Raw genomic sequence first — 125,407 nt, forward strand, 5'->3', positions numbered from 1 at the left:
GAGTTAAACGTTCCCAGAGGGGTTTCAGAACTCTTCCCGGCACACCACAGGGAGAATTTATCTACAGCAGCTCCTGAAGGCATCTTTCTCCACTCTGCTTATTAGCATTAACTGGGAAACATCTTAAAAACACCCATGCCGGGGCCTCACCCTAAACAAAGATTTCCAGTCTTTGCAGTAGGCATCAAAAAATTCCCTCAGGAGATACTAACATGCCTGGGCTGAGAAGTTCAGCCCCAAGAAATGTTTTTTTAATCTAACACCTGTGGTTTTGCCAGAAAAACTCTTAGGCATTATAATTGTTCTGGGTGGGCGGGGGTGGTTTGCCCAGCCTCCCTCCCACCTTCTGGAAGGTGGCAGCTGCACAAAACTTGAGTGCTTGGGCATTTAGTTAGAGGATCTGCCCTCTGACTTTACAAATGGCATTGCCAGCATAGTATTTACAGTAGTAATGAAATCACTTTTATAATTGAATTGCTTCACAGATTACAGAGTGCTTTCAAAAGCATCATCTCATTGAAATAAGTTTTGGGTTTTTCTTCAGATATAAAGAAATGTATGCTCATCACAGGAATCTTAAAAAAGTATAGAAAGGTGAAAGAAGACATTAAAAAAAAAAAATCTCCCAAATCCCCATTATTCAAAGACAGCCATTGTTAATATTGTACAAATTTCCTTCCGGTTGTTCTAATGAATTAAAATTTTGTTGTAAAATGCATATTCATTATAAAAATCATATACAGAATTTCTAAAGCAAAAAATGAAAGTTCCTGTCCTCTCTCTAACCCTCCACGCACCCCAACTCCTCCAACCACCTTGCCAAATCACATTCTTCAGAGGCAGACATTTTTAATGTTCTTTACATGCAAACAACCTCAGGCTTTTCCCTCTATAGGCATAAGTTTAATTTTTTCTGGTTTTTCATGGTTGTGTTCTTAAAGTAAATGCAATTTCTATTCCGTTTTACCCCATTGAATATTATATCATAAGCTTTCTTGAGCATAATTTTTAATGGCTGCATAATATTTTATTGAATATATGCATTATAATTTGCTTAATTATATGCTGTTGAATAATTAGGTTGTTTCTAGTTTTTTACTATTATAAATTCTGCAATGACTATCTTTGTACATAAAGCCTTTTCTGTTCTATTTAGGCAATTTCTATAGAAAAATGCACACTCAGGAAGAGTATTCGTGGGTCACAGTGATAATTCTTTTCATGACCTTGGTAAGCCTGTTTATAACACAGAGAAAGAATCATGAGCTTTGGAGTCAGATAAATTTGTATTCAAATCCTAGCTTTGACATTGATTAGCTGTGTGACCTTGGAAAGTAACTTAATCTCTCTGAGTCTCATATCTGCCAGAGAGCAATGTGTACTTGATAGTGTGATTATGAAGGTTATTTTGTAAGGCACTTAAGGTAAAACCTTTCCTAAATAAAGACTGAGTAAAAAATGTTTCTTGTATCTCTTTTAAAAAAAACAAACAAAACTTTTTTGCCCTTTAAAAAAAATCAAGATATAACCTATACAGTAAGGTGCATACATTTTAAGTGTACAGCTTAATTTTTACACGTATAAACCCATGTAACCACAATTCAGATCAAGATGTAGAACATTTCAAGTCACCTCAAGAGAGTCTCTCCTGCCCCTAACCTTTGATAATTATTCCCCCTTCCCAGAGGTAACCACTGATTTCTGTCACTGTGGATTAGTTTTTTCCTGTTTTTGAATTTTATTTAATGGAATCAAGTAATATGTACTCACATGTATGTTATCTTTTGCTCCATATTACGTCCCTGAGATTCATCCATGCTATTGTGAGCATTAATAGTCTGTTCTTTTATGTTGCTGTATAGTGTTCCAAAGCAAGAATATTCCAGCATTTATTTGTCCATTCTCCTGTTGATGGACATTTCAGGTGTTTCCAGTTTGGAGTTATTATGAATGCTTTTTCACATACTTATTGTGGACACATAACATTTTTCTACATATACCTAGGAGTGGAATTGCTGGGTCAGAAGGTAGATGAAGATTTAGCTTTGCTAGATATTTCTTTTTTATGAAGACAAGTTTTGAAAAGTTAAAATCATTTGTTTATTCATTCAAAAGATGTTTGTTAAGTGCCTAATATCCACCAAGCACTGTTCTAAGTCCTGAGGTATAGTGGTTCCAGGGTAAGTTAAATGAGGAATTCAAAAATTTCATTAAGGACCACTTTTCCTTTTCGCCATTTTTGAACTGTTCTAGAGGATTCAACTTCATCTTCAGGTTTGTGTGCTCATAGTCTCGAGAAGGCTGTGACAGCTCCAGGTACCACATCATGAGAAGACCTTATCCAAAACCAAAAAGTGGGAGGAAAGAGGACCCTTCTTGTGTATGTGTATTTTATTTTTTAACCAGGGAGGAAACTTTCCCCAAAGTCCTCAGCAGACTTTCCCTTGGGCCCCATTGACTAGGTTGCATCAAAGCTCATGTCCTATCAGCAAAGAGGTGTGAGATAAAGTGTACTCAGCATTTTCAGCTTCTTCAAGAAGAAGTATGTTCCACCCACAAAGAAGGAAATAGTCATGCACGAGCAGTCAACGGTGTCTACCACAGCTATTTTATAGCTATTTAAACTTGGGTAAATGACTTCCCCTCTTTGAGGCTTCCCCATCAGAAAAATGAGGGGTAACAATACTTGCTTTAAAAATTAGAGCTAGTATTAAATGAAATAAAATAACAAACGAAGAGATGGGCACGTAACAGATTCCAAATAAATGTTATTGCCCTCCCTTTATACTATTCTATGCCCATGCCACTCAACATTTGTGGAGATTTCAATTAAGAATTGTTAAATTAATGGGGGAGGTATAGCTCAGTGGTAGAGTGCATACTTAGCATGCATGAGGTCCTGGGTTCAATCCCCAGTACCTCCATTAAATAAATAAGTGAATAAATAAACAAACCTAATTATCTATCTCCCCCTTCCAAAAAAAAAAAAAGAATTGTTAAAATAAAAGATAAATTGAGAAAGGTGAAGAGGAGAAACAAAGAGCATGTATTTCCTGTTGTGATATGTCTCTGTAATTTATATGGCTAGAGAACTTGTAGCTTATTATTTTAGGATGCAAAAGAGAATGGGGAAATCTGAACGAGTTACAAGGAGATGTATTGCAGTTAACCAAATTTTGTTGCTTCACAAATACATGAAAAAATATGATCATGCGAAGGATATTGGATACCAAATGGGCTTTATTTTTAACTGTTTGTTTTAATAGCTCATGAAAATATGGTGGTGCTTTTTATGGCTGTAATGAATTTTCGAGATATGAGACTTCACTGCAGCTTTCTAATACTAAATCTTTTTAGTGGAGATAAGATACTTGATTTGCTGGTGTCTCTCCATGCATCCTGGTGGCTGATTCCTTCTTTTGCTGCTGTTCGTGTTTCTCTAAAAATTTCTGGCTGTTGGGTATGGGTAGAAGGGGAGATAATTTCAGCAGTTGGTGCCTAGGAAATTGGTATCATCCCCTAAGAGCTTCATTTGCCTTCCTCAGGTTTATTCTCATTTCTTACATACAAACTTTTCCCCTTCCCATGTAGGGCACATGATGGCTTCTTTGGCATTGGAACTTTAAAAAGAGGAAGAATATGTGTGCATTAAGATTCTTTGATTTCAGTAGCAGAAATTCAACTTAACTTCTTTGCCATAAAAAGAGAATGAATGGTCTCCCATGGTGGGTGAGATCTGATCTTAGTTTGGGAGAATGGGCCTGATGTAGCTGTGGTAGTGCTGACTGTGTTCGAGGAGTGGGGCCTGCTTATTCCAGCTCCTGTTTTCCACCACAAATTCCTTTGTCCAAGAAGAAAGCAGGAAAGACTTCAGCTTCACTAGGCCATTATATTTTCAGCACATTGTAGTCCAGCAGCTGGGGTACTTCAGAAGTACTCGTCAAGTATTACTTGAATGGAGAAAAGAAAAAACATAAAGATGCTATGGGATTTTTTTCCACTTTAGTTGTCTTCAAGAGCATGAGCTATGGAGATGGAGTTCCCGGGCTTCAAACCGGGCATCCCAGCTCTGCCCTCATCCGTGCAACTTTGCGTGTGTCACTTAACTGCTCTGTGGCTCTGTTTCTTTATCTGAAAAATGAAGATAATAATAGAGGATTGTTGAGAAAATTAAACGAATTAATACACATAAAATACTTATATGATAGGCTGGATTTCTAATCACCTATACCTAATCAGCTCTGGGAAGAATGTACGTCGCCACCCTCTTTGAAGTTAAGGTTGGCCTTGTGATTTGATTTAGCCAAAGATGTGATGATAGCAAGTGCCAGGTGTTAATTTCTGAGTGGAAGTGTGTGTTTTGACATAAGCTACGTAGTAAAGAACTTGGCCTTGCCCAAAGAAAGGACTGGCTTTGCCCTCAGTTTCTAGAAGGTAATCGGTGCCATGCCTGATAAAAGTGTCTTTGGTTAGGGTAGGGACTGGCCACACTGGATCTTAGAGTGGGGCTGGCCATATCCAACAGTTTTAGTGTCGGGGCAAGCCACACCAGAAAGACCAACCATGGGATTCAGGGTAGGGGCTTTGGGTCATGTGTTATCTCAACCTGGAGATTGAGTTCAACCATGTGGACAATCACTCGATCTGTCCTGTAACCCCAATAAAAAGCCTGGACACAGAAGCTCAGGTAAGCTGTCTTGGTCTGCACTGTTCTGTGTGTATTGTTGGGCACTGATGCCAGGAGGGTTATGCATCCTGAGGGCAGTGTAGCTTTGTGTTTGGAAACTTCCGAGATTCTGCTCTATGTGTCTCTTCCTCTAACTGATTTTGATCTGTATCTTTTCCTGTAATAAACTGTAACTCTGAGCATAATAGCTCTCAGTGAGTTCTCAGTTCTTCAGTGAATTACAAACCTGAGGGTAGTTTGGGGAACCCTTGAACTTGCAGTTGATACCAGAAGTGAGGACAGTCCTGGGGGCTGTGACCTCAAAATTTTCAGGCTTAACTCTGGGTATGTTCTTTTGTTTTTCCTTCTGACCGGGCACTGGTAATGTTCCAGATATTGGCAGCTCTGTCAGCCTGGGTCTTAGGATGAAGATGATGATATGCTGAGAAGCCCCAGCCAAGCTGTGTATTATGAGTGAGAAATAAACTTTAATTTATTTAAAATAAGTTCCCACTGGGGGGCGGAGGGTGGGAAGGGATAGACTGGGATTTCAAAATTGTAGAATAGATAAACAAGATTATACTGTATAGCACAGGGAAATATACATAAAATGTTATGGTAGCTCACAGAGAAAAAAATGTGACAATGAGTGTGTATATATCCATGTATGACTGAAAAATTGTGCTGAACACTGGAATTTGACACAACATTGTAAAATGATCATAAATCAATAAAAAAATGTTAAAAAATAAAATAAAAAAACACACTAAAAAAATAAATAAAATAAAATAAGTTCCCACTGATTTGGGGATTGTTTGTAGCCACAGGGTAACCTAACCTATCCTAACTGATGTAACAGGCACAGGGCCTGGCACATGTAAACATTAGGTAAAGACTTGCCATCACAAATTAGTACTATAACATTATACATACACTTTGTTGGATAATACAAGCATATACATCTGTAAATTACAAGAAGACTTATCCATAGTGTCCATTTGTTAAATTTGGGAGCTAAAAAAACACAATTTCCAAACAACGTTCCATAAAAAACAAATTCCCCTTAAGTTCTTTCCACAATGAAGGCAATTGATCTTTGGAACCGCTGAGGATACAACCTTTCCAGCAGACCTGTCATTTTCCTAAAATCTAGACCCCCTCTAGCCTCCACTAAAAAAAAAAAAAAAAAATCTAGAGCAGTTTTGTTTTAATTGTGGTAAAATACACATAACCTAAAATTTGCTATCTTAGCCACTTGCAAGTGTTCAGTTCAGTAGAGTTAAGCATATTCACGCTGTTGTGCAACCAATCTCCGGAATTTTTTCATTATGCAAAACCAAAATTTTCTACCCATTAAACAATTCCCCACGTCCCCCCTCACCCAAGCCCCTGGAAATCACAATTCTACTTTCTGTTTCTATGAATTTGACTACTCTAGGTACCTCACATAAATGGAATCAAACAGTATTTGTCTTTTTGTGACTGGTTTACTTCATTTAGCAAAATGTCCTAAGGCTCATCCATGTTGCAATATGTGTCAGAATTTCCTTCCTTTTTAAGGATGAATGATTTTGCATCATATGTCCATAACATGTTGTTTACCCATTTCAGTCATCAGTGGACCCCTGGATTGCTTCCACCTTTTGACTATTTTGTACAATGCTGCTATGAACACGGGTATACAAACACCCTCTTGAGACCCTGCTTTCAGTCCTTTGGATATATACCCAGGAGTGGAATTGCTGGATCATACAGTAATTCCATGTTTAATTTTCTAACAAACGACCACCACACCATACTGGTTTCCATAGCAGCTACATCATTTTACATTTTCACCAACAGTTGTAATAGCCTTAAAATAGATTCTGCATTGAAAGCAAACAAGGGGCACTTTAGAATTTAGCCCTCATCTATTTTTCCTGGTATCTCTTCCACACTAGAAATGTGGGGACTAAGAAGAATCTTCTTCCTCGATTAAGGAGGGGGAGGAGTGTCCAGGGAGATTAACCAAAGTAAGGGAATAAGCCACTACCCTTATTTGACTTCCTCAAAGCCTCACCTTTTTATACCACTCCACCTCTTATATAGTCTTACTCTCTCATCCAGACTCTACAAAGAGGACAGAACTTGAAAAGCTTCCACATTTGACTTTCAACCATTGCTTTTTATCTTCTTTTCAAAAAGGAAAACTTTTTTCTTAAGGATTATATGCTCCTTTTTTCTCCATCTGTGTTACCAGTACACGGGTGGCTATTAGCTCAGGCTAATTTCTGCTTATCTATTTCTTCGTAATACATTACTGCCACAATGAAAACAACAACCATTTAATTATGTCTCATGATTTTGTGGGTCATGAATTCAGGATGGCTTAGTTGGGTGATAATTCTACGTCATGAGTGTGAACTGGGGTCATCTGATGGTGTTTAGCTTGTGGATGACTGCTCTGAAAGTCTTTACTAGCTTGTCTGGTTTCTTCGAAGGGATGGCTAGAAGACTGGCTTAGCTGGGACTCTCAGCTGTGGGAGGCTTGCACACAGAGCCTGTCCAGCATGGCGGTCTCAGGGTAGTCAGACTTACACGGCACCTTAGGGCTCCCAGAGAATGTTCCAAGGATCAGGAAGTGAATGCTTCCAGTCTCTTAATGCCTAAGCCCAGGCAAGAGTGAGCTTCTGCTATATTCTACTGATGGAAACAGTTACAGAACCCACCTGAATTGAAGAGGAGGGGACTTAGACCCCATCTCTTGATGGGAGGAGTGTCCAAAAATTTTTGGGCATTTTCAGTCTTTCACACTATTTACTCAAGAAAAGACTAACAAATGTTATGACACAGGTACAGTGGAGTCTGAGTTTCATAGTGATCCGGGGTGGGAGGATTAAATAACTATTGTAGGCTGAGGCAGAACAAAGATTAAGATTCCAAAAAGCCATAGCCAAATCCCTAAGCTGTGAATGAAAGGTTAATGGATTAAATTAATTAAACATTAAAACTATTGAATAGAAAAAATAAACAATATACAAGGGAAAATAGTAAGATGTTTAATAGATAAAGGATTACTATTCTTAATATAGAAAGTACTTTTTAAATTAATAGTAGACAAACACATTTGGAAATGTAAGGGACTCAGAATATCCAAAACATTCTCCCCCTAAAAAACTCTAACTTAGAGGACTTACCCTTTTTGATTTCAAAAATTATTACAAACTATTTAAATCAAAACCATGTGGCACTGGTATGAGGATAGGATATAGATGAATAGAACAGAACTGAGAATAAGCCAATTTATGGTCAATTAATTTTTGACAAGAGTTCCAAGAACAATTCAGTGGGGAAAAGATTAGTCTTTTCTAATAGTGCTGGGACAACTGGATATCCATATGCAAAAGAATGAAGTTGGACCCCTGCCTCATACTATATCATGTACAAAAAAAAAAAACCTCAAAATGGAGCAAAGATCTAAATGTAAGAGTTTAAACTATAAGACCAATAGGGGTGAATGTCCTTGACCTTGGATGAAGCAATGGTTTCTTAGACATGAAATCTAAAGCATAACAACCAATGAAAAAATAGATTAATTGGATTTCATCAAAATTTACAACTTTGGGGCTTCAAAGGACACTATTAAGAAAGTGAAAAGACAATCCATAGAATGGGAGAAAATTATTTCAAGTCATATATCTGATAAGGAATTAGTACTATTCAGAATATATAAGGAACTCTTAATAACTCAACATTAAAAAGAAAAATTACACATTTAAAAATGGGCACAGGATTTGAATAAACCTTTTTTAAAAGAAGATATACAAATGGCCAATAAATACGTGAGAAGATATTCACAGCATTAGTCCCCAAAGAAGTGCTAATCATAACCACAATGAGATACCACATCACATCTAGTGGGGGAGCTGAAGTAAAAGATTCTAACAAGCGTTGAGGAGGGTATGGAGGAACTGGGACCCTCATACGTTGCTGATGGGATATAAAATGGTTCAGCTGCTCTGAAATACCACCTGACAGTTGCTCTAAAAGTTAAACGTAGGTTTACCACATGAGACCCAATTTCACTCCTAGGTATATGCCCAAGATAACTGAAATGACACAAACCACTAAAACATTCCTAGAGAGCAGATTGGAAATAGCTATCACAACTTGAAAAATATATACCCTTCAACCCACAGATTCCACCTTCGTGAATATATTCTTAGGACATCTATCAAGGCAAGAGTGCAAAATATATCTATCTAACATGTTCACTGAAGTGTTGTTTAGTAAATTTGGAAATAACCTAAAATATCTATCAATAGGAAATAAGTTCTGATATAATTTCTATTAGGCAGTGGAATATCTAACACTTGTTCAAAAGGATTTTATGTTGCTGGGCTGATGACTCTCTTACCCTGTAATTTTTTTCTTTCTTGTGGAGATAAAATGAACAGATGAGGACAAACATCTGTATTTCTTATGCACCTCCCAGAAGATGGACTGTGTATTTTAAGCAAAGGAGGAGAATGTGTGATACTTGCGAATTCCTTTTCGATAGTTCCTTTGTTGGAGGTTATGCTGAGTTGCTTTCTATGTGTCTATTTGAAAACTGGGGGAGAGAAGAGAAGCGTGATTGGGATTGACCAAGGTTCACAATCTCAGCCTGGAGGAAGGTCAGTACAAGAGGTAAGGGCAGTACCCCTCAAGCCTGCAGGACACGAGGCTGCTTGTTGTTGGCTCCCAAGTCACTCCCTGAGCCTCGCTGACTTGGGCCCAGCATTACCTGGTAATCTGTGTATCCCAGCTTCAGGCAGTGGGTTGGAACATTACACACTCTGCTTAACACTTCACGTCTTTTAGCCCTGAAACTTCCACCCTATTCCAGTGAGTCTAAGTAACACTTACCGCTGGGTAGGAGTATGGTTGGCTAGCCTGAATTTAGGTAGTTCTTAAGATATCTATTTATTGAAAGGGAAAGATGTCCATAATATATTAAGTAGAAAAAACAAAGCTGAAAAAATATGTATGTCATGATTCCTATTTTTTTGTATTGAAAAGCACACACGTACTTGCATAGACAAAACACTTCGATGTTTTGATGCCACCAATGTGGTAACAGTGGCTGTCACTGGCTGGTGTATTTTGGGGGTGATCTGATTTTCTTCTATATACTTCACCAGTGTTTGATCTTTTTTTTCCCCAATGAGTATATATTACTTTTATAAACAGAAGAAACAAATCTATTTCTTAAAAATATGCCAGTGTGAGAGGGTCAGCTAGATATTGTTGGTCTAAACAGGTGGACTTTGGAGCCTGGGAGGTCCATGGAGCCTGGCAAGTCTATGGAGCCTGGCAGGTCCATGCTGACATATGGAAAACACAGAGCACAAGGGCGACTGCAGATTGCAGGGCAGAGGGCGTTTAGTTTCTGGATGCCAGCGGTCATGCTTCTTCCAGTGTTATATGGAAGGAAAAGGGATGTCAGAACTGGTCCGCTAAATGGAGGAGTGTTGTGAGCTGAATTATATATCCCTAGAACGCCTATGTCGAAGCCCTAACCCCTAGCACGTCAAAATGTGGCTGCATTTGGACACAGGGTCTTTAAAGAGCGCTTAATTTAACATGAGATCATTAGGGTGGGCCCTAATCCATTCTTATTGGTGTCTTTATAAGAAAAGGAAATTAGACACAGAAAGACACCAGAGATGTGTAAGCACAGAGAAAAGACCATGCGAGGACACAGCCAGAAGTCAGCCAATCTGTAAGCCAAGGAGAGAAACCTCAGAAGAAAATAAACCTGTCAACACCTTGATCTGAGACTTCTAGCTTCCAGAACGGAGAGAAAATACATTTCTGTTCAGCCACCCGGCCTGTGGTATTTTGCTATGGCAGCCCCAGCAAACTAAAATGAGGATATTTATAATTTTAAGTTTTGCATGTTGAAATGTGTAAATATTTCAGCCCAAACATTTTCACAGATGCTGACTTTTTTTTTGCCTTCATTCAGAGTACCTTTCTTCAACAAATATTTCATAAGAAAACCCTCATCAAATAAGTTGTCTCTACTTACGATTCTGCATAATTATAGGCCTCCTAAATTTCATTTCATTCCAGTACAGAGCATAAATTTATCCAATTAAAAATAGGTGCATCCGCAAATGATTCATCCTGCAAGTGGAGATATCACTTGCAATTACAGTGTTTCAATATTAATATTGTATATCATTTGGGGGCTCATTATTTAATTTATTCAGTAGATCTTGTGCTTATGAAAGGACAGATTTCAAGTCTCCCTGTTTGCTAACCCTGCTTCCAGCAACCGCATTTTGGCACTTCATTTGATAAATATTTTGATTAAAAATTTTCATAAGCACATGAAAAGATGTCCAACTTTATTGGTCATCAGAAAAATATCAATTAAAATCACAATGAGATACCACTATACACTAGAATGGAGAAAGTGAAAAAGATCGACACAACCAAGTGTTGGCAAGGACGTGATGCGACTGGGGCTCTCGTACATTTCTGGTGGGAATACAGTCACTGTGGCCAACAGTATGACATTCCCTTAAAAAGTTAAATATTCGTTACTATACAACTATACCACACAAGCAGAAGTTCTACTTGTTAGTATTCACCTGGGAGAAATGAAAATATGTATCCAGGCAAAACATGTATCTGAATGGCTTTAGCACCATTATTCATAACAGCCCCAAACTGGAAACAAATCAAATGTCCATCACCTTTGAGTGGAGAAAGTGTGGGATAACACGGACAACTACTCAGCAATAAAAAGAAGGAAATATGAATGTAGACAACAATATGGATACATCTCAAAAATATTATGCTAAGCAAAAGAAGTCAAATACAAACATCTCATACTCTGTGAGTCCATTTATGTGAAATTCTATAATTTGCAGAACTCTAATGATGGAAAGCAGATCACTGGTTGCCTGGGGCCAGGGTGAAAGGAGATGATTGAGTACAAATGGGTATGAGGAAACTTCTTAGGGTGAGAAAATTGTTCTATTTCTTGATCGTGGTGGTTAAATGAGATTACAAAAATTCACCAAACTGGACACTTCAAGTTAGTGTAAATATTACCCTGATTAACAAAAAGGAGGAAAAAATTTCCCACTAACTGTAAGCAACATACCTCCAAAATTTAAAAGACTTATAAAAAAAATTCGGTACACTGGTAGAACATATATTCATTTACAAAATAGTTATGTCAAGGCTCAAATATTTTTAATATCAGATTGCTGTGTTGGTTGGCAACCTTGGGAGTTCCCTGGTGAAATTCAAAACTGGTCCTTATACATGGAGAACATGGAGATCCAAAGAAAGAGACAGACCACTGCAGATTGGTAGCTGGCAGTTTTAATAAGCAAGGGACCTTACATACAAGATTTGTCTTGGTTGGTTGCAATGTAAGTAGATTTCCCCACTTATGCACCAGAATCTTAAGAGTTTGTGTAGAAGCCTTAATGGGGTTCAGTCACATATACTGTCTAGACTCTCAGTAACACATTGCCCTTCTAAGGATGTGTCCTTGAAGTGGCTCCTAGGGCAGTGGGCAGAATGCACATTCCAAGGACAGGGGAGCAGGGGGTGAGAAGCCTCTGATTGCCTGGGTCCAGCTTGAGGGTCATCTGGAGTCATGTCCTCCAATGGCCTCCTCCAACACAATGAGATTCCAACAGCTCTTTGACGAAGTACGATCTTCATTTTGAAGTTGATAAGGCAGGCTGAGGGAACCTGAGTAACCTGCCCAGGAAGTAGCTAGTAAGTGGTGGGGCTGGGATTCAAAGTAGGTCTGAGGTCAGAGCTCATATTCCATCTGCTACATGCCTTTGACTTCTTAATTAGACCTGACATTAGTGTTTAACATGGTCTTTGGGGGCCATTTAGATGTGTCATGAATAGCATTTAATGACAAACCTGATTTTTAGCTTGCTTTAAATGTTGTCTTCCACTTGCATCCTCTACCACCATCACAATGCTCTACCAGTGGTCTGAGAATGTCTCATGTGTCCTCTCCCACACCTTGGTCTCCTCCATTTGAATCACTCTCTCATAGTCCCTTTTCTGTCCATCAGTGGTTCATGCCCTGGAAAGTACAGCCCTCCAGAGGGTATCTGGAAATGTGTGTGTGTCAGGGAGCATTTTGGATCCCTGATGCTTAGTGGGCAGGAGTCAGGGATGCTAAGTGTTAATACCATGAATGAATCATCCAGCCCCAGACTGCCAATAGCCCTCCCTCCAGAACTTTGGCTAAGTCCTAACTGTCTTTAGAGACCCAACTCAAGTCATCTCTGCAAGGCTTTCTCTGTCCAACCCAGCCCCAAGTCACCTCTCCCTCTTGAATGACTCCATGCTGTTGCTACCCACGCTGTTCCTGTATAGTCTTATGTACTCTGGTTTTTTCTCTTCTTGATGTAAAAGTCTACATGTCGAAGCACTTTGGAAGTACTCTGCCTTCAGGAAGCCAGTCTACTATTCAGTTGTATCCAGTGCTTCAGGAGCACAGTGCTTTGCTTGCTCAGTCAGTCATAAAGTGATTTAAAAAGGCTTCCATTGGCAGTGCTATAGGAATTTCTTTAGGGATTGTAGCTAGAGAGACCTGAACTGCGGGTCTTTCTACAGAATGAGTATCAATATGTATGCTAGCGATGCCAGTGAGAGGCCTGGGGGCGGGGGTGGGTTGGAGTGGAGGGTTCAACCATGACCGACCTTTGCCTGGGGCTCCAGGCAGCACCAGAGACGGCTCTCCTGAAACCTCTTGTTAGCACTTAATTCTGCACCAGTAGTCACCATGATTCATGCACCAGGCCATTAATTCAGTGAGAAGCTGCTAAATGGGCAGACGAACAAAAACAGGAGGCCCTTCTGAGAGCCGTAAATTCTCTCTCATAACAGCTTTATATACTTGAAAGTGAAGGGTATTTCGAGAGTGCCGTGGAAAGTACCTGGAAATTCAGTTCCTAATAGAAACCTAGGAAATTTGATTCAACTACTAAGAAATTGAGGGCTTATTTCATACAAGTGGCTGGGCTGGTACAGAGATGAATAAAAAGGCAGTACCTAATCTTTCTGGAGTTCAAAAAATGGAGTTCCGGTGATTTTCAAAAACTACTTCTGCCTCCCGCCAACTCCAGATCTGGTCCTAAGAACTAGCCCCTTAACACCCTCTCCAGGCTCTTTCCTTCTCTTCACCCCTATTGCTACTGCCAGGTTTTCAAGAAGTCTGGAGGGATGGCTGCAACAGCCTCTTAACCTGGCTTCCTTGACTACTCCTGCCCCATCCAACATCCATATACCAGCACACGAACGTTTCCAAAAAGCAATCTGATCATATCACTCAGTAACTGGTGAGGGTAAAATCCTTTCATGGCACTCTAATGTTTTTACGGATGAAATCTGAACCCCTTATCAGGACCCTTCACCATGGCAAGTCTATTTGCATCTTCAGCCTTTCTGAAATATAATTCTCTAATCCAGGTATCCTGGCCCTCGGGCAGTTTCCCAGACCTCCAAGCTCTCACTCACTGCTTCCTGATGCTGTGTGTCCCACCCCCAGTCCAGTCAACCATGCTTTCAAGATTCAGCCCAGGTTCCATGGGTGACAGGCGCCTCTATTTGTACTCCCATTGCCACTGTGCTTTCTCACTTGTCACATGTACCATACCATAAGAGACTTTGCCTCTCTCAGTATACTTTAATTTTCTCAACTAAACCACAAGAACTGTTATCTAGCACATCTCTGACTGCTCAGCACTCAGCAGTGAGGCTGGTGTCTGCTGGGTACACAATAAGTGCTTGCTGAATGTATTTGAATGAGTCCTACACGAAGTCATAATAAATAAGACAAAAATGGCTTATTCAGACATGCCGTAATGTGCATTTGTCTCTAGGTGGTCCCTGCTTTGTTTCTAATATTGCACTTGGAAAAGTTGTCATGGACAATCAAATGTCTCATTGTTCCTGAATGATGTATGGTAGTGGTACGATCTTAAAAAAGAGACAAGGTTTGTTATCCTTGGGGAAATCAAAATACAAGTCTCCAAATAATTCTGTCTCACAAATGACATGAACATTCATTTTCAAAGTGATATATGCATAGAAGATCTATAGTTTAGGAGGCTGAACATTTTGGCTAAGTGGTAGAGTTTGATACATCATGATTTTATTAATCAATCTGCCTTGCTTTTGACCTGGTTTTACTTATTTGGACTGTGCGTTTATTTCCTAGGGATAACAAATCACCACTAACTTGGTGACTTAAAACAACAAAAATTTATTCTCTCACAGTTCTGGAGGCCAGAAGTCCAAAATCAACATGTTGGCAAGCTGTGCTTCTTCCGAAGGCTCTAGTGGAGGATTCTTCCTTGCCTCTTCCACCTTCTGGTGGCTCCAGGCGTTGCTTGGCATGTGGCTGCATCACTACAATCTCTGCCTCCATCAGCACATAGCCACCTCTTCACCCTATGTCTTCTCCTCTTCTGTCTCTTCTAAGGAGACTTGTCATTGGTATTAGGTAATTCCTCAGGTAATCCACAATGATCTCACCTTGCGATACTTAATTACTCCAGCAAAGATCCTGTTTCCAAATAAGGTCACATCACAGGTTCCAGAGATTAGTATATGGACATAACTTTTTGGGGGGACAGTTTCAAAGGGTCAGTCTGTCTTCAGAACTCCTCGTAAGGCTGGCTGAAGCTCCTGCTAAGACTGCATCACACTTCGACTTCTCCCACTGCCCAATCCTGCTTTCTTCCCTTCCTCCCACAGGTGCTGATAAACAACCTGTAAGCTAATCTCCATTTCAGAGTCTGCTTCCCGGGGAACCTAATCTATGATACCACTCAAACCTCAAAATTGGAGACCCTCAACTTTAGGGATTGGCAATATATGGAGATGACAATGGAGAAATTTCCACGTATTCCTCTAACATTTACTGAGCACCTATTAGGAGCCAAGTACCTTCTAGGCATTAAGAACAGAACAGTGAACAAGGAAAGTGTCTGCCTTCCAGAGAACTTTTTAGTGTGGGAGGCAGACAAAAACAACTAACAATTTAATATGTTAGACAGAGATATGCACTTGAAGAAAAATAAAGCAGGGTGAAAGGCTAGAGTTTGGGGGAGGGAGGCTGACATAGGATGGTCCATTCAGGGAAGGCCTTTCCAAGGCAGTGACATAAAGCAAGACTTGAAGGAAGTCGGCAACGCAAAGATTTGGGAGAAGAGCATCCCCAGCAGAGTCACCTAAAATGCAAAGGCCCGAGGTGGGAATGAGTGGTGGGTTTTTGAGAAACAGCAGGAAGGCCAGTATGGCAGAGTGGAGTGAGTAAGGTGACAAGTAGCAGGCGGTGAGATCAGAGGCCCCGACAGGTGTCTGAGCACAATGGGAAGCATTAAAGGGTTTGAGGCAGAAAAGCAACAGAATCTCATTTATGTTTTAAAAAGATCACCCTAGCTGCAGAGGGGGAAGCAGTGGAAGCAGGGGACCAGTGGAGAGGCACTGCAACAATCTAAGAGAGGATAATGGTGACTTGGACCAGTGTGAGGGTGGGGAGACGCTGGCTGGATCTGGGGATGTATTTTGAAGGTGGAACTTTAGGACCTGCTGACTGTTATGGACTGAATGTTTATGTCCCTCAAGTTCATATGTTGAAGCCCTAACTCCCCACCCCTACTCACAATGTGATGGTGTTAGGGGTGGGGCCTTTGGGAAGAAATTAGAATTAGATGAGGTCATGAGGGTGGAGCCTCCATCATAGGATAGGTACCCCTAGAAGAAGAGGAAGAACCTCGTCACCACCATGTGAGGATGCAGCAGGAAGTGAGGCTTCCACAAGCCAGGAAGAGGGGCCTCACCCTAACCCACCTGGCAGGCACCCTGATCTTGGATTTCCAGCTTCCTGACTGTGACAAATTATTGTGTTTAAGCCACTCACTCTGTGGTATATTGTTATGGCAGCCTGAGCTAAGACACTGATGGATTAGATGAGGGGCTAGGGGTGGACAGAGAATCAAGGCAGCTCACTGGTTTCTTGGCCCGAGCACATGGATGAATGGTGGTGTCATTTACTGAGACAGGCATCCTCCCCATTTACAGTTATCTAGAATCTCTTGCGCACAAGTCAGAGGGCCCACATGGCAATCTGTATTTGCAGGGGGATCCTTCACTGCATGCCTGAGATGACTTATGATGAAGGCAGTAGAGGAGACAGCTTTTTAGTTAATATAAATATGCACCTATTGCTTTATAAGAAATATTTCTGGTGGGAAAAGGAGGATAAGGGAGCTTGTAGTCAGGCGCATTCTGCTTTTATTATTACTCGGAGAATTGTGACCTCACTTGTAGAACAGAATTAGGTCTGATGACCTTTAAAACCAGAGGAGTGCTGAATGCAGTCTGGTGTCTCTGGTCAGTTCTGCTGGCATTTATTGATATAATTATAGTTTTCTTCCTTATCTTGATGCAACATATTTTCCTGATACATTATTTCATAATGTTGAACCATTCTAGCAATGCTGAAGTAAAACTGACATGAAGTGGTATAACCATCCTTCCAACATACAATTGGATTGGATTTGCTGGTAATTAACCATTTAATTCATTAGTATTTAATGTTTTTTCAAAAATAAGTTTAGAATACTTTCTTTCCATTGCCTTTTATTTTCCCTTTGATTAATTTTGGCTTTTATCTTTATTTATTACCTTTTCCTACTTTGTTTTATTTTGTTCTCTTTCTAGTTTCTTAAAGTGACCACATATTTCATTTGTTTTCAGATTATTAAAATAATGAGAGCATTTAAGTCTACACATTTCCTTTTGAGTATTGCACTACCTATGCCTATAAGCTTGGATATAAAATATTTTCCTTGTTGTTAATTTCCATACAGTTTTTCAGTTTTGAATTCTCTTTGACCCAAGTTGTTTAATTTTGTTTTGTTTTAAAATTCCCAATTGTTTAAGGGTAATTTATGTATATATTCCTCCTTATATTTTATAGTCACTTTCCCACAATTTACCATCCGTAGCCCAACCCCCTTTTTCATTTGTCTTGTCATGTCTGCACAATTTATCATTCTTTGTTAAAAAGGTACATATAAGCTCTCAGGCCTATCCATGTCTTTGGGTCTTACTTTTCTGTGAAAGCCTCCAAATAGGTAAGTAATAATAAACATTTTCTACTGAACCTAAGAGGCCAGAGGAAAAAGGTAATTTTTTTTCCTCCTTTACATTAGTTATACTTTTTCAGTGTAACTGGAAAAGAAAAAGTTCATGAAGCTAAGTAAGTGGCTTGATTCAGTCAATGAGACCCAGTCTTTGGGCAATTGTTTTTATCACTGGTCATATTATCTCTCCAAGGGAAATTCTCTAGAAGCTGTTTACTGTGAGGTAAAGTATGTTAGTGATGGTTTGCCCTTGAAAGTGAAGCTGCCATTGTGAATGTGGAGGCTGAGTCTGTAATTTCTGAGAGAATCAGCATGTCCTCGGAGTTATGACTCGGGTGTTTGAGGAAATAAGCCTTCTGCAGGAAATACAGATGATCTGGTAAATGGGCACCTGAATATTAATAAATCATTTATGTTCCTTTGTTATAGAACAAACTAATGTCCTTGCTTCAGAGCAGAAGTGAGGGGCTGAGGCAGTGTGAGCAGTGTTCGATCTTCAAATGATTGACTGTGCCTTTAGGGCAAGTAACTTTCCTTCTCTGAGCCTCAGTTTCTTTACCTGCAAAGGTGGAGATTCATTCACTCATTGCTTCATTGATTAAAACACTACTGTTTGGGCAGCCTGCCTTGGAACTTACTCTTACATGTTGAAGATCTCCTGCTTGTGGCGGGGTACTTGCTGGTTCTTACTCTCCACTGCTCCCTGTGGTTTACCAAAGTCCCACCACCACCTCATCTAGCTTGGTTAACTCTTTGGATCTGAACAAATTGTTAGGTACTATGAATTTCAAAGCAAAAAGAAGGAGGGGGCCGGGAGATACCCTTCCCCTTCCCTCCTTCTGCTCCATTCTGAATTCCCCTCGGCTAGCGCATTCTAAAAGAGATCTTTCATTCTTTCAACATTATTTGATATCTTTTATATATTGGATAATGAGTGTACTAAATGCTGAGTATACAAAACCAATGAACTATAGTCTTTGTCCTTGAGAAGCCAATAATATCGCAAACCTAAAGTCTAAAAATGGATCAGACAGATTTCAGAGTCTCCGAGAGTGTAAGAAGGATATTCTTCAATAAATGTTAGGGACAGTGTTTGGCAAAAATAGCTCTCATAATTTTTATAAATTCAAATGCAACACAGTGTTCCACGGGCAGGGAATTTTCCTTGATGTTTTAACCATCTGCTAACCAGTGTTCTGCCTCTGGTTGTAGTCACTTTTCCTTCCGCTGGACATCTCCTAACACCCCTAGAAGGAAATGTTTCTAAGCTATAAAGAACTTGGGATGTGTTTTTCAAAAGTGCATTTTTTTCAACATTCAAGGAATTTCAAGAAATGCACCATTTGCCTAAGGGCAGATAATTTAAAAGATCTCTCTTGTGATGGCTTCAAATAAGTTGGTGATTGGAAAGCTGATGCATGAATATAAGGCATTATTATTCTACACTGACACTTCAGAGGAGGAAACTAGTTAGGGGAATATTTTCCTCCCTAACATTTTATCCCTGCTGAAATAAGTCAAAATATCCAATGTTCTTTGTATTCAGAGGTGACACTGGTACCAGCACAACTGTCAGCTGCTGTCAGTCCGGGGCTATTGGAAGCAATGTCACGGTGCTTTAACTTGCATTTCAGTTTGCTCAGCATGTCTTTGAAGCATTGCCTCTACTCATCTCTTCCACAGCTCGTTGTTCAGCCAAATTGCACTATTTCAGCAGGAACTTGGCTAAATACTTAAAAGCTAGTGGGCCAGCCTCCTCCTTGTTGAGGATGTAAGTCTGTGTTTTTCAAAGAGAGATCCTCAGACAGGCAGCAGCCACACTGTCTGGGGTGCTTGTTACACTGCCTATCCCTGGACCTTATCCATTGACCAAAGGACTCAGAAACTCTGGGAATAGGAGATCAGGTACCAGCATTTTAAGCAAATGCCCCTGGTGATTCCTATGCACTGATGGTTAAGACCTCTGAGTTGAGGGCTTTTACAGTCACCAACTATGTTCTGATTGAGTCTTGTGCATTCCTTTACACACTGGGACATCAACAATCTGCAGAAGCCTGTTCCTAGAAATATATGCCTGGACATCTCCATGAAGGGCAGGTCTATTCATAGGATTTGAAGCTGCCTGTCCCTTAAATATTTTATGGCTTATATTTTGCAAATGTCCCACATGCAGTCAAGTATATCTTTCTAAATGACTAGATAGATCTGGAACAAAGAGAGAAAACAAGCCAAATCCAAAACATTAACATGCTTTGAAAGAAGAAGAGCTTGAATAGTGACAGTAGAATTATAACCCTCGACGAGAATAGAAAAAGCCCTCAGCTTGGCTGATACACAGGCAAGAACTCTTTCACATATTTGTTAAGAAAATAAAAATAAATGCAGTATCTTGGGCTCCCTTTCCAGACAGGTATCCTCCCCATCCTGCTCAGTGCAGCCTGCGTCTCCTCCTCTGGTGGCCCAGATGCAGCTCCCCCTGGCTCAGAGCTTCCTTTCCATCTGTATTACTTCTACAACCACAGACAGCATTTTTGCCCAATTTTTAAAAAAAACTTTTGATTTGGGGATAATTACAGATTTGTCAGAAATATCAAGGAAAAAAAAAAGTGTACAGGGAGGTCCCACACACCCTGCACCCAGTCTCCCCGATGGGAACATCTTGCATGACTGTAGTACGATATCAAAGCCAGGAAACCGACATTGGTCGTTGGTATAATTCACAGAGCTTCTTCAGATTTGACCATTTTTACCTGCACTGTGTGTGTGTGTATGTATAGATCCAGGCAAACTGATCACATGTGAAGATCAGCATAACTAGTACCAAATCTGAGCTATAGAACTGTTTCAGCACCACAAGGCTCCCTTGCACTCCTCCTTCACAGCCATGCCCAGCCTCTTCCGCCACCATCTCTAACCCCTAGCAATAGCTAATCTGTTCTCTGTCTCTCTAATTTCACACAATTATTTTTAATAGCATTTTAATAGCCTGGAAGCGACTTCCAACCATGCTGAGCTTCCTGCCTGGACGGTCCAAGTTGTCTCTCAAGGTACCAATTACTGTTTTTGTTAGTGCTCTCATTAAAAAGTTGTGTAAATTTTTAGTAGTCTGACTATAATCCTAATATTCCTAAAAGCATTATTTTGAATGTATAATTATGCTGAATGTGTGGTTTTTCAGCAATGCCTCTTATGTCACAGCAGAAATATTTGCATAATGGCTCCAACATCATAGAAATCTATTTTTTACCCACGGAAGAGTTCAAGGAAGATTTTCCTGTCTCACAAGCATTTCTCCTTTTCAGGTGACCCACACTTCTCTGCCACTTTGACGGTTAATTTTATGTGTTGACTGGACTGGGTCATGGGGTGCCCAGAGATTTGGTTAAACATTATCTCTGGGTGTGTCTGTGAGGGTGTTTCTGGATGAGATTATATTTGAATCAGTAGGCTGAGTAAAGCAGCTTGTCCTCCCCAATGAATTTGGATCTCGTCTAATCCATTGGAGGCCTGAACGAAATAAAAGGCTGAGTAAGAAAGAACTCTTTCTGCCTTACTGTCTTTGAGTCAGGGCATCAGTCTTCTCCTGTCTTTGGACTCAGATGTGGACTCAGATACACATTAGCTCTCCTGGTTCTTAGGCCTTTGGACTTGGACTAGAACTGGACTATTGGCTCTTCTGGAACACCAGCTTGCCATCTGCAGATCTCAGAATTTTCAGCCTCCAGGATCATGTGAGCCAATTCCTTATAGTAAAGCTGTTTCTATATACATATCCTATTAGTCCTGTTTCTCTGGAGAACCCTGACTAATACAGCCACCCTCTAGGCCGTGGCATAGTTGCAGTTGTAACTCTCTAGAGGATGAGAACAGAGAGAATGGAAGAAGCCCTTCAAACTCTGATTAGGAAATAGCACAGATCACTTTCACTTGCATCTCATTGGTTAGAACTCAGTCACATGACCTCATTCAACTCTGTAACAGGGATTGAGGAAAGTTGTTTAGATCAAAGGACACCTCTCTTCTAACTTCTGAAAATAGAAGTTTCCTTAGGAGGAAAAACCAGGAGAAGAAATGGCTTTGGGGTAGGCAAAAATAGTGCCTGAAATAAGGATGAATGGAAAGATGATACCGTAAAAGTTTTCATCACAGAATTGTTTATAATAATGAAAATATTTTAACAATCTAAATAAGCTGTAATAGGAGGTTGGCTAAATACATTATGAGGGATTCATACAACAGAATAAAATGCGATGCTCAAAATGGTATTGTAGAAGAAAACATGATTTAGAATGACATGGAAAATGTCTATAAAGCATTGTTAAGCATGGAAAGCAGGTAAATAAACATGTTGATAACATGTTCCTGTTTTTGTAAAACAACAATGAAAGTAGTAAATATGTGCACAGGGGAGAGACTGGATGGATATATACCACAATTTTAATAGTGGTTATCCCTTTTGCAAAAATTATGGGCAATTCTTATTTTCTTCTTTTTTTTAAATCTGTATTTTCTAATTTTTCAGAAATATACCCAAAATGCATTGCACTTGAGATAGAAATAATAAAAAATTATTTTAAAAGAAGGTAACAAATATATATGACCATAAAACAAGGATAAAAGGGACAAGGTTGAAAGAAGAAACTGGTGATGGGGGTTTGAATCCTTGCTCTGCCATTTACTAGTTGTGTGACCTTGGATGAGTTATTAACGTTTCTAAGTCTTGATGTCCTCATCGACAAAATGAGAACACTGGTAATAAAAATACTGACCTCGCTGATTTGATAAGAGGTTTAGATAAAATATTGTTCTTATAGTTCAGTACTGAACAGTAGGTTCATCTCTTATAGTTCAATACATAAGTACTCAAAAAGCTTAACCAAGCTTATCATGATAATTAGTAATAGTAATAGTGTAGTGTCTTAGGGCAACTCAAGGTATGGCACAATATATAAGTCATTGTTTTCTCCACTCCTGGGTCAAATATCAATCTCCATAAATAAATTCCTGCTTCCCCAAATCTACATTGCTTTTCTTTCACCTCAGTTTTGGCACTATTCTTATTCCTAATCTTTCAAACATATTCCTTGTTATCATTACTATTCAGCCTAAACTCTGTTACCATTTTTTAAAAGTCACAAATTATAATCTTCATTATTTCATTTTCACAAAAGACCACACCATCAATCAAACATCCTTAAAGATCGTTTCTAAAGAATTTGGCTCTTAAGAAACTTCTAAGCAATTATGATGTCCACGTGTTATAGAAAACAGCTCTCTTATCAGCACCACCACACACATACCTATCTCCATCCCCAGTGTTTCTTTTCTGTACAGGTGATTCTCCAGCCCCTCACTCACTCCCACCCCTCCTTCCAGCCAGGCCTTCTTCCTTCTCTTTGGAGGGACTGCCCTGGGCCAGCACTCATTATGGTTTACTCTGGTTGATGCTGGATGCTGGAGAGGAACCCATTTGGCAGTGCCTCTAACCTAGACTTTATCAGAGTTAAGGAGGATATTTTGGCCTCTGTCTGCCTCATCTTTTGTCTTATTTCTCAATTGGTTCAAAACTTGGATGGGAAAAGCAGTTTAATTTATTGGGCCCTAGTCAAAGTTCCCAAGAACACACACACACCACACACACACACACACACACAGTTTCTTGAGAATACAACTTCAAAGGATAAAGGTGGTTTTTTTTGGAGGGGTGGGGGTTGCTTTAACTAAAGCTATGGTAAGGAGCAGGCAGGAAGGAAGGTATATTAAAGCATTTAAAGAAGTAAAAATATCTGACCAGAATAGGAAAGTTTAGGTGAATGCTCAATGTGGATTCAGTTTGCATTTTCAGAATAGGATAGTGCTTCTCAAATTTTCATAGTGCCAGAGAATCTCCAGGGGATGTTGTTGCAATTCATATTCTGATTCAATAGTTCTGGTGTGGAGCCTAAATTATGTTTTTCCAATAAGCTCCAGGTAATGCTGATGCCTCTGGCCCACAGACAACACCTTGAGTAGCAAGGGTGTAGAATATCATGAACCTTCCACACTCAGTAATTATTCGTCAACTTCTTTATTTTGAAGGAAATTTACATTAATAATTATTTGGCTTAATCTAATATTTATGATATGCCTACAATTTCCTAAGTATACATCTATCTGGATAGCATATCATATTTGTTCACATCATTCGCCTACCCCTACCTTTTAATGACTCCCATTATCAGCAGGCTTTTGCTACTTAACAAATCAGGCCAAGTGCAGTGGCTTAAAACAACAACCGTTATTTTGCTCACAGTTCGTTGGCTTGGGCCCAGCTGAGCGACTCTTTTGCTAGTGTTGACTGAGCTCATGCTTAGATCTCTGGCCAGCTGCAGGGGACTAGGCTGCTTTTCCCCTGGCAGTGCTGACTGTTGACTTGGGCAGTGGAGGGAACTGGATTACATCTTTCTCATCATCATCCAACTGGCTAAAGATTTGTTCACATGGTGGTGGAAAGATTGCATGTGCAGCATGGGTCAGCCCAAATGTGCAAGCTCTTATCATGCCTCCACCTGAACCACATTTGCTACCATCCAGCCCATTGGTCAAAGCAAGTTGTAATGACCAAGTCCAGTGTCAGTGTGGGATAGAATTACCTAAGTTGTGGATGCTGGTGGGGGAAGCACCTGTGGCTGCCTTTGCAATCTGACTATTCAAGTTCAAGTTGGCCTTTAAGGTCCACCCTGCTACCCACTGAAAGGCCTATCAGGCTAATGTTTATCTCTAACACTATTACTCTTTTACTGTCCTCCTCCTGGAACATGCTTTCTACTTATCTTTGCGCAGAGACTTGGTCCACTTTCAAATGGTACGTCCTCCTTAAGCTTGTTGTCTAAGTTGGATGGGATCTTGGGTTATATGGCATATCTCATTCAGACGCTTATGGTTACTTATATACAGGTTGCATCCTCTCTTATGAGATTAGATATTTCTAAAGGGTTTTGATTGTGGCTTGCTCATCTTTGCATTCCTGTGACATATCCAGTAAATAATCTCAATTGCTATTATTTATGGAATGCTACTATTTACTGATTGATTTATCCCGTTAAAAATTAAGTATTCTTTTTAAAAATGTTTTTATTGATGTATAGTTGGTATACAATATTATATAAGTTATAAGTGTACAATATGGTGATTCACATTTTTAAAGGTTATACTCCATTTATAGTTATTATAAAATATTGGCTATATTCTCCATGTTGTACAATATATCCTTATACCCTCTCCCCATTGGTAACTACTAGTTTACTCTATCTGTGAACTTGCTTCTTTTTTGTTATATTCAGTAGTGTGTTGTATTTTTAGATTCCACATATAAGTGATATCACACAGTATTTGTCTTATTTCACTTAGCATAATGCCCTCCAAGTCCATCCATGTTGCTGCAAATGGCAAAATTTCATTCTTTTTATGACTGAGTAGTATTCCACTGTCTATACCTACCACATCTTCTTTATCCATTCATTAGTTGATGGACACCTAGGTTGCTTCCATATCTTGGCAATTCTAAATAACAGTGCTATGAACACTGGGGTGCATGTATCTTTTTGAATTAGTGGGAGGTTTTTTTGGATATATACCAGGGGTGGAATTGCTGAGTCATAAGGTAGTTCTATTTTTAGTCTTTTATGAAACCTCCATACTGTTTTCCACAGTGGCTGCACTGATTTACATTCCCACTAACAGTGAAAAGAGCTTCCTTTTCTCCACATTTGTTATTTGTGTTCTTTTTGAGGATAGCCATTCTGACAGGCAAGAGGTGATATCTCATGGTGGTTTTGATTTGGATTTCCCCAATGATTAGCAATGTTGAGCATCTTTTCACATGTCTGTTGGCCATTCTTATTGCTTCCTTTTACAGATTAGTAAAGTGAAACACAGAGAAGTAAAGTAACCTGTCCAAGATTACAGAGCCAAGAAGCCAAAGATCAGGATTTGAACCCATATCTCTTGAACTCAAGAGCCTGGCCTTTTCAATCAGTGCCCCAGTGGAATGAAAATAAATGATTTTGAATAAGCCATGTGCAGATAATTAAGAATTGAGCAAAGAGTATGTGTTTGTCCACTTGGGAATGCAAGTCAGGCTTTGGGGGTAGAAGAAAGTCTCAGGGTTAATGGACTTCTCACAGAGATAAGCTCAGATTTTGACTCAGATCTAGAGGTTCACAAATTGTTCTCAGTTCTCTGTACAACAGTTTTCAGGCTCTGTAGAACTGAATCATTGATAAGTGATTCCAGACTCACAAAAAGCTGAAGAAAATTCTAGAATGCTAATTCATTAGTGTCTGGGGAGATAGAGAAGTTACAACCATACCAGCACAGGTGTCAGATGGCCAGCATGATCTTTTCTCAATAGGAAAACCAAATTAATATGAAAAGGTTGCAGAGTGTGTTTATTTCCTGCCTCCTTTTGAAAAGGATTTGAGTCCATTGCAAAGGGAGTGGCTATTTTTAAGTAATACAGTCACCAATGAAGCATAGTGAGTCATTCTCAATAAAAAGGCTAAATCTGCCAAGCCAACAGGAAGACTCATATTGAGTCATCAATGCTCCATCTCTCTTGAGTAACAGTGGAGAAATTATTCTCTCTCAGTGTCTCCATTTTCAGTACTCCATAAATACATCAGTATTGATTGGGCTCCCCTTTCTTGGTTTGGGATTGTCAAGACTGCTCTACTCTGGTTCTTCTGACTCTGATTATTCCCTCTCCAGCATCGCAATAGCAATTTGGACAGCTGTCACCAGTGGATGACAATGCCTTAGGCTTAGTTACTTAGGGATGTGGTAGTTGGTCAATCTTTCTGTAGGTGTGAATAACTCAGGAAAAAGAATATTATCAGGTGAAGTGGACAATGCTATAAAAATTTTTTTCACTTGTGAAAAATGTGGTAGACTGAGAGATTGTGGAGGAAAGAAATGCAAACAGTATAGCAGTCAGGACTGAGTGCAGGAAGCAGACATAGCTAGAGATATTTTAACTCTGAAGGGAATAAGGTGTTACAAAATCACTGGCCGGTCTGGGGGTGTGGACTCTAGACTGGGCCTCTAGAAATGCCTCCTAGAACACTGCAGAACTGACCCACCAGGGGAGCTAACAGCTCCCGGGCCATTGCCAGGGCTACTGATGTCAGGAACCCAGAGCTGAGGAAGCCACATTGGATAAAGAATATGAAAATGATTATATGTATATATAAATATGATGGAAACATTATGCTGTACACCAGAAATTGACACAACATTGTAAACTGACTATAATTCAATTAAAAAAAAAGCCACACTACCTCTGCCTCTGGACACCAAGAAGGCTGGAGAATGGACTCTGAAAGGCCAAAAATTTCATATCTCTACTGCCTTGCTTCTCAGTAACAATAAACAGTTAAAAAAACAAAACAAAACAGGAAATGCCCTCCACCTTCTAAGTCTCAGGCAAGTACATCTAATTGGCTAAACTTAATTTGTTTCTAGAGTGCTAGTTGGGAGTCCGGCGAACGTAGTTTGCAGTTGTCCAGCTTTGGGTAAGGCCCGTGAGAAGGAGGCTGAGCCAGCTGGTCCACACTCTCCACATCTAGGGTAAAGTGACTTATTCACTTTCATGGCCACAACTAGCTGCAGCAGCGGAGATCACGGTCTCCCATTTGCTGCGTGCTCCCTCTGTGCCAGCACAGGGCTGGGCCTTTCCATCTGTCATGGGCTTCCCCTCACTATTATCGTGTCCCTTTCACAGAGGAAGGAGCTGGGGTCTAGAGAGGTTGGGTAATTTGCACATATTCATGCTGGAGGAAGAAGAGGAGCCAGCGAGGCTCTGAACTCCACCTGCCTGATTCCAGAGGTCACCTCCTCACCACTACTTGACCACCAGCCACCCACTGCCTCTATCACTGCTCCCCTGCCCGCCATCACTCTAAGTCAAGGGCCTCTGAAACTCTCTTTCCAGTGTCAGCGGGCGCCAGGCTCCGGGCCAGTTCACAGGCTCCGACAAGTCTCCTGTCACTTTCCTCCCGCTCCTGCTTTTCCGGGGAATTGTAACTACCTCGCAGTTTTACTGCTTGGAGGAAGCTTTCTCTACCCACTCCTCCTCCCTCTGGAGAGAGCACTGCTTTACTCATCCCGGGGAAGGCCTTAAATTACCTTCTGCTACATCCACTTCTACTTTCATTTCATCTCTCCCCATCTGAAGTAGAGATGAAGGCGAGACCAGGCTCTCTGAATTCTGAGTCTTAGCAAAATGTAATTACCACATTTTTCTCTTTTTTTCTTAACCACAAGGAGACTTTTCTAAACAACGTACTTACTGATTCTACTATTCCCTCACTTCCTCCTTCCAACTGCTCTTTGAAGCTTGACATTGGTGTGGAAGTTATTTTGCTTCAAATTGCTTAAGAGTTCTCTTTAATGAGGTTGATGACAGCCAGATCCTGCCATGCTACGTGAGACTTGTCATTTCCCCAACCCTAAACATTTTAGAACACATGTGAGTGGAATGACAAAGTGATGTGGTCATTATTTGCCTATTTGCAGCTGTCTTTGAAAAATATCTCCTTAATTTGAAATACCCGCATCACACGAGGTGTCACCTATTTGTCTCTGGTCCCTGCTCACTTGTTTCTCTCCACATCTGGGTTCATTCAGCAACCACCAAATGATAAGCCATCTTTGGGACCCATTCTTATCATTTATTCATTCAGAACTGTTTGTGAATGCTTACCATATGCTAGACACTGTGCTAAGGAAGGAAGCTGAGCCAGCCAGTGAATGCTTAGGAAGAGTAGGTGAATAAACAGTCAAGGTTCTCATCTTCCAGAAGCTTCCATTCTAGACATTACAAGCAACCAACACATAAAAGAATTTTAAGTGAACATATAGAGCATTTACTTCAAACTAGGTTCCTACCTAGACAAGGTGATCCGGGAAGGCTTCTCAGAGGAGGTGACATTTACACTGAAGGAAAAGTAGGAGCCAACCATGCAAACTGAGGAGGGGAAGATCATTTGAGGCGGCAGGCACAGCATGTGGGTAGGTCCTGAGTTGGGAAAGGAAAAATTTGGTGTGTTCCAGGGTCTGCAAGGAGTTCAGTGGAATGGGAGCCCACAGGCTAGAGGAGGAAGAGGCTAGTACTTCATGTCAGCAGGGACCAGACCTTGGAGGGCCTGTCAGTCAAGATAAGGAGTCTGGATTGTATTTGCAGTTGTGTAAGGTTGATGACAGGCCTGGACTAGGTGGCAGAGGGGAAGATGGAGAGAAAGGGATGGGGTGAGGCATGAAAAGATTATTGATAGATGAGCTGTGAGTGCAGAAGCCTATGATGCCTTCTAGGTTTTCAGGTGCTATCCGGGCTCAGCACCAAGGAATCCTGATACCAATATGGTGGGGTCTTTTCCGATCATAAAGTTTAATAGGCTTTAAGACCTAATAATTCTTTGGTAAGCTGTCCTTTCTCCCCTTCTGGCAATATTCTTTTTGCTCCATCCACATCCCACTGGACACAACTTTGAGGCTGCATGTTTACCTACCTAAAGCCTGGTCCAGGCACTGCCTCTTGGCTCTGAAAGCGTGTGGGGAGGAGGGGTTGGTTAAGAGCACAGACAGCCCCGTCAGAATCCTGGCTATTTCCCTTGACTAACCTTGCAGTCTCACCTGGCTTCTCTGAGCCTTAGCCTCTTCAGCTGTAAAATGGGGTGAAGATAACACTACCTGCCTAATAGGGTTGCTGGGAGGATTGGATGAGATACTGCAGGTTAAGTCCTCAGAGCAGCATGTGTATCTGAAGGGACCAGATAGTTTTGAGTTGCCTTTATTTCTCTCTGTGATGCAGGAAAACAGATGTGAGGCATGAGGAGGGCTGTGTCCCAGGTCTTGGTTGAGTCCCTGGGATGTGCCCCACCAGGTGTGGGCCCTTGGCTTCGCGCAGGAAAGAATTCAAGTGCGAGCCACCATTGAGTAAAGGTAGATTTGTGAAGGAAAAGCCGGGCTGGTCTAACAAGATAACTCACAAGTCTAGGAATGTGAAGGAGAGGCTGGGCTGGGCTAACAAGATAACTCACAAATCTAAGTATTGGAATACTGATCTGAGTTCTGCTAGACTAACTTGTAAATCTAGGTTAATTAGTGTTGGTTTGCTGTTCATGATTTTTGCTAGCCAGCTGGGTTTTCAAAGATACATATCTGGCTTTGGAATGTTGGTTTGCTGCCTCCCCGCCTCCACTTTTGTGATGATAATGCCGCTAAAGCTGTTCCATGCCTATTGGCCTAATACCCCAAGCTTGTACTTTACCCTATAAAACCTCATGTGCACATCTTGAAGGTGCTCAGAGCTTCGGAGCAGAAGCCCCTCTGAGCCTGCGGGCGTAATACATCTGAGTACTCCAACCCTCCGGGTGGTGCTTGTTTCTTGACTGGCCTGTCGTTTCCGTAACAGATTTACTTAGAGAGATACATACTGCATAGAGTGTAAGGCAAGAGAAAGACAAGGAAAGAGGTGTAGGAATTGGGTGCTCAGGTTAAAGTAAAAGTAGGTACACACTCCATAGATAAGAGTGTGGGCCATCTCTGAAGGGGAGGGAGTGAAAAAAACCCACTAGGCATGGTGTTCTCAGCTTTTATGGTCTCAGTAGCTTCACATGCCTACAGGTGGGATCATTCAAACTGCACTGGGGAAGGGGCTGAGATTACCAGGAATTGGGCCACCGCCCATTCTTTGGCCTTTTGCGGTTAGCCTTGGGGCTGTCATGGCTCCTGTGGGCATGTTACTGATCATGCTGTTACAATGAGCATATAATGAAGCTCAAGGTCTACTAGAAGTCAAACCTCTTAATCCTTAAGGCCAACTGGGAGTTGAATCTTCTACCATTCTGGTGTTAAATTGCTGTCATTCCTTGAGTGGCTGTGCCCTGCCCCCTTCCATCCTGTCTCATCTGCACCCATGCTTACAGCAGGACTTAGGGCTTCAAGGCCTCGCCCAAATAGATCCTATCCCACAGTGGATTAACAAGCAGAGTATTTTATCAAGTGTTTCATAGGGAGGTGGGTGATGAGGGTTTCCTCTACAGTGTACAACTTTTCACTTCTAAATCCCCATTGAAAATCCGGCCCCTTTTCTCCCTCCCTGACCACTGGCTGCACATCCATCTCCCCATACAGTGCGTTCTTGCAGTTTCCCTGGCCTCTGGCCTGGACCCTCCTTCCAACCTCACCTTTAGTTTTTTCATAGAAACCACTATTGCTAATCTCTCTTTGTTTTCTGTTTCTGTAATTTCTGGCCTTATCTTTATTATATCTTTCCTTCTATTTTCTGCAGGTTTGTTTTCTATTCTTTTACTAATTCTTGAGATAAAAATCTTAGCTGAGAAAGGTTTAGCCTTTTTTTTCTTTTCTACTATATGTATTTTCCATTCCATTCTCCTTCTTCTTTTGCTTTTAGTCACATGTTTCTCCCTAAGCATGGTGTTAGCTGCTTCCTATAAGTCTTGATATGTGATATTTTTATTATCATTCAGTTCAAAATACTTTCTAATTTCTATTACAACATCTTCTTTGACATATGGATTACTTAGAATATTGCTTAATTTCCAAATATTGCTTAATTTCCAAAATGGTTTCTGTCATTGATTCTTAGCTTAGGTGCATTGTGTCAGAGGATGGACATAATTTTACTGCTCTGTAATTTGTTGTCTTATTTCATGCCTCATGATGTAGTCAATTCTGGTAAATATTCCCTGTGACCTTGAAAAGAATGTATAGCTCTACAGTTGTTGGGTGGAGGGCCCTATGAAAAACCACTAGGTCAAGTTTACTAAACATGGTGTTTCTCTATCTTTACTAATTTTTTGTGTTAACTTGTTCTATTAGTTCCTAAAAGATGTTTTATAATAATCTCAGAATGACTATAGATTTATCTGCTTTTTCTTTTGTCAGTTTTGACTTACACATTTTGAAATTATGTTATTAGGTGTATACATATTTAGGATTATTATATTTTCCTGGTGAATGGAACCTCATCATTATGAAATACTCCTCTTTATGTTTAGTAATGCCATTTGCCTTAAAGTCTACTTTGCCTAATATTAAAAATCTATGTCAGTTTTCTTCTTGTTAGTATTTGCATGATTTATCTTTTCCCATTCTCTTGTTTTCAATTTTAAATCTTTGTATAGCCTTTTGTTTTAGATGTGGTCTCAGTACAGAGCACATAATTCTTTCAAAAAATCTACTCTAATAGTTATTGTCTTCTAAAGGGAATATTTAGCTCACTTATATTTAATATAGTTTCTATGTGTCCTACTTGTTCTATTTCTTCCTTTACTGCCTTATTTTGTATTGATTGTTTTTTATTATTCCACTTTCCCCCATGTTAGATTGGAAATTACCCAATTGTTTGGACCTTTATTGGTTACCCTGGAGATTATAAAGTAAATTCTAGATTTCCAAAAATCTAATATCAATGGGTACTTTTATTCCCTTTGGAACAGCATTTCCTAAATCTTAAATGTGTATATGAATAAGGGGTCTTGTTAAAATGAAAATTCTTATTTAGTAAGTCTGGGGAGAGGGCCAAGATTCCACTTTCTGTAAATTCATGGGCCACTCTATGATTACAAAACTCTCAGAACACTTTAACTCTATTTATTCTGTTTAGCTCCTCTCTACTTAAATGTCAACCATGTACTTTAGTTCTCTATATAGTTGAATCCCTCAACACATTCCTATATTTCTTTATATAGATAATATCAACCTAGATTCATCCATATATTTACCTATCATTTTTGTTGCTCCTTATCCCTTCTTGCATCTTTGACATCTCATCTGGAACCTTGTACTTTTTGCCTTAAGGATACTCTTTAGCATCTCCTTTAGTAGTGTTCTGTTGTTGAAAATCTTCTGTTTTTGTCTGAAAATGCCTCCTTCATTTTTTAAAAAAATAACCTTTTTATCTTTGACATAATTTTAGATATAGAGAGATAGAAAGGGTTCCATGTATCCTTCACCTAGCTTCTCCTAACATTAATATATTACCATAATACATTTGTCAAATCCGATAAATCAATGTTGACACATACTGTTGAGCATACTTCAGACTTTTATTTGGATTTCTCTGGTTTTTCTCACAAATGCCCTCTTTCTGTTCCAGGACTCAATCCAGGAAACCACAATGTATTCAGTTATCGTTATCTCCTTAGTTTCCTTTGTTCTACAGCAATCTCTTAGATTTTCTTTTTTCCACAATTGTAACAGGTTTGAGGAGTACTGGTCAGGTATTTTCTAGAATGTTCCTCAACTGGGGTTTGTCTGATAATTTCTCATGGTTATACTGGGGTTATTGGTTTTGGAGAAGAATATCTATATTCCAAAAGAGAGTTTAAATTAGTGATAGTATATCCTGCTTGATAACCTCCAGTTTCAGTTTTGTGATATGAGCTATCAACAAATTATATTAGATTACAGTTCTCAATGTGACTTTCTAATACACTTGGAAGAGGTACAGAATGTTCCCTAGCAAAGGTAAGACAATCCTGAGGTTCACCTTCCTCTGCTAGAGTGACAAGATTCAGTGCTGCAGTGGTGAACAGAAAGTAATGTGAGAGTATAAGAGTAACAATATCATAGGCACTTAATCAGCTGGCTGAAAAGTGTTACATGTTCTCAGCCAGCAGTAATGTCTGTCCTGTATGAGGAACCAAAGGTCAAGGTCAAGTAGGGAGACTAAAACTAGTTCAATAGAAGCATCAACGTTTTTCTTCTCTTCCTTTCTTTCTTCCTTCCTTCCTCTCTTTCTTTTCTTTCTTTCTTTCTTAATTTCTTTCTTTTTCTCCCTCTCTCTTTCTTTCTTTCTTTCCAGCAACTATTGCTATAAGACATGGGGATACACCTTTGCAACCAGGCTGAGGGTATGGCTATAGTAAGCAATAGGTATTTGATGGTTCCCATGCCGCTGAGTTAAAACTCCAACGGCTTGTCCAGATCACATATGCACATATAGACCAAAGACGTTTTTGTAGTTAGGAATGCCCAGTTAATGAAGCTACTGAAGAACTTTCTTCAGGTTATAGAGGGTCTGTTCCATATTTGGGTTCCTAGAAGAGACGATCTCTTACTGGGAACTTAGTCAACTCATAAAGAGGCTCTGCAATCCTAGAAAAATTTGTTTGCAATATCCAGTTAAACCTAGAAATCCTATTATGTGGTGAGAGGTCTAATTAAGTCTGGATAGTCTTCAGCCTGTCAAGAGGTAGCACTTTTCCCTCCTTAGATATTCCATGACCTAAATAATGGGCTGTGCTTCGGAAAAACTGCAGTTTATCTGATGAAACCTCACGTCCCTTTTCTTCTAAAGCTGAGAGCAAGTAAATGGAATCCTCTTTACAAGCTTTCTTATGCTTTAACTAAACTAGGACACCATCTACACATTGTATCAGAACTCAATTACAAGGGAAATTTAGATCTGTTAAGACTTGTTTCAGGAACTGAGAAAAAGAGGAGAGGGCTTCACTGAACCCCTGGGGCATGACTGTCCAGGTGTACTGTTATCCTCCTCAAGTGAAGGCTAAAAGGTACTGACTGCCTTAGATATGGGCTAGAGGCACATCAAAAAACACAGAGCAAAGGTTCACTACAGTGAAGCAAGTAGCTTCAGGAAGAATTGATGCCAAGATGGTATTTGGGTTAGGTACCAATGAGAAGTGAAGGACAAAAATTTTGTTCATTGTCCTGAGGTCTTGAAAACATTGCTATCCTTATCTATTTGGTTTCTTTACTGGCAAGACCAGAGTCTTACAAAGGCTAGTCCAGAATGTGAGAAGACCTTTGGATATAAGGCATTCAGTTATAGCTTTGAACCACTCCTTTGCCTCTGGCTTCAAGGGATATTGGGGGTGTTTGGGTAATAGTTTGGTAGGATCTATTTACTGTTCTGATTAGATTTTCTATGTCAGTGGACATTTAAGGTCATAGAATGTCATGGATGATGTCAAGACCTTTATCTGGGGTATGCATCAAATATAATGGAGAAGGCAAAGGTATATCCAGAACAGACACAACTTGATTATGAATAGAAGAGTCCTCTGGAACTTTAAAAAAAATAGTCATTCTGTTGTGTATTTAATATTAGAATTCTATTTGCAAAGTAAGTCTCCCCCTATTAAATTTGCAGGGGTGGTATCACAGAGCAGGACAGAATGGTTTTTTATTAAGGGCTCATGTTAACAGTTAAGGGCTAGGAGATAGGAAAAATCTGTGGGTTGTTTGAAAGGACTGACACTTGTGTATATGCTTACTCTGAGGAAGAGGTTGAGCAAAGATGATGGGGTTTAATGTAATAAGGGTAACATCCCTATCTCCCGAGAATCGATTACACTGACCATCTGTATTTATTCAACTTGAGTATTTAAGGGTAAGTCATGATATTGAAAGTGTTTTCCTTTTTCAGAATACCTCTGTTAATCAGAATTGAAGGATTTTCTTTGTCTTGGTTTTCTGTTTTTGTTTTTGTTTTTTTAATAAGATGGGATATTCTTTTTTACTGAGTCCTTTTTGTTTACAATATCTACCTTGTCAAAATTAGTTGCTGGGAAGAGGGCCACCTGGCTGTTGAGTCTGCAAGATCATAGTTTATCTTGGATTCTGTCTCATTTTTACTTAAAGCCCGTTCAGACTGTTCTGATAGGTGTTTTAGTTCAGGCAGAGGGTCTAATTCCCATTTTAATGACTACTCCACTTTTGAATTAGGCTTCCAGTTACACATTTTACTCCATTGACACAATGAGATGAAAGGCACCTTCTTTAATTCCCAAATGTTGTCAGAAGGTATTTCCTAGCAGATCATGAAACTCTCTATATTTTTATCATTTTCTGTTTGTATGATTCAATTATGGTCCAATAACTTTATTAGAAATGTTTGGGATACTATTTTTAAGACACTTTGCCCTGCTTTTCAAATCTTTTTCTTTGGGTCCTTTTTTGGACAGGTTTATTATGGAAAGAGAGATCCTGTAGCCCCCTTTCTGGGTCAGTCCAATCAGCTTTGCCATCCAGGGTTTAGCTGAGATTCTGACCAACACATGTACAAGTTGATATAGGTTAGATAATCCTGAATCACATACACTTGAAAGAATTTAAAAGCCTTCTAAGAACAGTTGCTGGTCTTGTATGGGAGTAGGGAGATTCTTAATTACAGCTCTTAATTCATCTTAGGTCCAAAGTTTAAATTGTATAGTTGCCCGTAGATCTGGCTCAAAAGAGGGCTAGATCTTTAGAGGGAACCGGCATTTTGTAGTCTTAGGAAAGTTGTTGGGAATAGGTAGGGAGCCTGGACATGAGGAAGAGAAGGGAAGAGTTGACGAGATCAGAAGGTTAAGGAGGAAGAGGGACTTCTGGATATTGGGGGAGCAACTGGAGCACAAGGATGGGGAGGACTTACTAGGAAAGGAATCTAGTTTGTCGTTGCTTAAGTTTCTTATGTTGCTCATTGGCTTTGGCCAAAAAATCTTTTACTGAAATAATTTTTGAACCAGAATTTCCTTTGGAGGCCTCTGCATACCAGTCAAACACAGCTGCCCATTTGGCCTCAGAAATCTTCATTCCCTTTCTTTTCAAAGGTGCCTATCAAATAAAAAATATATTCAAGGCAAATGTTCCCCAGAGTGGCCACTGAGGGCCCAAATCCTCATTGCTGAAGTTATGCCATTTAGGGAGCCAGCCACCAGAATTAGGATTGTAATGAGAATACACATAGTGAAGCAGCTATTTTTCCTGGAGAGGAAGAAGTTTTAGGCTTAGACAACCTCAGGAGAGCTGGCAATGGTTGGTTGAAAGTGATGTTTGTTCTCTTTGTGTTTCAAGACCACTCTGAACACAGACCCAACAATCTGTGCCACTTGGCAGGTGTAAAATTAGAGTGAATTCCCTCTAGATCAAAGGCAAGCTCTCAGGACAAAAAGTCAAGATGAATGGAGAACCTCATCCAGTTTTATTGGTGACACAACAAAGTTTGTCCAAATGGATGCTGGTCTTGTAAGAACTGCAAACTCATTGGTCTGCAAGGCTGGCTCAGACAGCAGGCTTATAGGACCCATGCCTGTGTTCTACCCTATGATTCTTCTTCTTATGACAAATAATACTCCCAGACAGCACAATACAATACAGAAGTACAAAAGAGAGCCAAAAACGTGAAAAGGAATGGTCTGATTCCACCAAGGATATCAAACAAATGAGAACCAACAACAAAACCTGGGTACCAAACATAAACAGCTGAAGAATTCAACATAAAGGTAGTGGGGTTTAGACTCAGTAATTACTTACCATGTTGGCACAGACTTGACAGCCACAGGCATCAAGGCACCGGGGCCTGTGTGAGTACCTCATCTGGCTGAAGGCTGGCAGTGATGGATAGTGCAGATCCTGTCTCCATGGAGGCTCCAGGAAAACTGTGAAAATGAATGAAGACCATCCAAGTAACAAATAGAGACTATTCAGAGCTTACCAGTGTAAGAGAGTTAGTCACAATCACTTGCATTTGGCAGATTCAAAGGCAGGCAGGGGAGAGGAAAAGCTTCATGGTAAAAAAAGGGGAAAGGTTCAGGTGTGCTTGATTGGAGGCTGTTGGCAAGGGGAAGCTGTTGAGCATCTATTACATATTGTTTAGTGCTGTGCTTTGAACACAGTTATCAAATATAGCCCTTGTCAACCAGGAGCTCATAGTCTAGTTGAGGAAGACAGAAAGTTAATCACTTGTGACAAGTGTCATGGCTGATAAATGGCAGGATGCCCGGGGAACATGCAATAGGAACAGTGGTGAGTCTGTATATGTTAAGCAATTGAGTCGTAAGTGGGATGGCAGGGGGGAGGCTGGGGCCTGATTTGTAGAGTTGGCTAATTTCCATGGTGTAAATACTCCCACTATGGCCAGTTTCAAGCTACAAACATAATGCCATGAAAAAGGGAATTGGAAAGAGATGTGCAGTAGGACATCATTATATCTTCTTTCCATCATAAAGATACAATAGAAGTAGACAATCTCAAAAGCAGAGATAATAGTAAAATAATTAGGAAATAAGTTGGAGTATCTATTACTTTTGCTTTTAATGTAACTGACTTCATTGTAAATTTACATAATTTATTTTAAAGAAGAGCTGTATTTTAAAAACCAGCTCACAAAAAACTACTGAGTATTTAACAATCAGCTCTCGCAGCAAGTATGAACCAGTGCAAGTGGGCTCTAGCACTCCATTGGGTAAGAGTGATGTCAGGAATCACTGTAGGCTCACCTAAGCTGAAGACTGCAAGGAAGTCAAAAACAGGGATTCTGCCTTTCCATTTCTTCATCTCAGGCACTTAGTGCTAGGTTGCTGAATGGTAAAGACAATTCATTAATTCAATATCCAAAGAAAATTTTAAGTCCTTACTATATTCTGGGCACTTTTCTAGGCACAGGGCAGCAAAAACCATGGCTCTGACTTTTAGAGTTTTACATTCGTAAGTGTGTGAGTGTTTGTATAAACAAAACCCTGTCATATTAGGAGGCGGGTGATAAGTTTTATGGCCAAAAATTCCGTGGTGCAAAGGAGAAAAGGAGAGGGGCATCGCTACTTCACACGGGGTTGCCAGTCAACTGTAAATCAGCTGTTGCAGCAGGAGATGTATGAAGGTTCAGGAATCTGAGAAACACGGTCTGAGTAAGGCTGAAGCACAGACACTACGCAGATCTCACTGTTCGGCAGGAGTGGAACACATTATAACTTGGGAAGGTCTTTCTTCCGAGAAGCCCACGCACTTGCCCCTGACTCACCTCAGCCCCTCCGCACAGGTGCAAAGTCCTTCAAGTAGGTCTCAGGCACACTGGGGTTTAACTGGACCAATCAGAGGCACGGGTGCGGAGCGAATTTTCCGTACCGGCTAAACGCAGGGACAGCCCTGCGCATGCTCACATCCTACCACGTCTGGCGCACCACTTAGGGCGGTTCGCGCATGTGCGAGAGCGAGGCGAAGATTTTTGTCCCAAGGCTTTCCCGTACCGTCCAGGCGACGAGTCGCCTCTTGGTTCTGGCGTGTGTCCCGCGTGTGTCGATCCTTCTCTGGCCACAGTCGCCACCGCCATGAACCGCGAGAGCTTCGCGGCGGGCGAGCGGCTGGTGTCGCCGGCTTACGTGCGGCAGGGCCGTGAGGCCCGCCGCTCACACGAGCACCTCATACGGCTGCTTCTGGAGAAGGTACCGAGCGATCGGGTCCCTTCTCAGACGCCACCGAGCTATCGGGTCCCTTCTCAGACGCCGCGCCCCTCGGACTCCGGCTTCGCCCTGCGCCCCTGTTAGTGCCAAAGTGCTGCTTCACCCGCTTGTATTTGCTGGTTGAGCCCTGTTCCCAGAGTCTGTCGCATCTTGGCTTGCCATATGCAGGCTTGCTGCGCTCGGTTCCTCTCAGCCTCACCACTGCCGGCGAAACCCAGAGTCTTACTAGGGGATGTGTTGCGGGGAGAGGGGTGTTAGGATTTTGAGTCCTATTTTTTTCTAACTTGGGGAAGCGGAAGCAAGGGGGAGGGCTCTCTTGGTTAATTTTTTTGTTTGCTTATAGGGCAAAGTTCGCATCTTCCATCTTTCACTACTCCCAAAGACTTAAGGAACACATAATGTCTGTAAACTACGATATACTAACTGGAACTAAGTGTTGTCGCGAAACTTCAGGAGTCTGGTACATGCCAGTGTCCTGAATTTTAATGTCACTAAAGTTTGATAGCCCTGCTACTAACACCCTGGTTTGAAGAATCCTCTTTGAAGATAGGGTTTATTTGTTTTCAGTTACTTTTACTGCACTTTAACCTTTAACTGTAAATCTCATTGTATGCATTTATTATCACTTACTGCAGCAGCTGTAGATAAATGTAATACAGTGTAACAAACATTTTGCCTACTAAGAGTTTCTTCATAGTGCTGAATTTATGTCTGAATTTTAGAAAACAAGGGGCATGGCAAAATACACATTAAAGAATTTAAAACTTTGTTGAAGTGGGATTCTAGGAATGATGGTTTTCTTAAATATAAATGTCTGTACTTTTTTTAAAAAAATTTTTTTCAAGGGCAAGTGTCCAGAAGATGGTTGGGATGAAAGTACACTTGAACTCTTTCTGCATGAACTTGCGATCATGGATAGCAACAATTTCCTGGGCAATTGTGGTGTGGGAGAAAGGGAAGGAAGAGTAGCATCTGCACTAGTTGCTCGGCGACATTACAGGTATGTTTTTTAGGTAGAAAACATTTTCATGTTCCCTTTTTTTTAATGTTAAAAACAATGGTAGCAGCATTAATCATGTTAAATTATAAAAAGCCCATTTGTATTGTAACCTACTTCTTATTCAGATGGGCATGTAAGCTAGATGCAATAGGAAGATGGAAACAGTCTGACCAGGTGCTTTTCAAGATGATAGGGTAAAAGTTCTAGTATGTGGTGGTTACCCTGTCAGGTTCTGGGTGGTTTACAATACTGGCTATTGTGTTCTGTTAAGAATATTTATACTGGCTATATATTCTGTTAAGAATGTTTAACCTAATAAACCTATTTGGTTGTATGAGTTTAAAGGATTTTTAAGGTTGTTTATAGTTTTCCATGTTTTTTTCCTAATACTGTAAGTTTTTTTAGAGAATGATATGTGGATAGACCTTTACAACATTGTTCATCTGCATCTGAACTGAGTCGCATTTTATAAGTGTCTTGCTGGGAAGGGATAGACGGGATTTCAAAATTGTAGAATAGATAAACAAGATTATACTGTATGGCACAGGGAAATATACACAAGATCTTATGATAGCTCACAGAGAAAAAAATGTGGCAATGAATATATATATGTTCATGTATAACTAAAAAATTGTGCTGTACACTGGAATTTGACACAACATTGTAAAATGATTATAAATCAATAAAAAATGTTAAAAAAAATAAGTATCTTGCTTTGTTATAATAGATGTAGGAAAAGTATATTTAATTTTAGATTATGAAGTCACTTTTTTCTTTTGCATTATTTCAGAAAGCTTTTCATCAATTCTGAGAACCATTTAATTAGTAGTAGTTCCTAATATAATCATTTCTCTGTTCTTCAAACTTTCTGTGAAATATAGGTGAACTTTTTAAAACTCCTGTATTCCATGATTTTAAACCATGATGAAATTTTCCTAGGTATAGTAGAATTTTATTTCAACCAAAACCATTGCAGTCAAAACTAATAATGAGTGTATGACTTGGATAAAAATTTCATGGTTAAAAATGAGCTGATAACATGGTTGATAATACATGTAAAAAATGCTTTGTACGTGATGTTTCAGTGGTAATGGAGTATGACACTAGTGTTCTGTGGTAATTCCAGTGTGCAGAATTTCTGATCTATTCAACTATAAAGAGAGAAGCTTTTGATTTTGAAGTGTATGTAGAGGTATCTTTAAGTAGTGTATAACATGATCAAATTTAAGATGAGTGGATTTGCACATAATTTTCAAGGAGCATGTAGTTCTCTTAAAATTAAGGCAATATTTGAAACATGACCTCATGTTGTTGGGACTTAGCTCACTGCTCTGGTTAGGGAAGTGGAAAGAAAGAATATAATGTTGCATATATTCTGGTTTTCTACAGCTGCATAACAAACCACCTCAAAACTTAGTGGCTTAAAACAATCTTCATTGTTCTCTCTCATAGTTCTGTGGGTTACCTGGACTCAGCGGGTGATTGCTTCATTCTCATGTGCAGTCAGGTGTCGGCTGAGAGTTTAGTTATCTGAAGGTTCAACTGGGCACTTTATCCAAGTTGAGTCACTTAGATGGCTGGGAGCTCAGATGACCTCTCCAAGTGGCTTGGGATTCCACCAGGATGGCAACTGGATTTGAAGGGAGGAACACAACCCACTTCACCCCACCCACCCCCACCCTGAGCAAACCCTTCAAGAGGCCAGGTAGATGCTTTAAGGCTTCTTATGACCTAGCTTACGAGTTCCAGACCGTCACTTAGGTTAGATTCTTCCTGGCCAAGCAAGTCACTAAGGCCAGCCTAGGTTCAAGAGGAGGGGAATTTCACAACATCTCTTAGTGTGGCAGTGGCATATAGGCATAGGGAGAAAAGGGATTGATGGTGGCCACCTTTGGAGACTAGCTACTACATCACAGTCGATGAATTTGTTTCAATTTAGCTAGGATATTTTCATACTACTAGTAATCAAGTATTGCCTCTTATTTATTTGGTTTTTGTATTTATATACTTATATAGTGCATTACTTAGAACACTGAATATTTTTGTCCAGTTATTGGCCCATCTTTTGCCTAGGTTCATTCATGGAATTGGACGATCGGGTGATATTGCTGCTGTGCAACCAAAAGCTGCAGGTTCTAGCCTTTTGAACAAAATTACCAATTCTTTGGTCCTGGACATCATAAAGTTAGCTGGTATGTACTGAGTTAATCATAATACTTTTGGCTGACCAGCCACGCAACCTTTGCCTAATTTCTGTTATTAATACCTCTTTCCCAAAGGGATATAAATGGCTTTTGAAAAGATATATATTTGTATAGATACATATATGAAACTTTTAGAAAAAGACAAAAAATCAGAGCCATAAGCCTGGAGAATGAATTTATCAGTGAGCTTTCTGAGCACAGTACAGATGAAGAAGCACTAATTCTACAACTCTTGTTATTTGATAGAAATATATCATTTCTTTAAGAAGGATGCTGGTTTTTCAATGGAATAACTAACTTCTGTTTTTCTTCTTATTTGTAGGTGTCCATACAGTGACCAACTGCTTTGTGGTTCCTATGGCAACTGGCATGAGCCTGACCCTGTGTTTTTTAACATTACGACACAAAAGACCAAAGGCAAAGTATATTATATGGCCACGAATAGACCAGAAGTCCTGCTTTAAATCCATGATAACTGCAGGTAAAGGAAGAGAAGTAGCATGTATAATGTCTTCAATATCACAGTTGGAAAATTCAGTCTTTTTATGTAGAGATAGATAAATGAAAAAGAAACTAAACCTGCTCCTGTTCCCTCTTTTTATTGTGGTAAAATATACATAACAAAACTTAACATTTTAACCACTTTAAAATGTATAGTTCCTCAAGTACATTCGTCTTGTTGTGAACCATCACGACCATCTCCCTCCAGAACTTTTTTGTCCTCGTAAACTGAAACTCAGTTAAACAATAGCTCTCCCCTCCTCACTACCCCCGGTCCCAGCAGTCACCATTCTACCTTCCGTTTCTATGAATCCAGTTACTGTAGGTCCTTCATGTAGGTGGAATTATAGAGTATTTGCCTTTTTGTGACTGGCTTATGTGACTGAGCAGAATGTCTGTAAGGTTCATCCATGTCATAGCATGTATCAGAATTTCTTTCCTTTTTTAAGATTCCTGTTGTATCTGTATCCCACATTTTGTTTACTCATTCATTTATTCACTGGTGGGCACTTGGGTTGCTTTTGCCTTTGGGCTATTGTGAACAATTCTGCTATGAACATGGGTGTACAGATGACCTGTTTGAGTCCCTGCTTTAAATTCTTTTCAATTTACACTCAGAATTGGAATACTATATTATTGTTTGTTTTAATAGCTATGTAGATATGAAAGCTAGTCTTCTGCAGCCCAGCATATTTGAACTGATGATTTTATGGTGGCCGAAGTTTTCTATTTCTGTAAACAGAATGCAGACAACTTGATGCGGATTCTAAAACAGAAAACTACTTGCTCGTAACTTTGCTTTAACTTGCTGTGTGACCTTGGGGAAGACACTTAATCTTCCTAAACTATGACTGCCTTATCTTTGAAATGAATGAGTTGAACTAAATGGTTTCTAAATCCCTTATAGCTCTTAAATCCACAAATCTAGCCTGCAGCTAGATCTGGTATTTGGGAAGACTGAAGACGTGACTATGTAATAACTTTATGTGCAAAACAGTTTTTATATTTAAATTATAGAAGGTTCCTGTAAGCTAGGAGATGGGTCTGCTAAAATTCATTATGTTTTTCTTTAGAGGTAAAACATTAAGTTGATGATTGTGATCTCTTTAAATTGTGATTTGAATTATCATTATTATTTGTGTCCATCTCTGAAATAAAACGAACTTTAAAATAAAACAACTGTTGCCAGAGAATGATTAAATTTACTTTTCTATGGACTGAAGTTGAACTGGACTATGTGATCCTTTTTGTCATCAGTGACTGTGTTGTTATTTTTATAGGCATCTATTTAACATTTGTTTTCCCTACTTCCCAAAATTAGTCTTTCTTGTCGCATCGAAGTGTTAAATAGCTTTGTGGTCCTAATTGTGGTCTAGGTGTCCTTCACAGTATTTTGACCTGCCTTTGAGTCATACCAGTATTAAGCCAGGTCGTTACTATTAGAGGAGGGTTCATTGACCAAAATAAATATTTAAGAGTTCTTGTGTAGACTAGCACTGCCTCCTAGAGTTCCAGGATCTCCCCTTATTTTACTTTGTACTAACATTTTGCTTTCTGTTTGGCTTGGTTAGGTTTTGAGCCTGTGGTGATAGAGAACGTTTTAGAAGGTGACGAGCTGCGCACAGACCTGAAAGCTGTGGAGGCTAAAGTCCAGGAACTTGGGCCTGATTACATTCTCTGTGTTCACTCTACTACATCCTGTTTTGCTCCAAGGGTGCCTGATAGGTAAATGATTTGTGAATATTGTCCTAAGTGTTTATCAGTCTTTTAAATAACATACACTTACGCTGATTCTCAAAGATGCCTAAGTATCATTTGGCAGTAAATGCTATGTGAACGGACTGTTGGGGAAAGAGCATAATGGCTTGGGAAAATAAAAAGTTGATGTAGAAGAAGGAAGAACACCTGGTACCAAGTGTAAATCCCTTTATCATCTGAGTAAATGCAGAGCATCTCTGTTTTCTTGCTCTTTTTTCTGTTTCTGGACACCTAGCATCTTTTCCCTCATAATTTAATAGAAGTTTCTGAGCTAAATGTTGGCTTTATGTACTTGTTTTATTGCTGTCTTCACTTCTTTGATCCTGCAGTTTTCATACATAGGAACTATTAGTATTAACAGATTTTAAATAGAAAATTTTAGGATTATTTATTGCCCTTAGAATTTTCTTAAATTGGAAGAGTAACCCAGATATACACTTAGGAATACACATTTTGAGGAAAAATGCAAATATTTAAGAAAATAAAAGCCAAAAGAAAAAAAGGAAATGTTTGCTGTTCTAAACGATGGCCACAGATTTTTATTCTAAAAATATAATAGGCTTAGGTATAGTAATACATTTTTCCAGTTTTGACAGCAGCTGTTTCATTTTAACATTCTGAACAAAAATGTTAATAATTTATAAAACTATATTGACTTTGGACTACCTTTGTAGCAGCAAGTTATACTTTAGTTTTAATTCATGGGGTTACAATTTGGTAGTAATGAATGCATGTTAGCTTTTATAGGTAGATATTAAGAGACAATTTTAAAACCATGGTCTTGAAAATTTACCTTGCTCCATCCATAAGTCTGAATTCTATTTTCAGATTATGTTGCATATGCTTTAGTTGTTTATTCAGTACTTACCAATCAAGTTTTTAATTTATATTGAAATAGTAAATAAATACCTTTATTCTTCCTTCATTGATGATTTTGCTATCTAGAAGAATTTTAATGTCATGGGAATAAATCACATTTCCAAAAACAGTATGTGGATATTTGTATTAGTTAGATTATTAATCCTTGAAGATATTTTTGTTTTTGTTCCATTTTGACTAACTTTTGGGGAACGTTTACAGTATGCCTAGTACAGTGTTAAGTATGTTTTACATGTATTATCTCCTTTGAAAAAAATAAAAAAAAATTTTTTCAGTCAGAATTCTTATCTACTACTACTTAGTGGTGTCATATAATGAATGTGTCTGATTAGAGTGAACTTTAGGAAGGTAATGATGCTCAATTATTAGTAATATGTTTGAATTTCTGATTTTATTAAATTTAAAAATACATTTTGATTTCTTTATAAGAAGTTTAATTCCTTTATAGACTTAATTTTATTAGACTGAATGGGTATGTATATATGTATATATTGTCTTTATTAGTTAATTAATTGGACAGAATACTTTGGGGAAAAATCAGTTAGAGAAAATGTTAAAAAAGAAAAAAGTATCATTTCTTCAAATTGATAAACACCTTAAATTGGCTTCTAAGTTAGAATACAATTTGATTCACATATAAAATATTTTTTCTACTTCTCCTTACCTTATATCACAAACCTTCATACACATTGTAAATATTAACAAATTGATCAACTCAGAATATTTAAAACTACTCATAGGTGATTTAAAAAAAAATAGTACTTTTTTATTATGATACTTTACTCTCAAGGAAGTTTGTTATTAAGGAATGCTTTCATTAGAACACCAGCATGTGAAAATGCCTTTTATGAAGAAAATACTTGTGTGTATCCCAGAAGGTCTTATTTTGTTAAAAGCAACATCTGATTAAGTAAGAGAGAAGTTTTCTGTCTTGATTTGTGAGTTTTATGAAAATAAATACTAAAATGAGTTTTTAATTCATAAAACTTCAAGGAAGTAAACTGAAAACTTCTGACAGATAAGCAGAATAATGTTATTCCTATTTGTAGTTTAAAAATATATTAATGCACATGTACTATGAAAAGAATGAATTATGTGTAAGTAGATAATAAAACTGTATAATATATATTTGAAATACATTTTTGTGGGAAAGAACTTTTAATGCATAAAGATGCTTTACTTCCAAAATTTTTATATTGTAGAGGGAGCATTTAAAAAAATTAATTTTATCAAAACCATAGGATTTGGTTTTAGCTTCATTGCATGAAGAGATTTCTGTTTAGAGATGACCTCAGTCACAAATAGGATTGGGTTTTGCAAAGGAACATCATTTATTACACTCTTAATTGAAACATATTACCTTGCTTTGCATAAAGTTGCACTCTTAGGTTGTCTTAATATGAGGAGTGTCAAATGAAAAAGAGTGAATTTAAAACCAGCAGCTATTTAAAAGATTCTTTAGTTTCCAAGTTGTTGGAACATGTTATTTTGGTACTGAAATATTTTAATGTTCTGTATTTTTTAATACATTAAAGTCTATTTGAAATGTATTTTTTACTTTATGAGATGCTTAATGTAAGATTTCTTAAGATTTCAAATATGCTAATTATTTTAAAGATACTAGCTTTAGTATAGTACGCAACTAAAACCATTTAAAAATGAGCATATCACCTTGTAAGAGGTCTTTATAAATAATCTGCTTCTTGCTTTTTATATAGGAATTTTTTAAAGTGACTTAAAAGCCTACTGGGTATAGCTTAGTGGTAGAGCACATGCTTAGCATGCATGAGGTCCTGGGTTCAATCCCCAGTACCTCTGTTTAAAAAAAAAAAGCTACTATCTATATAGATTTTTTAAACACCATATTTATTGGTAACATTAATTTAAAAACTTCCGGGTTTATCCTTAAGTGCCTGCTATGTATTTCCAAGGTACCAAATTACATGCTAAAATACTGCTGTAGAAATTTCAGTTTGTCATTTTTTTCCTAGTGTACTTAAAGGAGAACTATTCAATTAAAAAAACTTTTCATGTTGTAATTTATTAAAGCACAGTATGAATGTCTTTCTATTGAATATTTATGTTTATAGATTAGAGGAACTGGCTGTGATTTGTGCTAATTATGACATTCCACATATAGTCAACAATGCTTATGGAGTACAGTCTTCAAAGTGTATGCACCTCATTCAACAGGTGAGAGAGTTTAAAAAGATATGTCAAGAGAAAATGGATTCTAACATATTGTGGGATTATTACTTTGTTTTTCTTACAGCCTAATACAATATATACAGTTAATCTAGCACTCTCTAATTCATGGAGCATTAGAAATATGCATATAATAGTCATTCTGTAAAAGTCATTATACTTTGCTAGTGGTGGCAATTGGACTATAGCTTTGGTCAGAACCAACATATACTTCAGTAGCTTATTTTTTAACTTTCTGAGAATGTTTCATTGCCAGTATTCTCATTTTTTCTAATACAGTGGATTATAGTACTTTTTTTTTAAACTGTACTATTTGTTCTATATTTAGTGTTTAAAGAATCATTTTATATCCTAGACTGGAAATGACTTCATAGATATTCTAGTGTATAACTATGGAGTTAGCAGATTTTAAAAAAAACTTTATGATTGTATTTTTATAAGCATCACCTAGATCCCAGTCATCAATTTAGATTCTTATTTTGAAAGTATGTCTGGGCTTCCCATCCCACTCAGAATGAGTCGCAGCCATGGCGCGCAAGGCTTTGTGTGCTCAGGTGGCTGCAGCTTCTCTGATTTTGTTTCCTGCTGCTTTCCCTCTCACCGCCCCTCCTGGCACATGTGCCTCCTGTCTTCCTCTTGTGCTACCTGCATGTACCACACTCTTGCTCATCCCTCTTGCTGGGTTGCTCTTCTGTAGAGTTGTGTGGCTTCTGACCTCACTTTCTTTAGGTCGAGACTTTCTCAGACACCTTATCTAAAATAACATCTGCTTCTTCCTTGCCAGCATTTTCTGTCCTGTTTTCCCTGTTTTGCCATACTCATCAATTTTAAGGTACACATTTTTCCACATTATAGCATCTCTAAAATTGCGATGTCTTATAATTAGTGGTGTCTTATCATTAGTGGTGTTTTATAATGTTAATCGGCAACATTTGTTCTTACCTGATGGTGTGTAAAATAATGGTGCTTCTTGAAATGGATGGCCTCTTGCTCTTTTTCTCCATAGCGCTTACCACCATGTGGTATGGTGTTTATATTTGTTTATTGTCTAGTTATTGGCAGTGATTAGAGTTAAGTTTCTGTTAGGCAAAGGACTTTGTTTTGTTCACTGTTACGTCAGTACTTAGGACAGTACCTGGTACATAATTGATGCTCAATAACTGGTTACTGAAAATATTGAATGAATAAATGAAGTATTATATTTACTTACAATGAATAACATACTATATTAGGATGTGGATAGATACTATCTAGATATGATATGTGTTTTATGATCTGTGTGCATACTGATGTAGTCACATATTTAGTTTTGACACGTGATTTGTGTTAGGTGGGCACGAGTCATTCACAGATTATTGGTGGCCGTCTCCCACGTGGTGGTGAACATTCCTTAGCCCTGTAGATCCTATCTCATCATTTTGTTGTTGTTGCTTTGAGTGTACTAGTATTCTCTCTAATATAAATGTTTATATGATAGTGTTAGCTGATTTGCTTGACTTATTTCTGCAAAGATTCTACCAGTTAGAATGTAATTGACTGCAGGTAACAGAAACCCAACCCAAATTGGCTTAACCAATAAGGAGATAGATTAGTTTACATAACAAAAGAAGTCCTGAGGTGGAGTGGTTGTACACCTGGGTTTCTTAAAATCTTTGGAGTAAGACTATTTACTGTTTCTTTGATATCCTTTTCCATTATTCCTTAACTTTTAAGGCTTAATCATAATTTTAGACTAGATTGTATCTAATTTGAATGGTAGCAGAGGAAGGCTGTACAACTCTCTATGCTGGAAATCTTGAAAAACATTTTATTTCAGTGATTCATTTTTATTTCTCCTCCCCTTTTTCCTCTTTTCCTTTCTCCTCTTTAATTTTTAGCAGCCTCAATTCTTTTAAAAGTCAAATATATCAGCATTACTAAAAGTTTAGAAAAGTGAGGAAGGAGCAGAAAATCACTCACAAGCCTCTTACTCTAACAAATACCCTTAATAATTTATGTATCTTCTTTTTTCTCTTTTAAAATGCATGTATGTATTTCTTTTTATAAGGTTATAGGCATTGTGTACATTTAGTATTAACTTTTTCAAATGTAGTGAAAAACATTTAATTTTTAAACTTAAATATAAACTACGTTGTATTTCTGTACTCTCCACATGCCTATAAAGTCTTCATAATGATCAGTTTAATGGTTCCTTAACATTTAGTCAGTGTTTTATATTTAACCCATAGTGCTCATGACATATTTTTGAATACTAGACATTTTGGTGGTGAATTGAAGAGATGAAGCCTAAGTGAAAATTAACTCCAAGGTACAATATGAAAGGTGCCCGTGGAACTGTGCATCACGAATACCCTACTTTGTCATCACCTCTCTTCATTTGTGAGGTGGTTTTACTAAAATTATAACTAGAAAATAACACTATGAGTGAATGAATTTTTATAAGGTAGCTATTGCATTGTTGCATATACTGTATTACCTTCTAAAACTGACATTTCTTTAAAAGAAAAAAAGCAGTACATAATGATGGGCCCTCACAAAAAGAGGTGGTATCTCTGTTGCTGTAAACCAAATAAGTACTTGGGTCTTATTCAGTGCTAGTTGCTGTTTCAGGACATTCTAAAAAATTTAAATTAGCTTTAATTCATCTCAGTAGTTCTTATTAGTAATACATATCATTTACTGAATATGCACCATGTGTGAAGCATCCTGCTAGACTTTTAAAATTAACTAACTTAATCCTAACAGTTTAAGGTGTATTTTTTATTGTTTCCATTCTGCAAATGAAGAAACAAACCCAGAAGTATTAAGTGACTTACCCAAAGTCCCAAGCGGCAAAGTGGCCCATCTAGTTCACTGTGACTCCAAAGTCTCTTATTTTCCTCTAAAATACAAAGTCCTAAAACTGCAAATGCTTTCTTGAGAAGATACTATTGCAATAATCAAGCAGGCAGTGAAGAAAGAGCTGTAACTCAAGCTGAGCTTATAGAACATTCTGGTATGCATACGTAGTCCCCAGGAAATAAGCTTTGTAGAATCTGTACTTCTGATATATACTAAACTGACTAATTTAGGAGACTCATGGAATATGGATATTAGGACACAGTAAGAGACAGAGTTGTAGTGAGTCACAAAATCCAAGTGAGTCACTTGGGTTAATTATTTTAGAGTTAGAATGGATTGTAAAGTTCCCAAAGTGTGGGAAGCAGCAACTTTGCTTATTAAGTAGGTGTTATGCCACTTATTCACAGACCTGGTTGTTAGTTTATTCTACAAATATTTTTAGGGTTCCCACTGATGAACCAGGCATCAGGGTAGACACTGGGGATGCAGTAGTAAATACAACAAAATCTTTATCCTTATGGAGCAGAAGTAGACGTAAACAATAAGGATGATGGTCTTGATAAATGCTCTAGTGTTTACGGGGGGCGGGGTCAGATGGAGTGATCTAGGAAGTCCTCTCTGAGAAGAAACATTTGATTAGAGCCCTGAGTGATGTAAAGAAGTGAGATTAGAGATTCCAGACAGAAGGTAACAGCAAGTGCCAAGGCACTGGGGCCAGAGAGTGTTTAGAATGTGTGAGGAATAGCAAGGAGGCCAGTATGGCTGGGCCAGGGCACATGAAGGCAGCAGAGGTAGTAAAGAGATTTGAGATGTGTTAAGGATTTGAGACTTAATTCTTGGTATGATTGTCAGCCATTGGAGGTTTTTGAGCAGGAGAGTGACATGTGACTTATATTTTAAAACCATCCTTCTGGCTGCTCTGGGGGGAATGGACTATAGGAAGGCAAGTGTGGAAGGCTGTTGTAGCAGCTCATGTGAAATGTGTTGGTGACTTGGGCCAGGGTGGTGGCTGTTAAGGTGTTAAAGAAATGATTGGATTCAGGTGTACTTTGAGAGTCGATCTTAAAGAGTATGCTGATGAATCAGATGTGAGGAATGAGAGAATGAGAATTCAGGGATTCTAAGATTTTTGGCCTGAGTTGTTGGAAGCGTGGAAATGCTGTCAGAATATTTTATTTTTTAAACATGGACTCTTCATCCAGATTACCTTGGTTTTTGCCTGGGTGACTGTCAGCAAGATGCTTTAACAGCCTGGATTTGAATCCCAGCTGTGCTGTTAACTACATTTCTGACCTTGGGCAGGTCACTTTAATTTTATTGTGACTTAATTATTTCATCTGTAAAATAGCTGTTATCATGGCATCTGCCTGGACAGTCATTGCGAGGCTTAAATGAGTTAAGAATGTAAAGTGCTTAGAACAGTGCCTGATGCATAGTAAGTTCTCGGTAAATTCTGGCTGTGATTATTATAAGGACAATGATCTGTTTTATTCATTGCTGCTAGGCCCAGAACCTAGAACAATGTTTGGCAGATGATAGATGCCCACATATTTGTTCCTTGAATAAATGAGTAAATGAATGAACTGATAAATGGCTTCGTGCTCCTGTGTTTCCTATTCTGCTTAAGCCCTTCCAGCCTTCTAGTGTTTTTCTTCTCTCCTCATTGATAGCCTCAGACTTTAGTGGGGGATTGAGGGCTACACCGTTCCTGAGATTGGGTCCAGCCTGCTTGTTTTCTTGCCCCAGAGTTTGCTACCCTTTGAGTGCTTTCTGTCTTTTAGTGATGAAGGGGTTCTAGCAAAGTCTGGTGCTCTCTTGGTACTTCTGCTCCCAATCTAGCTTCAGATTTCTCTCAGGAAGCCTTGGGCAGTACTGAAATATTAATAAAAAGGCAGCTCTAGCTGTTCTACTTTATTTTTTACCTGCTACTACTTTGCATGGTTTTTGGTTATTTATTCAATTAGTTTCATATGCTTCTCTCTGTTTTCCTGTGATAAGATGAGATTTTCTCTGATCATAGTTTATGAGGAAATTAGAAAGGAGAATCACAGGGGAAGGTTAAGATTTAAACAGTCATGCGATAGCCTCCAGAGTAGCCTGCGCCCCTTTCCGGCTTTTGCTGCTTCCACGTATTGCCCGGATCTGGTCTCTTAGATTAGGCCACCTATCTGCTCCTTCTATTCTCCCTGAGATATGGATGTGGATTTAAAGTGTAAAGATGAAGGTCAAATGTGGTTACAATATTAATAGGAATGTAGATTGTGAACACAGATTGAAAATCTGTGGCTACAGATAAAGAAAAAAAACGATCTTCATTGAAATTTAGATAGTATCGCAATTTTTAAGAGGAGGAAATTGAAGCACATTAGGCAGAAGGTCATAGACTGTGTTTCATGGGACTAGAACTTAATTTTATGTTTCTAGTAAGTATTCCATTTTTCACCAGAATATTGGATTTTCACTTGAAGTTCATTTTCAGTGAAATGAAATCATCCAAGATGATAACATTAGGAAGCATAAGTTATGTAGAAATATTGCCAAGAGTGCACCAAAAATTCCATTAGTTGATGTGAAAAATAAAATTTTTCTTTTCTCCTTTTGTTGTCCGAGTGGTGGTGGGAGCAGAGCTTGTTGCTTAAAGTGGTCATGCGGGTAGTAGGTTATCCAGGCGTCAGAGAGAGACACTTAAATGTATAACTTATTGATGGGCAGCGTGGGTGGCTGTAGTCCATTAGATTATGGGGCCACTTTTGAACTCACAGAGGGTGCTTAAAGTTACTTAATAGTTGTAAGACCCACTGTTGACATTTATTGTCAGATAGAAGATCACAGATGAAAAACATGGCAGGAATCCACTCTCTCTTACCCAATTTTAAGGTGGAAAGTTCTGTTTCAGTGTAGTTCCCCACCTGAACTGATACTGAAACCCTCCCTTCCTTACAGGCTTGTTGTGAAGATTAAGTGATTTATGTATGAAAACAGCTTGTAAACTATAAATATAAAGTGCTCTTCCACACATAAGGAGCAGCATTTAAAAACGCAGTTTAATGCTTAAAATTTTACTGGCATTGTTACAAAGAAAATAAAAATCTTTGGTCTGCTTTTGATTTCTGTGTGTTGTTTTAATGGTATTTATTAATGGCTCCTGTCTCTTCTTCTAGAAATTAATATGTGATACTCCGTGTTATTCCATTCTAGGGGGCTCGGGTTGGTAGAATAGATGCTTTCGTTCAGAGCTTGGACAAAAATTTTATGGTTCCAGTAGGTGGCGCTATAATTGCTGGCTTTAATGATTCCTTCATTCAGGAAATCAGCAAGATGTATCCAGGTAAATAAATCAGTTGCCCTTCAGAAAAAGTAACTAACAAATAAAAATCCATTTGTACATAGGCTACTATAATAAATCTTAGCTCACAAAGCTTTCCCCCTTCTGAATGTACCTTATCATCTTTATTTCAGGAAGAGCTTCAGCTTCTCCTTCTTTAGATGTCCTTATTACTTTGTTATCACTTGGATCAAATGGCTACAAGAAGCTATTAAAAGAAAGAAAGGTAAGCTTTCCCTTTAGATATAAAATAATACTCTTGACTATAAGACAGCACTCCAAAGTATTGGTGTTTTTGCCTGTTGGTTTATCACTTTGGAATGTGGATACGTAGCACAGTCCTAGGGGATTTACTTTCATCTGGACCCACCCTAGGTTGTTTTTAATCAATCATTGTTATCCTGTCTGTTCAGATATTCTGAGGACTCTTGGGCAGGTGGTTTTGCTTTTGTTTTGTGGGCTTTTTAAACTCCTCCACCAGGAATACTTATTAGTATTAGTAAAATTTAATTCATTTATCATTTATGGATAGAAGCTCTTAAAGGACAAGGGGAGAAGTTTTTTCTTTTTAGTTTTGGAAGTCTGAATACTAATTTAGGTGTGAGATGTCAGTCACAGGAGGAAGAACCAGTTCAGAGGTTGGCCAGCTTCTCATTCTAAAATAATAAATCCACCCCTTGTCATTGTTGGAATGCTGAACTCATTGATTATGTTGGCTATGAAGAGAAAAGTGACATTTGTGTTTGAAAACTAGACTTTGTCTCCAACACTAAAAACTAGCTTAATTCAGGACAACTCCAAAATCAGAGATAGTCACTGTTGGTAGGGTGGGTCAGACTACGATGTTTTATTCATCTCCCATCCGAGGGAGCTAGAGGCCCCTGTGCAGTTTTTTTTTTTAATCTATGTAACTTTCTAACACTTAGTAGCAATTAGATTTATGATAGTCATTTACATATTTCAAAACATTCTCATCTATATCATCTGATAGGTCCTCCGAGTAGCCTTATGTACATGTAACAGAAATTTAAAAAATTTTGTGCCCTGTTTTACTCTAGTTCATCTCTCCCCACTAGTTCACTCCATAGGAAAGTAATTGCGTTTTATTGTTAGGACATCTCTTAATATTTATATGATATAGAAAAACATGCTCAACATTATTCATTAAGGAAATGCAAATTAAAACCACGAGATACCACTACACATCTTAGGAGAAGATCTGGAAAAAAAAAAAAAAAACCAACCCAGTGACAACACTGGCAAGGCTCTCAAGTGGGTAGAACACTCAGATGTTGCTGGTGGAAATGCAAATGGTACAGCAACTGTGGAAAAACTTTGGCAGTTTCTTATAAAGTTAAACATATACTTACCACATAAACTAGCTGTTCCACTCTTAGCTATCTACTTAAGCGAAATGAAAATTTATGTCCGTACAAAAACATGTGAATATTCATAGTGATTTTATTCATAATTGCCAAAACCTGGAAACAACTCAAATGTCCATCATCTGGGTATCAACAAACTGTGGTATATACATACGTCAGCAATAAGAAGAAATAAACTACTGATGATATGCAACAGCATAACAATTCTCAAATGCATTATGCCAAGTGAAATGAGCCAGACTCAAAAGCCTACACATTGCGTTTTTTTCAATATGCCATCCTGGAAAAGGCAAAAAAATATCAGGACAGGAAAAAGATCAGTGAATACAAGAGGCTTAGGTTGAGGGAGGGAATTACTATGGTGATGAAATGCTTTTTGTCTTGATAGTGGGAGTAGATTCATGACTGTATATATTTGTCAAAATTCATAGAAATAGACATGTGAAATTTTCATATGTGTAAATTATACCTCAATAAATCTGAAAAAAAATTAAATGATTGGATTAAAACTCCAGTTTGATAAACCCCCAAAAGTAATCATTTTATTGTAGCCAAGAAAAAACCTTGGTGATTCTTTCAAGGATCCTTCTCCAGATGACAGATGAAGCCTGTTACAGATGAGGGAAACCATTGTCTGTTTATAAGAGACTTTAGTTGTATCAGATGCCAGTTCTATAACTAGTTATTTCACTATGGAAAAGGTACTTGAAGTCACAGATTTTATTTCCTCATTTGTTAAAGAAAAGGTTGATATCTCAGACCACTTCTAGTTCTAAAAGAGTATAGAATATTTCTTAAAATAAAATAGCTACTTCCTGGGCCTTGGGCATTATAATCATAAGAATTGGCTTGTAATTTAGTAACACAGCACAAGTCATATAGGTGATTTATAAATCAAACATTTTGTAAGTTTGAAATTTTTAGGATGATGGTTTCTTCAATCTCATGGTGCCTCATATCCATTTCCACCCCCATCAAACTGTCCTGATGCCCCTGCCCCCAACACCAATCTGAATAACGACAGGGCTGTTTAAAACAGCAGAGTCTAAAGTATGGACCAGTGTTTCAGAGCAGATGAGGATGAGCATGAAGTAAGTTTCACTGAGTAAATACTTAATTTACTAAGTATTTATTGGGTATATGTGTCAGGGATATAACATTAATATAGCAATCAGTAACATAAAGATACCTGCTCTTGTTGGGCTTATTCATGTGGAGGACACCAGCATTAAACAAATAACATAAAACAAATTATGAAATTTAATACATAAAATATAAAGGCAAAAGTGCTGCAGAAAAAAGAAAGAATAAAGTAAGGGGGATTGGAGATGATGTGGTGGGGGGGTGATAGGAATTGATTTTTAAAATGCAGTGGTTAGTGTAATGACAGTGTGACATTTGAGTTGACTTGGAGAAGTTTGAGGGAGTATGTGTGTATGACGGAGAAGAGTGTTTCAGGCAAAGAGCCAGAACAAGGAATTAGGGCAGACTTGGTCGGTGTGTTTGAGGAGCAGCAAAGAGGCCAGTGTAGTTGGAACAAGGTGATCAAAGAGAGTTGAGAGTTGAGGTCTGGATGGTAAGAGTAGTGGGGCTGCTCATGTAGGGCTTTCCAGGCCATGTGAGGTCTTTGCTTCATATTCCAAGTGAAATAGAGAGGCATTAGACGGTTTTGAATAGAGGAGTAACATGATCTGATTTGTATGTTGAAGGATCACTCTGGTCGCTATGTTGCGAATAAACTAGGGGGGCAAGGGTAGAAGCTGGGACACTTGTTAGGAGCTTTTACAGTAATTAGGAAGTGATGTTGACTTGGATCTAGATGGCGCCACTGGAGGCGATGAAAGTGGCTGAATTCTAGGTCTGCTTTGAAGATTGAGTCCACGGGAGTTCCTGATGGGTGTATTGTAGGAGTGGAAGAGAGACATCAAGAATAACTCTAAGATTTTTGATTTGAGCAATTATAAGAATGGAGGAGCCATTAACTGAGACAGAAGCCTGTGGGTTTGGGGGGAAGGCCAAGAGTTCAGTTTCAGACAAGACTGAATTTGAGATGTCTGCTAACATCTAGATAGAGATAGGAGGTATGGAGTGGGATATGAGTCTAGTGTTAAGAGGAAGAGCTGAGGGGGAGGGTATAGCTTAGTGGTAGGGTGCATGCTTAGCATGTATGAAGTCCTGGGTTCAATCCTCTGTACCTCCGTTAAAAAATAAATAAGCCTTATTACTTCCCCCCTCAAAATGTAATAAAGTAAAAAAAAAAAAAGGTTTAAGAAAGAGAGAGTGCTGAGCTGGAGATAAAAAAATTGGGGAAGTTAATTGGCTAAGAGACTAGCGGAGATAGTAAGAGAGAGATATTAAGAGGCCTGGGAGAAGAAGTGGACCCTGTAAAGGAGACTGAGGAGAAGGGAAACCAGGAGTGTGAAGTCCTGGAAGCCAAGTGAAGGAGATATATTAGAGGGGAAAGAGTGATTGTCTAGTGCTGCTGATAGGTTAAGTAGAGTGAGCACTGAGATTTGGGTAGAAAAGTTTCATGTAAAATTATTCTTAACATAGTCTTTCAATGCAGGGCTTGTGTTATCTACATAAATACTGTTTATGTTAGATACATGTATGTATAGATGAAGTTTAATTCCTAACACTGAGCACTTACTATGTGGCAGGCTCTCCTCTAAGCATATTGTCATGAATTCATTTAATCCTCAGCATTCCTGTTAGGTGTTAATCCTCATTTTCACAGGAAGTGTTGGGACAGAGAAGTAACATATATGAGGTAAATTGTGGGACATTGTCAGTCACCATGTCCCTTCCTCCTCTTTCACGGGGCTGGGCGTATGATCTGGCTAGCCTGGTTCGCAGGTGGGTGTGTGTGGATAGAGTCCTTCCCATAGATTTGATAGATCCTTTAGAGATACTGTGTCTATTGCTTTAGAGATAGTAAACTGTAAGAGTATGATCTTACGACTCCCAGCTGCTTTATTTCTGGCCATGCCAAGAAAGCCTTCTTGAGACTAGAGAATGTAAGAGGGAAAATAGAACTGGAAGTCATTTGAGTCTCAGCCTTACCTGCTTGTAGACCTGGCTGTTAGATGAACCAGTAAATTATCTTTTCTGTTTTAAACTAGATTTCTAGCACTGGTACTTTTGATTCCTCTTACACCCTTTATAATGTTTCAGACATTCCTTTCATCTTTTCCAGTGCCACTGCCACCACTCCCTAACTCAAGCCCTTACCATATCACACCTGGATGGTTACAATAATTTACTAACTCTTCTTGTGATCCCCAGTCTTGATCTACTCTAATTGTGTTGTAGAGCAGTGCCAGATTATATTCTTAAGATGCAACTTTCTTCAAGTTCTTCCACTTTGTGTTCTGGTTGCCCATAAGACAAAGTCCAAACTCCTTAGTCTGCCATCATAATTCATCATGATCCTTTGTGGTTTGATCCCATATTACTTGAGCATTATTGGCCCCTGCTCATTCATTTATTCAGGTAAAGAAATGTTTATGTGTAGGCCATAAGGTTAAATTCACAAACAAGACTGACACCGTCTTTACCCTTAAGGAAATTATAGTCAAGGGAGATCGATGTATTAAATAAATAATTACAACTCAGATGAGAGTTATGAAAGGACAAGCAGAGTATATGAGAACATGTGTCACCTAACCCAGCAGGGGCACCTAGCCCACCCAGCTCTGGGAGGGGCAAGGAGGATCTCCCTGAGGAAGTGACATCTATTCTATAAAAGTGCAACTCATGAATTTAGTAACTGGCCCCCTTGGTGGAATCATAGGCTAGAATTGATGCTAGCCATCAAGTCTTAAAGGGTATTTTAAATTGAGTCTAAAACAGAAAGTACTGTGCAGTTATTAGAGAGTTTTGTTTTAGATCACGCCATAAAATTAGCTTTCCTTTAGGGTAAGTTCAGATTCAGTAGGTCTGGAGTGTGGCTTAGACAGCTACACATTTTAAAAAACTAACCTAATAAATCTGACGCATACCCAATTTTAAAACCCACTTTTTGCGGCACACAGGTCACTTGTATCTATAACAGAAACTTGATGAGGAAACATAATAATGTCATAGCATTTTAATACCAATACATAGGTAGATAAGATTTTATGGAGTTTGAGATGGACTGCACAAATATCCCAGATCGCAAAGCTTGAAAATATAACTTGTTAGTTTTCTGTTTATTTCTGATAAATTTAGTTGTCATAGTTATAATCCTATATTGTAGCTGCTTTGTACCTTTTGTTGATCACCCTGCAGATTTGGCTAAAATTTCTCTTTTAAACTAAATAACTAGAATATGTAATAGCTCAGACAATAAGACTTATGCGAAGTTTTAAGTTAGACATTTAAAAAGTATACTTTCTTATATAGATAGAAACTTTAAAAATTTTTATATGTTGTTATTATAGTATCAGATAAGCATGTTATGTAGTATTTCCTGCTTTTGTTCTTCTTGAATTGAAGCTATAAATAATAATAACTAATAATATTAAACATTTGCTATAATGAACTGATAAAAGTATTGAATGATTTTATGGTTAAACTTATTTAATTAGCAAATTAAACTGATTGTTTGAATGTGCACCCCTAAAAAAGTTACCATCAGGTGTCTGAAATGAAACTTGGTCCTTGATTTGGGGTAGACTGGTAGATTAGCATCCACCTTGGAGTTTGCCCATTGATACCTCTATTCTTATCATCCATTGCTTGATATGTAGTATACACTCATCAGATGTTTGTTAAATGGACTAATGCGGGGCATTTGGGAACACACAGGTCCACTGTTGTACAGTCTTTTCTTGTTTTACACAGAATAAGTATCTTTCTATAAAAGTAGTCAGAAAGCAAATAACATTCTGATACTGACTTCCGTAATGAATTAGATATTCTTAGAGAGACCTTCTCTATATAGATATAGTTGAAAACTTGTGAAAAGGAATGAGTTAAAATGATGATAACCTGTTGTATATAACAGATACTATACTTCTGGGAGTAGGGCTTCCTCCTTTGCAAATACTCTTCTAAAGTACTTTCCTTACCTAAGGATTTTGGAATTGTTGACTTTCGGGATGTTCTGTCATCTTTTTGGAACCTAAGAATTTATTTTATGCCATGGTTCTTCCGATATTTGACATTTAGGGTATGACTAAAATTTTCAGCTACTTTTAGGTGATTCCAAAGGCCCATGCGTGTATACACTTTGCTTAGCATGAGTGAAAATCCACCTGCTTTGAGGGTGACCTGCAGGAATATGTAGTTCAGCTGTTGAATGGCTCCAGTAGGCAGCCCAGCTCTCCTTTTCACTGGGATTTTGTTCTTTATTAATCATTGGGTAAATATTTTATGGGGGAAATTTTATGTTCTAGTGATATTTATGAATTGAATGGCTCCACCTTAGATGTCAAGAGGTAACTCGCTTTGTAACTTCCAGAGCATTGTTTATTCCCTTTATCCAGGTAGTGTAGAGTAGAATAAACAGAGACAGGACAAGAATAGGATTATAGCTGCTGGGTATTAGCCTGTGTAATGTTAATGTAATGCTAGCTAACGTTAGTCACTTTAACCTGAAAACTTTTTTAGGCTAAGGGAAGAGTATGTGGGTGGGAAACTAATATTTTTACGAATGTCTGCTGTATGCCAGGAACTCTGCTAGGTTCATTATATTCATTATTTCATGTACTACTCAGAGCAAGTTTATGAGGTAGGTATTATCCCCATTTATAAAATTGAGGCTAGAAGTTAAGTACTTACCCAGGGCCACATGTAAGTGCCACAACTTCATTGAATCCCTAGTCTGTGTGATGCTAAAGCCTCTGCTCTTTTCTGTCCCACCACTTGTCCCACTGCTTCCAGTCACTCAGCCAGGATTGAGGCAGTGTTTACCTACTCTGTGCTGGGCAATTGAGCCATAAAAATGATAATCTTGTGACCCCTCTTCTTATAGTGGAGGTATGTAAAACTCCAAAGCCTCTAATGTATTCATCAGTTTTATTTTAAATTCTTTGTGTAGAATCTATTTAGAACAGAAACTATCTAGTAGTAATCTTCAAAGTATAAAAATGCTCATTTGAGAACTCTTACCATTGTAAGAGAATAAGTTTGCTTTTTAGCAACTTCATTCAACAGGCAAGTCTTTTTGTTGAAAATGTGGATGTCCTCCATAAACCGTAATTGTACATATGTAGCATAAATATTGTTTTTTTATTAGATTTGTGGCAGAAGTAAGGGCCTCTTTTGTTTAAATGGACTTGCTTTTGAACTGTGAAAATTGAATCGTGATAGTTTATTGGTTCAGCTCTGGAGAAGCTGAGGCAAAGCTATTTTGCTCCAGCCAGAGCTATTTATATACCATCTCCGAGAGCTCCTTTTTATATTATTGGTGTTATTGCGTACTAAAAAAAGGAGTGTTAAAAGAAAACTTAGGATTTTTTTTTTATTCTGTGCCCTTATTCACTACAATGATATTTTTAGAGGTTATTTCATCTAGCTGTATCTCTTCCGAAAAGGCTTTATCTTTTTCATAGTAGAGGCAGACAAGAACTCAGCTTGAAGCCATTCCTTCTCAAGCCTTCTTTTTTGAAGGGTGAAAGGATCAAAGAGAGTGGAACTCTCTGTATGAATTGAACCTCTTTGCCCTTTGCCCCTTCCTGATCAACACATCTCCTTCATTGAGGACAGAAGTGACCATGCATTTTAACTGAAGAAGCCTTAAGAAAAGGGTTAAAATTTAAGAAACTGTTTGAGTTGCTCTAGGCAAAAAGAAAGATCAGTCTTAGACGGTCATCCTTTCTTCAGGTTTAGTTCCGGAGAAGACCATTATAATTCTGCTTAGCTTTCCTTTTAGCAGAGTGCTTTGCTAAACAGGACAGGAAGATAATCATTCACTGCTGCGAATATCTCCTGAATTGGACAAGTGCAGAAGAGGAATGACAGCAGAATGGCTGCTCCGAGGCTGGAATTTGTTAGCTGAACATCAGACGTATAACTTCAAACAATGTCCTTTAACAAAGCTAAATTTGGAAACAGTAGATTTGCAGCCCTAAAAGTAGAGTGGTTGAATCTCAATAACAGCGTCAGATTTCAGCCTTGGATGTGGAGCCTCAATAGAAGAGTTTGAAAGCAGCACTTTGCCTGTGATGCAAGGAACGTGCCTGGGCCCTCTGGGCTGGCCACAGTCATAGACAGCAACGTATCATGTTTAGCACTGTTATATCTTCAGATACGGACGTGTGTGTGTGTGGGTGCGTGCCTGCAGTCCATTGTCTGGTCATTCTTACATGTCATCGTTGAAATACAAGACCACTTGTTATATTTCCTTTTTGATTCATTACCCACCTTATGAGACATATTGTAATAATATGTGAAGTTCTCTTTTATCTTGTCCTCTAACATGAAACTGTGTGTCAAAGGACATGATTACATGAGACCTTTTTCTTTAAAATTTAGTGAATTATGCACATCTTTGGGTTATGGGAAGGGATAAGCTAGATGTTCGGCTTCATGTCTGCAAGTCAATTTGCGAAAGGCTGTACGAAAGAAAGATAACACTTAATATAATTCAGCTTCTCTTCCATTACCATCTTGAACTATGGTGTAAAGTTTTGTATTTTTATTCTAGAAATATAGCTGACATTAGCATTCAGGTATCCAGTTCAGTTTATCTCCAGTGAAGAGTCTTTTAAAATTAAGTTAAATACAGCACAAAAGACATAGAAAATCAATAATATTTCATTTCTTTTTAGTAAGATCTTTCTATATACATTTGCTTGGGGTACTTATAAATTTCTCCCTTTACAGAAGTATTTTATAATAAATGTCAGTTATGGATTTAACTGTAGCAAAAAAATAGTGCAGGTTCTGAAGTACCTTTAATATATCAGATAAAAAACTGCTTAGCTAAGTAAGTGTAGGAAATAGTGATACAGTCTCTTAAATGATATTTATAAAATGTAGTGATACTAAATGTGAGAGCATTCAGGAACTTAATATGTGAAATACTGTAGGATTCAGTACATTGCACTGTAAGATATTTTAAGCTTATTTGCTTATTGGATTACCTATCATAACCCTTTTACAGAGTAGAGATACTAAAAATATTTGCAGATGGATGTGAACTAGACTCATATATATTCTTTTTGTTTAATTACTCATACTAATGATACGTGATTTCGTTATTTTAACATTAATGTTTACAGTCTAAGGATTTTTATCCTAATGTTAGTTAACTACAATTGTAGGGGCATTAGCAAGTGATGGAACTGGTTAGAACTAATTTATTAAAGTATTAGAAATTGAACGTTGGGAAAATCTTTTTTAATAGCCATGTATGCATCAGTAAATTTAAAAGTACCCACTAGGGGTGTTACTAAGGAAACATTTCCTTTTTTTCTTTTTGGAAATAGCTAAGTACAAATTAAGGACAAATTAACTACTCATCGAGTTCCTCTCACTCTATAAGTGTGACTGCATTGGTGATTATTGTGGCAGCCATACTAGATAAAATAATATTTTAAATGGCTCTCACGATTGAAATAAGTTTTTTGTTGTTACTGTTAGGGTAAGAAACGTGGGAGTCTGTAAAAGGCACTTCCTGGCTATCAGATTTGTTTCTGCTTATGAACGGTTCATGAATTTGAGAATAAGAGAGAATTGGACAGACAGATGCAGATTAAGACTTTGGTATATAATATAATAAGGAAGAATCAGCAGTTAATATCTTAATTAAAATATCTGACTTTTTTTCTTTTTTAAACAACACAGAGCATTTAAATGACCTGGTTAACTTTATAGTAGATGAATATATATAAACAAAACCCAGCAATTCTATTCTTCATTTATAATGGTGTGGTACTAAAAGATTATGAATTGTTCCAGTTGCAGGAAGAACTTTTGATTTTTTAAATTTCATTTGCCTACCTTACTGTTTCATCTTCTGAGGTGTTAACATCAGAATATTAGTTTAAGAAGGGAGGGCCAGGAAATCTTCATATGTCTAAGAAAAGATGCTTCTGTAAATGGTGATAGCATTTGCCTCCTTAAATATTTCTATACTTTTTTTTAATGTTAAAAGAGAAAGACTTACTACATACAACAATACATTCGCTTATAGCTTCATTAGGTATGACAAATGTGGGTGTTAACTTTTTGAATAGAAAAAGAATCAGTATATTTTAGTAATCTAAGATTTCATAATTCTGGCACACTGAGAATTGACCTTAAAATATCCTAAAAATTTAAGAATGACTATTAGTTTAAAGGATTTTTGCGTCAGAGTGTAAAATATACTGTGTTGACAAGGATAAAGATGTTTGTGGTCTTAAGGAGACTCATTAATAATTCATAGGCCTGGTAGGAATTTTCCTCTTCTTTTAATCTTTACCTAACAAAAGATGGAGTTAGTCATCTACTCTGTGCTTCAGCCATGAAAAAGCTACTCTGGGTCCTAGTGTGAGATCAGACTATCCAATCCTTACCTTAGAGAAAACTGAAGCTGCTTATGTGGCCTTTGAAGTTGAAGAAGTATCATTTCCTCCTGTCTCCACTTGGGTACTCTGCTGGCCCTTGGCTGTTTGGTGCATCATTAGAGTTTATATGCTTTGACTGGCTGGAGGAGGTCAGTGCAGATGGGCTTGTTCAGCTGCAGACTTACTAGGGCAGATTTTCATTTCAGCACTTTTTAAAGTGCTTACTAGGAGAAGAAAATATGATTTTAGGCCAAGCAGTTGCCAACTTATTATTTGTAGCTTCATTAAACTCTCACATACATGTGCACGTGCACGTGAAATTTTATACTTGTAAAATAGATTTTTTTCTGTTTTATTATTAAATATACGCTACTTCTCAGAGTAAGATCATGAATACAATTTTTAGTTTTTAGTTGCTATATTCTTTTAATTGAGTTAAGGGAATTGTTAAAGTTTAAAATATTGAAAGGAAATTCATTTTTAAACTACCTCTTCCTGAGTCACATACTAAAAGCTTGGCACATTTTTCTTGGAATTGGGAAAGCAGTGATGAAGATGACAAAAAGTTCCTACTTTCAAGGAGTTTTTCCATTCTAGTAGGTAATCATAGGCAATATTTGTTTAAGCAAGTAAAAGAGATAGTTTCAGACTGTGTTAAGTATAGTGAAGGAACCAAAATAGGTATGGAGGGAGATCGGGAGTTGGCAGTAGGCAGTATCGGAGAGCTACTTTAATAGGGAGGTAATAAGGAAAGGTCTCCTTAGACTGTGACAGAAGGGACTACTCTGGGAGAAGTGCTTGCCAAGTCCAGGGGAAGTAGGCACAGAGATTCTGACACCTGAATGAGCGTGGCATGTTCAGGGGCTGGCAAAGAGGCTGATGTGGCTGGCATGTAGTAAGTGGAGGGAATGACATCTGCCGAATTGGGTATATTGGCTGGGTTAGTTCACGTGGGACCTTCTAGATGAAGAGTTTGGTTTTTAAACACCTACAGGAGAAAGTTGTTAGGAGGGACATGATCTGATTTATGTTTTTGAAAGACCACTCTGGCCTCTAACTAGAGAAAGATTTAGAGGGGTGGGAAAGTAGGCAGAGAAGTCGTTTAGGATCTGTTGCCGTGGTCCAGGGAAAAGGTTGATGACTGCTTAGACGAAAGTGGTAGCCCTGGAGGTTCTGAAAAGAGGATGGATTTGTGAGAGATACATGATAGCCCACAGCAGGAAATGTGCTGGTTCTTTACCTTTAAATCCTGTGGTTTCTAATAATTCTGGCAGCTTTAAATCTTACTATATTGTGGCAAAGGAAAGAATTGCTCCTAGCGCATGTGGATGAATTAATTTACAGCATAGACTGTACACCAATCAGATTTGTCTTATTAAATCTGGCAAGTTGCAATGAGTGTTTATTTGATTTTCTTTAAGTGTAACATTTTGTTGTTTCAGGAAATGTTTTCATATTTATCCAACCGGCTAAAGAAGCTGTCAGAGGCCTACAATGAAAGACTGTTGCATACACCTCACAATCCCATATCTTTAGGTAATTTTTTTCTTTAAAAAGAAAAATTAGTACTTCTGAGCCATCCCCAGTGGGAAGCTGGTATTTCTAGAAAGAGTATGAATTCTTTTTGTTACAATGATGTTAGAAAAATCATTACAGTACTAATTTGTAAATTTAAAAAATTTAGTTACCTTTTATAAATTCTCTCATGTACTTCTAAGATAAAACCTATGCACTGAAAGAATTCAAATCTGTATTAAGTGTTATAATGAATATGTGGAAAATAACACTTTAATTCCTGCTTCTCACCAAAATAATTTGGTCACTAATAAGAACTCCTTATAAATATTGTAAAATGTTTACCAGTTAGTAAATCATCATAACATTAGATATAGAAGATATTCTTATAATTTTAATGCCATTATTCTTTATTTTCTTGAGTATATCTATGTTAGAGAAATCTGTATTTAAGATAATTTCATTTTGTCACGTAGCACGAGACCTAAACAGAATAATATGAATGTTGACTTTTATACATTTAACTAACTTTTAAGCTTCATAATTACCCCTTTTAATTTGTGAATATATATAGTATATGCTTCATATTTCATGTATATCTGAGGAAAGTAAGGAATAATCATTTGTAACAGAAGCCTTTTTAAGGAATGGGCTTCCATGGAAAAATCATTTGGCCACTAATAGATAATAAAATCACCCCAGTGAGTCCTTTGTTGGTTTATAATCCCTGTAGATGTTACAGAAGGTGATATGGTGTGATTTAAAACCCAGTTCTACCATGTACTAGCCTGTAACTTCCTTCTTCCTGTCTATAGGTAGAAATGATGATTCCTCACATACAAAATTGTTAAAAAATGGTTAAGATTATATTTGTAAAATATCTAGTATGGCAAGTCACTCCTCAGGAAATGGTAGCTAATAGTGGTTGTATGAATAGAGTATAGCTTACCCATTAACCTCAGGTAAGTTCCATTTCCATATGCAGAAGATGATCTTGCAGAAGTTTATGTATGTGATGAAACATATCTCACATTCTCATTTCTTCTTCTTTTTTTGGGTGGGGACAGTGATTCAGTTTGTTTGTTTGTTTGTTTTTAGTGGAGGGACTGGGGATTGAACCCAGGACCTCCTGCATGCTAAGCATGCGCTCTACCACTGGAGCTATCCCCTCCCCCCACATTCTCATTTTAGAAGTGCCTTAAACATGGTTGAATTTGAATCAGCTACCATATTGATCATGTATTGCTCCATTTATTAAATTGGAAAATCCACTCTTTGGAGGAGTGGTATGGAAATTCTGAGTATGTTAGTTTATGTTAACATATATTTTGTATCTGATATACAAACAAATCCTTGCTATAATTTTTTAAGTGAATTAAAATGAAATGGTGCCACCTGACAGTAAATAAAAAGCCATGTCTCTGTGAAAGAAGCCAGTCACAAAAAGGTAAATACTGTATGATTCCACCTATATGAGGTACTTAGAGTGCTGAGAATCATAGACAGACAGTGTAATGGTGGTTGCCAGGAGGAGGGGAGAATGGGGAGTTATTGTTCAATTAGGTATAGAGTTTCAGTTTTACAAGATAAAAAGAGTTATGGGGATGGATGACGGTGATGGTTGTACAACAGCATTGAATGTACGTGATACCACCGAACTGTACTCTTAAAAACGGGTAAGATGGTCAGTTTTATGTTATATATCTTAACACAATAAAAAAAAAATGTCTCCATGGTTAAGTGTTCTTTGAGTGGTTTTTGTGCTGGTGAACCAAGGCTCATTGGAATACTTTTTTCTCTTTTAGCTGTGACACTTAAAACACTAGATGAACACTGTGACAAAGCTGTCACTCAGCTTGGCTCAATGCTTTTTACCAGACAGGTTTCTGGAGCCAGGTAAGTATGTTTAAAAGACGATTGGATTTATTTCCCTTTTCAAAATTAACTCTAATAAAGTACCTTTCCTTCACAATAGTCCCCTAAGTATATGCTGAACTACACCTGAGAATTCATCGTGGAGGAAAACAGTGATGAGGCAGAGAATCTGTAAGGCCATTATTATACACCCACCTGTGGCATGCGAAATAGTCACAGAAAGAAATGAATCTTGTGTGTTTTAATAGACGTACAGAAACCAAGCTCACTACTCGCTCTGTACAAATTTTTGTCTTTATTTTCCTTTGTTGAGTAATCTTCAGTGGTGTCACATTATGGTGTTAGAAATAAGTCATCTTCATTACTAAGTTTAAGTAAAAATGTTTTTAAGGGAAAGTCCATTTCTTAAACTGAAAACACTGCAATTCTTGTGTAAGTACTGCCTTTGAAAAATGTACTTTTTGCTCTTGTATGTATATAGCTTAAGATGAATTTCATTTTTCATTTTGTATTTGATGAGGTCAGGAAAAAAAATGACTTGAAAAGAAATATTTTGCTCTGAGTACTCTTCTTTACATGCTTCTATTAAAGAATTTCTCTCTGACTACCAGAGGTTAAAGATTTCACATCAAAGGACAAGTTTTTAAAAGAAAAAAGATCTTAGATTAATTCAGCCTGTAACTTGATGAGCTCTATCTATACACAAGCATGGTTTTCAGACCTCTAAAATGGTTTTCTTAGCCTTGCTTTTTAGTGTGCCGCTATTTGTCTTTATGTTTAGGTTGATCTTAATCGACTTCTTAAAAAAAAGTATTGTTAGAAATCTGCTTATATCAAATATGCCAATGAAATCAAGCTTTAAAAATGTATGTGTCATTGCTGAATATTACTGATTGCTGACCATCACCCCACTGTAAGCAGTTACGTAATTTCTTCTGGATTCTTGCTTCAAAAACTCTCCATAACATCAGATGGGGGTGATTTTAGTTTGTTGATTACTTGAGGCAATACACGGCAATTAATCCAAGTGATTTGACTTACAAATTTAAATATTCCATTAAAATGGTGAAGTCAGATTCCATATTTTTCTTTTTACCTTTTTGAAGATGTGAAGGTATTTACAATTTCCTAGAGCTTGTGGCTCTGTAATAGAAGATAAGTAAATGGTAAGAGCAGGCAGTACTTGTCCTATGTGAAATAGCAGTATATTGTATAATTTTATTTTAAGGCTGACAGTCTGTTTTCATAGGCTGTGATATATAGCTGTTCTTAAACTTCTTAATAAGTAGATGTAAGGCTTAGTAACACAACTTTCTTTTGTTTATGGGTGATATTCTCTTAACATCACCAGACATATTAAATTGGTAAATCTTTTCCCTTTCAGGGTTGTGCCTCTTGGGTCTGTGCAAACTGTGAGTGGCTACACTTTCAAAGGCTTTATGTCACATACAAATAATTACCCTTGCGCTTACCTCAATGCTGCATCAGCCATCGGAATGAAGACACAGGATGTGGATTTGTTCATAAAGAGACTTGACAAGTGTTTAAAGACAGTAAGAAAAGAACAAAATAAAGAGAGTGATATATCTGGGGTTGACAATTATGACAAAACTGAAGATGTGGATATTGAAGAAATGGCTTTAAAACTAGATAATGTACTTCTTGACACATACCAGTATTCTTCTTGATGACAAATGAAGGATTTCTTTTTGGATAAATTTTGAGAAATGATGAGGCTGCAGTATAAGCTAGTAGCTTAAAGACAAGACTGGAGATTTTTGAATTGGGAATTTCATGGAGAATAATTGGTCAAGGGATAGAGTTTGGTCTGAGCTAGCCATTGACAGTTGTTACATTTTTTTGTTCTTAGATTTCTTCAATCATTATCATTCTTAGCAGGTTATGATATACAATTAGCATTTTTCTAATTGTTAAATATTTGCCAATTAAGCAGTATGATTTAGATAATTCTTACTAATGTAATTACAATAAAATTACATATTACCCCTGATTCTTTTTGAGATATGTAGGCTGCTTCCTTCTAACCATTCACTGTCAGTGACAAATTACTTATGTTTCTGACCACACAGAATTCAGAAAGATCTCTAATGCTACTAGTTACTAGATGTTTGTTGATGAATGTCAGTCACAGTATACCTGTAAAATGGACATTTTCCAGGAAAGCAGACTCAAGGCGTGAGCTTTAGTTTCACTTAATAGCAATGGTCCTCAATTGGGGATGATTTGCTTATATGTAGGCAACGTCTGGAGATCTTTTTGATGGTGTCAACTAGTGGAACGCTACTGATGTCTAGTGCGTGAAGGCCAGGGGTGCTGTTCAACATCCTATAATGGACAAGAGAGCTTCCCGAAACAAAGATTTATCCAGCCCCAAATATTAGTAGTGCTGAGGTTGAGAAACACTGCTCTAAAGTAAATGAACTCGTCAAATAAGGAGAAGTTTTCTATAGCAACTTCAATTATTCAATAGTAATTCAAGGAAGATAGCTCTATAAATGTTATCAAACTACATAATGTATAGACCCTTACATGATAACCAAGGTTACCAGTTCTAAACGTGTAATTATAAATTATTCATATAGCATATGTGCATTTTTCCCTTTGGGAAAGTGAAAACTTTAGTCTGCTGTTTTTGCCTTAAGCAGCCTTTGCATATTGGTTGGTTGGTTCAGGTGTTGTGCCCAGCCATCATCAAGAGTGTTAACTTGGGGATTTGGAACATGTTTTTGCTGGGGAAGTGAAAATGATGGAGTAAAATGAACAGGTGTATTCCCCTTGCATTGCCCTTATACTTACTTTTTGTGTCTGGAATTACAGACTTATTGGCTGTAACAGTTACTTTTGTTGTTAATTTTAAGAAATAGACTGATGTCTCATAGCCTAAGGAATTCGTGAAGCTTCTGAATGCACCAAAATGTCAAAGCTGTATTTCTCAAGACCTCTCTGCTCTCATTCCTACGAGATGCTCATGGATATGAAGGGTTCCATGGGCAAATAATATGGGGACTTTGCAAAGCTGCCTTTTGGCATATTAAAGGTTCTAAGAATTTCTTCTAATCCAGTTTAAGTGTATCCTTATCCAAAGATGGAACCTGATTTTTAAATTAAATCCTTATTGATACCTCATTGAACATACTTTTGAAAACATTACAGTAGAGAATGCTGCCTTGACTTCTGGATTGTCTTTTTCTCTATTGACTTGACATTGTAAACTGTGATACCGTGAGCTCAGACAGATACTGTAGCTCCCATGGGTAAGTTAGAATATTTTAGAAACTGGCTTGACAATCCTGGAAGTTGGCTGTGTTAAGATAAAGTACTTAATTATAAATATTGTAAAGGCTACTTTTAAATGATTGCATCTTTGGGGTTCAGCTATTTGAAGTATCTGAGTTTTTTAAATAGCTATGATAACTTCTTTCAAAGACGCTTAATTGTGGATTAAAAGGCTGTATAATTTTTTTGTGTGAATTTGGGACTGACTTGTAGAACCAATAAAGCTGAAGGGTTACTTTAGAACCTCTAGAGTCTGTGAAAGGGGGTGAAGTGATGTTGCAGACATAAATGCTGGCAGTGCAGCTTACCATGAACATATGCCAGAATTGTTTTACAGAAAAGTGATCTATATTATGTGATCATCATTTAGCTTAAGAAAGGCCAGAACTGGGAGACTAGCAAATGTTTTCTCATCTGCACTGTATCAGCAGTTCTTGGGCTTCAGCTGCTGAATAGATAATAATTCTAATTGAAGATAAATTACATGAACCCACATGTGAATGATATGTTATAGCATTTCACTCCTGGTACTTAAAATTAGCTGCAGTTTTTTTTTAAATTATTAGCCATTTATTTCAGAGGTTTTCGAATTTCAGCTCTATTCTTGCTGGTTTAAATTTGACCTTGAGGTCGTAGAGGTCACAAAAATTTTTGAAGGGATGTTGCAGGTTCTGCATATTTAGAACCTTTCCTTTGCACCCACCCCAGTGTCCTTTGACTTGCTGTCTCTCATTTCCACAAATAAGTATCAAATAGTATGTACATACAGTTATTTTAACTTGCTAGTGATGATTGGTAAGCCTCATAATTGACCGTAGTTATCCTCTCCCTGTGGTGGAGGGGCAATGGATGATATCTTGTACAATCAGTGACTAAGATGACCTCTTCTATCTTTGTGATCCGATTGCCCTTTTTAAGACTATAAGGTAGAATTTTGGAGTTTGATTTTTAAAGTCACTGGGCTGTTGTAGTTTGCCCAGAAAAGAAAATTGAGTAACACGAAATGTTCTTTAGGTCACTACACCCAACGTGTTACTTATACACACAGCAAGGTAAGGTATTTTAAATCTAGTTCTCAGATTGGCTCTTATGATCTCTGCTGATGGATTCCCCCTCTATCAGGGAATGATCTGTGATACTAGCCTTAGGAACTCTGTGTTCAACTATAAATCTTTTTATTTAGCTTTTTGTGTTAGTTGACTAAAGTTATAGAATATGAATTATTGAATACAGTTATATTCAGCCAATAGGCACTTGATACACAGAATGGTACCTTTAAATATAAATTATATTTTTCCTAATATTTTGCCCTAGCACGTACCTGTATTGTGGTTCTGTTTCTTTAACCACCATAATAAGAACTATCACTGAGGCCCAAGCTACATGATGTGCTTTTATCATTAGACTATATGGCTAGGGTAGGTGTTAGTAAAATTAAACTTAAGCAAAGATAATTTTTTAAACCAGTGATATTACTGTAATATTGAATTAGTAGCTCATCATGAGTTAAGTTCTTGTGTTCTCTCATAGAGCAAAAAGCCAACAATTGACAACAACGACAAACCCTGCTGAGTCCCATTGGTAATACACTCAGGGAAGACATTTTGAATACATACACACTTGGTGCATATGAGAGTTGGGCTTTCTTTTGCCACTAAGTTCTGCTAATTTCTGTGAAGCCCTTAAACGGCTTTGTTATGTTTTGCATTTATGAGTTGACCTTATTCTGTAACGAAGTTTGTGTACACAGAAGTTTGATCATTTCAGAAGTTTGATACTCTGAATAATTTGATAAAAACAACGGAATATGCTGTTAACAGTAAAAAAAAAAAAAAGAAAATTCCTGTAAACAGTTCTTTCCTTGTCTGTCACTGTATGGATTATTTGTCTCTTGTGGCCACTCTTGATATACAGATATAAGACTTACCCACTGCATCCTTTTGTGCCTCCCTTTTTACATTCATACTCTTTTTGGCCGTTAAGGTATGTACTACATGTAAGATGATGAGTTCAAGGCTAATGAATATATCTTTATAATTTTCCACCTAATATACTACAGTTCAATCTAAGGCATTAGGCAAATATAGAAATGTTTATATGGTCTTATTTGTATCAAATGGTGTCAACTTGAACTTTTAGAGAATGTGAAGAAAGACTATGATTAAATGTGTAATTGTTGGAGCTTTTAGCTATTAGAATTGAAGCTGATATCAGCCTGCTAACCTATATGTTTGCCAAGAGAAAAAGATGTTTTCAAAAATACTTTTTTGGTTTAGACTATGTAAAAATAAAAATGAATTGCATAATTTATTACATGAAATAAATTTTTAATAAATCATTGACAATGCATGTATTATTTTACCTAATCATTGCTGCAGATAAAATCTGAAAGTGCAGATAAAATCTGAAAATACAGATAACTAATAATAAATTACTTGCCTATTTTTTGATACAGTCATCAGTATCACCTTGGCCAAAAATCAGCAAAAGTCCTATTTTATAATGAGAATCATGAGTCATGGGGGTGGAGGCTAGAGTATTTGAAAAAAAAAAACAAAAATAAAGGAGGAGATAACATTCCAACAGTCATTTCACAAAGAATCTGTTGACTATGGAGAGCTGGAGGCTTAGAAGTATTTAATGTTTTCTAAAAGAAACACCCTAAAAATAAAATAGTATCACTTCCTTCTTCAGCAGATTTCATTTTTAAATTGTACTATTTGAATTTTGCAGTTAGTTCTCATTTGATTTGGAATTAGGTCTCTGCACTAGTACTTATTAACCATGTGAGTTCACTTATTTAACCTCTCTGAATCTCAGTCTTACCATATGTGAAATGGGTACAATCTTAGAGGATAGAAGGTTAAATGAGATAACGTGTAAAGTGATTAGCTCAGTGCTGAAAACATAGTGCTTGCTGTTAATAACTGGTATGATGTTATGCAGAAAGCTAATATGTACTAATTTGTACTAGATTTAAATTAAATTTTAAATTTAAAATATATTTATTAGTTTCTTAGTAGTATGTTTCATTTATTATTAGTTTATTTATGTATTAGTAGAATGTAAAGAGACAATATTAAAAGCAATAAGGGAAAAACAACACATAACATACAAAGGAACTCCTGTAAGGCTATTAGCTGATTTTTCAGCAGAAACTGCAGACCAGAAGGGAATGGTACTATATATTTAAAGTGATGAACAGGAAAAATCTACAACCAAGAATACTCTACTCAGCAAGGCTCTTGTTCAGATTTGGTGGAGAAATCCAAAGCTTTATAGGCAAGCAAAAGCTAAAAGAGTTCGGCACCACCAAACCAGCTTTACAACAAATGCTAAAGGAAATTCTCTAGGTGGAAAAGAAGAGGCCACAATTAGAAATGGGAAAATTACTAAGAGGAGAATGCATTTGAAATTAGGAGATCAACAACTTAAAACAATCATATATATTTATATAGACTGCTATACAAAAACCTCATGATAACCACAAACTGAAAATCTGTAATAGATACACACAAAAAAGAAAAAGGAATTCAAACATAACATTAAAGATAGTCATCAAATCACAAGAGAAGAGACAAAAGAAGAAAAGGGGGAAAAGACCTACCAAAACAAATACATTTAAAGGATCATACACCGTGATCAAGTGGGGTTCATCCCAGGGATGCAAGGATTTTTCGATATCCACAGATCAATCAATGTGACACACCACATTAACTACTGAAGAATAAAAACCATATGATCATCTCAACAGATGCAGAAAAAGCTTTTGATAAAATTCAATAACTATTTATGATAAAAACTCTCCAGAAAGTGGGCACAGAGGAAACATACCTCAACATAATAAAGGCCATCTATGACAAACCCACAGCTAGCATCATTCTCAACCATGAAAAGCTGAAAGCATTTCCTGTAAGATCAGGAACAAGACACAGATGCCCACTCTTTGCCACTTTTATTCAACATAATTTTGGAAGTCCTAGCCATAGCAATCAGAGAAGAAAAAGAAAAGGAAACCAAATTGGAAAAGAAGTAAAGCTGTCACTGTGGATGACATGATATACATAGAAAATCCTAGAGACACTACCAGAAAACTACTAGAGCTCATCAATGAATTTGGTAAAGTTGCAGGATACAAAATACAGAAATCTGCTGCATATCTATCTATAGATACAGATATAGATAGATAGATATGCAATAGATATAGATAGATAGATATGCAACAATCCCATTTACCACTGCATCAAAAAAAAAAAAAGTACCTAGGAATAAACCTGTACTCAGAAAACTATAAGATGCTAAGGAAAGAAATTGAAGACCACACAAATAGGTGGAAAGATACAGTATGTTCTCAGATTGGAAGGATCAATATTGTTAAAATGCCGGTACTACCAAGGCAGTCTATTTGTTCAGTAGATTGTCCCAGTGGCATTTTTCACAGAACTAGAACAAAAAAATTTAAATTTGTATAGAAACACAAAAGACCCTGAATAGCCAAAACAATCTTGAGGAAGAAATATGGAACTAAAAGAGTGGGTTTTTTTTTAAAAAACTTTTTACTGTAGAAATTTCAAACATACAGTAGAGAGAACATAAAACGAGGCCCAGTATTCATCACTCAGCTTCAACGCTTACCAAGTCCAATTTTGTTTCACCTGCACCCTATTATTTTAAAGTAAATGTCAGGTGTATCTCACATTTCAATATGTATCTCCTAAGTAAAGGACTCATTTTTTTTAAGTCACAATACTATTATCACCCCTCCACAAAATTAACAGTAGTATCTTAATATCAAATTATGCTGTTATTGTTTATTTCTCTAATTACCTTTCTTTTTATATTTGACTCGTGATCCAAATAAGATCCCCTAAGGGTAGATTTTAGTGGAAAATGAAGAGGTGAGAAACAGATGGCTTGAGGAGCCAGAGAAAATTAGACAAGTGCAGAGAAGAGATTCATAATACTGAAGATAGTTTTTTCTAACAACTTTCCCATGAACTAATAATACTGGATTTATGGGGACATTCCTACTCTGCCTGGACTCCTAAAGATCTTCCAGGATGCTGGAGAAATTACCATTTAACCTGCTCCAAGTTTCACTGGTTATCTTAAGATAATGGGCTTCAGTCAATAGCAGTGTATAACAATTCAATTTCAGTGCCAACTTCTTCAACATAAGGCTGCGAATTAGAACCCCAAGTTAGACTAGGCCTTTAAGGCAGTGAGGGTGATCGTTCTAGCTATATAGAGGGAACCTTTATTCTAAATAAGTGTATTGAAGGCTAATTGAGCCATTGTGTTGGGCTCCAGCCAGCCAAGCTTAATGAGCAGAGTGCCATCTCAAAACTAGTTTTCAGAGGAAAAGGGAGGCAGACAAACCCCTCAGGATAGATCAGAGGAGCTGAGTGTGCTGCTCTGGTGGGAAGAATGCCTGATGTGTCTCATGGACCACATTAGGGAGATGGGAGCTTTTAGGAAGTACTTGGAGCTTTTGACCAGATACAAAGCTGCAAGAGCGTTTTTCTACACTCCTCCTTCCAAAAAATTTGTTCATAGGCAATAAATGGATCATTTACACCATAAAAGTGGAAAGTGAAATAGAGAAAAGAGAAGAAAAACCCAACAGAACAGAACAGAACAAAACAAAAGCAAAATGTCTCCTTAGAGAAATTAACCTGGAAATAGGAGACCAAAAGAGTACATTGGTTTGATGAAACTCCTCCTTTAAAGCTTTCCCCAGTAAGAAAACAGGTTCTGAGGATGACTGATTACCCAAAGTCACACAGCTAATTGAGGTCAGAACTGAGGCTGAAGCCACCAATGGACCCATGACAGGGCAGGGGCAGGTCTGAAGGTGGTGAAGAAACCCTTTGCAGGATAAAAACTTGATCCAGAAAACATTTTCACAGCTTTTGGGTAAACTTTCTTTTGTTCCCCCTGTAAAATGCATCAATTTCTCTTTGTGCCTTCAATTTCCCATGCCTGCTCTCTCCATGTCCAATTTATGCCCTATTTGCATCATCTGGACTCAAACCTTCCAGGGCGGGAGTGGGTGGGTTGGGGCAGCAGGTGTAAGATAGTACCCTTTGGCATAGTGACCCTTGCTAACTTTTCTTGAAAGCCAGTAAAAATACTCTTTAGTTTTAATCTACTAATTAAAAGCAAATGGACCTTTTAACATTAGGAAATTTAGCATTTTTGTTTGCATTTATGATCATTGTCTATTTTCCATTTATTCCCATCTATTTGCAGTAAGTGTATTTGGGGGGCAACTTGGTTTATGCTTTTCCCCAGGAAAAAAAGAAAACCCACAACCAACCAAACTGCTTTTATAGCCATCCCCATGGAGCCCAGTGCTTCCTAGGCATGAAATTGACTGACACACACAAAAGCAGCAGGTGCGGGGCCACATGCCACTTGCCGCCTTTTTTTCCAGTGTGTGTTTATAATCAGTAAATGGCTGTGGATGTTTAAATGGTTTCCTAATACTGATGGGGAGCGGATGCCATTATAACTTGAACTTGTATTGCCACGCAGATGGTGAAAATAAACATCCAATTCTGCACACAGTTTTGTTTGTCTCTCACTTTTAAAAGACCGGCTGAGCATCAGGCATCCACGGTGCCAGCAGGGGCACTCAGGCAGGCAGGGCTATGGGAGAGCAGGGCTGCTGTCAGGTTCCAGATTGGCTTTTGTGTTGGGAGCCACCAGGACAGCAGGTTTCCTGTAAGTGGGAGGGGGCTCATTGCAGTAGCGGACCCCACCCCGGAATTACGAGGCAGCAGCTCCAGATATCCCTTTCCACTCAAGACGTACCTCACACTCACTCCCCTGGTACCTTCCTTTCCACCTCTCACTTTCTTAGACACCCTGAAAAACAGGGTTGGTTAGGTACAATGATGGTGACACCAGATTCAATTTCACCCTCCTAGCCTCCCCTCCGGCCCCTAGGATTGCCTGCTTCCTGGAGGTGATCAGTTTACTTACTACATTTTCCTCCCTCGGCATGTTGGATGGTCTTAGTCAATATTTGTTGATTCAGTGATCAACTAACTTGTTCACACTATAGAAATCATCAGTAGGTTTAATGGTAACCTGGTCCAGAAACAAGTGTTTTAACAAATTTGGAATAAAGATAGAAGTGAATCCCTGCTATCTTTTGCAAATCAGTGAGCAGAAAGAACAAGGCGTATGTGGGGGCAGGGAAGTCTTCCTAGCACCTTGAGATTCCCGGGGGAGGGAGCCCACTCCTTGGGAAGCGGACCAAACCTAGGAAGGCCAGGTAAGCCCCTTCTCTGGGGCAGAGGCACTGGCCCCAAATATGAATGGTTGAGGGATGACTCTTCTCTGCAGGGCCAGGGAAACTGCTAGACAAGCAAGGGGTTTACTCCATTTCTCGCAGGACTGGTCTGTTTTATTAATGAATCATGCAAAACCAGGGCTGAACTCCCCTCCCCCAGTTGGCTTCTTTCCCTCATACCAACCTCCTTTCTCTGAATCAAATAACGCTATAATCCTTCCCATTTCTATAGAGTGCTTTCCAGATTACAAAGTGCTTCCACATGCATTATCTTGTTTTCATCCTCTGTCCGTCTTTGGAGCCGGGCAGGGTGTGATGATGTTCTGTATTTTGCAGTTAAGTCCCAGAGAGGTTTGGTGATTTTGATGGCTCATCTGACCTCATTCCGAGACGTAGGAGGGTCTAGCAGCCCTGGTGCTCAGGCTCTGACACCGGCCTTAGAGCTTTCTTGGAAACTTTGGAGCAAGGGTTAAGAGCTTGTGCTTTAGAGCAGGGATAGGACTCTTTTCCTGGACAGGGTCAGGCAGTAAATGTTTTAGGCTTTGTGGGCCACACAGCCTCTGTTGGAACAACTCGAAAGCCATAGACTATATGTACATGAATGGGTATGGCTGTGTTCCACTAACACTTTATTTATGGACACTGAAATTTAAATTTAATATAATTTTTATGAGTTGTGCTATATCTATCCTTTGATTTTTTTCAGCCATTTAAAAGCGTAAAAAAAAATTATTCTTAGCCTGTGGGCCACACAAAAACAGGAGGCAGGTTGGGTTTTGCTCAGGGGCCATTGTGTGCTGACCCTCTTTTAGAGCGGGTTCTGCCATTTATTAAGTGTGTAATTTGGGGCAGATTACCTAGATAAGCCTCAGTGTCTTCCATGACAAGAGGGGAAAAGCCCTAATAATTCACACCTTCAGGGACTAGAGGATGAAGTGCAGTCACTGGGAAGTGTTCAGCAGGTCTTCTATGCAGTTAACCCTCAGTAGATGGAAGGAGTCATGACTCAATAATGCTAAATTCTGGGGAACAATTTGTCCTCCCAAAACCTACTGATAGGGGATTTTGCTGTCTTAAACAACTTCAGCCTTTTCTGCACCTGGTCCTAATGAAAAATTGTGTTTTGAAGGGAAATTCAGATATGCCCACAGAACAGAAACACTTTTTTTTTTAAGCCAAAGATAAGCCTTTAAAAAATAATAACATGTAGTGACAAGAAAGACCCAAACAAAATGAAAACAGGTAGCACATTTGGCTTGCTGACTGGAAATCAGGATAAGGAGCTTCTGCTGTCCAGCCTTAGTTTCTTCATCTGTAAAATGAGGATAATAACAATGGTCTCTACCTCATAGGCTGGAGGAGAAGATGGAACAGAATAATAGGTGCCAAGTGCATAGCACGGTGCTTTGCATGGGGCCAGGATTCTTCCAGAGCAGGTGAAGAACTCCCTGCTCTGTACCTCACTGGTGCCCCACCACCCTCACCAAGCTCGGGTTCTGGAGAGACCAGTGCTGGTGTTGATGGTGGTCGGGGGCGGGGAGAGAATTGTCTATTACCAAACATGCACCTTTTATTCCTGAAGACTAAAGAGACTAAGATCTTTGGAAACTCTTTGCTCCCGGCACCCAGAGGATTCAGCCCCAGGCCAGAGGTCATGGTCTTTGGGGCTCCGGCCTCACCAAAGGAGGCTGGGAGGGCGGCAGGCAGAAGACGTTTACAAGCACAGGGAGTGGTGGAGGAACTGAATCCAGGAAAAAGTCCACTCAGCATGTGCCAGCCTGGCCTAGATTTACCCCAGTCTGGCTCCCTGCTCTCCCCTTGCAGAAGCAGAAGCTTGTGACTTGGCATTGTTTCCGGAAATCCCTATAGATCAGCTTTCTTGGATGATTCTACAGCCTTGCGGCAGGGAGGAGAGGTCTGGAGGTGAGAGCAGGGCTCTTGGGACCCAAGAGGCTAAGTGGGGTGTCTGCCTTCTTGGGCCTGAAGTTCCCTGTTCATCCGTCAGCTGAAATCTCTGCCCCAACCCAGGGGACTGCTGACACTCGCACCAACAATGTTGCAAGGTGACATTTGGCGAATGGTGAGAACCACTGGCAACCAAGCAGATGAAATCCTGGAAGGAGGGAGGTGTAGATGAAGGCCATCAGCTCTGTCCTTGACTATCCCATCAGGCAGCCTCATTGTCGACCAGTCATCCCCTCCATGTCTAGGGGCTGCTCTGGCAGGTGATCTGGGGGCAGCTCTGGGAGCGAGGGGAGTGCACCGCAGACTGAAGCTTGGCTGCTTCTGCCCGGCCCATCCCTCTCTCCTGACCCAGCCTCCTACCTTCTGACTCCCACTCAATCAAGCAGCGGTCACAGCCTTCTAAAGGCAGGGCTGGCACAAATTACAGGTCAACTGGCCTTTCAGTTCAGTGGGACTCCCTTGGACATGATTGGAAAGGGCGGAGGCTCTTGGACCATTTATCTGTCTGACTGAGATTTACTGAGCCCTGCTAGTTTCTTCTCAGTATTCCATGTCTCTTTTAGAACCTTGTCTTTAACTGGGAATAATGGCACCATTCCAATGGATTAACTTTCCCAGCTGGCCTTGGAGTTAGGTATAATCTCCCAGTAAGGTCAGGCCATTGAGGTATAAGCTGAGTTATTGTGTGGGACTGCTGGAAAGTTTCCTTAAAAGGGAAGTAATACACATGTCTGTGCTTTCTTGTTCCTAACACAGAATTCTAATGTGATGGCTGGAGCTCAAGCAATCATCTTGGACCATGAAGTAGACACAGTAAGTCTAGTGGAGCAGCCAGGTAGAAGGAATTTGGACCCCTGATGATGTTAGCACCACATAACTTTCCCTAGGCTGCACGTCTGCAGACATTTTTCATGAAAGGGAGATAAACTGCTACCTATTTAAACTACTGTTAAAATGAGTTCATTTGTTACATACAGCCAACCCCGATCTAAACTGATACAAGACCCTACTATGTGCCAGATACTCTTTTAGGTGGCGGTGACACAGAAGTAGGGATGGTACCCATGGTGCCTGCCCTATACATTCACATTCTAGTGGAGAGAACACCACAAATGAGGAAATACAAAAATTCCAGGAAATAATCAATGCTATGAAGTAAAGAAAACAAGGTAATAATATTGAGTGAAACATGATTCTAAACCTGTCACATATACTAGCCAATTTTATTTTCATGTCAATTCTATGAGGTAGAGGCTACAGTTATTCCTATTGTTCAGGGGCCTGTGTAAGGACACACAGCCAGGGAGTGGACGAAGTTGCTCATGAATACCAGCCCACAGCCTCAGAGCCCACACCCTTTAACAGTGGGCCCTGCTGCCCCCCGACAGGCTAGAGAGAAAGACCCTCAGCTGGCATTGGGCCCTCTGAGTCCCATCCAGTGGTCTTTCTATCAGTGCTGTGCCTTTTCAGCATAGTAATTCTGGGGTGTGACTTTGTGAGAGCCAGAGTCCCTAGGGTTCCAACGGGAAGCTGCATGACCTGTCTGATCTGAGTCATGCTGCCTCTCTTCCATTGCATGTTATTGGTTACAGACAAGTCACAAATACTGGCCCAGAGTTAGGGGGAGGGGACACAGACCTCTACCTTTCTACACAAGAGTGTCATAGAATGTGTGGACATGTTTAAAACCACCACACACATCAATAAGCCACACACTCGGTAATGGTCATTCTGGTTGGGAGGCCCCTGGGAAGAAAGCAGACTGCAGATGCGATGACTGGAGTTCAAGCAACCATCTTGGACCATGAAGACTCCACAGAGAGACACTAGGAGCCAAGAGCATAGCATAGACAATAAGGATGATGAGCAATCTAGTCTTCTCAGACGTAACCTAACATGGCTGGGTGCTGGGATCTGGGAAGCTGAGGAGGCCTTTGGGCTGCCCTGGGCATCAGTTCCAGTGGTCAGTGCTGGCCGAGTCCCCTCCCTCTCCTGAGGGCCCTGGGAGCCACCAATCATAGCACCAGCTGACTCGGGAAGAACTGAGGGGATGTGTCCAGTTCAGGTGTGCCCAGACACTGGGGAGTGTCCCCACTAGGGCATGGCTAGCCCCGGAGGGATTACCAGTCCCCAGGTAAGCAAGACCATTTATAGATGAGCTCGTGGGAACACCAGTGAACTGCTTTGAACCACTGATACCTTGGAAGAGATGGTTTTGAGAGCAACCTGATAGGAATCAGTCTCAAATCTAGGACAACCTTCTAAGGAAAGTCCTTGGAGTGTCCCCACAGCTATGGAATTGCCTGAGGCAGGGGCCAGTGCAGGAGAAGTTGGGGTCTTGTTCTGAAAGTCTTCCAAGTCCTCCTGCCCCATCACCTTCGCCTCCCTCCTAGCACCTAGAAAACAGTGGGCCCCCGGCCCCAAGGAGTACCCCGGGATGGCTCATGGAATGGCAAACATGGGCGTAGTTGCTATTTATTCAAGGCCTAGGCGTTCATATATTATCATGTATTATCTGGTTTAATCTTCACAACAACCCTGCAAGAGACCATCATTGTCCCCTTCCACAGAGGGGGATACTGAAATTCAGAAAGATGTAAGGTCACAAGGCAAGTGGCAAAGACAAGACTGAAAGCCAAACCTGCCTGGTTTTGAGTCTTACTTTTCTTCCTCTGCTCTATCCTAACCCTCACATCTTGATGAGATGGAGGGAAAATTAGGCTTGGACCAGCTTTGAGACCTTGAATGACAGCAGATATACCTCTGCAGCTGCCTTGGGTCACTCACGAGCAAGCTCAACCGGATTCAAGGACACATTCTATAGGAGGGGAGCATTCTCAGTGCTTAGCGGGTCCCAGGAGTTGCCCTGGAGGCCCCACGGGTGTTCCAGCCAGAGGCTGCCCAGACCATCTGCAGCTTGAGACAGCTGGGCTCTGAGCAGTGGGGGAGACGCCTATAGAACTGTTCCCAGAAAAGAAGAACAACGGGAAATGTGGTTTATTATTGGGGAAAAGGTGGGGAGGAGTCTGGGACTAAAGGAAGGATTTGAGTTTCAATGGAAGACTTTTCTCCCTTCCTCTCATTCTTCAGCTGGCTTTGACTGAGAACAAAGCATTGTCTTTTCATATGATGAACAATGTACATTTTCTTGGGAATCCCCCTGGCAAGCACCCTGGCTGTGACCTTAGAACCCAACTGCAAGGGACAGGCTCTCTCCCTGAACACTTGCCTTCTCAGAAATGAGAAAGTGAGCAGAGATTTGCGTCTCAGCTGAGCTTTGCTCCGTTACAGAGTCACACTCCGTTAATGTCATCCCCAACCCCCAAACCTCGGGCGACCTAAAGTAGAAAAAACAATCTGACTTTGAAGCATGTGGGGCTCTTTTTAACCTTCATTTATCTCATTTTAAGCGACTAATCATCTATTTTTGCTGCAGAAACACCAGTGCGTTTCTGGACAGGATGCTGCCCCATACGGCCCATGCCCCTTCTCTTAAGACCCCAGAATTCCGAATATGGAAAACATCTGGTCGCAGGAGTATCAGATAAGGAACTGTGGATCCGCCTCAGAAAAATGGCTGAACTCTCCTCGCTTTTACCACCCTCCCTTCAAAAAATCCTGCTTTTAAAGATATCCTGTTTCTTCTTTCCTCGCCTCCCATCTTCTTACTTCCTTGGCTCTTTCTTCCCCCTGTGCACACATGCACGCATCCATCCACCTGACAGAAATGCACTGTGGTCCAGGCACATGGCTGGTGGTGCAGAGATGGTGGGGACCACGTGGGCGGGATCCTGCTTTCGTCAGAAAGGAGTAACTCACTGGGACTGGGGTGGGGGCAGGATGGAGACCAATTCCCTCCCAGCTTCACAGTCCTTCCACCTGAAGGCACTACAAGTAAATGGACTAACACAACAGCCTTGCAACAGCCTCTTAACGCCATGGCCTGGCCTCTTCTCTTCTGTAACCACAGTCAGGGGATCGGTGAAGGCTTCCTGGGAGACAGGCACCTAAGTAGGGAGCAGGAGGATTTCCCTAATGGGGAGGGCCGTCTTCCCTCTTTATTATTGGAGATCCATCGTCTTCATTAGCTAGGGCTGCTGTAAGCACATACCACAAACTAGGAGGCTTAACAACAGAAACTTACTGACTCCCAATTCTGGAAGCTAGACATGCAAGATCAGGGCGTCAGCTGGTTGGTTCTTTCTGAGGGCCAGTCTCCCGTGTGTCTGTGCCCAGATTTCCTCTTCTTGTAAGGATACCCATCACAGTCATTTAGGGCCCACACTTCTGCAGTGTAACTTCATCTTAACTAATTGCATCTGCGATGACCCTGCTTCCAGATCAGGTCACATTCTGAGGTACTGATGGTTAGGACTTTGACATACGAATTTTGGGAGACAGGATTCAGCCCATAACACCAAGTCGTTCTTGTAGATGATGCTTCCAGGGAAGAGACTTCTGTCTCTACCATCGGCTGAGTCTGGGCCTGTGACTCCTGAAAGGACTGATGCGGATGAGTCAGGAGGCAGGAAAGGAGCCTGACAGGTTCCTGGTGAAGACTGGAGAAGGGCAGCAGCTCCATCTGTGATGAGCTGAGGTTGGCAAAGTGGGGAGGGGCTTTTAACCAGGAGGTACTCACAGGAGGCAGGGAGACCAGGAGGCTGGTGGGAGGAAGGCTAAGTTCCCATAAAGGCAGGGCCAAGCAGTGGTGTTGGAGCCATCTAAATGGGCTTTAATAAAAACTGCTCACCTAATGCAAAAAATATGACAAGATAACTGAAACTCACCTCCCACATCCGGTCCTATTATGAAGGGCCTTTAAAGCAAAGTTCAGAAAAAGTGACAGAGAATGGACAAAGCAATGTGGCACAGTGGTTCAGGGCATAGGTTTGAAAGCCAGTTCTGCCACTTCGCTGTGTGACCTTAGAGAAATTACTCACCCCTTCTGTGCTTCTGTTTTCTCATCTGCACAAGGGGGCTAATAGCTAGACCTATTTTATCGGACTTTTGCAAGAATCACTTGTGAGCTTGTGAGTAGAACCCTCAGAACAAAGTTGAACCCACAGCATGTTCTTCAGTAAATGGAGCTGCTGTTTATACAGAATGTGAGTGGGTGTGGAGGCCCAGACAGACCACAGCCACACTTAATTTGCTTCTAGCTTCTTCAGACAGGCCCACCTTCAACCAGTTGTTCAGGAAAGGAGGGAACAGATCCTTATGGCCAGGAGGCCAGGGAAAGTATGCTGAGATACTTTAGTGCTATCCCAAGGTTCAATTAAATTGCACCCCAGGACACTGAACAACTTGCTGACATGGCCATGGAACCGCTGTCAGTGTCCATGGAGGAATCAAGAGATAAAGGAGTGGTGGGATAGAGCCAGGGATGGAGAGAGTTTTCCTAGCTCTTTTTTAAAGGAAGAACTTTTTAAGGAAAAAAAGATGAACTGTAGCAACTCCAGACTGATGTGACAACCTTTCTTTATAAAATCATTGGATGGCTTGGGCATACTTGTAGAAGAAAGTAGTGATCATCCGGTACCATCATGGGTTCACGCTAAACCACTTCATCTCTTTTGAGGGTGAGTTAATACAGATTTGGGAAATGCTAAATCTCTGGTGGACCTTGATCTTGTGAGATATTTATCAAAAGCATCCACAAAAGCTTTTTGGACAAGAAGTAGAAATGTGGTCTGGCTATACAGCACAGATAGGCTGGTTCATCTTTGGTTGAAGCCAAAGAATGTTGAACAACAACCAGTTTGAGAGGAAAGTCTTAAGAGCTGGGTCTCAGTCCCAAACATCTTTCTGTTGCCTCTTAGATACCATCCTCTCCAATGCTACTCTTATTATTCTGATTTTTTTCCCTCTGAATATAGTCTTAAAGTTTTTTGTTTGTTTATAGATGCACATTAAGAGACTAACAACAGACAGGATAGTTTTGTATTTGCATTTTTTCCTTAAATTTTCCCCCGAAGGGGAAATGTTCCATCAAAATCCAAACAGTTGGATAATCACGTCACATTTCCTAATACTGAAGTCCCTGCAGTGTCTTGCTGATGAAGAAGGAATGAGTCTAGTTGGTCAATTAGCATCTTTTCTGCTCTTGTTCCTTCAAAAAAAAAAATTTTTTTTTTTTGCTTGATACTAACTATGTGCCAGGCACTGTGATAGAAACGAGAGAATCACAGGATCATAAAATCAGAAGGAATCTGGAGGTTTTTTAGAACAAGCGCAGAAGGCGTTTTCCTGATAATGCATGAGTCACAGAAGCATTGCTATACAGCCATCCTCAAAAGGTTTGCAAGCTTCCTTACCCTTTGTGCTGGGTTTTACTTTTGAAATAAAAGCTGATCTCATGGGAGAGGCCATAAAGGCAAAATTGCAGTCCAGGCATTTTTATTTTTTTTTTTAAGCAAGAAGAATGTTCGGAAAATAAGTCCTGAATCATTACATTTGGCCAACCCCAGAAAAGAAGCAGACAAGCCCCAGCCTCTCCCTCGCCCCCCACAGCCCCACCAACTCAAAAACCGAATAATCCCCAGCCATGAAGAGCAAGCCAGTGCCCTGTCTCGGCCAGTCCCTCTCCTGGCCCTCGCTGCGGTATGTGTGTGGGTGGGACCAGCTGTGTACACTGTGCCCTGCACGTCACAGGGACATTTGTGCTTAAGTGGAGTGGAACAGAACACAGATCATGGCTGTGGCAAGCCAGGGGCTAACGTCCCTGAGTTCTTCCCACTGCAGCTGCTTTTTGTACTCATCGTCCTATGAGGCTATAGTCCTAGGGCCCTATAAAGTCTTTTCTAAAAATGACAGGCCAAATTTTAAAAAAACAAGGGGCATTCTCTTTTTCTCGCCTAGCTTACCCTCCCTCCTTCACTTGCACCCTTTAGATCAGATCGCGGTTCTGTCAATCAGGGGCTGATTGGATCATGTAATCCAAATGGAGATGTTTCGTCAAGCTGAGGGTTGCCCTGAGTTGCCAGTTGCCAGGAGTTTGGGGTCACATGCTTTTGTGCAAGTGGCTGAAATTACTAAACAGAAGTAGGAACTGCATCTATACGATCTCCTGCAATGGTTCTTTCTGGCTGCCCATTAGGACTAGGCTGCCTGGGAGTTTTGAAAACGTATCAGTGTCTGGGACCCATCCCAGACCAAGCGATTTAAATCTCTAAGGGCTGGCTTGGATGTCTGAAATTTTTAAAAATCTTCCCAGGTGTTTCTGAACCACAGAGGTGCCAAGAGCTTGGGGGTCAACACCAGGGAGACCTGGGTTTGAAACTCGATTTTACTGCTACCTCTTGAGGGAGTCCTTGAGAAAGTTTCTTAAATTCTTTGAGGCTATCTCAGCTATAAAAATGGGGGATAACAGTAACTACCTTTCGAGGTGGAGAGAACTAAATAAGACAAAAGATGTTAGTATTTGGCTCACAGTAAGTGCTCAATAAATGATTGTTGTTAATATTCTTATCAGGGTTTTTAATCATCACCAGATGCACGTGGACCTCAGGCTCACACTGTCTCCCAGTAGCCTCCTCCATGTTCTCCGGGCTGTGTTTGAAGGTACCAGGACCCATCTTCTCTCCCTTCTGTGCTCTGCCCACCAATGTGTGGGCTTCGATCTCAGACTCCATGAGGATGTTAGTTCCGCTTCTGTCACCTCATATTCATGGTGAGAGTAAAAGAGTATAATTGCAATTTTTTAAAAAGAGAGAGAGAGAAAGGAGACCCAAACCAACTCTTTACACACTTGCCTTCCTTTATGGGGAGGATAATGGCTCAGTGGTAGAGTGCATGCTTAGCAAGCAGGTGGTCCTGGGTTCAATCCCTAGGACCCCCATTAAAAATAGAGAGAGAGAGAGAGAGAGAGAGAGAATAATTGGCCATGTGGTGTCACATGTCCACTCCTGACCAATCACTCTAGCCCCAAGAGTTTGCGGCTCTGACTGGCTCAGGACTGGGTCACATGGTCCACCTCAAAGCCAGGGGTGGAGTTCAGACTGAAGAGAACAGCCTGGAGACTGGAGAGGGAGTGAGGAGTTCCCCAGAGAGAAGCCATGGGTAGGTTTCAGTGGGTGCTGGGGCTTCCCACAACCTGCCTTACTCATGGTCAACTGTAACTGTGCAAAGAAATCAGTCAGACCACAGAGAACAGGAAGGTGGAATGGGACAAGAGAGAACACTTTCAAACAGTGTGTAATAGACTTTGTTTACTCAGTTGATTGCCATGATGCTTGTTAATTCTCTACACAACTACTATCAATTCCTGGCTGCTCCCTGAACAGATTCTAATCTTTCTTTGCTCATGATTTGCCATCTACCTAGTGCCATGACCCTCCCTCTCTGTGCAGCCATCCAAATTCTTCAACATACTTCAAGAATCTCACTTCAAATTCTCCTCCTTCAGAAAGTGTTCTGTGAGCGCCTTGCTCCTTTACCTCTTCCCCACGGTCAAAAGAAATGCATTTGGATTTCTAGCACTGATATCTGTGTCTCACTTCCTATTTTGTACCACTCTTCTAGCACATACTATTGCTTCTACTATGAGTCTATAACCTTCTTGAGGGCTGGGCTTATTCAGCTCAGTGCCTTCATTACTATGATACTTAATTTTACATCAACTTTTTGTGTCAACTTGCTTAGGCCATAGTGCCCAGATATTTCATCAAACATTAGGTATTTCTGCGAGGTGTTTTTTGGGTGAGATGAACATTTAAATCAGCTAACAGTGAGTGAAGTGGATTGTCTTCCATAATGCGGGTGAGCCTCATCCAGTCAGCTGAAGGCCCTGAATAGAACAAAAGACTCACCTTCCCTCAACAAAAGGAAATTCTGCCGTCAGATGGTCCTTGAACCTGAACTGCAGAATCAGCTCTTTCTGGGTCTCCAGCCTGCTGGTCCACCCTGCAGATTTTGTACTTGCAAGCCTCCATAATCAGAGGAAGATTTCTTAAAATAAGTCTCTCCCTTTATATATGAATATCTTATCAGTTCTACTTCTTTGGATGATTCCCTGGTTAATGCAATTACCTAGCCAAGTGCTTAGTGTTTGTCAACAAGTGAATGAATGGATCCTGCATGACCATTGGGTGTTATGCATCTAAGGGAAATTCTGTCTTTTCAACGGAAGCTAATGGGTCTATATATGGAAACACGCTTTGTAAAGGGCAAGGCACTACACAGATGTTTGTCATCATCATTGTCACTTCTTCCATCACTGTTACCACCACCATTGTGGCTCCTGGTTCTAGTACCTGTATCATTACTGGCCCAGGTGGTCTGCAGCTCTTGTCCTCCTGGACCACCAGATACCTCCTTCCAAATAACCGCTCCTCCTCTCTTTCCTCAACTGCCTAGCACTGAGTTGATCGATGGTGTTTGATTTCCAGTTCTGTCTTCCATCTGGGCCATGTTGTTTGTAGTTGTGCCTCAATCCGATGGAAGGAAGCTGTGGGGAGGAGAACATGCACTGCCCTCTTTTCTTATGAGAAAATCATACAGCCATGGACTGACTGAACTATGTTAACAGACAGAGGGAGTCTTTTTTTCCGCCAGTGTATCTGGTGGTAGGAGAAAGCCAGTTTTCCCAACTCATGATATGATGTTGCCAAGATGTATTATTGTCTCTACTGAAAAGTCTTTACTAAAAAGTATGGAGACAAAAAATCAGTGGTTGCCAGGAGTGGTGGCAGGGAGAATCTGGGAAGGACGAGGGGAGATGAGTAAGCAGAGTACAGAGGATTTTTAGGGCAATGAAAATACTCTATAATATTGTAATAATGGATACATATCATTATACATTTGTCCAAATCTAAAGAATGTACAACATCGAGAGTGAACCCTTCAGTAAACTATGGACTTTGGATGCTTATGCTGTCGATGTAGGTTTATCCTGGGTAAAAGTGTACCATTCTGATAAATGAGATTGACAACAGGGGAGGTGATGCATGTGTAGGGCAGGGGGAATGTGGGAAATCTCAATTTCATTGTAAACCTAAAACTGCTCTGAAAAATTTAAGTGTTTAAAAAAACGGCTTTGCCGAATGAGAACAGTTTCTGAAGCCAATGACAAGCCCCGGATGAAAAATCACCCCTAGTTATTGCAAGTCCAAACGGTGTGGCTCTGATGAGGGGGCTGGCATTGCATCTGCAGAACAGCTGTGAGATCCATTTGGGTGTGGGTTTATTAGCCATGAGTCAGGCTTGGAAGGGTATCTTTGGGGAAAAGTGGTCTTGGGCAGGGGACCCAAGCCATGTGAATAAATCTGCCAGCACGGGCGTTGCTGGGGAAGATTTAACTGCCTCAGCTGGGCCCCGTCAGTTGGCCAGTTCAACAGAGCCTCGGCAGTTAAGCAGCAGCAGCCCAGGGCCGGGCCAGTGGAACACCTCCCAGCCCCACGCCGGGCCTGGAATGACTTCACTTGTCGGACTGCAGCTTCAGCCTCTGAGTCGGAAGAGGCCCAGGAAGGTCATGGAGTCCAACAGCTGTCGGATTAGAGGAGACCCATGAGGCTTTCCCGGGGGGGAGAGTGTTTCACCTCAGGACACAGCAGGAGGGCAGCAGGCACATTGATGCACAAACGGTCCCTGGACATCCCTTGCCCTGCACCAGCCCAGCACCCCCCCCCCCCAACAAGGAGCGCAGCTCCTCATGGGGCCAGGGTGAGGGGCACCAGGTCTGCTGTGAGGGCTGTTTCGCCTTCCCTGGGAGTTCAGTTCCTTGTGGAACTTTGATGCTTTCTTGCTTTTTCCCCATTCATTCATTCTGTTTACAAAAATAATATTTGCCTTCTGTGTACATGCTCTTGTAGAAAACTTAAATACAGGACAGTAGAAAAAAGAACACAAACACTCCATCAGCCAGAAACAAATCCTCTGAACCAACTCTGACATTTGACAGTGAAGTTTTTGACACTTTTCTCCATGTGTATACTCATGAAGACATTTAGGTGTCATACAACACAATGAGACTTTTTCTGTTCCCAGTTTGCCTTTTTTTACTCAACGATGTCACTGAGAACTTCCCCCAATGACTAGAGATACACAGCGACATTTTAAGTGGCTGCTTAGAATTCTGTTACATGACTCTATCAAAATGTACTCTCAGACGTCCCTGGATGGACTTCTGGGTTGCTGCCGGCCTTTCACTCTGATAAACCCTATAAAGGTGACTCTCCTTGGATTCATCCTCACTCTGACATCCCCCCGCCTGTTGGACTAACATGCCCTGTGTCCGGCTCCATGCCCTGTGCGTGGGTAGGTTCCCAATAGGTGTTTGGGGACTAGTCTGAATGAACAGTTGTGTGTCTTTGTTCTATTGTCTCCTTAGGAAAAGTTTCTAGAACTAGAATTTTAGGATCAAGGGGAATAGAGATTTTGCTGTTGGTTACACGGGGCCGGATTGCCCTCCAGAGTGGTCCTGCCAATTTACAACCCTACACACATTGTCAGGGCTTCTCCTCAGCTCTGCAAAGCCGAGGGGTTTCCTTTTTTCAGTCTTTGCCAATCTAATGGGTCCAATGCTTTATACTTTAAGCATCACTTGTCAGTTTGGCTTAAAATTATTTGTCTACTTTTTTTCTTCCCATTAGCAGTTAGCCCAGGGCCTGAAGCTAGGTAGGTACTTATTACGCAGGCTTTGCATTTGCTCAATAATATTTAGAAAGCCCATCACCATGCTAGGCAGCCTTGGACGTGAAGAGGAAAATGGCATTGTTTTTACTGCTGTCCACGTGGAGACCCAGCAGGTGACCTGGCGGGGGGGTGTGGGGGGCGCCCGCCAAGGAGAGAAGCCAGCCATGCTTGGTGGGGAGAACACAGGACAGTGAGGGTCAGCCCAAGTGGTAGATTGCAGAGGATGTGTCCTGGGAGCAGACATGCTGTCTAAGGGGTGGAGAGGAAGAAGCACGGAACATCCCACAGTCAGCACCCCTGTCGTGGCCCTCCAGGAGCGGGTCAGTGCAGGAGGGCGGTACTGCGTGTAGCGACCACATTCCTTACACTGCAGCTGAGAACCACCGACATGACAACTCTGCACGGCACTTGTTGAAAATGCATTTTTCTGGGTTCACCTCAAAGTAACTTACTCAGAACCACTGGAGATTAGACACGTCTTGACACGGCCACCAGGAAATTCCCTTACACACCCCAACCCAGGAGCCCCCGCTCAGGGTGTGATACATATGTCAAAGGTGTCAGAGTGAAGTAGAGGAAGAGGACTTAAGGTCTCAGAAAAGCAAATAACCGGCTTGTCTGGCACCCTCCCTCACCTGCATGTCCTTACAGCAGCCCGCTGTGCTGGCATCAAGCAGGCTGCAAAGGAAACCTCTCCTCCTTCCAGAGTCTCTTGTGACCTCGCTGTGGGAGAACATTCTTTCATCTGAGGGATTTAGAAAACTGGCTGGTGTGCACACTGATGTTGGCCAAGTGTTGATGCTGATGCGCCTTTCCTGCGATCACACTCACCATGACCCCCTTGGGAGCCTTTGTGTGGCCAAATTGTCAACGAAATGGGAAGTTCTTCTGAGCTTTCTCAGGAAACTCAAGGGGGAACACCAGACACCCCTCCAGTAGCATCAAAGAAGAGTTCACTCTTACCCCCGGTCTGTCCCCAGAGCCAAGCCTCCCTTCCTGGGTGCGGTCAGCCCCCACTTCCCCACCTGAGGGGGGCTTGGCTGGGGTAGTGCATGGAGGGCAGTGGCAGCTGCTAGACCCTTCCCAGGCAGCTGCCTATAGAACTAAAAAAAAGAGTCTCCCAAATGAGCGTGCTGTGGAAAATTCAATTTCTGCTTGTCGCATCCTGCAGTCCTACTGGCCGGCCACAGAGGCAAAGCTGGGAAGAGCTATGGCAACATCGGAAAGCAATTGATGCTGCTAAATCACGGCTGTCATCGCCGAGGCATCCATACATCCTGATCTTGCTTTACCGACAGTCTTGGCTCGGGACCCCGGGCTGATGGAGGGCAGGGTTGGGGGTGAAGGGGGAGCTGTGATTTCAGAGAGGCTGCCAGATGGCAGTGAGAGGCCCAGTGCACACATGTCACGCCGACTGACAGCAGGGGAATTATGCAGATGGAGAAGGAGCCCTTTAGCTTCAGTGGATGGCGTTTCTGCTATTCACTGAATACCTAGGCAAAAGTAATGTGCCTTGATAACTGACCGTGAGCTCTTACTAAAGGTCTGATATGCCGAGACGGGGGTGCCTTTTCCAGCAGTGACGATGCCTGGTACAGTCAGCATATCAGGATAATGTTCGTTGGAACCATTTTTCCCTGGAACCAAATAAAGCAGTTTCTCTTTCAAGTTTGCTAACTAAAGCTTGATGAGTGAGGCACAGAAAAAGGGCAGATGGCTTTGCCCATGGACCTCCTACTCTTCCTGGCATTTCTCTGCCCATTCCTACCAAGAAAACATTTTTTCCTTTCCTTTAGATAACCAGGAATTTACCTCCACCTTCAAAAAGCCTTCCTGGATTTACAGAGCCCAAATGGCCAACATTCTTTCCTTAGAATGCACTCTTAAAACCAGGCAGTCTCCAGCGCTAGATTCCCAGCACTTTCCTGTACTACCTGCATGGCCTTGGGCAACCCTCAGGGCTGCTGGGAAGATGGAATGAGTTAATATGCAAAGAATGTAAAGCTGTGCCTGGAATAGAGGAACACTCATTAAAACTAGTATATATGCTATATATAACACATATATACACACACACACACACAATGTACAATATACATATAGGTGAAATATACTATTACATATATACATTATATACAAGACATAATGTATATATACATGCATACAGTATACTAACAATTATTACTAGTTCAACAAATATTCATTAAGCACTTATTATGTGCCAAGCATGGTGCCAGCCACTGGAGATGAAAGTAGGAGGTAGGGGAATAAATACAAAGCAAAATAAAGCATCTCCCATTCCCGTCAGTGCATCACAAACACCTAGAATGGGAGCAGGCTGCACGGGCAGCATAAAGCTGAATGAAATCCTTTCAAACCAGAGAGAGCAGAGGAGGAGGGAGAAACCCGAGGAAGAAAGAAGGGGCCCCCCAAGTCACTCTGACTGCTGTGGGTGGGGGACGTGAGGGCTTCCTGGAGAGTGTGAATGTGTGCTAGAGCCGGAAGGGTAAGTCGGCTTCACCAGGGAGAGCTGGGGGGTGGGAGGGAGGGGAAGGGGCGGGGCGCCCCTGGATCAGAGTCCAGGAAGGGAGCACAGGTATTCACTCATCCAGAGGCACTTGGTGAGCGCCCGCTGTGTGCCAGGCACTGTGCTGGGCCTGGGAATAGAGCAGTGACCGCATGGATCATGAAGGCTTAGCTGGAGTCGAGAAGAAGGACGGGCGACCTAAGGGAGGCGGAAATCCCTTTCCCACCTTTCTGACTCCGAGGAGTCATGGAGGAAAATGGCAGCAGAGGGAGACTGAAAAGTTCACACGCCCAGGTCTTTGCTTTTCTCTTTCCTACTGGCTGCTGGTGGAGAGGGTAGCTTCAGAAATACCCCGAGAGGCACAGGTGCGCCTGGGAATATGGAGTTCAGGCTTTTTGCACTGGGTGGTCACGGCTCGAGAGGGGCTGCTGACTCCTGGAGAGCCCCAGCCCTCAGTCTGTCCTCTGTCCACACACACACATACACACACACAGAAACGCGCGCGCGCGCGCGTGCGACATGGCCTTGGAGCAATGGTGGTGGAGAGGCAGGGATGGGAACTCAGCAGCAAGCCTGGGCGGCCTCCCCCCGCTTCCTGGGCTGGGCTCTCTTGCCCTCTTTAGTAAGAGAGCAGCCTTGCAAAGCCGGGCAGTGGTGGGAGGGAAAACGCTTTCCTAAACCCCTTGCTTTCCCTGCATAACACAGGCAGGCCAGCCAGTGAGCAGTGCGGGCAGAAGGGGAAGGCAGGGCCCTGGCAGGACTGATTTTTTTAAGGCCTGAGCTTCTCTTCTGAAAGGGACTCTGGCTGCATGGCCCAGGGTGTCTGTGGACAGACTGAGCCTGAGGGGAGAGATGCGTCTCCTTGGCTGGCTGGAAAGAGGGCCCCTGGCCAGGAGCGTGGGAGCCAGGGCAGCGGGGAGGCCAGGAAGCTGGAGCACAAGGCGCCGGCACGCTTAGCAGCAGGAAGGCCAGAGGTTGTTTTTCGGTCCTCCCTTTCCACGTTTCCAGAGATTGCAGCAAGCCCTGGATAAGGAGGCTTGGCAGAGAAGCCAGGTTTCATACCAGTGGATCTGCCTGGGCGCAAGGAAGGCAGTCAAGGCCAACGGCTGGACGGAGGACTGTTTTCTCAGCTGTGTTCCCCACTCCTGCCAGTCCTCCCCCATGTCTCACTGAAAACAGAACCTTGATTTTTTTTCAGGTAGTAGGTGGAGTCCTAGGTGGGGAAGGATGACTGACCTCAGCCTGTTACGTAATCCCGTCCTTCTTTACTAGAGAGTACGTTCACCATCTTCCCTTGCACCTAGGGGTGCACCAACGTCCTAGTTAGGGTCTGTGAAATGTAGGGGAAAGCCTGTTGAGAAAATGTTAAAAGAGAGAGAGGAAGCAGGGGAGGAGGAGAAGAAGAAGGAGGTAGAAGTTCTTTCTCACTGCCCTGGCTCTCTCTCTGCTTTCTGCCTTTGAATGTAGCCATTATGTCTGGAGCTGCAGCAGCCAACTTGCTACCATGAGGTGACGGGCATGAAGATAAAAAGACATCCCACAGGTGGCAGAGTATGAAGTTAGAACCGGGTCCTTTGCCTCATTGTTGAGAAACTAAGCCAGGCCTCAGACTGTCAACCAGTGATTTTTTTTTTTTAATTCAAGTGTAGTTGGTTTACAATGTTGTGTTAATTTCTGGTGTACAGCATAGTGATTCAGTTTTATATATATATATTCCTTTTCATACTATTTTTCATTATAGGCTATTACAGGGTATTGAATACAGTTCCCTGAGCTATATAGTAGGACCTTGCTGATCTATTTTATATATATCAGTATCTGCAAATCCCGAACTCCCAATTTATCCCTTCCCACCCCATATCCCTCCTCTGGTAACTATAAGTTTGTTTTCTGTGTCTGTGAGTCTGTCTCTGTTTTGCATATAAGTTTATCTGTCCACAGATCTTTTCTTGAGTAAAGGTTTAATCCGGCAATAGTTGGTTGGGTATCTGATACTGGGAGCAAGACACATTGCAGCAGAGAGACTGAGTGTTAGTACGGAAAACACAATCTACATCCACATCAGTTATTTTAACAGTGATGGTTTAATTTTGGGAACTGGATGAACAGAGTCTTGAAAAGGCAAAAAAGGAACACAGAGGTATCAAAGAGGTAGTAACAGAAGGAAGTAGCTTCTGCCCATAAGACTGAGGGATCAGGAGAGACGCCCAGACAGCCCAGCTGCCCCAGGCTGCAGGGTGAGCCCGGGGGAGTCCAGCCAAGGAACCAACCAAACAAACAATAGAACTGTGAGGATTAAGCTTTGAGGGTGATCGTGCAGCAACAGATAACCGAAACAAGGTATTATGAAGAAAGCAGTCAGCGAAGGCAGAGTGCCCGGCAGCAGGACTTGATGGTGCTGGGGCAGGTAGGAGGTGACTAGGGGAGGGGCAAATGGCAGGGACGGATGGTGAGAAAAAAAGTCTGAGTCTCTGTTCTGACCTCTTGTCAGTGAGTCTCAGTGAGACCACAGCTGACAGTTGGTTCCTTTGGGTAGGAAATTCATGCTTACTGAATTCTCTCCTCTGCTTTCCCTCCCATCCCTTGACAGTGTGACTCCAGGGCATCTGTTGGGCCCTCTTCCTGCAATGCACCTCCCTGGCTCCTCATCTACCTAGTTCTACGCACCCTCATTCTGAGCATCCTCAGGGCGATCCTTGATCTGAACCAGAGTCCGTGTACTCTCTCAGGATATGCTGGGTTTTCCTAAGTAGCATTCATCTCAATTTCTAACTGTATCTTTATTTTTGAATTTTAAAGGTCCAGGCTCAGCAAAACCTAAAGCACTCACGCACCAAGACTCTGTAAGACGTGATGACTAAGAGCAGAACTTCCTCGTTCCTCACCCCCCATGTTAGTTTCTCTAGGCTATTGGTTCTCACAATGTGGTCCCAGTAGCAGATCAGCATCATTTGGCATCATCTGGGAACTTGTGAGTGATATAAATTCTCAGGCCCCGCCCCAGTCTTATTGAATCAGAAACTGGGGTTGGGGGTCAGCACTCTGGGGTTTAACCAACTGTCCTGGTGATTTTGATGACGTGCTAAAGTTTGAGAACCACCGGTCTGGATGATGAGGAGAAAGTTGAGTTAGCTGGGAAGCAAAGAATGACGAGGTAGCACCTGGAAAAAAGACAACCCTAGGGCAGCTTCCCTCTGCCATTGATTTGGCCAAATCAGGGGGTGGTATCAGAAATGCCAGAACGGTTTGGAAGGAATGGGTCTGAATGTGCAAGGATTTTGGCCCAGGGAGAGAGAGGACCACACGGGCAGTTAACAGGTGAGGAGACTGAGTAACTTCCCAAATAACATAGCTAGGACTGCAGAACCCGGACTTGATCCCATGTCTATCTGTCTCTAGAATCTGCACGGCTAGCCAGCCAGCTTGACTGCCAGCCTCATCATCATTAAGAAATACATTTCCCATTTTTCCAAGAGAAGCAGCAAAGTGAGCATCTTAGCAGAGAAATACCCAGCACGCGGCTCTGGCTCTGAAGGTGGAGAGTGTGTCAGAGGCTCCGCGGGCAGCTGGCAGGCTGAGCTGTGGGCTCCCATGATATGGCTGTGCGCCTGTCTATCTCTCAGTCCTTTGCTCCAAGCGCTCAGGGTGAGGCCGGGGGGATAAACAGCAGCCAGCAATGCATCTCCCCAAGTTTATTTACTAAAACAACATTTTTTATTACCGGAACATGTTCACAGTGAAAATATGACAGCCTACGTTTTATGTTGCCATTGATCTTTAATCCAAGCCTGCCTCGAGGTTTCCTATAAAATCAGGGCTTCCTGGCCCCAAATGTGATTCCAGCACCGGAATGAATGACGGCCCGGGCTGCACTTTTCTCATCTGAAAAGACTGAAATTGCTTTGTGTAAATGGGTGGAAAATGCTGATATTTGGATTCTATAAATAGCTCGCCTCCCGAGCGAGCAGTGCTGGATTCATCTGCGCGGTCTCCTTGGAGTGTTTGGGGCCTTATCTCTGTTATCCAGGGTGCGGCATACAAATGAACCGCCCCGCAGTGCGCCCTGCCCGGCAGTGCGCGTTTGGAACATTTGGGCGCCTCTGGGGGTCGTGAGGGAGGGATGCTGCCGAAGGAGGCAGGATATTGCCTACGAGCGCGGCGGGGGCCTGGAGATGGGCACGAACCTCCCTTTAGGGGAGAGAGCCGCACAGCCCCTTCTCCCCGCTTCCATTTGCAGCCTGTGCCTGCCTGCGTGGGAGAAGGTTCTATCTATAGCACGCTATTTTTAGCACCATCATCTGAAGAACCTGACAGCCAGTTAATGACTGGGACCCATCGCGGCGTGTCTGCCAGGCTGTGGAATGCGAACAACGGGAGCAGATGTGCTCAAGCTCAAGGTTGCTGCATCTGAAAATGTCCTTCCTTCCCTGGGAAGCAGGGCTGACTGGGGGGCTTCCCCCCCTTCTCTGAGAGCCCTCATAGGCATGGAGGGGGCATCTTGTTCATTTCTGGTGCAGTAAATGACCTCTTCCTTCCAGGACCCCATTCCTAGACACTGTTAACAGTCTGGTGAGATGGAGGGGAGAGGGAAGGCTTCGGGAGCAGCTCTGGGCGCTGAGAGTCTTATTTCACCTCAGGAGGATCAGAAACCTGAGAAGAAGACCAGTGCACAAACGCCCTGGTTAGAAAGCTGTAATTTTCCCCAAGGAGGGAGAGCTCTGGGTTTCAGAGATTCTGTGCCTCTCAGAGGCTGTACTCTGTATTGGCTCACAGCTCTGATTCTGGAGCTCCGGTGCCACATGCTCAGGAGACCCAGTGACCTCCCTGGGGCAACACAGACTGCCTCTCCTGCCTCTGTACCTTCTGCAGTCGCTGCGCCAGGACCAAGTTACCCATCACAGGGCCTGCTTGTACTCCACTAATGAACACAGGGATGTGTTTGTCCATTCATTCGTCTTCTCACTCACCTTACTCAGGGACCAGGGACCAGGGACCAGGGTGGGCTGGCTGGCTTAGCACCAGGAGATCAGACTCAGGTTTAGGGATGTCATAGAAATACCCACAGCAGGGCCCCAGTCAGCCGGGGTCCAGTCCTGAGTAGGGTTGAGGGGCAACATGGCAGGTGTGACCAGCGAAGGCCCCTCTGGGCACTTTGGCCACCTGTCAGGCCTCCTGGATAGCACCAATGACTGACGCATACGGCAGGTAGCATATGCCAGGGCACCGTTCTAAGCACAACGCATGTCTCAGCTAGGAATTCTCACTGCAACCCCAGGAGATGGTATCCTGTTAGCGCTTCCGTTTTACAGGTGGAAAAAGAGAGGATAAGTAACTTGTCCAAGGTGACCCATCCATTAAGTGGGGGATCTGGGTTTGAAATCTAAGCTATCTTGTCCCACAGTTCCTGCCCTTAACTGCTCTTCTATATTGTCTCCAACTCAGCCAACCAGATTTAAGGGGACTTGAAATTCTTAACAGGCTCTCTCTCCCAGGGTCTGCTGGAACAGTGCCGTCCAATCACAGCACTGTCTATGACGATGGGAAGTGCTATGTCTCTGCTGACCAGTGTGGTAGCCACTAGCCCCATGCGGCTACCAACTACTTGAAATGTAGACAGTACGACTAAGAAACTAAATTTAAAATTTAATTTAATTAATTTCAATTTTAATTAATTTCAATTAATGTTGATAGCTGCATGGGGCTAGTTGCTACCTTATTGGACAGAGCAGCTCTGACATCTACACATTTTAGTCAACTGTGGAGCTTTTACAGATGAGGATGCCAGCGTGCATTCCCAAACATTCTGATTTGGGCGCTCTGGGATAGGGCCTGGGCTTCATTGCTTTAAGAGATCTTCACGTGATTTGATGTGCAGTAAAGTGTTGAGACCACTGGGTTCCATGATATCCTAAATCATTCTAGCCCCTTCTAGCCTCTAGTCAATGGTCCTCTATTCCTATCATGGCAGATACTATAGATGATTCATTCAAAACCATTCTTAAACCCTTACTTTCCTCTACTATAGAGGTTAGAAAGCTAAATATATGATTTTATTAATGGCCATGCAGCTGAAAATGGCCATGTGACACTATTCTGGCCACAAACCATTAGCAGAATTCTGTGGGTGTTATTTCTTTGCCTTTCTTCTCCCTGCCTAGTATGCAACTAGATGCCCAGAGCTGTGGCAGCCATCTCATAACCATGAGGGAAGACCAGGAGAGTTGCAGAACCACCTTGACATCACTGTGCAACTGAGTCAAATCCAGCAGCTGCCTACCTCTAGACTTCTTGTTTTGGGAAAAAAATATACAACCTATTTGCTTAAGCCCCTCTAGTTATGTTTTCTGTCTCTTCCAGCCTAAAGCATTCCTAATACAGCTATCTTATTTTCCTTGACCTTGAGATTGCTCTAAAGATTAAACATGTTGAGGTATGTGAAAGTGCTCTGCACATTGTAAAGCACTCAGCAAATGGACAGTGTTTGCAATCAGTTTGGAACTATTGCCAATCTCTGCTTTAGGCAAGAAATCCAAAGTTGAGGGCTTGAAATCCCTGCCATTCCAGGGCAAGTTGGGGAGGGTTCCAAATAGGGCTTTGGTGAGGGGAGGTGCAGAGTCCTGGGAATAAGGTGGCCAACTTGTCCTGCTTTGTCTAGGGCTTTCCCAATTTCAGCAGTGAAAGTTCTGTATCCCAAGAAACCCCTCGGTCCTGGGCAAAACAGAATTGGTCGCCCTACTGGGGCTCAAGGAGCTCAGAGACCTCTCTTCCTTTGCAAAGCATCTGCTCTTCGATAAGGTTGCTAACTGACCCCAAGGGCCTAGCCACTCCTGGCTGGAAATTCCACCAGCTGATTGATATACTCTGGGCCAGAACATCCTCCACCCAGCATTTTAGTTGTGGTGCTGAAGATGAATTAGAAATGTCCATGCACTTTCCTCGAAGCCTCCACTTTTTCTCTAAGAAAGAAGACTCTGGCATCCCCAGGGAGACAGGACTGACCTGAGGACTGGGAGTCCAGCACCTCTCACGGTGCCCAGCCCAGACACATGCTGATCGGATGAAGTGCCGAGGGCTGGTCTTGGCTCCCCATTCCAGCTGCTCTGTCCATGTTTTGCCTACCTCACTCCTCACCCCTTGCCTTTCATCTGAATGACAAATTGCAAAGGAAGCTCATGCATGTTATCTCTTTAAATTCTCCCAGAAGTCCTGGGAGACTTCACTTCATTATCCTTCACTTCATCTACTTTATCTAGATGAGAAAACTGAGGCTTAGAATATAAACTGACTTGCCAGTTTCCCTTCAATTCCCATCAATTTTTGCTGAGGTGTGAGAGGTGGTCCCGGCAGGGCTTTGGAATCTGACTGATCTGCTTTTGAATTCTGCCTCCTCTTCTCTGCCATATGACTTTAGGCATTTAATCCTCTGAGCCTCACCTCTTGGTTTTCAGGAGACATAGATCAGAAAATGTGTCTGGAGTTCCCAAGACAGTGTCTGGCACCCAGGAGGGGCTCAGTAAGTGACCCCTCTCTACTCTTTTCCAACTTCCTCCCTCGACATCCCTTCCGCCATGTTTAAATTGTAACAAGCTTCTAAAGGATGAAAAGTCCTTTAATGGTAACAGTTGACAGCCATGTGCTAGGCACTGTTTCCAGCATTTGTGAATTCTCCTGGCCCTTTAGGTCCATACTATTTTCATTCCCATCCACAGATGAGGAAACTGAGGCACAAGGAGGCTAAATAACTTGTTTATGGTCTCAGAGGCCACCAGCTCAAGAAGGCATGTTCCTAACCACCACTCCATCCTGCCTTTTCTGATTTCCTAGTGGGGAATTCCAGGAGCTGATGGACAGGGTAGCTGGAGAGCCTATCTGGACCCTACATGCCTTCCGTGCTGTTTCGATCAAGTATAAATTCACTTAAAGATAACACATTTCTTGAAAACATCATGGTGGATGCATACACTGGGGGCTGTATCAGTCTTCTGTTGCTGCTACAGCAAACTAACACAAACTTAGTGGCTTAAAATAACACAGATTTGTTATTTTACAGTTTTGGAGGTCATAAGTCCTAAATGAGTCTACCTAGGTTAAAGTCAAGGTGTTGGCAGAGCTGCATTCCTTCTGAGACTCCAGGGGAGAATCGATTTCTTTGCCTCTTCCAGCTTCTAGGGGCTACTTGCACTCTCTGACTTGTACCCATCCCCCTCAAAGTCAGCAGCACCTTCCAATCTGTGACTCAAACCTCCTCTTTATAAGGACCCTTGTGATTGGGCTCAGTCAAATAATCTGGGATAATCTCATCACAACATTCTCAACTTAATCATAAATACAAAGTCCCTTTTTTCATGCAAGGAAACATATTCATAGGTTCTAGGGATTAGGGAAACTTAGAATTCTGCTTACTATTGGGGTGGGGCAGGGCTTGATGCCAAGCTCTATTATTTGTAGCTTTCTGTGCCCCAGTTTCCTCCTCTGTAAAGAGGGGTGATAATGAGGCTGGTGGAACTACCTACCTCCTAGAAATGTAAAGATTAAAGGGGATGAGTTCTGTTTAGATGCTTTGTGAAGTTCTGTGAACATTTAATCTCTTGTTATTTAATAAAATGATACTGAGGGAGAAAGACTGGTTCAGGCCATCCAACCCTGATTAGAAACACTTGCCTCCTACAGCCCAGAAAACCCAGCTTAAGGTTACCTACTGTAACTCTTGCCTTTATTACCAGACTTGAAATGTGGGATAACTGCTCCCTATTTGGCTCAATAGGGCTCTTCTTTTTGACCATAACCACAGTCATGAAACAGTCCTTTCTTGTTTAGGGCTGTTTAAGTGAACACATCCTCCCATTTCTGTGAAAGACTTGATTTCATCTAGGAATATGCTTTTCACATCCCCTCCCCCAGCAGTCACGTGCTCTGGGGGCAGAATGAAGAACTGCAGGGGATGCAGGAGAACCAGAAGTCTACGTCTCTGCCCTTCCATGGGACTAGCACTTGAATGGGATGAGGCATTCCCCAGGGGATCTCCAGAGAACACATCTAAAGCATCCCGCAGGGCAGGTAGTCCTTGTGACACAAATAACCAAAAAGCCTTCTTCTACATACTCTCCATAAAACAGTTAGTTTAATCCTCAGAATAACCCTAGGAGGCAAGTAAGGTCATTATTCCCATTTTGCAGATGGTAAAACCCAGGCACAGAGAGGTTAAACTGCTTGCCTAAGGCCAGACATCCTTGATGTCCAGAGCTTATTACCACTAGCCTTTACTACTTCTGTGGTCTCATCTCTCTTTATTCTCTCCACCCAGGGATATTTACATTTTAACCAGACTCTTAAGCCTTAGCAACTACATAATAATGATAGAGAAGAAGAGGGTGATGATAGCAATAATAATAATGCCTAAGGCCAAAGAGGAGGACTTTTGGAAAAAAAGAGGAAGACTTATGGGTGGAAGGGTGTTGAAAGAGGGAGCTTGAGCTGGACTTAGAGGGTAGGTGAGGCTGTGTGGTGGGAGGAGGGAGGCAAGCCCTGTGGCAGAGGCTTCTTTAAGCAGAAGCCACAAGACCAGGCATATTTGGGGGTGGCTAAGAATTCTGCTTGATTTGATTGGAGTGGGGAATTTTTGGCCCATGTTGGAAGTTGAGGCCAGTCCTACTGATTCATTGCATGAGCATTTACTGAGTACCTCAATGGGCTAGGCCAGGTGTGATCCTTGGTGATGGGGAAATAGCAATAAATGACAGACAGTGAGGGCCCTGCCCTCCTGGAGCTGCCACTGCACTAAGAGAGACCTGTAAGAAAAACGAATGAAAAAACACCAGGAAGGTAGGTGCTGAGATGAAAATGAAACAAAGTAATGGGCACTGGAAGAGGTAATCCACCACAGGCACTGCTCACCTCTGCTAAGAGGCCAAGGATACAAGTACTGAGTGCTCTTTACCTGGGCCATTTCTCAGGGTTGTGTTTGCAGTGAGCAATCCTGTCTCCTGTCACACAAAGAGCAGATTTGCTTATTGCTTACTCTAAAAGGGATAAATTCCCTAAATGCAATTCTCTTCAGCCGTGATGCAAATCCACCTGGGCCCCTCCACATCATCCCCATAGGACGTGGGAGCCGTGGGAACCAATGCCAGCATCCAGCATCCTCTGCTACTTGCTGTGCTATGAGTGATAATCTCTTTGTTTCTGACCCGAGAGTCTCCTGTCTTCTGCCGGCACCTAAGAAACTATAGCAGGCTAACTTTTTAGTTTGCAAATAGGGTAAAACCTCAGACACTGACAAAATGGTGGGTGATTAAAGAATGAAGTAGGGGATAGGTTGCTGACAAAATGGTGGGTGATAAAGAATGAAGTAGGGGATAGGTTGGCTGGAGGTGATCATATCTTGATCTCAAGGGGCAGGGAAACACCGCCTGCTCTTAAAGTTACATGATTATGATTTGGCATTAAAAAAAGAGCTGTTAACACTCTTAATTAGGTGATTTAGGAAATTACATCTTGTGACTACAGGGCAGATGGGGAGAATTGTTACATTCCTCAACATAAGAAGGAAAAGAAGGTAATGGCAATGTATCATGTTGTCTATTAGTTAATCTAAAATTTATAACAGAGATAGTATAATACATAAGTGTATGTGGGTTAGTATTAATCTCTACTCTAAGGGCAATTAATATTTCAAGCATTCTAACCAAAAGACTTCAGGATGGTTGGTTAGCACTTCAAATCAGAAGCCCAACCTCTTGAGGTGGCTACCACAAGCTTTTAGCTGTCTTTGTCTCAGATCAATATCAGAAGCTTTGTTGGTTAATGCAATGAAGCTTGCAATTATTTTTCATTGGTGAAATCAGTGGTATTCACTATGTGTGGATGGGCTTGAAATATTATACAGGAACTCTTGCTCTTGCATGAACAGAGGCGAAGAATCCAGGGAGCCCAACAGTGCATGAGTTCTCAAACTTGGCTGCACATGATCACCTGGCAGGAAGCTTTAAAAAATACCAACAACTGGGTTCTACCTGCGGAATTGGTGTCCTATCACTTATGGACTATGTGAACTTGAGCAAGATACTAACCTCTGTGAGCCTCAGTTTCCTCATCTGTAACATGGGTATAAAAATATGCTGACCTTATCTCGTGGTTGTGAGGATTTAATGAGTTAATTCATGTTGAACACTTAGTGTAGGAAGTAGCAAGTTCTCAATTAACTGTTAGCCATTATTATGTTATTCTTATTCAAGCTATTTTTATTTTGATTTTTGGAAAACTTCCTAGTTGCTAGTTGGCTGAAACCTGCAACTGGGATATTGCCTTGAATGAACTTTTCAGATGAGATGCTGTAGGAACTCCTGAAAAGACAGAGGCAGTCAGAACGTGATCTCACTTCCAGAATAAGTTGTAGGCACTGCTTTAGTGCCAGCTTGTGAGTAACTGTGTAGGTGGCAGGACTCAGCCTGAAACTTGCTTTCAATGAAACCTGTTGGCAAATGTGTGGAGCAGAGAACTTTTCCCCAGACATACCTCTGGTTCAGGGATTCATATTGCTTTTTAGGACCATGGACCCCTTCAGCAGTCTGGTGAAGTCTGTAGATACCATTGCAGGAAAATAGAAAATAGTTTTAATGCATAAAAGCAAAATACTAGTATTAAGGAAAAAATGAATTACATAGAATTACAGTCATCAAAATATTAACACATGTATTATAATAATATATACACTTCTTTATTACCACCTTAAATACCAAGGTCTAGCAGTGGGTAGTGATCAGCATGAAAGATATTTTAGGGTATTTGTTAACAATTATAATATGATGTGAAAAAAAAATCTATCTGTGATTTCTATTAATGACAAAGTCACAAATACTCATACTACTGTGGTTTGTTGCCTCATTCATAATTAAAGACAATGCTAAATTTCAATTGAAGTTTAATGAAAATAAATATATTTATCCAGTTCATGGACCTTCTTGAATTCCATGACCCTCAGATTAAAAACCCTTATTGGGAGATGGCTAAGAGCTACCCAGCTAATAACTGGGTGAGACCAAATGGGCTTGCTTAGGTCACACTGTGGTGCTACACAGTGGGAAGGAAATGTGTCACAGGAGATTTTTTTTTTTTTTTTTTTTTTTAGTTTTTACTGCTGTATAACAAAAGACTCCAAAACTTAGTGGTTTAGAACAATGATTTATTAGTTTCCTCATGATTCTGTCAGTTAAGTATTTGGCTAGGGCTCCACCAGCTAATTTTCTACTAGCCTCAGTTGGAGTTTTTAATGTGTCTCCATTCACTTGGGAGCTTGGCTAGATCCGAAACTTCCAGGTTGGCCTCTCAGCCTGTGTGTTAGTCTGCTCAAGCTGCCCTAACAAAATATGGTAGATTGAGACCTTAACGGAAATGCATTTCCTTACAGTTCTGGAGGCCAGATAGTCCAAGGAGTTTCTTGTGAGGGCTCTCTTCCTGGCCTGTAGACGGCCACCTTCTTGATGTGTGTTCACATGGTCTTCCCTTGGTGTGAACATGTGGAGACAGCGCTCTCATCTCTCTCCTTATAAGGACACTAATACTATCAGATCAGGGCCCCACCCTTATGATTTCTTTTTATCTTAATTCCTTCCGGAAAGGACTTACCTCTAAATACAGTCACACTGGGGATTCAACATGAAATTTGGGGGAATGCAACTCAGTCCATAGCCTCCTCCAAGGGTTCTCTCTGTGCATAACTGCTGACCATGCCGTCAGCTAGCCTGCACTTCCTTCCAGCATGGCGTCTGGGCTCCAGGGAAAGTAGCACCTGCCAGTCCTCTTCAGTCCTAGGCTTGGAAGTTCAGAAAGCCACTTCCACTTCCAAAACGTCACAGACCAGTCCAGATCCCAGGGGAGGGAAAACAGATATGAGGAGTGGCATGCAAGCACAGGAAGGGGAGGAATTATTGGGGCCACATATGGGGTCTGTTCACCACAGAGACCTAAGAGGACTGGTGACTGCTTAGATCCAGGGCAGACGGAAGGGCTGAGTCAAAGCTGCTTCTGAGATTTTCTAGTCCAGGACATGCTTTTTTTGCTCACACATCAGACTTCTCCTACAGTTCCCGACATGCTCCAACTAAACCACCAAAAGCTATTCTGAGGCTTGAGAAGTATTCATCCAAATGAAGAAAAAGTGCCAATTTTATTAATACTCATTAGCAGACTTAATTATGCAGTGTGTCCTATACTGTCAATAATATAAGTGGCTGTTGCGTTAGTAATGAGAATGAAATGCCTTCATTATCCTAGCGTGTCTGACTACTGCTGCTATCTAAGCAGAGGGGATACTCCCCCCTTTGAGAGCCTTTGCTTCCAACCCACATCCCTGGTCGGAATCAGGTAGCCCTCCCTGGGCTCTTGTAACCCCGACACGTGTCTGTGGATTTGTTTCCAACATCTCTACTGGGATATAATTCGTAGACTATATATCATTTGCCAGGTCTAGCAACACTGGACTGAAAATCATCTTTTACCTGCTGGACCTCGCACATCACTGGCTCTCTGCTTGGCTACACATTGGACCCCTTGGGGGAACTAAAAAATACTGCCGCCTGGGTCCCACCCTGTGAGATTCTGATTTACTGGATCTGGATGCACTGGTACTTTTAAAAGCTCTCCAGGTGATCCTAAGGTGACTCCAGGGTTGAGAACACTGTCCAGGGCTGCCGTCTCTGGAGAGCAAGGGGGATTATCTTAGTGGTATACAGTAGGTGCTTAATACAAAATAAACAAACGAATAAATGGCCTTTCTTCTTGGGGGACTGGATTATCCTCTCACTGAGGCCCCCAGCTGCTGGCAAAGAGACTGAGGTACTAGTTTCTGTTTGGCCTTGTAATTGCAGATGAGTCAGTAAATATGAAAGGCTTTTTTTTTCTTTCTTTTCTTTTCTATTTTGGTCTTTCCCTTCCTCAAGAGGGAAGCAGAGCTTGGAACCTTGCAATCCCGAGAGTTAAGTATTTTGTTACCCTTGGGGTAGAAGGAAGAGGCTCCGTTCCTGAAAGCTTAGGTTAGGAGGCTAAGGGCTGCAGGGAGGCTGAGGAGGCTGGGGGCGTGTTGAGGGTCAGGGGCACCGGAGGGTTAGCAGCACTGACAAAGCTGATCTCTCTGCAGCACTTACTTGGTGCTGGGCTCTGTGCCAAGGGCTTTACATTAACTCACTTACTCTTCCCTGTGACCTGATCCTGTGAGGAGGACACAATGGCTACTATTTTCCTTTTATCGATGAGGATTCTGAGGCACTGATGGTTAAGGGGGTGACCTTGAAGTGGCAAGAACCAGGAGGAAAGTTGCCAGAGACCAAAGGGTATGGATTTGGGTTTGGGAGAGTGGCAGGAGGTGGCTTCACCTTGGTTCCTTTGTCATGAAGAGCACCTTGAAGGTGACACACCAAGCATGGTTTTCTGGGAGGCTCCCCCGGAGTACCCGGAGGTGCTGGGAGTCTCAGACAATGGGCTTGTCAACACTGACTCTGAGGTCCCTCAGAGATGCTCTGGATGACTTAAGAACACCTGCCTCCCTCCACCTAACCCCCTAAAGCATCATTCCCAAGAAAGTTACTCTGGTAGGTGGGGGCTTGACCTGTATTTAATTGTATATGCAATCAGTAAAGCAAGAATAAACCTCCACCCACTACAATGTCTGGAAGCAGGCTGAGCATCACAGCATCCTGGCAATTTTGCTTCTGGGCTTCTCCTCCTGCTGTGACCAAGTTCAAGGTCACTCCATTCCTAGGCTACCTCCCGGAGCATGGTCCCTCCAGGCCCCAGCTGTTTTGACTTTCCCACCAGTTCCAGGGGTCTGGCCCCAGCGTGCCTCTTGTCTCAGCCTGCCTGCTTCGGGTTTGTTTAGGGAGATTAAAAAGCAAACCTGGTTTAACTCGGATCAGCACCAACCTGTTACTGCTTTGTACTCCTAAGCTCCAAACCAACCTGAACAAATTCCTGTAAGCTGCGGTTAAAGGGCCACCTCCCATGAAAACATTCCTGTCACACTTTTAGATAGGTGCATGCTAGGAAGAAATCTGTATTTGATTGTTTATATTCATGTTTGGTTTTGCCTAATAGGATTAGAATGTTCTGAGGGGAAGCAGAGTTTGAAGGGAACAGCAGGTGCCTGGCAGAAGGAGGGGGCATGTTAAGGGACAAAAAGAGACAGCCCCTCCCTTGCCTTTGATAGAACCTGAGGGGTCTCGATGGAGCAGGTGACAAATTGCAAGTTAAAGGGTTCCTGTAGAAAGACAGCAAGCCCATCCTCACCCCAGGAAGTAACAGTAACAGAAAGCGTTCATAATAATACGTATCATCAGGTACCAAGTGCTTCAACTGCATCCCAGGCGCTGCCCTGTTTCCCACACATTATCCCATTATTCTTATTGTCCCCATTGAACAGATGAGAAGACCGAGGACCAAAGAGGTTATACAAAGTGCCCAAGACCACACAGGAGGGGCTGAGATGGGACTTAAGCCTGAGCATGTCCATGAAGTGCCTGCTTTTCGGTGCTCTCTGCAGGAAGGCAGCTGGGAAGAACTCAGACTAGGCTGTCGTCAGCGGTTCTCAGCCAGAAAGCACATTAATATCAGCTGGGGAGCTTTTAAAACAGCGCTGGTGCCCAGGCCCCACCCTAGAGAGGCTGATTTAATTGAATTGGGCTGCAGCCTGGGCATCGGTATGTTTTTAGAGCTCCCCAGGTGAATCTGATGTGCAACCAGGTCTGGGAACTCCGGCTGGATGGGCTGGAGCCCGGATTGAGTCCCGAGGTGACCTGCAGGGAGGGAGGATGCAGAGAAAGTGCACAGCCAGAGAGCGTGTCGGGGGAGCCTGGGAAAAGGACAACTGGGATCGGAGCTACTTTCTTCTTCCTTCTTCTTAGTAATAAGTGACTCTGCATTTGCGATAGACATTGAGGACTTTAAACACTGCATTTAAGAAAAAAAAAAAATGAGTCATCTAAAGCTTCCTTAGTTTCCTGGGAAGTCTAGACCTAGAATCAACCTGACTGCCGTCCGTCCAATACCAGCACCACTGAGTAGCCCTCACTCTGCCCTGGGGCCAGGTTAACGCAGACCTTGGAGTTACCCAAACCTAATTTTAAAATATTTATTTTAAAAATTGTGATGAAATATACATAACATAAAATGTATCATTTTAACCACTTTTAACTGTCAGGTTCCCGACTTTAAGTACATTCGCATTGCTGTTCAAACATCACCACCATCCATCTCCAGAGCTTTTCTCATCTTGTAAAACTGAAACTCTGTGCCCATTAAACAGTAACTCCCCCCTTCCCCCTTCTCCGAGCCCCATCTGCTTTCTTTCTCCATGAATTTGACTGCAACCCAGACCTAATTTTATGAGAGATTATTTATACTTCTATCAGCTCAAATATAAACAACAGTAACTAGCTTCACATGAGCAATTAATCATTCAGTGACCGTGTCAGTAGATTGCATTCCCCCCCGTTATACAGACGCTCAGACAGTGTGGCAGAGACCATTCTATGTGCTCACGCTGGAAGATGACCTTTTCTAGCCTCTGTGGCAGTTAGGTGGGGCCATTCTGTTGGGCCTAGCCAATGGGAAATGGGCAGAAGTGATGATACCAGGCCTGGCCCTAAACCCCCTACCGTGACTACCATCTTCTCTGTCCTCCATGGCAACCTCAGAGTCTGTGTGTCAAAAGATGGGAGAAGCCTGCATCCCTGAATCCCAGCTCGGGGCAGAACCACCAAGAATTGGTGTCCAATTTGGCAGCATGTGAGCAAGAAATCAAACTGAGCTCTGGGGCAGGGATGTTACTGCAGCAAGGCCTCTCCTATCCTGACTAATACAGAGGGGTTAAGAAACTTACTAAGATCTCATAGCTAATAGTCACTGGGATTAGGATTCAACCCTGGCTCATTCTTTTTTCCCCCCCCTTATTTTTTATTTAAGTGTAGTCAGTTTACAATGTTAGTTTCAGGTGTACAGCAAAGTGATTCAGTTACACATATACATACATACATATATATATTTTCAGTTTCTTTTCCATTGCAGCTCATTACAAGAGATTGAATATAGTTCCCTATGCTATACAGTAGGTCCTTGTTGTTTATTTATTTTACATATAGTAATGTGTACCTGTTAATCCCAAACTCCTAATCTATCCCTTCCTGCCCCACTCCCCACCCTGGTAACCATAGTTTGTTTTCTATGTAACCCTGGTTCTTCTGATACCAAATTTTGTGATCTTTGGCTCTATGCTCTATTACTATCATATTATTCTGTATTGCTCCCAAACTATTTGAAGTTAAATATATGGTCTTACATTTGAATGTTTCTCTACAACACACCACCCCCCAAAAGAAAAATAACACAAATTTCTTTGGCTGAGCTCCATTCCTTCCATTGATACAAATCCAACCAGCCTTTGGTACTTGAGTCAGGAAAATGTTTAAACCTACTCTTTTTTAAGAGATGCTTCTCCAGCAATTTATTTTCTGTCACTGTCTATGTTTCTGCCTATGAAGGATGATATTTTGTTCACCTTTGGTGCCTCCACCTCATCGTATTCTGCAGTAAATGTCCCCAAACAATGCTTTTGCTGTCCATTAGGTAGGGCTGTCTTGACTGGCTGTCACCCAGCAAGACTGCGTTTCCAAGTCTTTGGTCTAAACGTAATGCCATTTCTTCTTAGCACATCACCCACCACTGTCTCCTGTTAAGTGAGTGTGCATGCCTTAAAAAAAATGTTTCAACAGAGTGTTTCTTCTGTATTCTATGTCAAGACAGCATCTGTCACCCACACAGAGCAAGCCCAGGGCTTGATAATCCTTTTAAAGCTTTGAAGGGGAAGGTATAGAAAAAATGGCCAAGAGATAGCCCATAAACCTGGGAACTTGGAAACAGAAAAGCAAAGTTGGATACAGAGCATCCTGTTGGTACTAAGTAAGAAAAATGCCAGAAAACTTTCCACATTATGACGTAACAGAACAGCCAGGTAAGTACTTTTACCCAACCATTGAAATAGAGTACGATGGCCAGATACAGCAATTAAGTACACGCGTTCACTGAGGGCCTCTACAATGTTTGGTGCTGTGGTGTGTCTGCTCCACAACTTACATGCCGTGTGACTTTGGGCAAGGTGTCACTCTCTCCGAGCCTCAGTTTCCTGGTCTGTTAACTGGAGCTAATACCAGCTACCTTTCAGGATTATTGGAGGTGTTAGTGAATTGTGGGTAAAGTGCCTGGCACACAGTAGGTGCTCTCCCTTCATTCAAATCACCATTCCTGTGGGTTAAGTATTGCTCCTCAGCGAAGTCTGTCCTCATGAAAGCGTGGAGCAGCCCAAGGCACCAGGAGCCTTGCTGAGGAGGTGAAGTAGGAGATCTGGGATGGCCAGAGGAGAAATTGGTAGCCTAAGTGGAAGCAGAGGACCCAGAAGAAAGCTTCCCTTCCTTGCACTTTGCCTTGTGTGGAAGGAGCTGAGTTTTAGTGAGAGGTCCCCATTGAGATGGTCCCTTCTTGTTTCTCCCTGCCATCCCCTCTTCTCTGATTTGCTGATGTCTGAATTATTTTTCCTGGAGAACCCAACCTCTAAATCAATTCAGTTTTTCAAATATTTGTTGAGTACCTATCATACATGGCAGGTGATGGGGGGAGGCATATATAGGGTTTAAATGGGATCAAAGTCTTAGGCTAGAAGGAAAAGCTCTGATGGTAGATTTTAGGAAGTGGGAGAGGCATTGCTGGCAGCAGGAAGAGTTTTCCAGGGACTCAGAATTATACTATAGAATTCCTTTATTCAGTAGGCATCTTTTGAACACTTATTATGTCCTGTACGAGGGGCTGGAGAGGTAGAATGAAAAGACTTAGTTCCAGGTTTGCAGTTTCTCATGGTCCATTAAGCGAAGTGTTAAGAACAATATAATGTGGCAAGTGCTGTGATAAGTATAAGAACAGGGTGCCAAGGGTCAGCCAACTCAGACGTGGGGTGGTCAGGGAAGGCTTCCTGGAGGAGGTAACATTTGACTTAGGTCTTGAAGCATGAATGGATGTTAACAAGAGGGAAGAGACAAAAGAGAAAAACATTCCGGGCAGAAAATACAGCACATGCAAAGGCACAGATCAGCTTTATAAGACCCATCCAATAATAATAAAACAACACTGAAAATGGTAGCAGCCAACTTTTCCTGAATGCTTGCTGTAAGGTAATGTACTTTACATGTATTTTCCCATTCAACTGTTACAATAGTCCTTGGAGCCAGGTGTTACTCATGTTTCCATTCTCCAAATGAGGAAACTGAGTTATTGGGAGGTTGGATAATTTGTCCAGTTGTACATAGCCAGTTAACAACTGAACCTGGCTTTTCCAATTCCCAAAGCAAAGCTCTTAAAACCTCTTCCATACTTTCTCTGAATCTCAATTTGCAGTGTTGAAGCCAAGAGCTCAGCATTCCTAAGCCATCTTTCTATACACTTGGAGTCTTCTCTTTAATGTGGAAATCTGGTCCAGTCTGAGCCCCGGCAGCTTGGCTGTGCATCAGGGTCCCTGGACTTCCTTTCTGCCCTCGCGCTGCCTGGTAGTCCAGCCATCTATCTTCACAAAGCACCGAATCAGAGAAAAGTTCTGGGAAAAACAAAATCGATGGCTCATGTCACTCTCGGGTCTTTAATGAAACTGCAGCCATGCTTGACTTGTCGTGGCCGCCCCCTCTTTCCACCCCTGGCTCCCCGAGCACTTAGCCATCCCTATTGATTCCTAGGCTGCTGGAAATGGGAGCCCATTAGAAGGAGTCACTGAAGTCTGTTCATCTGCGTTCCACTGTGGGTTGATTTTTCACTTGTTGACTTTTTTTTAAATCTAATTTCCCTAGTTACTCTATTTAGAAAGAAATAATATTGTCAAACTGAAAAAGAAAAAATAAAAGGAGAAAAAAAAAACAAACGCTAGTTCTGTTGCTCTAGAATTCATTTCCTTTCATGCTCTGCTCTGTGACAGAGGGAGCCACCCCCGACAGGCTCTGCTCCCCAGGCTCCAACAAAGTTGATCCTGGTTGGGTTTGGCCAGTAGGGGGCAGTGGTGGGAGCCAAGGAGTGGACAGAAGGTGGAAGCCAGGTTCTTTCTTATCCCTCTCTGTCCACAGTGCTCCCAGCAGTGGCTGTACCTTCTCCACAACATCGTCCTCCAGGGGTTCACCAGGGTCTCGTAGGGGGAACTTGGCTCTGGGCTTCGGTAACACCGCCTCCTCCCTGTTTCTCCAGTGTAGGGGCTGACTTCAAAAATAGGTGACTGGATCCAGTTTCAATGTGTGTGTGGAGGCGTCCCCACACCCACAAGCAATTCTCCGATGCCCGCAGGGTGTCCAGTAATTCAACTCAATTCTGACACTCTACCTAGAGATAGATTCAGGATCCACAGGTCAAGGGCTTAGTCCCACAAGACCACCCTCCACTGCAGACATCAGTCTCAAGCCCAGGTTGTTACCTGTGCTTCTGACTGCCAGGCTACAAACTGAAGTTCCCAATGACCCCCTGCTCGGATTCGATTAATTTGCTAGAACAGCTCACAGAACTCAGGAAAACCCGTTTACTCACTGATTATTATAGAAGGATGTTAAAAGATACAAATGAACGTCCAGTTGAAGAGTACCCAGTGCAAGTTCCTGAATGAAGGAACTTCTGTCCTTGTGGAGCTTGGAGCCCCACACAGTGGCACGTGGAAGCATTCTGGTTCCTCTATGTGGAAGCTCTCCAAAAAGGGCCCAAAAGCTGTCCTTTTGGGTTTTTATGGAGGCTTCATTACATAGTCAGATTGACTAAATCATTGCCCAATAAAGATTGATTCAATCTCAAGCCTCGCTTCCCCAGAATTCAGGGAGTGGGACTGAAATCTCCAACTTTCTAATCACATGGTTGCTTCTCCTGGCAACCAGCCCCCACCCTGGGGTGGGATCCAAAAGTCACCTTCATTAACATAAACCCAATTGTGACGGCAGAAACTTCCAAGGGTTTTGGAAGCTGTGAGATAGGAACTTTGAATGAAGACAAAATGTATCTGAGAAATGTATTTTGGCCATCTGAATGACTGTATATATGTGTGTGTGTGTGTTTCTTATAAATCATAATATCACACTTACCCTACTGTTTGGCTTCTCAGTCTTTCATCAGCAGGACAAACAATTCCCTGTATTAAATTCCTTCTGTTTTAAATACTTAAAAGTGGTTTCTGTTTGTCTGGAGCCTGTTACAGAGAGGGAAACCAATTTGCTAAGAAAAGACATCTCAATCCGTAAACTATTGGCAACCCAATCTATTATGATTTTGTTCAATTCAGCTCAACTCAACTGAACTCAGTTTAAATAAATAAATATTCATTGAGCACCCACTTTGAGAAAGGCACAGTACTTATTTGGTAATCAGGATACAAAATAAAGATATTTTTAAAAAAATGCCTGCTCTCAGGGAATTGACAGTCCAGTAGCATAAAGAGGCAAGGGAACTAAAGGTGAAGGTATTCTGCACAGTGAGTTCTAATAAAGATATTATTAGGTGAGCCCTGGGGAGGGGCTCTTCATTAGATTGGGGCATCGAGAGGGGCTTCTCCAGGAAGCCACACTCAAATAGGAAAATGTGGAATAAACACAGTCAGGTAAAGAGAACAACGCCATAATATAAGTGCATAGATGGGCAGTTATAAAGTCTGAGAAATCTAATTTCCAGAACATATAATATGACAGTGAAAATCCAGTGACTAAATTCTATCCAGGCAGATGGACGAATGGAGCAAAAGAGTTATCGCAGAAATAGACTCCAGGATAAGATTTTTTTTTTTGGCTTGTTTTGTTCTAGGATAAGATTTTTATTTGATAAACATAATAAAGGAGGAAAGGGAAAAAATGGCTAAATGAATGGTATTAGGACAATTATTTAACTAATGGGGGGAATATAGATTTTACCTCATACTTTTTACCAAAATTACTGATTGAAGAGTTAACCTCTCCCCTCACCCCCAAGAAGCCATAAAATCTAGAAGACACTATAAGTTAAAGTTTACTGGATTTGGGGATGGGGATGGACTTTCTAAAGCATGGAACATATAATGAGGGAAAAATTTACAAATTAAACTCCCTATGCAATATCAAAATGAAACTTAAACAAACCAGGATTAAAAGTTTGCCAAAGAAATATGACAGACGGGATTTGTATCTTTAATATATAAAGAACTTTTACAGACAAATATGAGAAGATAAACAATCCAATGGAAAATATGAGCTAATGATATAAATGTGCAACTCATATTGAATACACGTATAAGGGAAAAATTTAACCCATTAGTAATTAAAGATAGCAAGATTTTTTTTTTTTGCCAACCTCATTAGCAAACTGTGTTTTGTTTTCTAAATAAAACTCAATATCACTGAGTGATAAGGGAACTCTCATCATTGCTGGTAGGGGTTTGAATGACTATATTCTTGGAAAATAATTTTGTGACGTGTATCTAGGGCCTTAAAATGTTTATGACTTTTGTTCACATCTATAGTATCATTTTTAGAAATGTATCCAAAGTAAATAAGCAGAGATACAGACATCTTACTGTTATTTATAGTAAAAAATGGAAAATAATCTTAGGCAGCTTTGCTGTGTAATAATCATAGCATCTTACATCATGCAAAAGTTACAACAGAATGTGATAAATACTCTTTATAACAAAGCTAAGTGCAAAGAAAAGCAAGAAACCAGGCAAAAAAGGGACCACTGTGCCTGGAGGTGTCAGGGAAGTCCTCAGAAATGATATTTAAATTGGGTTCAGAAGGATGAATAGGAGTTTACCAGGTAGAACAAAGAAGGGTTCAGGCAGAAAGATGTATGAATGTATGGAGGCCTGAAAGTGTACATTTAAGGAACAGTAAGGAGTTTGTTGGGGGAGGGAGAGAAGGTGAAAGGAGAGAATTAGTTGGGTCACAGGGTTTTGGTGCCATCCTGAGAACTAGACAATGGACAGTCAATTTGGATTTTCAAGCAGAATTGTGGAAGGATTTGTTCTACCTTTGAGTTAGCTACAGATGATAGAGTACAGTTGGTGGCCAAACTCAAAACATGTGTTTTCTGTGAATACATACAACAGCTTCTCCCAAAATGGATGTTTCAGGAAGTTCATGGGGCATCAGGAGGCAGAGGGACAGTCAGGAAGCTCAGGAGAGAGGCCAGCTGGGACTTGCTGAGGGCTGGCCCAAGGCAAAGGTGGGGGAAGGATTAGAGAGCTTTGAAGGAGCAGCAATGCCAAGGGGAGGACAAATAAACAGGAGGAGCACCTGGATTTGCAGTCTTTTGAGCCAAATGGGAACAAATCATTAGGATACAGTTGATATTTGCACTCAAGGATTTGAGGGGGACCAAGGTGGAAAGCAGTAAAACTAGGAATTTGGGAAGTTATTACCTGCAGAAGAATACCTTCACACCTGTGTCAGCCTTATCTGATGAAGATGAAACCTCTGGTCCTCCCTGCAGGGGGTTGGGGAAGTGGGGACCACAACCAAAACCCTGAGTGGGGCACACAGGTGTCTGTGTCAGTTTCCAGTGTCTGCCTCTTCCTAGACTTTTCTCTATCAGTTTTGCCCCAGAGTGAACATGGGAGAAATGAAAGTTCATGAAATACCACCTTTGAGTTAGCTACAAATGAGAGAGTACAGCTGGTGGCCAAACTCAAAATACGGATTTTCTGTGAATATCTCCAATAGCTCCTCCCCAAAATGGATGAATAACTTGGGACACTGGAAATAGGTTGTGCTCAAATGCATTCTACCTTACCCATCCTGCAAGCACTTTGCCTTCTTTTAATGGGTGACCATTTGCAAAGCTGATCCGAGAGCCCTTGAGAACATTTCCATATATTACTGTGACATTCTTGATATAATAAGAAAAAGAGAGAGGGCTGGGGCTTGGCTTGTAGGGCTGCGAGCTGTGTCTGGTAATAAGGCCCCGGGTTTATAAGGTTAATTCTTCTATCAGCCGAAGAGGCTACCTTCTCAGGCATGTCGGAGAGAGGAGAATTTATTCCCCCAGGCACCGCTGTCACTGGGCATTCTGGTAAATAACCGCATTGCCAGTGTGCTGTGAAGGGGACACACTTCCGTTCAGAGCGGTGCAGAGGAGAGCGCAAGGCTTGAGAGACAGGGCGGAGGAAAGACCACCCAGCTTACGTATTTGGATATTTCTCATTTGGGGACACTGTCACAGTCACTTGGTGAGACCAGATAAGCAGCCCTGGTTAAACCTGGGAAAAAGAGCTGGTTGCACATTTTGGAGTCAGGTTCCAAACAGCACTGTCATTCTTACTGAGGCATTTAAACAAGCGTAGCCTGGTGACAGAGGGGCTTAAAATGCCAAGAGGGGGAGCACTGAGTAAAAGCTGCTGATTAAGCTCCATGACCCCTATTACCCATTGGTTTCTCAGAATTAGGTCCTAAGCCCAGATGAAGTTTGGATCCTACGCTATAGGCTCATAGTCTGTGGTGACAATGAACATTCGGGGCTCAAGCCTCTCCCAGGGAAAGCTGGGGAAATATCTTTTCTTAGCTTGTGTTCCATTGTCCCTCCCTAAATGCCATCTTTGGGGACCTCATCCTGCAGCTTCATCTTGTGGGCTCCCCACACGTTTTTAGGGTAAATACTAAACTATTGCAATGATACCATAAAGAACAGAGCCTCAGACAAGACTGACATTTATTTCTCTCTCATAGAATACTTTAGTTGTAGAAAGATGGTGCAGGTAGGGTGAGCAACTCTGTTCCGTTGAGACCAGGTCCTCAGGACCCAGGTTGATTCTCTTCTGAAGTCAACCATCCTTTTGATTAGGAATCAACAAATGTTTTCTGGGCTGGATAATAAATGTTTCCAGCTTTGTGAGCCAAGTGGCCCTTGTGACGATTGGACTCTGCCATCATAGCACTTAAGCAGCTAGAGACCATACAAAACAAATGGATGCGGTTGCATGCCAATAAAACTTTATTTACAAAAGCAGGTGGTTGGTAGGATTTAGCTTGTGGGCTGTAATTTTGCTCACCTCTGCTCTGGAGCAGTGCTGTCCAATGGAAGTGTACAGTGAGCCACATATATAATTTTAAATTTCCTCGTACACCATTTAAAAATTACAATGAAATAGTGGAGAATTAATTTTAACATTACATCATTTTTAATATATATCTAAAATGTTATCATTTCAGTATGTCATCAAAATAAATATTAATGAGATACCTTACAGTCTTTTTTTGGTACTGAGTCTTTGGAATCCAGTGCTATATCCTTACAGCGCATCTCAATTTCAAGGGTTTAGCAGCACACATGGCCAGTGCAGTTGTATGAGTGCCGTCCTAGAGGGTTGTTCTTGTCTGCCTGGTTACAGTGGCTCATTGGTACTATGTTTGCATTCCAGCTCTTGAGTAGAGAGGGAAGGGGGGCACTTGCCCAACTGTGCTAGTGTCAAGACTCCAAAGTTGCATATATCACTTTCCTTGACTTAACATTGGTAAGAATACAGTCACATGGACATGTTCAGCTGCAAAGGAGAGTGGGAAATGTAGTCTCTAGCTGGATGGCCGTGTGCCCAGCTAATACTTGTCACGGGCAGCTTTACTACTAACAGGAGAAAGGGAAGAAAAAGTATTGGTAGGCAGCAGTTTTTGCCATACCATCGAACATTTATTTAATTGTTCAACGATCTTCTCTCTGATTCTGAAATCACAGCCTGGCCCAGGGTGGAAGTCAGTCTGTTGAGATGGGTGAGATAGGGGTCCCTGATTCAGACCTTATCTTCTTCTCCTTGAAGCCACCCATTCCTATGCCATTCTTCTGTCCCTCTCCATCGCCTGCACCAACTGCCATCTGTCTTAGATTCTTAGCGCTGCTGTAACAAATGACCACAAACCTGGTGGCTTCAACAACAGAAATTTATTCTCTCACCAAAATCCAGATGCCAGCAAGGCCATGTGCCCTTCCAGAGTCCTAGGCGAGCATCCTTTCTGGCTTCTTCTTACCTCTGTCCCAGCTCCTGGCCTTCCTTGGCTTGCAGACCCATCACTCCAAATTCTGCCTCCATCTTCACACTATCTTCTTTGTGTTTCTCTGTTTCTTTTCCTTGTTTTACAAAGACACAAATCATGGAATTTGGGGCCCACATCCAATCCAGGATGGTTTCATTTAACTATTTATACCTGCAAAGACCCTCTTTCCAAATAAGCTCACATTCCGAGGTTCCATGTGGATGTGAATTCGGGGGACACTATTCAATCCGTTACATTACCTTACCAGGACTCTAAATCATGGCTAGAAGTTTTCCAGCTACCTTCTCCCCATGGTCCTGAATTTCTGCTGCTCAAAGGCCCTTGCATGTAGGAAACCCTTTGCCAGAGAAGAGCTCAGGGAGTTTCTTGAGGACCTCTTATATGGCAGGAGGGCTCAGAAAAGACTGGAGATGGCCGTGCAGAGCAGAAGGCCCCTCCACACTGAGGGTGGCAGTAGGGAGTGGGGGACAGAGAGCATAGAAGTAAAAATGATGCTTCTCACACCTGCACCAGGGACAAATAAGTAACCCACAACACCCCATAGAGGGAAGAAATGTAAAACACTTTGCATTCATTGATAAAATAACAACGAAAGAAAACAACAAAACAACGAGATCACTCTATGTAGTTCTAGTACCCAAAATAAATGAGTCCTTGAGTATTTCCTGACAGTTGCTGATTACCTAGCAAAATGCCTTTATCCCTGACTCGTGCGACACTTATGCCCGCAGATGTGGAGATGCTAATTATGCCTGAAAACTGCTGTTATTCCACCATGAACAGATGACTGAAAACTTGGTGACCTTGGTAGTTTCGCAGGGTTTTTTTGTTTGTTTGGTTTAAATATCAGTTGTGTTTTTATTTTCTGGCTTCCTCGCAATACTTAGCAAATTGACTTCTTGCTTCTGTCTCTGAGTCCTCCTCGCATGGGTTTTTGTAGTTGTCAAGGGGTAAGGATGATGACAGACTGGGATGAGATCTTCTTCTCTTCTTCTCTGCAGGTCTTGATGATTATTGTCTCCTATCTCTTCATTCTGTCCCCTTCTTTCCACCACCACTCCACCCTCCTACTCCAAGTGTTGCCGGGACTATTGCGACAGTTCTAATTGGCCAGCCCACAGCTTCTGGCCTCTCTACAGCCCATCTTCTACACAAAGGCTAGAGTGACCCTTTTTGAAATCCAAACCTGATGATGTCACCTTCTTGCTGCTAAGCTGCTCTGTCTCACTGTTGCTCTTAGAATCATAGCAAATAAGCATATGGTGCCAAATGTGTGCCATGTACTGTTCTAGAAAGTTTTACACACACCCTATTCATTAATTTAATCCTCCCATTAATAGTCTCATATTTCACGTGAGCAAACGGAGGGATTAAGTAACACAGCTAATAAGGGATTGAGTGGGGACTTGAACCCAAGAAAACAGTCTCCAGAATCCAAACTCTTACCTGCTGTTCTAGACAATGGCTTAGTGACCTTGGAAACCCTCCAGGATGCCCCTGCCATCTTGCTAGCTTCCTCACTCTCTGCCCTTCAGTGACACTGGCCTGCTTCCACTTCCTTGTACTCATCCTGCTCTCACTCACCACATGGCCTTTGCACACACTCTGCTTTGCTGAACGTGCTCTTCTTTCCTCTCAGAGAGAAAGTAACTCTTCCCAGAACTTGGTTCAGGAATGCCATCCAAGATCTCCTCTAGTAGATCCAATCCCCCTAGACGGGCTTTCGGGGCACTGTGAACCTCTCCCACAGAACACATGCCAACTTCTAGCTTTTTGTTGGTTTGAGTGATTACTTGATAATATCCCTGCCTCCCTTCCCCAACCCATGGGTGAGCTACATGAGGACAGAGTTCTGCTCCCTGCTATTCTTCCAGGACACAGCCTGGGGTCTGGCTCACAATATTTGCAGAATAAAGAGAGGGATGGTGGGGGGCAGTGGATGAATCAATGATGCCTGATATCAGGTTTAAAAAAAAAGTTCTTATTATGCAGATTACTGAAAAGCTAACCAGAGACAGAGAGGACTCAACATGTGGTTTTATTGTATAGTCGTGGTGCTAGTTCTAGTGCTCAGTGTGACCCACTGCTCTTGGTCCTGATGCACAGATCAGGGAGTGAGCAGGCTGTCATGGAGAGAGCCTGGATCTTTGGACCAGAAAGACTTTGATCCAAAGCCCTTCCTCCGGGCTGATGTTCTGTCATATTTCTGTGTATTTCAGAGGCTCTTTTTTCCCTTCAAATTTTAATGTTTTTGAAAGCACAATTGATCTTACAACAAAGCTGTACATTTAATGAAGTGGGTTTTTTTGTGGTTCCCTGTAAAGCAGTTATGAAATCAATGGTGAGTCCCACGGTCAATGGCATTTTGGAATTGAGGTAATTCCATTTGTGGCCTTGGGTAAAGTCTTTGCTTTTCTGAGTCCTCATTTCCTTATCTATAAAATGGCGGGGTTGTCGTAAATATTGGAGATGGATATCATGGCCTCAGAACAGCGGCTCGTAGCTTTAATTCATCAACGGGAAGTCTACTAGAAGTTTCATAGAATATGTGTCAGATTAGTGTTTTGCTACAATGACCCCTATCCTTGCATGCTCAGTCTCATATTTGGCTACTCACAAATTTAAAAGGGAAATAAGAGAGAACATTTTAGGGGCTCTTTCTTCTTTACATTTTAATTAATGCTGTACAAAAGCTCTTTCTAGTCCCCTGCTAGTATTTTACTGGTCAGGCTTCCCGGGCACCACCCACGGGGAGAAAGGCACTGTTGAACCGGTCACTAGGGTGCGCTCTTAAAGCTTGGTTTTCCCCTGTCCTCCACTTTCTAAAGACTCTACAAATATTCTCCATCGGACCTTGCTTCTTCCTTACATTAAAAATTATATGAAATTTGACTCATCTACTAGGCATATCTTTTTTTTTTAAACTCAGGGCAATTACTTGTTCCATTTCTACATCTAATGCTCTTTCTAGTTTATTCTTGGTGAGCATTAGTCAGTGCAGCTCATATTTTGGCAAAGGATTCTATTTGCTCCAAGCCAGTAACTGGAGTATAATCTCAGTAAAGTCATCTAAAATCTTCATTTACGTCACTGTTTGTCATTCAGCAACTTGAGCCGGGACACAAGCAATGACATAAATTAAGCTTTCAGATGATTGTGTGGAAAATGATGTCTTTATGAAGGACCTCCCTTTACCCTTAAAAATAGTCAGAGGACCAATAAATAGCTGTCTTAACCATATTTAACTTGGCAGATGAATGTGTGCTAAGAATAAACGAGAAAACAGACATTTGGACTGAAAAACAGAAAAAGCAACTGCTGAGTGAAGGCAGAGAAGAATGTGAAAAGTCTGAGCCTACTTGTCAAGTCCGGAGACCCAAATCTCTCTTCTGCTGATTGGGGAACTCAGCCGCTGTGAAAGGCGGAGGTCAAAGCAGACCTCTTCCATTGACCAACTTTTGTGGATGTCTGCAAATCATTTTCCCTCTCTATTTATGCTGCTAGGATAAGGTTTTCCATTATTTATTATTAACACATTGCTTATCTTTCAGGAGTTGAATTAATTTTTGGAAACAGCAAAGAACACTGAGAGCTGAGTGGGGTGAATAAAGCTGATGACCAAGTAGGGTAATGAATGTGTGTGTGTGATTTTCCTAATTGAATATAAAGCAATGAAACTAGTTGTAGTGAGTTGAATGATGTCCCCATCCCACCCCCTCAAAGAGGTATGTGTATGTCCTAATCTGAGGAAACTGAATGTGACCTTATTTAGAAGGGTTTTTGAAGAGGGAAGTAAGTTTCTTAACATAAGAGCATCCATAAATATCCTGGTAGGCCGTGAATTCAATGACAAATGTCTCACAAGAGGGAGATATGAGGCAGCAAAGAGGAGCCCATGTGAAGACAGAGGCAAAGATTGGAGTGATGCAGCCATGGGCCAGGGAACGCCAGGAGCCCGTAGAAGCTGAAGCAAACAAAGGATTCGCTCCTTTTTTAAAAAATTAAATTAAATTTATTTATTTTTATTGAAGTACAATCAATTACAATGTATCAATTTCTGGTGTACAGCACAATGTCCCAGTCACGCATATATTCGTTTTCATATTTAGGATTTGCTCTTAATTCTTTCAGATGGTGCACTGCCCTGTTGACACCTTGATTTCAGATTTCTGGCCTACAGAACTAAGACAATATATTTATTTTCTTTGAAGCCACCATGTTTGTGGGAATTTGTTACGGCAGCCCCCAAAAATTAATACTCTGGTTCTATGCGGGGGCTTGAAAACTTGGTTTTAAGACAACTGCCAAAGAGAAAGGAATTTCAGAACTCATTTGAGCAGCGACGGTATCATTGAAAGAAGTGTCTCTTTTCCCCCAAAGTCTGCTTAAAAGAATTCCTCCGCATCTGTATCAATCGGGGACCAACTAGGGAAACAGAAATCACTCTGGGTTTTTACAGAGAGGGAAAGTAAGGCAGGAATTTGTTACACCACTGGGGGAGAAGCCAAGAAGGCCAAAGGAAGCAGAGAGGGAATCCCGAGATTAGCAGCAGCAGGAAGCTATGCCCGCCGCTG

The 125,407-nt window shown here is 41.0% G+C and overlaps 1 protein-coding gene and 1 long non-coding RNA gene across 2 annotated transcripts; one reads left to right on the forward strand and one right to left on the reverse strand.

Moving 5' to 3' along the window:
* Positions 1 to 3,222: 3,222 nt before the first annotated feature.
* On the reverse strand, positions 3,223 to 38,805 carry LOC105098367 (uncharacterized). The gene is made up of 3 exons (XR_837999.3): positions 38,648 to 38,805; positions 37,162 to 37,286; positions 3,223 to 4,131 (listed from the first exon to the last, which is right to left on the reverse strand). It is a non-coding gene; the product is annotated as an uncharacterized LOC105098367 (long non-coding RNA).
* A 40-nt stretch (positions 38,806 to 38,845) lies between these two features.
* Positions 38,846 to 73,695, forward strand: SEPSECS (Sep (O-phosphoserine) tRNA:Sec (selenocysteine) tRNA synthase). The gene is made up of 11 exons (XM_031436519.2): positions 38,846 to 39,068; positions 39,932 to 40,086; positions 42,160 to 42,278; positions 42,613 to 42,771; positions 44,363 to 44,516; positions 47,519 to 47,621; positions 53,673 to 53,802; positions 53,934 to 54,025; positions 66,106 to 66,199; positions 67,984 to 68,074; positions 69,438 to 73,695. The coding sequence occupies exons 1-11, from the start codon at positions 38,955 to 38,957 to the stop codon at positions 69,739 to 69,741; spliced, it is 1,515 nt and encodes a 504-aa protein (XP_031292379.2). The 5' UTR covers positions 38,846 to 38,954; the 3' UTR covers positions 69,742 to 73,695.
* The last annotated feature ends 51,712 nt before the right edge of the window (positions 73,696 to 125,407 follow it).

This window comes from Camelus dromedarius, chromosome 1 (assembly GCF_036321535.1).
Source record: "Camelus dromedarius isolate mCamDro1 chromosome 1, mCamDro1.pat, whole genome shotgun sequence".
In the NCBI taxonomy this organism is placed as follows: Eukaryota; Metazoa; Chordata; class Mammalia; order Artiodactyla; family Camelidae; genus Camelus; species Camelus dromedarius.

Excerpts from the sequence above, each read along its gene's own strand:
- SEPSECS (XM_031436519.2), top strand. The coding sequence starts at position 38,955 with ATGAACCGCGAGAGCTTCGCGGCGGGCGAGCGGCTGGTGTCGCCGGCT. Across the intron at positions 40,087-42,159 it reads GTTGCTCGGCGACATTACAG|GTTCATTCATGGAATTGGAC; the intron begins GTATGTTTTTTA and ends TCTTTTGCCTAG. Across the intron at positions 47,622-53,672 it reads GTATGCACCTCATTCAACAG|GGGGCTCGGGTTGGTAGAAT; the intron begins GTGAGAGAGTTT and ends ATTCCATTCTAG.